Genomic DNA, 144,179 nt, shown 5'->3' on the forward strand with positions numbered 1-144,179 from the left:
AATCCTATGTATGTATTACCACCATCCCTCCACCTTTCTACTTTATATGGTTTTTTATCCCATTAGGAGATAAGCTCCTTGAGAGTAGAGACCATCTTGTTTTCTTGTTTTTGTGTTCCTAGGACTTAGCACAGGGCCTGGCACGTAGTAGGCACTTAATAAATTCTATCTATCTATCTATCTAGTTATTCCAATGGCTATGTAGAATATGGAAGCAAGCTTGGTAGAATAAATACTATGTAAGAAATGCTCAAAGTTTGAACTCCATCTTTCAGAGACTAAGATGGCATAGGAAAAAGTATGCTCCCTGTTGCTGAGGATAAATATCTATACTTCTGGTCTTGCTATATGTTAAGAGTAATATCCCTTTGTAAAAGCAAAGTGTTTTTTGGTTGAGTATAGTTGAAGCAGCCATTACTGGCAATTGAAAGTGAGCAAAATACATTGGAATGGGGACTCAGGCTGATGCATTAGAGGATGACACCCCATAGTCAGTCAATAAACATTTTAAGCACCCACTATGTGCCAGGAGCTTTGCTAAGCACTGGGGATACAGAAGAAGGCAAACAACCATCCCTATCCTCAATGAGTTCAAAATCTAAGAAGGCCTGAAGGGCACCCCTAAAACTCTAAGAGAGAGATGTAGCTTATTTGCTCTGAAAGAATAAGACCAAGGCTGCTATTCTAATTCTCTCTCTCTCTCTCTCTCTCTCTCTCTCTCTCTCTCTCTCTCACTCTCTCTCTCTCTCATAAAAGCCAGGCTCTAGTTTGGATGTTTTCATGATCAATGGTAAGTCTATACATGCTAAGCAAATTTAAAAATACTCAATTCTGAATTTGCCCCAAAATATTTTATTAATAAAAGTTTTAATTAAAAAAATACAATGTAATAGAGTTCTATTACGCACCGAATGAAATGTCCCAGATCTGTATGTTGCCATAGTCTATAAAATTCTGTACATGGTCACTCACTTTAGTGAGATAGGTGTGGAAAGAGAATGTTATGAGGATAGAGAGGGTTAGAAATTCTAAATTCTGTTATTAGTATGAAATTTTCCAGAGATACCTGAAAGTACCAAAAAAAACCCTTAATGTTTATTTTCAGATACAAAGAAGTTATATAATAAAATAAAATTTTAAAATTACAAAAGAAATCTGTACATCAGTGACATTTTTTTTAAAAAAGGCATGCTTTGGGTATTATGTAGGCAGGGAAATGGAATCCATTCACCAATCAGAAGTTTCCAGGTTTTGCCATCATCAGTTGCATGCCTGGCCCATTTCAGCTTGTATAACCATCTCTTCTTTTCTCAAGGGGAAAGTGTCAATCAGGTTGAAGAGGGATACTGGTGTCACTATGGACATGTAGCGTTCTTTATCCATGCCATGCTTATCCACCAATAATATGCTGAAGGTGTTAAGAGGAATCCGCAGTAGCAACCTGAAACCAGACAAAGCATTGAACGGGGCTAGAGGTCCAATTGCTGAGAACATTCTGTTGTAGCGTATAGATATATGGAGGGCAGCCTGGAGTCAGGCAGGCTCATCTTCCTGAGTTCAAATCTGGCTTCAGACACTTACTAGATGTGTGACCCTGGGAGAGTCACTTAACCTGTTTGCCTCCATGTCTTCATCTGCAATTTGAGCTGGAGAAATGGCAAACCACTCCAATATCTTTGCAAGAAAACTCTAAGTGCACCATGTACAGTCAGACACGACTTAAAAAAAACTGAACAACAAAATACATATATGGATTGATTAGATAGTTAACAAGCAATTTCACAAAAAAGACTAGAAAAAGACCCTTTAGAAATGAGAAGGATTTTTTTCTGATTCCTTTCACAAACACTGCCTAATTTCTTTTGTTGTTGCTGCTTGTCCTTCGTTTCAAAAGGAACCAAGAACATCATGAGGATGACATCTTGACTTATTGTGAATTGGATTTAAGAGAGGCAGAGCTTCACAAAGTCATCAGCCCCACTCTCTCCTCCAGAGTCATAGAAGGCCAGTGGCCAGACAAAAGTCAAGATGACTGGTGATGGCCCAGGATGCACTGGGTGACCCTGGCTTTTCTAAATCAAGGTCTTTCCCAGGCCTCAAACCGAGGCCTGAGAAAGACCAGGCCTGATGTCTCTTAAAACTCATCAAGGAATGATTTGTCAATTTGTACTGTTGTAACACTCACCCTATCCTAGGGTGCATTGAAAATAAAAGGGATTCACTGGTGTGAACAAGAAAGGGAATGAATTTTAGGGAATAGCAAAGGAAAATGCATTTACCTGGGAAGAAAAAAAATGGTGATTTTCTCTTACCTGAGCTGTAGGGTGAGTGCTGGGGGCATGATCCTCATTCCTATTCTTCCTATCAGGGTTGGATAGGTGCCAACCAGTTCAATAACCGTGATGTGCCTTAGGTCCAGACCACACTGTGATTGCTGAAAAAGCCGACATGAGAAAGAGGAATGTTTTTAGGAAATGAGGTCTTTAGTGTCAGGGGAAAAATGTACAAATTAAAAAGGTATCACTGGAGGAAAAGAACTTTGCCAAGTAGAGGCAACCAATCAGTCATTACTTGTTAACTGGCCAGACCTCTAGGTACTGGGGGTACAAAGACAAAAATCAAACAGTCCCTGCTTTCTAGGAGCTTACATTTTATCAGGAGAGACAACATGTATATACAGTGAAAGCACTCATCCCTGATGCCTTGCGGGCACCAGGAGGGCAAGATCAGGAAAGGCTTCATAATGAATGTGCTGTTTGGGCTGAATATCTAAAAGAAGTAAGGAATTCTGAGAGAGAAGGAAGAAGTGCATTCTGGGCATGATAGTGTAGTGCCAGGGCACAGAGTCAGGAGGAGTGGCTGGTCTGTGTAAGGAATAGCAAAAGGCCAGTTTGGCTGGAACACAGAGTATCTGAAGGGGAATCATGAAATTATTCAGACTGGATACAGGCAGGGACCTGATTGTGAAGGGTGGCTTTTAATGATAAATACAGAAGTTTATGCTTGATCCTAGAAAGTAACTTAGGCCCAGACCTCTGGTTTATATAATCTCTAAATACTTTCCTATGACCCATGTTGAAAAATACGATACACCTCCTGAGAGAGACTGATGAGCTCAGGGTGCAGATCAAAGTATACTTTTTTTTTCCTTTCTTTATCTTTCTTGGGTTTTTTGTGCTTTCTTTTGCAATGTAGCTAATATAGAAATACATCTTACATTGTTTCACATGTATAATCTATATCATATTGCTTGACTTCTCAAGAAATAAAGGGAGAGATTTTAGAACTTAAAATTTAAAAAATGAATGTTAAAAAATTTTACATGTAATTGGGAAATATTTAATGAAATAAAATATATTAAAATACTTTCCTATGAATCATAAAATCATAGATTCAGAGCAGCAAGGGACCTTCAATGCTATCTAATCTAACCAACCCCCTCATTTTCCATATTAGATGTATCTGAGGCCAATGGAGTTAAGTGTGCCCAAAATAACACTGATAGTGACAGTGACAAAATATGAACCCATGTCTTCTGCCTCCAAAAGCAATGCTTTTTTTCCCACTGGAATTCGATGAAAATTCGGCTTTTAGGGGTATTTTTAAACCTAAAAAAAATGGTAGTCTTTGTGTCTATGTATAGAATTGATAAAAACTCCACGGAGCCAAACTTTCTTTAAAAAAACAAACAAACCTAAGGCTTCCCTAGAGAACTTTAAATTTGACTTGCAAAGAAAGAGGAAAAAATGTTTCCAAGTTTTAAAAAAAGTTCCAATCATATGAGTTGGTCCTGGGAAAAAGACTGAGCAACATAGGTCCAGACAGATTTTGTCAAGTGATCTGATAAGCACTTTCCCTGACAATGGAAAAGAAAAGTCACTGAAATCACTAAAATAGAATTTTGAAAAGGAAAATAAAAAATGTCTTCAAGTAAATAGCATTTTATTTTCAGACCACATATATTGCCATAACCCCTCCCTTGGGCAGGAAGGTCTATGGTCTGCTTTTGAGACAGACTCTGCTCACAGCAGGCCTGCCTAGAATTTCCGCATCAGTGGACTACACTGGGATAAGGGCTCCAGCTGAGAGCTCAGTTTCTAATAGGAGTGACACATTAAGCTGTTCACACTGGAATGAATGCAAAGCGCTTTTATTAAGACATCTAGCAACATGAGACAGAGAAATGGTAAGCCTCGCTAGGTGAGGTAATGGAGAAAGAAGGGATCAGATCCTGGGATGCTGACAGAGTTGCAGATCTCTTCAGGACACAACACTCCTGGGAGGTGGGGGCAGGGGTGGGTAATAAGGAAAGAGTTGTGTTGGCAGGAATGAAGGAAATGTGACAAAGGATGAAAGGGTACTGGGGCCCAAACATCCTCTATCATAATCTATCTGGGACTGGACCTGATTAATATGAGACTCTATGGAGGGTCCTAGAACCAAGAGGAGTAAGGGGAGGGGATCTCTGAGTAGGTATGTCATGTTCTACAGTCACAGAATTCCAGCTTTGGAAGGGAAGAGCTTCTGTGGCCATCTCAACAAAAGAGCAAATGAAATCGTCATCTTTCCTAGAAGACTTTAAATGAGAACAAAGTCACTGCTTTCGAAGGTAGTGCATGCCCTGTTAGGATAACTCTAGCATCAGGTCCGCTCTTACAGGAAACCAAGATTTGCCTCTTGTAACTTCTTCCTATTGGTCCAGCTCTGCCCTGGGGAGTCAAGTAGAATAAATCTAATCCTTCCCTGGAACAATCCTTCAGACATTTGCACAGCCAACCCAGGAGAATTAAGACGTGAGACTGAAGCTTACCGACTGGAACCAATAAACAAAGGAACACCAAGGATTCTGCTTAGTACAGAGAACTGGTGTTTAACGAATGACTGTGAAGGTATACATTTAAGCCAACCTAACAATACTATTTTATAGAGCAAAAGCAATTAAAAATCTAAGCATAAGCTGTGTCCTACCTGCTTGATTAAACCAAACATTTACAAAGTAACCATTAAGTCTGAGCACTGAGCTATGAACTGGGGAAACACAAAGACAATCAAGACGTTGTCCTTATGGATGTGGAGCTCATGAACATTAGAAATGGATAACAGTAGCTAGCATTTATACAGTGCTTTAAGATTTGCAAAGCACTAGGTTATCTCGTTTGAGCCTCTGGACCACCCAGGAGGTAAGAACAATTACCATTCTCATTTTATAGGTGGAGAAACTGAGCCTGAGAGGTTAAGTGCCTCACCCAGGGTCATACAGATAGTACATATTTGAAACAGGATTTAAACTCAGTTCTTCCTGACTCTAGGTGGAAAATTCTATCCACTCTACCACTTTGCTGCCTAAAGGAAGGGATATTAGGGATCATCTAGTTTAGGCCTGCACAACCTGAGGGCTGCCACCTACCGCCTGAAATCCTTCGGCGGGCTGCAGGTTGTGCCAGCCTGATCTAATCCAACGCACTTACTTTTTAATGAAGAAACTGAAGACCCAGGGATTGAAGTGACTTGCCCCAGGTCACACAGCTAGTTGGCAGAACCAAGACTCCTGGCTTAACCCATCACCCCCGGCTGCCCCCTCTCTAGGGTTATGTGACAGGAACACCAACATCAGGCTGGGTGTCAAGGAAAATCAGGCTATCAAGGCCACATGAAGTCAGTCCTATTGGTCTCATAACCACTAGGTCTGCTCCTGAGCCTCCTGCTTTTCAATTCTCCAATGAATTTGGCTTCTAGGAAAGAGCCAGAATAAATTTTATAGATGAGAAGCAGCTCTTTGGAGGTTTGTGTTTGATTTCTGCACCAAGAATGAAGAAAAAAAATGCCATTCTAAATTATAACAACGCTGAGAGGAAGAGTACCATTCTGTCTTTTGAAAGACTGCTAACGATTACACCTAGAGACACATTAGGAGGCTCTATCATTTGGTCTCTTTGTCAGTAACAGAGACAAATTCTGGCTTCCACCTTTCGTCATATTGGCAATCTTCACTATACATCAACAGCTCCAAGTAAGTGCTACAAGTTCTTAGATGTTCAAAATATTCAGGATGTAGTATCTCTTAGATGCTAATAAAGTCAAGGTCCTCACATTTATAAGGGTACATGATTCATCAAAGAAAATAAAGGCATACACATGTTCTGCTTTGTATTCTATTTATGTCCATGTCAAGACTTGCACTAAGCTGGTAATTCCTTTTGGGCAGGGAATATATCATATTTATCTTTTAATCTCTCCTAGTCACCACTAAAATCCTGTTCTGATGCCTCACTGTGGCATGAAGTTAACACTGGAGGCTTCTGAAAGCTCAGCCAACAGAACACAAGATACGAAAGTGTTAGGGATGGGCCAATGATGGAATGTGTGGTTGTCATCCGAGAACCAGTTCAAATAAATTCAGAAAAGTTCATCACCAGGTTGGTGACAAGGTGAGCACTTTTTTCTTTGGTCACAGCAACTCTTGTATTAGAAACATTTTGATCTTTGTTGGAACAAATAGTACACACACTCAAGAAATCACAGATATTTAATGTTCTGAAGTATTTTTTTTCATCCTCTAGCACAGTTATTTGCTAGGAGGCACTTAACAAATGGAGAACTTGAAGGAAAGAAGGAAGGAGGGTGGGGAAAGAAGGAAGGAAGGAAGGAAGGAAGGAAGGAAGGAAGGAAGGAAGGAAGGAAGGAAGGAGGAAGGACAGAAAGAAGGAAGGAAGGAGGAAGTCTACAAACTGGCTTGATTCTTTGGTACCCATTTTACCCTTAATTTATTTTAATTCACCAAATATGCATTAAATACCCAGGGAGATACTGAGCCAGGAAATGGATGAGAGAAAAAGTTTTGAGAAGACAGTTGCTGCTCACATGATCAACACAAACACAGAGAATGATAATACTAAATATATTTCAAATCCAACAAGTATTTATTAAATTTATTAAGCACCTATTATGTGCCAGGCACTAGGCTTGGAGACTGAGGACCGGATGACAAGAACAAATGGTCCTGCCCTCAAGGTACTTGCATTCTATGGTGAGGGGAGGCAGATTTGTATATAACAAGTGCAGAGGAGAACTGTGTTTCCAAAGAACAAAGTGCTCTATAATGCTAGAGGAGCATAGGTCATTTCTGATTTGTTTTAGGGGAAGAAGTGGAGGCTGATTTCAGGAAAGGCTCTACCCTGTCCACCTCTCTCCTTCAGCCCAAGTGGGTCTTACCTGAAGCATCGAAAGTTGTGCCCTGTAGAGCAAGTTACGGGCAGTTGGGGTGGACACAATAAGGAGCCTTCTTTTCTCATAAAACTGATCCAGGAGGGCAGCGGCAGTCCTGACGCCCACATTGATCTTCATAGCTGCAGTGGGAAAAGGTTAGTCAGTACTTGGGGCAGAGATTCTCTGTTTCTGTTCAGGAAATCAATCCATCGATATATATGAAGAGTCTCCAATGTGCCAGCACCATGCTAATACTAGGGATAAAAACATGAAACCCTCCCTGTGCAGTAGGAGCTTATCATGGATTGACGGCCTAAAGTCAGTATAAAAGGGTAAGTCACTGGGGGGGGGGGGCGGGAAGAAGGGAGAAAGTTCAGATTGACGAGGAATGTCACTCCGAAGGCTTCCTTTGTGTTAGACTTGAAGGGAGCCATCTATTCCAAGATGAGGAAATTGAGACCCAGATTGGTTAAGTCTGGATTCAAAGATTGTGACAGAAGTGTGATTCAAACCCATGTCCCTTGACTCCAAATCCTTCACTGCACCCAACGGCCTCTGGGTAAAAAGGTACTTAGTAAGACAACAGATACACAGAATAACAACTGACTTTTACACAATGTTTTAAGAATAATGCTACCTGGACCAGTCACTCTCCCTATTTATTCTTTCATATTTCAAGTTCAGCACATTGCTGCACAGGTGGATTAAAAACAAACTGGTTGTTGTTGTTGATGCTACATAAAAGCATTAGGATGTAGCTCATCTTGTATAGGCTTACGGCATACATTCTCCACACGACTTGGTAGCAGACAGGTTGAAAGGGAGGATATGTGCCGCTTTCTGTTCCTAGATGACTGATTTCTTTTCCCAGGGCTCTATATTTGCAAAGACTTTTGTTCCACCTAGCTTGGAGATAATGAATATTTGGCATAATTACATCCATTTAAAATGTTGTTCTGAAGTTTTTATGGATCAATATTATTTCCAGATTATTGGGGATTGTCGTAGTATGGCTGTGTAAGAAATGGGAGGAGGAGTTTTGTTTCCACAGAACTAAAGGTGTACTTCCCCACTCCCCCACCCCAGCTCTAGCAGAAACCAGGCCTCAAGGTCGGTCAGGTGAGAGGTCAGAGGCTTGTGCGTGTGCATGCTTTTTGAGAAGGCAGTCAGGGGAATTAGAGAGGCCAAACCCCTTGAACCAGTTCAAGCTTATCTAGGGTCTGGTCGTGATCAAGAGTCCAGGCCTACTGATTTGCATAATTTGCATATGTTAAAGAGGGACAGTAGGGGAGTAAAAAATGTAGATTAATCCTAAACTCAGACAAGGAAAATCCATTTAACTTCACTTTTGCTTCTGTATCCTTATTATCCTACCTACATAAACTGTATAACCTAGGAAAACTACGTAAAAAATGAAGATTGTAAGCTAACCATAACTCTAGCAGGAGTGGAGGGAATGGTTACCCCTGCTCCTGCAGCTGTATCTGTGTGAGTGTTCCTGTGAGCACTATACCTGCTCTCTTGAGGAGCGTAATAAATCCCTTCCTCTAGTCCTGAGTTCTTTGGGTGAGAATGGGCAAATCACATGGATTTTCCTAAGTAAGGAAAAGAAAGCAATGAGCAGTGGAAGCTTGTCTCGGGCTTGCTTCCTGATCCTGCCTTGGGGAGTCCTGTGATCCCCACTGCGGTGTTAAGAGGGCTACCACTCTGGATTCCCTTGGGGAACCCTGTGGTCTGCACAGTCTTCTTAAGGGGACATCACTTGGGACTTCCGGCCCTGTCTCAGGAGCCTTGTGATCTTACCGCCGTCCTAAGGTGCCATCACTTGGGTCCTCCTTAGGGTCTGACCCTAGGAGGCCCTGTGAACCCCACAGACTAAGGGGGGCTACCACTTGGTCTTCCCCTGGAAGTCCTGTGGTCTGTACAACCTTCCCTAGGGATTATCACAGGGTTCTTCCTCAGGACTTTGGCCTGCCTAGGAAGTCCAGTGATCCCCAAAGCCACATTTTCTCACAATTTGGGGAAGTCCAGTGATCCCCAAAACCATATTTCTCACAGCTGGTAATGATACTCCAGTTTCAATGCATTTTAATGGTTAAATCCACAAGGATATTTTTGTTTCTGCATTTGTATTATGGGGATCTGTCAGTCCACAAAAGTTTCCCATGTATAATTCTAGCCACCAGATTATATGTTAATAGGTATTCAGTAGGTGCTAAATTTTTGATGCCTGTAGGGATTTGTTGCACAATTTCTATCCATTTCCTTGCACAATCTGCATTAATCGCAGTCTGAGCTCCTTAGAGATAACCCTCCTGAAATTTCTGACTGTGATAGGTTGGTTCTGAATTGCCATCATAAATGCCTCTGCTGCCACAAACAAATCTGAATGATTCAGTTATTTGTTCAACACTTTTTAAAATCAAAATATTGTTGCTTGAAGTCATGTGAATAGTTACCTCAAAGTTAATTCTCATTCTAGGGCTGATGCTATGACATTACCCATAATTCAGGCATAGAGTGATGACTTACCCAGTTACTGCTCAAAATTCTGAATTTAAGGAAATAAAACACCTGATCACTGTTTTTGTAAGTTACATCTATTTAATCAAAGTTTGAACCTATTTAATTAATGTAAAATGTAGAGATTTTCCCAAGTAAAATAGGGAAAAGCTCAACATCATACTTAATAGACTGAATCCATTCATCCCAAAGATATTACTATAATCTATATTGTAATAGATTCAAATATGATAGCTAGAAAAATGTATATGACAGATAGCCAAATCTCTTTCACTTTCAAACAAGTATATTAACATTTGCCCTACATTTATACAAATCAAAGGCATCCCAGGTGACCAAAAGAGGAACATGAATCCTTTCACAATTGGCGAGTTATCTGGAGACCAAAAATAAGGAAAGAACATTCAGGGTGTGTGTGTGTGTGTGTGTGTGTGTGTGTGTGTGTGTGTGTGTGTACATGCGTGCATGCATGTGTTAGACCAAGACAGAAAAAGAGCCAGACACAGAGGAGAGACAGATACAGACAGACAGATGCAAACATAGAGACAGAGCCTGCCAGGATCCTAGCGCAGACACTCACTGCAATAGCCTCCTGGTTGGTCTTTCCCCACTCCGGTCCATTCTCCATTCTGCTGTCAAAATCATCTTCCTATACAGGTCTAAGCGTATCACAGGCCCACCCTCTTCTTCCTCCCTCACCAATAAATTTCTCAATTTGGTGTTCAAAACCCTATATAGCCTGACTTGCCCTTCATCTTTCTAGTCTTTTTATATTTTAAATCCCTTCATATACTCTAATCCAGTGACATCAGCTTTCTTGTTACTCCTCAAACAAGGCTCTCCATCTCCCAACTCCTGGCATTTCCTCTAGCTGTCCCCCACTCCTGGAATGCTCTCTCTTGTCATCTCTGCCTCCTGGATTCTCTTACTTGCTTCAAGTGCCAAATACAATCACACCTCCTACAGGAAGCCTTTTACTATTCCTCTTAATTCTAGTACCTTCCCTTTGTGGATTATTTCCAAATTCTCTTGTATACATCTTGCATGTACATAGTTGGTCATGCTGACTCCTTCACTAGACTGTGAACTCCTTGAGGGCAGGAACTGTTTTTGCCTCTCTTTGTACCCCCAGCACTTAGCATAGTGCCTGGTATAGAAGGTGCTTAATATTTATTGACTCACTGATTGGATGACCCATCAGCAGTCTAACTGGAAATCGAAATGTTGTGGGTCACCTGGTAACTAACTGAGGGGCCAAATTAACACACAGGAAGTAAATCTTCAATTAGAGATCCTAAGATCACAGGATCATTGATTTAGAGCCAGAAGGGATCTTGGAGGTGGTCACAGATAAAGAAACTAAGGACCAGAGAAGCCAAATGGTCTCACGGTCTTCCTATCCTAAGTGCAACTAGGCATCAGCTCCCATTCGTGACGGGATGTCAAGTTACCGCAGAAGAAGGGAACTCTCTAATTCACCTTCTCTGATCTCTTCCACTAACTTTCTGTGTGACTTTGGACTAGTTACTTCCCTTTGTCTGGGCCTCAGCTCCAGGGAAGAAGTTTGAACTTGGAGTTCAAACATTCTATATAAAGTATGGAGACATAAAGTGGGGTCCATAGAGGTTCCTGTTGTCTTATGCACAAAATCTATTTTATATGGCTTTGAAAGGAAAGAGGAAAAAAAGTATCACAAATATAGAAATCAACAATGCCCAATAGCGTGGGAGAGAAGAAAAGAGAAATTGGGTGTTGTGGAGGGGGGAGGTGGGAAAGAAGGAGAGGAAGAAGGAATGAAGGAAGGAAAGAAGGAAGGGAGGGAGGGAGAGAGGAAGAAAGAGAGGAAGGAAGGAAGGGAGGAAGGAAGTAAAGAAGGAAGGGAGGAAGGAAGGGAGGGAGGAAGGAAGGGACGCAGGGAGGAAGGGAGGAAGGAAGGGAAGGAGGAAGGAGGGAGGGAGGAAGGAAGGAAGGGAGGGTGGGATGAAGAGAGGAAGAAAGGGAGGAAGGAAGGGAGGAAGGAAGGAAGGAAGTAAAGAAGGAAGGGAGGAAGGAAGGGAGGAAGGGAGGAAGGAAGGGAAGAAGGAAGGAAGGAAAGAAGGAAAGAAGGAAGGAAGGAAGGGAGGGAGGGAGAGAGGAAGAAAGGGAGGAAGGAAGGGAGGAAGGAAGGAAGGAAGGGAGGGAGGGAGAGAGGAAGGAAGGGAGGGAAGGAGAAAGGGAGGGAGAAGAAAGGAAGGAAGGAAGGAAGGAAGGAAGGAAGGAAGGGAGGCAGAGAGGAAGGAAGGGAGGGAAGGAGAAAGGGAGGGAGAAGAAAGGAAGGAAGGGAGGGAGGAAGGAAGGAAGGGAGGAAGGAAGTAAAGAAGGAAGGGAGGAAGGAAGGGAGGGAGGGAGGAAGGAAGGGAAGAAGGAAGGAAGGGAAGGAGGGAGGGAGGGAGGAAGGAAGGAAAGGAGGGAGAGTGGGATGAAGAGAGGAAGAAAGGGAGGAAGGAAGGGAGGAAGGAAGGAAGGAAGTAAAGAAGGAAGGGAGGAAGGAAGGAAGGGAAGGAAGGAAGGAAGGAAGGAAGGAAGGAAGAAGGAAGGAAGGAAGGAAGGAAGGAAGGAAGGAAGGAAGGAAGGAAGGAAGGAAGGGAAGGAGGGAGAGAGGAAGGAAGGGAGGGAAGGAGAAAGGGAGGGAGAAGAAAGGAAGGAAGGGAGGAAGGAAGGAAGGAAAAAAGCCAGGTACTATGCTAAGTACTTTACAAACATCTCATTTGATCCCTGCCACAACCCTGTGAGGTAGATACTGCTATTCTTCCCATTTACAGTTGAAGACAATCAGGCAGACAGTGGTTAAGTGACTTGCTCCTAGTCACCCATCTAGTAAGTGCCTGAGGCCCAATCTGAATTCATATCTTCCTGACTCCAGGCCCAGAACAGGAGAGGGGGGGACAAGCGCTCAAAGGCTTCTTCTGTCACCTCGATGGTAATAACACCTTATCATTATTTGTGCTTTAAGGTTTACAAAGGCTTTTCTCCATCATCTCATCTGAGCCATGCTTTCAGGTAAGGTAAATAGTATAGCTGCTACCAAATCCAATTTCGTAGATGAGGAAACTGAAGGGCCCCTGCCAAAGTAAATGATTTCCCCAAGATTCCTCAGTAAATATTTGGCAGAGTCAGGATCAGAAGTCTGGTCTTCTATTTCCTAACCAACGGCTCTTTCACTCTTACACTGGGAGTAATGAAGACGAACATTCCCTGCTTGAAAATTTTGTGAATCACCAGTCTTCCTTTTCGGGCACAGAGGAAAGAAGGAAATAAGTGCTAAGAGGAAGGGACAAAGCAGGAAGGAGAACCCCCCACACAGGGGAGGCTCAAATGAAGTAGAATGACATTCAAAGCTTCCAAAATAGAACAGAAGCCGCATCACACTTCCCTGTATTCCATCCCTTTAATCCTGAACACACGACATCCTCAGGCTCCCCAATATCAGTTCAGGAGCCAGTTCTTCACTTACCTTTGCAAGTCGGGTCTGTGCCTGACCAGGCCAAGTTGGACTGACACACTCGGGCTGGGCTACCTTGTAGCTCATAGCCTCCAATGCAGGAGAACTCACAGGTGGCCCCGTAATTATTGCCATCACTGGAGCATTTGATGTAGCCATTCTCTGGAGAATGAAGCTTATTGCAACGTTGGACTGTGAAGAGAGGGCATTCAGAAAATAAAGCCTTCTCCAGAACAAGAGCTAGAGCCACAAGTAGGAATTCTGATACCTGTGACAACCCCCAAGAAAAGGGAAGGTAGAAAGGTGAGAAAATCCAGTGTCCTATGGCTGGCAAACTTCTTCTCTCTCTGTATTGCATGAGTTAAGAGTCATAGGCTACCTTAGCATAAACTCTTTTTCCTGTGCTCCCCGGTCCTATCTTTAGCCCTACCACTCTTTCCCTCTCTTTCCATTGTAAGCTTTGGAAACCCTATTCCATTGTTCACAAAGTTTCCGCGGTCAGACTTCTTCTTGCCATGTCCTTTACTCATGGAAACCTGGCTCCCTTTAGAAAACATTGCAGCCTTGATGACCTCTCCTAGAACGGATGCACTTTCTCTCATTTCTCCCAAAGCACTGGTCCTGGAAGAGGAGGAGGAGGCTCACTTTTTGTTCCTTAGCACATCCCTCATATTGCTGTATTCACTCATATTCTCTCAGGAACCTCTCCTCATTTGAGGTTCACTTCATTTGTCTTAATATTAGCCCTATCCATATTCTGGCTGCCTTTATCGACAAATGCCTGAGTCTTTCTCCCTCTTTTTGCAGGTGTTTTCTGTCTGGTTCATAGTATTTCTCTCATTCCAAACCCTTGCCCTCATACCTGCATGCTTCACTATGTACCTTTTAGTGCAGGGCATTCAAGGGTAGATTTATGTACATTAATGTAGTTTTCAGCTTTTATAGCTGAAAAGCCTTTTGGGGACATCCTGTATTCTAGGCTCTCCTGATATGCCTGACCACTTCTCCATGGGTCAATTGTCCCTGAGCTTATCCTCCTTTCAGGGCAGTACAGTTGCTTCCCACTCATCCCTAAACAGTGTGGGTGCTGCCCTTTTTCTGTCCAGACTGAATGTGGTGAAAAGAAGTCTTTCCATTTCCCCTGAGAAGTCTAGCATCAAATCGTATCATGCTTTTCCTATCCCTAGTTGATCTCTCCCCCATCCCCTAACTTCTAGTCATAAGAAGGCATCCTGGGCCATCTCCAGTTGTCCTGGTGATTATCAGGCCACTGGACCCAGATGCCCCTGGAGGAGAAACTGAGGCTGGTGACCTTGCACAGCCCTCCCTCACTCAAATCAAAGTCAACTGCAAGTCATGTCACCATTTCCCTGATGTCATGGTCCTCTTTGAGAATGAAGGACAAACACAACAAGTTATAGGAAGACTCTCTTCTATGGATGCAGGTGAGTAAAAGCCTGAGCCTGCTAAAGGAAACAAGGCCTGGGTCTCAATGAGGCGCCGTGATGGAGGACCCTGGGCAATCTAAGAGAAAGAGAGAAGCAAGAAAAGGGGAAACAGGCCACCGGGGATGATGTGAGAGGGGAGAAAATGGAAAACCTTACCTACCTCATGATATTTTTAGGTCTAACTCTTCAAATAGGAGCTGATAATGATGATGGCAGTTAACATTTACATGACTGGGGACAGGGGAGGCAGCAAAGGCACTGAATTTAAGAATCCTGGTTCTACTGTCTACTACCTGGGCTTCCTTGGGCAATCAGATCATTTCTTTAGATGCACAGTCTTTCCGTCAAACGAGTGGGTGGAACTAGTTATCTCTGCTAGCTTGCTCTAGATTCCACAGAATATAAGATTGTAAGGCCTGCTCTATCTTATTTAAGTCTGCACAGCCTTCCTAAAGGTAGGTGCCACAAGTCTTTTTATTTCTATTTCACATTACAAAGAAATAGTTCCAAAGAGGTTAAGCAATTTGCCCAAAGCCACACATCTTGTAAAGAGTGCTCTTAGATCTTGGGTACTCCATGTTTTATGGTCATCTCACTGCACAATACTGCCTCATCCTGGCCATGGGCATATCAGGGCTGTAGCTTTGGGGGCTGGTCCTTCCACACTTTCTATACTTGCCGGTTGAGCTCCCTTCATGAACTCAGGCTCTGGGGCAAGGCTGCCCATAGCATTCCTGGCAACGGTCTTTGATTGACAACCCACAGTAAGGAAAGGTTAACAGATGTCCCATCAGAAACATCCCCAGCTTTCAATTCTCTCTGAACACGGTCAGCCTTCCTTTCCTATTGTCCAGCTCTGGCTGAGCGTGGCGGACAAGCTTCTGGCCTGGCTTTGCCCTTAACCTTAACTCATTCATATTCCTATATGAAAACAGAAGAATCCTTTTGCTGGCTTCTCCAGAGAAATAGTGAATGTCAGCATGTGTTCCATGTAATAGCGGCTCTCATTTATATAATGCCTCATCGTTTGCCCAGCAGCTTCCTCGCCCAGAGAAATAAAGGGATTAGCCCAAAATAACACAGCTCATAGATGGCAGAGCTAAAGTTCCTGATGCTTCCAATGCAAAGTCCAGTCCTGCTTTCTACTAATATTATATATATTACTAGTATTATAATCATAACAGCATTATATATAATTCATTATATAGTTTTAAAATTTACAAAGCACTTTACAAATACACTTATTTGATAATCACAATAATTGTGAGAGGTAGGTGCTTATTATTATCCCCACTTTTATGGGTAAGGAAACTGAGGCAAAGAGAGGGCACATGACTTATTCAGAGTTACATAGCTATTACTTATTATTAAATTTTATTTTTAATTTATGGAATAAAACAAACATTTCTGTGATTCAGTACAATAAAAAAGATTATTTAATATGAAACTGCTATTACATAGCTATCCATTGTCTGAGGTAGAATTTGAACTCAGATCTTCCTAACTCCAAGTCCAGCATTCTAGCCACCGCACCCCCCAGCTGCCTAGATGCTTCTGTCTTGAAGCTCAGCTTTTACATGCCAAGACCCCAGCTGCCTGAGCTGAGCTGCCCTAGCTCCTGGGCTTCTGAAGTGGATCAAAGTGAGACAACAACAAAGACAACTCTGCCCCGCCCTGCCCCCACCACCTCCCACTCCAGAGTGATCGAGTAGTTCTTGGGGATAGAAACAAAAAGCATCAGCTGTCATTCTTACCTCTGACTTTAACATGGAATTTACAAGTTCCCTTGTTTCCAGCTCTGTCATAGACAGTGTATTGGATCTTATGGTGTCCTTCTGGGAAATCTGACCCTGGAGGCAGGCCTTTCAAAATAACACTGAAAGACAGAGGAGGAGACAGCCCCAAAGGGATTATTTTCAAACATTTATCAGATGCCTACTGCATTAAGACCACTGTGCCAGGGGTTAGAGAAGCTGAAGCTACATCCTCGCTCTCTGTGGGTTTACAACCACCCTGCGAAGGCAGATTAGGTATACAAAGTCACAGCCACCAACATAGGACCGTACAAGAAAAATGCCAAATGAGAGAAAAACAGTGAGTAAAGATGTGGAACAGGAGCTGAGAGATTACTTTGGGTTGAAACTGTCAGGGGAGTGAATCTTCATAGAAGTGGTAGGACCTAAAAGGCCGAATTGAAAAAACTGAAGGAAATAACCAAAGACATCCTAGATAGTATCTTCAGGAGCAAAATCATGAACATAGGATTGTCCATTTTGTGTCTAGAGAATGGAAATAAGTTTGGCTGGAGCGGAAACTTTCTATAGAAAGAGGAGGCAGAGATAACTGTGAAAGGTAGAGTAGACAAAGAGATCACACAAGTAGGAAAAGGACCCATATGTATGAAAATATTTATGGCAGCTTTCTTTGCGGTGGCAAAGAATTGGAAATCAAGGGGATGCCCCTCAACTGGGGGATGGCTAAACAAATTGTGGTATGTGAATGTAATGGAATACTATTGTGCTATAAAAAATGAGGAGCAGATGGGCTTCATAATAACCTGGAAAGACTTACAGGATCTGATGCTGAGTGAGGGGAGCAGAACCAGGAGAGCATTATACATGATTACAGATACACGGTATCTCTGATGACTAACTTTGATAGACTTGGCTTTTCTCAGCAATGCAAGGTTCTAAGAAAACTCCAAAAGACTCATGATGGAAAAGGCTATCCACATCCAGAGAAAGAATTACAGAGTCTGAATGCAGATTGAAGCAAACTATTTGCTCTCTCTTTTTTTTCTTTTTTGATTTTGTTTCTTCTTTCTCATGATTCATTCCATTGGTTATAATTCTTCTTTACAACTCGACTATTGTGAAAACAAGTTTAATGTGAAGATACATATAGGACCTATATTGGATTACATGCCATCTTGGTGGGGGGAGACAGGGGAGGAGAGGAAAGGGGAGAAAATCTGGAGCTCAAAAACTCATGGAATTGAGTGTTGTAAACTAAAAATAAAAAATAAATTTAATAATTAAAAGAGAAAGGTAGGGTAGGGCCAGAATGTGAATAGTCTTGAATGATGGTTTCATTTACATTGTTACAGAATCAGGTCCAGAAAAGCCTCATAGGCTACGATTTTATTTTTCAGCTTTTATAAGGAAAATGTTTTTTTCTCTGACTATCTAAATATATTATCAATAATTGTGTTTTACCAAGGGAGGAGGGAGGTGGAGCAGGAAGGATGGAGAGAAGGATAATTCTAGAGCATTGGGGCTTGGACTACTTTCTGGAGGGCAGACCTGGGGGTTGGGGGGACTCTGTAGAAGGGGGCTCTAGGTAGCCAGAGGGAAACATGAGATTATTTGGTGCTTCATGAAGCACAGGACAGGGTGATCCAGGAATTAGGAGCGGGGCACTGAAAGTTGGGAAGGTATCAAAGACAAATGCTTCTCACATCAAAATTTTATATGAGGCCAGTCCTCTATGACAAAACCTACTCATCCATGATTTCCATTAACATTCCAAACACAAAGAGGAACTAACTTTTTTGGAGTTTCTGTCAGTGGTACTATGTGGCAAGAAACCACTGAAAGACTGAAAATAGTCCGGAAATGTTAATTCTGCTTTGCATGTTACAATAGCTATGGAGACCTGAGAAGTTAATATAATGTTTAAATCTTCCTAATTCACAATTAAAATGTGTGATAAATATGCAGGGAATTTAGCTCTATGTTTCACATGCGTAAATCAAGGGGAGAAAAAAGACCACACTCTATAAGAATCCTTGGAAAGTATTATTGAAGAATTCCACCTATCAGCTTTGAGAGTCTTGCTTCAGAACATTCTAGGTGGCCATCAATGGTGCTCAAGTACCTCTCTTGGTCTGAGCTAAGTCGAAGTAAAAAGTGTTAAAGACAATTCCCTCCCCTGTCCACAGGGAAGATCTATGGCCTAGTGGATGGAACATGTGGTCAAAGAATGAGGTAACTTGGCACCGACCCCCACCATGCTCTGTGACCTATATCTCTAGGTTCATGCTTTTCATAGAACCCTGTTTTTTTTTTTTTACTCAGAGCTGTGAGGAGATTAATAAGATAGAGTTTCAGAGCAAGAAAAGCAGGAAAGGCTTTAAATAAACAGATTGTAAGATTGTTAGAGCCTGAAATTTAGCACAATTTAGAACCCTGAAGCACATCCTCCATTAGTCAACACACACAATCATCACTCCTTTCCAGGATGAGCTGCCAACTCATCACTGCAGGCCTTTCCTTCCTTCCTTCCTTCCTTCCTTCCTTCCCTCCTTCCTTCCTTCCTTCCTTCCTTCCCTCCTTCCTTCCTTTCCTGTGCCTCCTGGGCAGTGTAGTGTTAATGTGATTAAAGATCTTCCCTGCCCATTCAATAGGGCCTTTACTTGTACCCTTGACTTACTAGGTGTGAGGCCCCAGGCCCACACCCTTTTGCTATTTAGGTCACAGAGATATGTGAAACCCTCAGGGCCTTAAGGAGAGGTGCTAAGACCAGAGCAAATTGTATGTTTACTGAGTTCTAGCCAATCAGATGTGCATGAATTCAGCCAATCAGAGACCTGAGTTCTACCCAATCAGATGGCGGCTAAGACTGTATATAAAGAGAGCCCAGAGTGTGAGATAAGCAGAACTGAGAGCAGCAGAATTGAGAAGGAGAATTGAGAACAGACATCAAGAAGACATTGAGAGAGCCAGCATCCAGAGAGACTGCAGGGCAGAGAGTGTAGACTAGAGAATTGTGGAGATCAAAGAGCTGAGAATCTACAGCATTGAGAGATTGGAGAACTGAGAATCCAGAGAACCCTAGAGACTGCAAGGACTCTGAGAACTGCAAGGGCTTTCAGAACTGTGGGAGAGGACACTGGCAAGCAGATAGTTAGGATTCGTGAGTGATTGTTTATGAGAAGGCCCTAGCAGGGGGGAAGGTTAAGGGATGACTTGGTTCCCTGCTATACTGTGTTATAACTTCCTTGTTGCTACATTGAGATGGGCTTACTGGTTTTGGAATATAATTACTGCTATATCGAATTGGAGTCATTGGTCTTGGGATTGGATCCTCTGGTGTCTAAATAAATGTTATACTTCCTCTGCATTCTATCTAGAGAGTTTTTCATACTTTGAGATTCTGAACCATACGGGCCTCTTCATGGTTATCCTCCAGGTCATGAATCTTGCCTTACTAATACAGGCAGGTACCTTCCTCTCCAACTCACTCTTATGTGCTGTCTTCCCCATCAGACTATAAGCTCCTTGAAGGCAAAGAGTGTCTTTCTGCTTTACTTGCAGTCCCCATGCTTTGCACTGTATTTGACACATAGTGCTTATTGACTGACTTAACAGCCCAGACAGCTGAGTTAACCAGCTGCGCAAAGGTTAGTTTGTTTTCTTGGCTTTTATTTATTTGTTTGTTTGTTTCATTTTCTGTGAACAGCTGATTCCCCTGCTCCCCAAGACATGGGACACATGAGAATATGAGCTAAGAGGGAGGCAGCTATATGGCACAGCGGATAGAGTGCTATGCTTGGAATCAGGATGTCCTAAGTTCAAATCTGTACTCAGCCACTTACTAGCTATGCGACCCTGGGCAAGTCACTTAACATCTCCTAGACTTTGTTTCTTTACTTGTAAAATGAAGATAATAATACCATCTCCCTCCCTTTCAGGGTTGTTATGAGAATCAAGTGAGATAATATGCGTGATGTGCTTTGCAAACCTTAAAGCACTATAAAATGCTAGATGCTATGATGTTTGTAAAGTGCTTTCAAAAACTACTATATAAATATTAGCTATTAGGAACTGGTAATGAGTCTCCTTAAACTAGGCTAGGCTGATCTCTGGATAACATTGTCTATTGCTAGGCCCAAGAAGCTATAATTAAAATACCTCTGGGAAGGGCAATACCTTATTTATCAATAGTTCTCAATATCATAGCTAATTTGAATATAGATCTGTAGAAATAGGACTCCAGGTTAGCACCCATATAGATAACCAGAAGTCCTGTGGAAAAGGGCATCTAAGTGGCACAGTGGATGGGGCGCTGGGCCTGGAGTCAGGAAGACTTTGAGATCAAATCCAGCTTCGGACACATACTAGCTGTGTGACCCTGGGTAAGTCACTGAGTTCTGTTTGCCTCAGTTTTCTCACCTGTAAAATGAGATGGAGAAGGAAATGACAAACCACACCAGTATCTCTGCCAAGAAAACTCCAAATGGGGTCATGAAATGTCAGACGTGACTGAGATGACTGAACAGCAACAACAAGAATCTCAAAGTCAAATCTCCCCATTTGGCTGAGAGTAAGGTCTAGTTCCTCTCATTTCTACTCTGCTCACAGCATCTTTTCTAAGTTCTGTATTGTAGAGTACAGAAATTGCAAAAGCATTTGCAGTAGAAGGGGATGGGGTCGTTAAAATGCCCTTTAAAAATGTCACCATTATAACCAGGGCATCCAGATTACCAATGAAAATGCCAAGGCAGATGCAGCCGCTGAACCTTGAAGAAAATACAACCCTCCAGTGACCTAGCCGGGTCTAGCTCAGTGTTAAATGCTGTTCTTACAATAACTTCATTTCATTTTTCCGGTGCTACCCATTCTTAAACCTACCCGCTTCATCTCTTTCCTTTAAGAATTTGAGCTAGGCAGGTGGCCAGTGGTGAAGAAATAAGAAACAAAAGGACAAAAGGCAAAACTTTGTTTTCTTTGAAGAGCACCAGGGAGGCAGAAGACAAAATGTAAGGTCAGGGATTGTGTCAGTCCACTACAACTGATGTGGCTGAGACAGCCCCAGGCTCCAGAATGTGTTGGTGCTAAGTGTAACTAATGTGGAGATAGGGCATTGACCCGCTTCCCCAGCCACTAACTCGCTACGGTACAGTTAGAGTTAAATTTCCTGGGTTCCTGCCCTTCATTCTTCTTTCCCTATTAGGAAGCACAAAAATAGCCTGATTTCAGTGGTCTAAATCACAGGGGTGGGGAACCTGCAGCCTTAAGGCCACATGTGATCTTCTAGGTCCTTAGCTGCAGCCTTTTGACTGAGTCCAAGTTTTACAGAACAAATCCCTTTATTAAGCTTAGACTTTAACCATTGTCTTGGTGTCAAATGCTAACTTCTCAGGGGCATGGAAACCACAATACTCCTGAATACAGCCTGAAGTAGATTGAAATGTAGGTGGGAAGTATTTAACAAAATGAAAAAATACAATAAGACATAAATGACATCAATATGTGACCTTCTAAGTCAATATGCAGCCCACAGGGATCCTTGTTTCGTTGGCCAGCTATGTCTGACTCTTCAGGACCCCAGCTGGAGTTTTCCTAGCAACAATACTGGAATGGTTTGCCATTTGCTTTGCCAGCTCATTTTGCAGATGATAAAACTGAGGCAAACAGCATTAAGTGATTTGCCCGGAGTCCCACAGCTAATAAGTGTCTGAGGGCAGATTTGAACTCAAGAAGATGGGTCTTCCTGACTCCAGCCTCAGTGCTCTCTCCACTGGGCCACCAGGCTGCTCCACAGGGATCGTTACGTATGGTTAAGTGGCTCCCATTTCTATTTGAGTTTGACTTCACTGGTGTAGACTACCTCACCACTTTTCAATCGCCTATTACTGCCACATTGGCTCTTTGTCCAAAATTCTATATAAGTTTGAGCCCTGAACAGCTTGAGGCCTTGGATTGGAATGCCCAGTTTGTTGCACGTCTCAGCTGGTAGCCTGCCTTTGGAGCTGAGGACAGCAAGGGGAGGAGTGAACTCCCATGTTGCTCCCCATTGGCATCTGTCTTCCTCCTATATCTACCATTCCTGTGTGGCAGTATTGCTTTTTAGGGATAGTTCCCTCCCCTTTCCTCCTGCACTAGGGGTCATCAAACTCTAGCCCAAGGGCCAGATCTAGCCAGCTGGCTGTTTTTGTGCAGCCTACAAAGCGGAGGGCACAATGTGAAGTTGGCTTGCTATCTTAATACATAGACCCAAAGGTATGTCTGATTGGTTCATCCAGCCACAAAACATTCCTTGTGTAGTGTCATCTGTCTCGATTGACCCTAGGGTCATTCTTCCAGAATTGACTAAGGACTTATTCATACTTGGTTCATACCCTTTGATTGATTCAAGTCCGTTAGGTGGGCTTTCTTCAATTACATTAATTGGGGTAATACACTATTGCATTATTATAAACCTTGCATCGCTATCATCCTCACTTTACAGATAGAGATAGACTTGTCCAGAGTTACACAGCTAGTGTGTGAGGCAGGATTAGAACTCAGGTATTCCTGATTCCATGTCTGGTGTTCCATCTGCTACATGACAATGTAAGTCACTTGGCATCACTCTAAGGGGACAATATGATACAACCTGAGCTTGAAACCTGTCTCTGACACTTAGAGGTTATGTGGCCGTGATCTGCTTCACGAGGCTGTTCTCTGCTTCAATCCCTTCCCAAGCTAGCACAGTAGCAGTGTATCTTCTCCCTCTCTAAAATGGAATCATCTTAAGTGCTCTGTAAGCTTTAAAGGGCCTTGGAAACATTAGTTATCAGTTGCTGTTATTGACAAGTACAAACCTATTACCAACTAGAAGTACAGGGCACCTGCCCTGCTGACCAGGACTCAGCAGCAACATCACTGGATGTGTGGAGTAATGGGATTAGGAAAACTAAAATGACCATTCACTTACTCAGTCAGAATGCCGTCCGCAGTGTCCCTTCCCTCCGGAGTCTCCCAGAATACCCGGACAGTCAGCTTATTGGGCTCTGCTATGCGCTCCTTCATGCTAGGGCACTGAATTCTAGGAGGCTCTACATCTGCTCAAGCAATCAAAAAATTCTCATGGTCATCATTAAGGGACAAGGCTTTCAAACACCCAGGGCCAGAGGGGTGGGGAAAAAAGGTTCCACATAGCCCTACCCACTCAGCAATTGTCGACACCACTGTTTTTAATCTTTTTTTTTTTTATTTTCACATTAGTCATATTGTATAGAAGAATTAGAATGGATGGGAGTAACCATGGGAAAGAAAAACATAAAACAAAACAAAAAAAGAAAAGTCTGTTTTGATCTGCATTCTTTTGATCTGTATATTTCTTTTTCTGGATATGGATGGCATTTTCCATTATGAGTCTTTTGGAATTGTTTTAGGTCCTTGCATTGCTGAGAAGAGCTCAGTCTAACAAAGTCAGTCATCATACACTGTGGCTGGTACTATGTACAATGTTCTCTTGGTTCTGCTCACTTCACTCAGCATCAATTCATATAAGTCTTTCCAGGTTTTTCTGAAGTCTCCCTGCTCATCATTTCTTATAGCACAATAGTATTCCATTACATTCATATACCACAACTTGTTCAGCCATTCCCCAACCGATGGGCATCCCCTCAATTTCCAGTTCTTGGCCACCACGAAAAGAGCTGCTATAAATATTTTTGTACATGTGGGTCCTTTTCCCATTTTTATGATCTCTTTGGGATACAACTCTAGAAGTGGTATTGCTAGGTCAAAGGGTATGCACATTTTTATAGCCTTTTGGGCAGAGTTCCAAATTCTTCTCCAGAATGGTTGGATCAGTTCACAACTCCCATTTTTCTTAATCTTGAGCATCTTTACTCTTCCCTCATTCCTGTCACCGGGCTAGCTTTTCCTTCTCGATCCAGTTTTTTTTTCTCTCCCATCTTTAGTTGTTTTTTCTTTTTAATTTATTTTTAACATTTGTTTTTTAAAATTTTGAGGTCCAATTTCTCTCCCTCCTTTACATCCCTCCCCCACCTCTTGAGAAGGCAAGTAATATATCAATTACACATGTAAAGTCATGCAGAATATATTTCTATATTAGCAATGTTGCCAAAAAAGGAAGAGTTCATCAGTTCTTTCTCTGGGGATGGACAGTACTTTTAACCATGAATCCTTTTGAATTGTCTAATATTGTCTTGATCAGAGTAGATAAGTCTTTGACAGTTCAACATCATTACAATATTGCTATTATTGTGTACAATGTTCTTCTGGTTCTGCTCACTTCAATTTGCATCAGTTCATATATGTCTTCCCAAGTTTTTCCAAAATCATCCTGCTTGTCATTTCTTATAGCACAATAATATTCCATCACAATCATGTACCACAATTTGTTAAACCATCTCCCAGTTGATGAACATCCCCTTAATTTCCATATCTTTGCAGCACAAAAAGAGATGCTATAAATATTTTTGTACAAATAGGTCCTTTTCCTTTTTTTCCTGATCTCTTCGGAATACAGACCCAGTGATGATGTTGCTAGGTCAAAGGGTATGCATAGTTGGATAGCCCTTTGGGCTTAGCTCAAAATAGTTTGTCAGAATGATTGGACCAATTCACAACTCTAATAACAGGGCATTAGAGTACTTATTTTTCTACATCCCCTCCAGCATTTATCATTTTCCCTTTCTATCATGTTAGCTACTCTGACAGATGTCAGGAGATACCTCAGAGTTGTTTTGATATGTGCTTATCTAATCAATAGTGATTTAGAGCATTTTTTATGTGACTATTGATAGCTTTGATTTCTTCTTCTGAAAACTACCTGTTCATATCCTTTGGCCATTTATCAATTGGAGAATGGCTCTTATTTTTATAAATATGTCTCAGTTCCTTGTGCATTTGAGAAATATTTAATATATTAATTAATCATTATAAAATTAATAATATACATTTAATAAATATTTGGAGCCACGTGGGCTCCAGGCCAGCCCCCACCCCAGTGTCACAGGCCTCTCCTTCTAACCTCCAAAGTTGTCTTGGGCTGGAAAAATATCTCACCCTGACCTTTTGTTGCCTCTGCTGCTCCAGAAATCGATCTGAGTTGTTTGTGGGGGAATGTTTAGAGAGCTTGACTGTGGTGCTTCCTCAACTTCACCATCTTGGCTCTGCCCCCATCAATTCAGTTCTGACTAGTGTAACTTAAATAGACAAGGCTGGGTCACCAGAGGGCATTTGCTAGCTGGTAATCTGTGCTTTAGGCAGCAGTGTGCTTTTTGAGTTCTGAGAGGAAGTAGAGGAGAGCAGAAAGAGTATGATATATCACTGTCTATTGCTCTCCTGAAAATTAACCTGGAAGTCAGATATGATGGAAATTATCCAGCCTGAATTGTAAAAGTCATTCAACTTCAGTGAATGATTTATACTACTAACTCATAAAATCATATGGTACATTAGGGCTAGTAGAAATTTTTTGAGATTTTCTGCTTCAGAGGATTTTAACCTGGAGTCTAAGAACTTTAAGAGAGACAGACAGAGACAGAGAGACAGATAGATAAATGGATAGATAGCTAAATAACTATATTTCATATAATTGGTTTCCTTTGTAGTTCTATGGATTTTATTTATGCATTTAAAACATTATTCTTAGAAGGGGGAAGGAACAAGCTTGTTATTGTTATTATTGTGCTAAGCACCTACTGTGAGCCAAGTGTGCACAATTATTATCTCACATAATCCTAACAACAACCTTGGGAGATAGGTGCTATCATTATCTCCTTTTTACAGTACAGGAAAGGGAGAGAAGGAGAGAGGAAGGAAGGGAGGGAGGGAGGAAGTAAGGAAGGAAGGAAACCAAAACAAGGTTATCTCCCAGCATCCTGCTTTCTTTCTCAGCTGAAACATCTGATTTTCCCTTTCATTTTATCCTCCAGCAATCCAAACCAATTATTAAACACTAGTGGCAACCACTAGTTATGTAAATTACCACAGATTTCCATCAATGGAGTGAAATGTTGTTACTATAGAAACAGACATCCTTGAAGCTTGAGTCACTGATGCCACTGGGCCAGATAATTTGAACATATTGAAATACTAAGTCAAAATCTTAGATTCCAATACCCCCTTGGATGCCAATGCAGATGGCATATTTGTTGCATTAGAAATGGACTCCAAGCTTAGAGAGCTAACTGGCATGTTAAAGGATGTAGTTAGGGTCCAATAAGGTCTGAGCAGACTAGCACTATGGGTAAAATCAAATAATAAGATTTAACAATTTAGTAAGATTAAAGCAAAGTCTTACATTTTAGGTTCAAAAAAGCAACTACATAAGTATGACATGTAGGAAGCTGTGGTTAGGTAACATTTCATGTGAAAAAGATTCAGAGGTTTTCATGGACCACATACTCAATTGGACTCCATTGTATGACGGGGCAGCCATAAAAGCTAATGGGATCTTAGACACCATTCTGAGAGGCGGAGTGCCCAGGACTATCCATGTCTCTGTCATGCCGGGATCCCATCCTGAACACCATGTTCAGTTCTAGGATAGCTATTAATGAACTGGAGAACTTCAAAAATAGAGTCAACAGGATGGTAAAAAGAACTTGACGCCACATCATATGAAGATCCATTGAAGGAACTGGATATAAAAAGACCTAGTGGGGACATGATAGTTTTCTTTGAAGATCTGAAAAACTGCCAAGCCGAAGGGAAGAGGGGAGGAAGAAGGAGAAGGGAGCAAGCATTTATTACATGCCTACTATGTTGTGACAGGCATTGTGATAAGTACCTTACAAATATCATGTCACTCAAAAAGTGAGATGACACTTTTTTTACTTGGCTGCAGAGGGGAGAAGAGCAACAGATGAAAGGTAGAGAGAGGCAAATTTAGACTTGATTTAAGGGAAACCTGAGTTTAAATCTTGGTCAGATACTAGCTGTGTAATTATAGATTAGTCATTTAACCCCTGTTTCCTAATTACAGTAATGAAGACTAGCCTTCCTCCTTCATAAGGCTGTTATGAAGAAATTACTTTGCAAACCTTAAAGCACTATATAAATGTGAGTTTCTGGGTTGGATTTGTTGTTGTCGTTGTTTTTCACCACCCAAGTCCAAAATGTAGAAGGATGCCATTTCCCTAGTGCCCCTAAGATTCTTCTTCCTGTTAGCAACTCTTCTCGTAGCTCAACCAAGATGGCTGTTTGGCTGCTACCTTTATCCTTTCTCTCATCTTTTTCCTTCTTCCATGCCATCTTCTTCTAGATTCCCCAATGCAAACATTTTCCATTTCCTGCCTCCTCCAAATTCCTTCTTGTTCCCTTCTCCTGTGAAGTCTCTCATGGATAGTCCCCAGATGTTAACACCGCCACCATCCCCAATTTTACATGGTGTAGACTTGATGGTGGTGGGGCTAATTTCAAGGATAGGTTGCAATCTCATGAAAGAAAGTGAGCAGGGAGGCTGTCCAAGCACACCACATGGCAAGGGGAGGAGAACTGAACTGAGATGAAAGAGTTGCTTGGTGTTGTTAGCTTTCCCAAGTACTTGGAACCTTTAGAAAGGCCCTGGCAACTTCATTTGCTGTAGGCTCTCTATTGCCCAAGGTTGCAAGGCTTTCCAAAAATGATTAAAGACACACATAAGAAAACCCATGAGAACTCCAAGAATAAAAGCCAGCATCCTCGACAATATAGCCTCAAATTTACATTGTGGGAAGTCTTTAAAACTTGAGGTCAACATGACAATTAACGTGAATTTAGAAGTGGCACAGTAGCAATGAGAAAGTTATCATTTCCAATGTGAATTAGGAAGGCAGAGGTTATATAACCATGGACCAATAGATCTGGAAAGGACATCTAATTCATATGTCTAGAAAGTTACCAAACTATGTATACCCTTGACTATTACAAGGGCAGCACCCCAAAGAAATCAAAGGAAAAGGAGTTATGTACAAAATATTGTACACATCTGCACAAAAATATTTATAGCAGTTCTTTTCATGGTAGACAAAATTGGAAATTAAAGGGGTCTCCTATTGTGGAATAGCTAAACAAATTGCGGTATATGAAAGTAATGGAGTATGATTGTGCCTTAAGAAATGATGAAATGGACAATTTCAGAGTACACTGGGAAGACCTTTATGAACTGATGCAGACTGAACCAGGACAACAATTTATAGAATGATAACATTATAGAGAAAAGCCATTGTGAAAGACTTTAAAGCTCTGATCAACCCAATGATAAATGAGAAGTCCAAAAGAAGGAAGATGAGACATGCCAACGTGCCACCTCTCCTTGACAGGTGATACACTGAAAAATGAGACATAGATTTTTGAACATGACTAATGTTGGAATTCGTCTTGCCTGACTATGTAGAAGCGTATCAAGAGATATGGAATGTTTGCTTGTTTGTTCATTTGTTTGTTTGCTCAGTGAGGGGTGAGGGAGGGGGAGGGACAGATTAACAACAACAAAAATACTTGCTACCTGAAGAATTTGTTTTTAATTTTAAGAAATCATCTAGCTGAGCCACTTCATTTTACAAAGGCCCAGAGAAGTAAAGTCATTTGACCGTTACACGACTAGTTAGTGAGAGAGCCAAGATGGAAACCAAAGCAGGTAAGTGGCATGGTGGCTAGGATGTTGGCAGTTACTATGCTGGGGTTGTAGTTAGAGGTACACTGGTTTAAATTCTGCCTCAGACATTTACTAGTTGCATGACCCTACATAAGTCACTTACTCTCTCTCAGTCTTAATTTCCCCATCTGTAAATGAGAGGGTTGGCCTTGAAGGACTCTCCTGACTCCTTGCCTGCTCTCCTGTTAAACCACCCTGCTTTTCAACTGTCTGATTTTTGTGTTCCAATGTGCATTTGCCAAACCTGACACAATCAGGACCTCAAGGTTTTTAGAACACAATCTGCCAGACTCAGACGTTTGCTTTCAGCTCCAGTGATTTTTGCCTTTCCAAATGAATCTCTGCAAATAACACTGTGGACCCCAAGCAAACTTCTGAAGGAATCATCATTTAACCCAACACCAGCAAGTCAGTTGGAATGCTGAAGGATCCTTAATATCTTTTTATACACCACCTTTTATAGGAAGCTCTGCCTGACCTCCTAGTTGGCTAGCTCCGGGTCTCTTCAATTCAACTTGTACTTATCTATCTGTATGAAGGTTGTATCCCCGCCCCGCCCCGCCCCTCTCAGGGAATGTTAGCTCCTTGAGGGCAGAGGCTGTTGGGGATTTTCTCTTTTCCTCTCTGACCTCTCAGAGGTGTACCTCATAAGTGTTTAATAAATGCCAGTTGAATTAAATTAATTCTAGAGCTGTACTGAGGCCACAAAAGTATTATTTATTCTGGTCTTTAAGAAAGGCTCAGCGGGCACAAAGCAGTCCCTGAAACCAAGCCAATTTGTATATTGTGCATTCCCAAGAACAATTAAATGTTTGCTCTGGATACGTTTTGTTTTGTTTTGTGTTATGTAAAGGCACACAGTTTTATTGCCTAAGGCTTTGGAATTTCTTTCAAATAATTAAAAAAAAAACAAACCTTTCTTTGGCTTGAGACAAAATTGCTGGGTTACATATCCAAAGCAGAGTTTCCAAACAAGTGCTCTTTACAATCTTTGCTGCCTGTATTGTTCTGTAAGCCAAGGGCACACTTTGTTTAAAAGAATTAAGAATAGCGGAGGGAGAAGTGGGGTGACCCTGTGAAACAATTCTTCTGAAGTCTAGGACTACTTTTAACTGGCAGTGCAGATTGTAGCTGTTTATCTGTTTTGGTTTCTGAAATAACCGGGCATTTGTACAAGCTGCCAAAAGTGCTCCTAAGTCTGTGTGTGGTTTGGATGAGGGAATTCATTTTAATTCGTGGCATTTTCAAATTATCCAGACCACAAGGCTGACCACCTCAGAGTACAAAGCTGATCTCTTCTTTTCTCTCCGCTTTGGACTTTAGAATGTGGTCCAAAATGTGGCAAAATGCATTGTCCACGCTTAATTTGCAGAAACCTTGGAGCTATACACACAGCCATGATGTGTCAGCTCCCAAAAAGAAAACAACTCTATTAGCCTAATTCCATATATTAAATTACAAAGAAACAAATGATTCCCTTGGGAAAGAGGAGGACAACAGAAAGGGGAGTGGATATCTATGATCAAAATAAGGAATCTGCCTATCTACTTTCTCATTTTCCATTCTCTTTCCAAGTGATTTTAATAATAATTGTAACAGGTACACTTTGTGTTCCAGACCCTTGCCTAATAGACTGAAAAGACTATGAGCTGAAAATCCCCCTCCCCCTCTAAAGCGCGGAAAGCTCCTCAGTTCTCTCACTTCCCCTGGTAGTCTTCCAGGGCCATCTGGTTAGTTTTAGGGCATGTTTGCTTGTGTTTTTAGAACAATCAGCACTTTCCTCCTTTATTCTCTGAGCTCTGGAAAGCTGAACACTACTGAACTCAGAAATCTTCTTTGCCACAATTGGTGAGGCAGAAAGCTTTCACAATCTCCCTCTCCTCCACCCCCTTTCGCCTCAGAGGGGAGCAGATTCTCTACGACCTCCGAGATTTGACCGAAGACTAGATTCCACATTCCAAGTCACAGACTAGAAACTGAAAGCTATTTCCACGCTAAGAGACAAAATAAAGGGAAAAGGGGGCACCATTTGGGCCTGAACATCTGGCCTTCATTCACCTTTCTCAAGCGAGCTACTCCCGAGAATGCTTGGCAGCTACGGCTTTTCTGAATGTGGCTCCAACCTACCTCTCCAGACTTTGGATACCCTCATCTCCTTTGTGTATTGTACGCTCCAGGCAAATTGGCTTTCTTGCTATTCCTTGCACATGACAGTCTGTCTCTAGTCTCCACTGACTTTGCACTGGCTGTCCCCCATGCCTGGAATGCTTTCCCTTTTTACCTCCATCTCTTACGATCCTTGTGGCTGTTGTTCAGTCATGTCCGACTCTTCGCCACCCTGTGGACTATACTGTCCATGGCGTTTTCATGGCAACGATACTGGGATGGATCCCCATTTCCTTCTCCAGTGGATTAAGGCAAACAGGGGTTAAGTGACTTGCCCAGGGTCATAGAACTAGTAAGTCTCTAAGGCCAGATTGGAACACCATGCCCAGCACTCTGTCCACTGAGCCATCTAGCTGCCCTTTAGAATTCTAGTTTTCCTCAAAGTTCAGGTAAAATGCCACTTTCTACTTGAAGCCTTTCCTGATTTCCCACCCTCTCACTCCAGCTGCTAGTTCTTCCTACCCTATCCTCACCCCACAAAAAATTTACATTGTATTTATTTTTTATAAATTATACTTCTCTCTCTTTCTCTCTGTCTCTCTCTTGCATTCTCTCTCACTCTCTGTCTCTTTCTCTCTCTCTGTCTCTCTCTCTCTAGATAGAATGTAAGCCCTTTGAAAGCAGAGACTTTTATCTTTGTATCTCCCAGAGCCCAGTACCTGGCATATAGTAGGTGTTTAATAAATGCTTATTGATTGAGAGGAACCACTCTACTTGTATCCACCAATAACTTTTATTTAATCAGGAACAAATAGATTTCATCAAGGGTCTATGATGTCATCATTGTGGGAACCCCTTTACCAAGCTCACAGGCTAGCTATGAGGGAATAGATAGGTTTCAGAGAACTGCTTGAGGCTCAGAGAACTTGCTCATGCTCACGTAGCTAGCAAGTGAGAGAGTCAGGATTTGAACCCAGGTCTTCCTAACTTACCAAACTATACTGAATTGTCTCTTTAGAAGTTAAAAATGTTTCATGGAGAAGATGGTGGCTGGAAAGCAGGGACTTGCGTGAGCTCCCCGCCAGGTCCCTCCAAAAACCTATAAAAAATGGCTCTCAACAAATTCTAGAACTGCAGAACCCACAAAATAGCTGAGGGAAGCAGGGATCCAGTCCAGGACAGCCTGGATGGTGGCTGGATGAGGTCTATTGCACATGGAGTGGAGGGGAGCAGAGCTCAGTGTGGGAGGCCGCAGGACCAACCAGACCAGGAGCCAGGCAGAACAGGCCCTAGCACCCTGAATCAGTGAACTGTGGCAGCTACCAGATTTCTCAACCCACAAACACCAAAGACAACAGGGAGGGTTAGTGGAAAAAGCTGCGGGGGGAGGGGGGGCAGAGTTAGAGGTTTGGCCACCACCCCAGGGGCAGCAGGGGAGGTGCAGCTACAGAACTAGAGCTGCAGTTACTTCCAGCCCCGAGCCCATGTGGTGGGAGGAATTAAGTGGCAGATCAGAGCAGGAGTGCAGAGCCTGCTGAAGATTTGCATCAGGTCCGGGTTGGTGGTTCTTAAGGAAGAAGGAGTGCTGGGGTGGCAGAGCTGGCTGTATAGAAACAGCTCTGAAATCAATGGCGCATCCCCTCAAGCTTGGAACAAAGTACTCTTTGCTCTACAAGTAGTCATACCCCAACGAAAAACTCAAGGGTCAAGTAAGGTGGCTGGGAACATGGCCAGGCAGCGAAAATACACCCAGATTCAGTCTCACACTTTGGAATCCTTCTTTGGTGACAAAGAAGACAAAAACATATGCCCTGAAGAAGTCAACAAAGTCCAAGAGCCTATACAAAAAGCCTCCAAGAAAAACATGAACTGGTCTCAGGCCATGGAAGAGCTCAAAAAGGAGTTGGAAAAGCAAGTTAGAGAAGTAGAGGAAAAATTGGGACGAGAAATGAGAATGATGAAAGAAAACCATGAAAAACAAGTCAATGACTTGCTAAAGGAGACCCAAAGAAATACTGAAAAAAAATATTGAAGAAAACAATACTTTAAAAAATAGACTAACTCAAATGTCAAAAAAGAGCTCCAAAAAGCCAATGAGGAGAAGAATGCCTTGAAAGGCAGAATTACCCAAATGGAAAAGGAAGTCCAAAAGACCACTGAAGAAAATACCACCTTCAAAATTAGATTGGAGCAAGTGGAAGACAGTGACTTGATGAGAAATCAAGATATTATCAAACAGAACCAAAGGAATGAAAAATTGGAAGACAATGTCAAATATCTCATTGGAAAAACCACTGACCTGGAAAATAGATCCAGGAGAGACAATTTGAAAATTATTGGACTACCTGAAAGCCATGATCAAAAAAAGAGCCTAGATATCATCTTTCAAGAAATTATCAAGGATAATTGCCCTGATATTCTAGAGCCAGAGGGTCAAATAGAAAATGAAAGAATCCACAGATTGCCTCCTCAAATAGATCCCAAAAAGAAAACTCCTAGGAACATTGTTGCCAAATTCCAGAGTTCCCAGGTCAAGGAGAAAATACTGCAAGCAGCCAGAAAGAAACAATTTGAATATTGTGGAAACACAATCGGGATAACACAGGATCTAGCAGCTTCCACATTAAGGGACCGAAGGGCTTGGAATATGATATTGCGGAGGTCAATGGAGCTAGGATTAAAACCAAGAATCACCTACCTAGCAAAACTGAGTATCATGCTCCAAGGCAAAATATGGACTTTCAACAAAATAGAGGACTTTCAAGCTTTCTCAGTGAAAAGACCAGAGCTGAATAGAAAATCTGACTTTCAAACACAAGAATCAAGAGAAGCATGAAAAGGTAAACAAGAAAGAGGAATCATAAGGGACTTGCTAAAGTTGAACTGTTTTGTTTACATTCCTACATAGAAAGATGATGTGTATGATCATGAGACCTCAATATCATAGTAGCTGAAAGGAATATGCATATATATGTGTATTTATATATATATATATATATATATATATATATATGTGTGTGTGTGTGTGTGTGTACATATATATGTGTGTGTGTCTATGTATGTATATATGTAGGTGTATATATATATATGTATACATATATATACACACACAAAGGGCACAGGGTGAGTTGAATATGAAGGGATGATATCTAAAAAAATAAAATCAATTTAAGGGATAAGAGAGGAATATATTGAGAGAGGGAGAAAGGGAGAGATAGAATGGGATAAATTATCTCGCATAAAAGTGGCAAGAAAAAGTGGTTCTGTAGGAAGGGAAGAGGGGGCAGGTGAGGGGGTATGACTAAATCTTGCTCTCATCGGATTTGACCTGAGGAGGGAACACCATACACACTCAATTGCGTATCTTACCCCACAGGAAAGAAGGAGGAAGAAGATAAAAAAGGAGGGATGATAGAAGTGAGGGCAGACAGGGGGAGAAGGTAATAAAAAACAAACATTTTTGAAAAGGGACAGGGTCAAGGGAGAAAATTCAATAAAGGGGGATAGGTTAGGAAGGAGCAAAACATAGTTAATCTTTCACAACATGTGGAAGGGTTTTACATAATGATACGCATGTGGCCTATGTTGAATTGCTTGCCTTTTTAGGGAGGGTGGGTGGGGAGGGAAGAGGAGAGAGAATTTGGAACTCAAAGTTTTAAAAACAGAGGTTTAAAAAGAAAAACAACAACAAAAAAGTTTTTTTATGCAACTAGGAAATAAGATACACAGGCAATAGGGCATAGAAATTTAGCTTGCCCTACAAGAGAAGAAGGGAAAAGGGGATGGGAGGGGAGTGGGGTGACAGATAGGAGGGCTGACTGGGGAACGGGGCAACCAGAATATATGCCTTCTTGGAGTGGGGGGAGGGTAGAAATGGGGAAAAAATTTGTAATTCAAACTTTTGTGAAAATCAATGCTGAAAACTAAATATATTAAATAAATTTTAAAAAAATGATTCATGCAGAAGGGGAGTAAAACATTTTTGCTTTTTTCCTGTCCAAAACTAAAGGAAACTGTCCAGATCGTTCAGTTTAATATGTGACAAATAGAGGCCGTGAAGGTAACGGAACAGATCTGAGTGATGAATTAGGCCTGTCATCCCTGCTAAACTGATAGAGGAGGCAGTCGCACAGGTTGCCTCAGTGTGCTCAGGGCTAGCGCTGTGACAGAAAGGTTCAGACCCTAACTTTAGGCTGAGCCAATCAACTGGCTGTAGGATCAAAGCCTCTGACAGATACTCCCATGGCCAAAAGCAAACACTGCTGCTCATTAGTCAGTCCAGCCATACCTTACAAGACCATAGTTTTAGACCTGGAAAGAATCACAAGACCATATCTAAGTAGTTGTGGTGGATAGAGCAGTGGGCCTGGAGTCAGGAAGACCTAAATTTAAATTGCTGTGTGATCCTGGGCAAATTACTTAAATTCTATCTACCTCAATTTCTCTACCTCCTAGGGTTACTGTGAGGATCAAATAAGTGCTTAGCACAGTGCCTGGTATACAGTAGGCACTTAATAAATGCCTGTTTCCTTCCTGCTATTGAATAATAGATCTACAGTTTGAAGGGACTTCAGAGGGTCATCTAGTCAAACCCCCTCATTTTATAGATGAGTTAACTGAGGCCTAAAGAAGTTAAATAATCTGTCCAAGGACACACTGAGGAAGGCCTCTGGTCATCTAATCCAAACTCCTAATTTTATAGATAAGGTGATTAAGGTTCAGAGAAGTTGACAGTCAATAGATAAAACATTTATTAAGCACCTCTTATGTACTAGGCACTTTCAAAAAAAGGCAAAGACAGTCCCTGTCCTCAAGGAGGTAGTCTAATAGTGGAGGGAACATGCCATCAACCATGTACAAACAAGCTATATGCAGGATAAACAGGAACTAATCAATAGAGGGAAGGTCTCAGAATTAAGGGGGATCGGGAAGGGTTTCCTGTGGCTGGCACTTGAAGGAAGTCAGGGGAGGCAGAGATGAGGAGGGAGAGAATTTCAGGTATGACGGATAGCCAGTGAAAATGGGAGATGGGAGCATCTTGTTGGAGGAACATCGAGGAGGTCAGAATACTGGATGCGTGAGGTGGGGGTTTAAAGTTTAAGAAGCCTAAGGGGCAGCTAGGTGGTCCAGTGAGTAGAACACCAGCCCTGGAGTCAGGAGGACCTGAGTTCAAATATGACCTCAGATACTTGACACATTTACTAGCTGTGTGACCTTGGACAAGTCACTTAACCCTAATTGCCCTGCCCTCCCCCCTCCAAAAAAAAAATAAGTAAAGTTTAAGAAGCCTGGAAAGATAGCTGGAGAGGAGACATGTTATAAAGGGCTTTAACGTCCAACAGGGCTTTATATTTGATCCTGCAGGTGATAAGGAATCACTGGAGTTTAGGAGGTGACATCGCCAGACCTGTGCTTTAGGAAGGTCACTTTGATAGCTGAGTAGGGGATGGACTAGAGAGGGGAGAGACTTGAGACAGAAAAAAAAAACACTGGGCAGGCTGATGTAGTAGTCCAGGGGAGAGGTGATGAAGACCCGGAACCAGGGTCAGAGGCATCAGAGGAGAGAAGGAGGCATACGCAGGAGATGTTAAAAGGTAAATTCCACAGATCTTAGTAACAGACAACACATGCAGAGTGAGAAAGTGAGGTGTAGAACATGATATCCAGGTTGTGATCACGGGGACGAGGAGGTGGGTGCTATTAGTTATTCCCGTTTTACAGATGAGGAAACGGAGACAGAGGTTAAGTGACTTAGCCAGGGTCATACAACTCCTAAGTGTCTGAAGCTGGATTTGAACTCAGGTGTTCATGACTCTAGGTCCACTGCTCTGTGCACTGTGCACCTGGCTGCCTCTGGAAGCAAAGCTACTGATAATGTACTATAGAGATTCAAGCTAGGTATAGTGCACAGAGAGCTAGATTTGGAGTCAGAAAGACCTTGGTCAGAATCCTACCTCTGACCTTTCCTTTGTTGTTGTTCAGTTGTGACTGTCTCTTCATGACCCCATTTAGGGTTTTCTTGGCAAATACACTGGAGTGGTTTGCTACTTCCTTCTCCAGCTCATTTTACAGATGAGGAAATTGTCTCTATAGAGAGACAACAGTGGAGAAACAAACCTATAAACCAATGTCCCTAATGAATAGTGATACCAAAAATACTAAATAAATATTAACAAAAAAGTCACAATAACATACTAAAAACATTATACATTATGACCAAGTTGAAAATGTACTAGAAATGCAGAGTTCATTCAATATAATGAAAACCTATTAACATATAATAGACCCTATTAACGATAAAAATAATTTAAAAACACATAATTATATTAATACATATTGAAAAAACTTTTGACAAAATTCAGCATCCACTTCTGTTTAAAACAGTAGAAAGCATAGGAATAAATGGACCTTTCCTTAATATGCAAGTAGTATTTACTTAAATATGAGGGCCAACTTTACAAATATTGGAGAAATATGAGAGGCCCTTTCTCAATAAGATCAAGGATAAAGCAAGGATGTATATTTTCATTATTACAATTTGATATAGTTCTGAAAATGCTAACTCTAGCACTATGAAAAGATAAGGAAATTGAGGAGATATAGCAAAACGGGAAACAAAATTACTATTTCTTAAAGATGATAGAATGGTGTATGTAGAAAACCCAAGAGAGTCAGCTAAAAATTATTTAAACAATAAACTCATCAATTTAATTGCAGAACATAAAATAAATTCACATAAATCATCAGCATTTCTGTATATTACCAACCAAACTCAACAGGAAGAGAAAGAGAAATTACATTCAAAATAACTACAGAATGTACAAAATTTGTAGGAGTCTACCACAAAATACACCAAGAAAAACTATAGAGATACAACTGCAAAATAATCTTTAAAGAAATACACACTTAAATAATTGTAGAAATATCAATTATTCATGGGTAAGCCATGCCAATAAAATAAAAATGACAATACTGTTTAAGTTTCTTTACTTATTCAATACTGTATTAATCGAGCTACCAAATGATTACTTTACCAAGCTAGGGGGAAAAAAACTAATTAAAAAATTCACCTGGAGTTAAAAAAAGTTAAAGAATCTCAAGAGAAATAATGAAAAACAGTGAGAAGGAAAGGAGCCAAGGAGTATCAGATCTCAAGTTATCTTACAAAGTAAAGCTCTTTTATAGTGGACAAGCAAAAGAAAAGTTGAACAATGGGCCATATAGGAACACAAGATCCAAAACCAAATGAACATAGTGGCAGAAAAATGAGAAACTGAAAGACCTTAACTATTGGGATAAAAACTCAACATTTGACAAAAACTGTTGGGCAAACTGGAAAGCAGTCTGGCAGAAACTATGTTTAGATGAACATTTCATATCATATATCATCATAAACTCCAAATGGATATATAACTTATACAGAAAAGTTTATATCATAAATAAAAAAAAGGAAAGAAAGTACTTTTTACAACTATGGATAGATAAATCATCAACTCAGAAAAAAAAGCCTTTGCGATAAGTTTCTCCAATAATCTCTGACATCTAATATGTATAAAGAACTAATTCAAATATACAAGAATTAGAACCAATATCCAATATGTAAATGGACAATGGATCTGAAGAGGTAATTCTCAAAAGAAAATCTAGTTATCAATAACCATATCAAACTGCAACAAATTACAAACAACTCCAAGGTTCTACCACAAACCCATCAGATTGGAAAAGACGACAAAAAGGAAAAAGGCAATTTGGGGGGGATCTCTGCAGAAAGAGGCATCCTAATGTACTGCTGTTCAATGTGTGAAGTGATCCTACAATTCTGGAAGGCAATTTAACCACAGGCAAAAAGTCCCTAAATTATGCATGCCTTTTGATCTAATAACACTACTAAACACATTCCTCCAAGAGACCAAAGAAATATAAAAATATTCACAGCAGTAATTTTTGTTGGAGCAAAGAACTGGCAGCTCAGAGACTTTCTCTCAATTGGGGTATGGCTGAACAAATTATAGTACATGAATTTAAATAGAATTCATTGCTCATTAAAAGATGACTAAGGGGACATTTTCAGAGAAACCTGGGAAGAAGCGTGAAATGATACGGAGCAAAGTGAACAGAATTTTTAAAACTGTACAATGAGTATTATATCATACTGAAAAACAACTCTGAAAAACTTGGGAACTCTGATCAATACAGCGTTGCTGGTCAGTCGTTTGCAGTCATGTCCAATTCTTTGTGACCCCATTTAGGGCCTTCTTGGCAGACGTACTGCAGTGGATTTTCCATTTCCTTCTCCAGCTCATTTTATAGATGAAGAATCTGAGGCAAACAGGGTTAAGCCACTTGCCCAGGGTCACACAGCTAGTTAAGTATCTGAGGACAGATTTGAACTTGGGAAGATGAGTCTTCCTGGCTCCAGGCCCAGTGCTCTGTGCACTATGGCACCATCTAGTCGCCATGATCAATGCAATGCCCTACCATAACTCCAGAGGACTGATGAAGCACACTTTGTACATCTTGACACAAAGTTGATGAACTGGAGGAGAAGAATGAAGCAAATATTTTCAGACATGGCCAGCATGTGGACATGTTTTGCTCGACCACACCAACTTATTGCAGGGGAGAATTTGTTTTTTGGTGATATTTTGCTTGGTTTTTATTTTTGTTTTGGATGGGAGAGAATTGAGCAGAACAGAAAGGCTAGGATTATCAGTGCCAAAAAATAACAAGGAAAGAGGAGCATCAATGAAGCATTTAAAGAAAATTCATAGAATAGATTGGGAGGTGGTTTAGAGGACAAGAAGACAAAATGAGGCAATGTGGAACTAAGGTGATGGATGGCATATATACTTTAAAAACAACACCCATGTCAGGCAATGGATACAGCAATGGGCTTGGAGTCAGCAGGAAGATCCAAGTTCAAATCCTGTTGTAGACAACTACTAGTTGTGTGACCCTGGCCAAGTAAGATACTTAACCACAATAAACCTCAGTTTCCTAATCTCTCAAATGAGGGTTTGGGTTCATTGGTCTCTAAGGTTCCCCCCGGGCCCAAATCTTTTCTTATAACCCAAACTATGCTCAATATACTTTGTAGTTTCAAATACAGCCCTCTTTTCTTCTATACATGAGGAAACGTCTGTTTTTGTTGGTACTTGTCAAAAACAGAATAATAAAAAATTATAAATGATGATTAAAAGATATCTAGGTGGGAAATATCATTGCTTCTAAACAAAGCATATTATGCCTGTGCTTTTCTGAAGATTGAAATGTCTTACCAACACACATGGCTGGTCGGCCGCTCCAAGACTTGTTGTCCATGCACACGACTGTGCGTTCTCCTTTCAGTGTGTATCCTGGGGTACAATAGTACTCACATCGGGAGTTAAAGTATGCACCATCTATGCATTTAAATCCCCCATTAGCTGGCATAGAAAGGGTAGGGCATCGCTTTTCTGAAAGAGAAAATCAGACGCGAGCTATCCTTTATTTTCTATCGAGTGATGTCTCTTATGCCTAAGAATTCCACCATTCAGTGGAGACACTAGAACACAATTCCAAATGAAAGACTTAGATAAACAATGATTATGAATTTTTCTCCCTTGAACTCGAACCTATTCTAGACAAATATCATGGTGTTTCATTATCATGAATCACATTCAAATGGTAGAATGTACCTGTTTTATTTATACTCTGGCTTCTCCAGTCAATGACAGTTTTTGTTTTTTGGTTTTTTTTTTTTTGCTTTTGCAACCCAATGGTTTTTAACAAAAGCCCCTAGTTACATGCCAGTTACACAAAGGAAGATGAACAAATAAATAAGCACATGAAGGACAGAAGTCACAAAGGAGTCAAAAGGGGATAAATGACTCACGTTTACACAGAACCTTGTCTGACCACCTTTTGTTTAGCTGGCAAGTCAGCTGGGAAGAGCCATGCAGCTCATATCCCTTGCGACATCGAACATCACATCTTGTCCCCAAGACATTTTTGTAGTATCCTCCATGAGGCGCTCTGCAGTATACATCACCGTACTTGACTTTGATGGGAGAGCACCATGGGGTGTCTGGGAATAACAGAAACAAGACAAACACATGAAGAGAAGTTTTCTAAAATGTGCTGCTACTTCACATTTACTGCTAACCTCTCCCTCCTCTAGACTCCTAAGTCTCCACTTATTAGCCACTCACTATTTACTTGCTTACTAAACTGTCAGCTCCTTGAAGGCAGGGACTGTTTCAATTTTTTTATTGTACTCCCAGGGCCTGGCACAGTGTCTTAAAAATGGTAGGTGATTAATACATGTTTTTTAAAATTAAATTGAAAAGTAAACTGTTAACAATGTTTGCATGTTTTATGCTCCCCAATTAGAGTAGAAGTTCCTTGAAAGTTTATATTTATGTAGGTAACTTAAATATCTTATACGCAAAAATTACATAAATGGAATAGTAAGAATAGTTTAGAATAACTAGATGTTAAAGTCACCTAGTCCAGCCTGTCATTTTATGTATAGGGAGCTTTCAGAGAGGTGAAGTCTCTTTGTCCAAGGTCACACAGATAGCAAGTGGCAGGGACAAGATTCAAACCTAGGCTAATAGGATCCTATAATTAAAGCTAGAAGGAATCTCAGAAACCATCAAGTCCAACATATTCATTTTACAGATAGGGAAACTGAGTCCTAGTGTGATTAAATGAAATGTCCAAGGTTACCTAGTAGGTATCAGAGTCAGGATTTGAACTTAGGTCTTCCTGATTTCATTTCTAACACTCTATCCACTAAGTCATATTAGCTGAAACTCAGGCTTCCTCCCTTTCAATTCCAGCCCTCTTCTCACTACCCAATCACATTTTTGTACATGCCACATAGTTCCAAGCATAGTGTTATGTAGAGAGCAGGCATTCAATAAACATTGGCTGGCTGAGTGACTTTGGGTTTACCCTCAATATATGCAAACTTCTTAAAAAAAGGCCTTGTTGTAAACAGAAGGTTCAGCCATCAATTCATTTGGCTTAACTTCTTTTAGAGCATCAATGGTAGAGGATGGCCACCACGATCATAAGTTTTCCCTGGGAACTTACACCACAGGAGCCTACGTAGAGAGCTGCAGTCAAAGCATGCTCCCCAAACATCACAGAACCAGGAATTTAGGGCTGCAAGGGGCAGAATCTAGTATTTAGTAATCAATTCCCCCCTTTTTAAAGAGGAGAAAAGAAAGGCCCAGAGAGACAATATCTCCCTGATATTAAATCGCAGACCTGGAAGGTTGCTGACTAATGAATATCCAGTATTTTTCCCCTTGGTTGCTGACCATACAAAATCATGTCTCTTTCCCCCTCTGTCATGGGGGACAGGGGAAGGAAACTAAGCAATGTTAGATCTGAGATGGAAAATCCCTCATTGGGGAATGCACTGATTCTGAATGATTAACCTACCAGGGAAGAGGTCAACCAGCTGGTATAAACCTGTTGACCTTTACCCTCACTATTCCATTTCAGCACTGAGGTCTAGCTCATCACCCGGGCCGTGAGCACCTGAGCTTTCTAAGGTGTGGAGTAAGGGTGCCACCATGTGGACAGCGAGTGTGTAGAGAATCAGTGTTCATTCGGGCATGTCCAGACTGGCTTTAACACACCTGCTCAGCCAGAGAAAGCAACGACCTCCCATCGTGTGTAGTATTGCCCTTAGCAGCATTAGTGTCTTATCATCTCCCTTAGCAGACACAAGCATCCCGTAATATGCAGCAAGTATTTATTTCTGTGTCCCAAAGTCAAGGCCAATGATGAGCAATTGGATGTCTCACGTGGGAATGACGATTTCGGCACTTCGGCAAGAGCTAAGAGTTCGCTTGAGCTCATATGCACACGGTGGGTCCCCCTCTCTGTATCTACAGTCCCACAAGGGGACTTTGTGCTGAGGAGCCGGTGAAGAAACTACGAAAACTTGGCCTTGACATGAGAACACTTTCAGGGGATGTAAGAGTTGCTTTCCAGAATCTGAAGGGCTATGATATGTAACACAAATAAGATTAACTCTGTTTAACCCCAGAAGGCCTAATTAGGAGCCATGGGTAGAATTTGCATGAAGGCAAATTTATGTTTGATTTAAAAGCTTCCAAACAAACAGCGCTATTTAAAAATGAAACAGACGGAAGATAGCGTATTTTTCTTCCTGAAACACCTCCAGTAAATTCAGGATGATCTCGAGTATTTTGGAAGGGACTTTTTTTTCCAGGTATGGACTAGGACTAGATGGCCGCTAAGTCCATTCCAACTCAAATCTTGTGTTTCCAAAGTTTCACTCCTTATCCCTCTAAAGGCTCAATGTATAATATATATGCATATGTATGTATGTATATGTATACACACATATATATATATATATTGTACATGTGCGTGTATATATAATATATACATATATACAAATTTAAAATATACTAGGTATAGAATTTATAAGAAGCAACATGGTGTGGGAGAAAGATGTCAGGCCTTGGAGTCAAGAAGGCCTCAGTTCAAGTCCTCAGGGCCTCTGCCACATTCTAGATGTGTGACCAGGTCTCTGTGCCCCAGAAACCAAGATTATAAATTACAAAAGTGTTGCCGAGTTACATCAGTCGAGGGTGTTTCCATACCGGGAATCCCCTCTATTGATGAAATCTAGACCCAAGAAAAAGTATATCATAAATGGCCTCCTTCTGTGCTATAACTCTCAGTAGACGAGTGTCTGATTGGACCAGAGATGCTAAGTGCTCTTTAGACATGGCCTGATCGGGTTTAAATTCACATTCTAGGACACAAATGAACTCGAATGCAGATTAGAACATGTGCTAAGTGCACTGGTGCAGACCAACTGCACTGGGAGGTCCCAGGAAGGAAAGAGCATGTCCAAATCACCAGCAGAGCTGGGGGTGCTAAGCAAAGACTCGAAATTCCCCACTGAAGAAAAGATTTTCCTTATGGTCCCTTTGCTCATTTATTCCTTCTAATGGCTTCTAATGGATCAAATAAGATAATAACTGCAAAAGCAATGAGTACCTGGCACATCATAGGCTCCAGATAAATGCTTATTCCCTTCTTTTCCTAACCCTCCAGACTGAATAAATCAACTTTTAATTCTGGCCTCACCCTTTCTACAAAGAATCTTCTACGTCTTTAAAGGAAAGCTTAAAATGTGCTATAAAAAAAGGGGACATTGAAGGCAGGATCAACAGTTTGCTCTCTATTTTAAATTAATGTTATGCTATACACTTCTGCTAAACTACACATAAAATTATTTCAGAAGAAAAACATGCATAGTACGGTGTCCTGCCCTTACCCGGAAAAGCAAGCCCAGAGATCTTGATGCAGCGCGTACTTAGTAGGTGTCACACTTCTAGACTTACCTTCGGTCTCACCCAGCGTTGATGGCAGCATAATATCCAAATAACATGCTGTTTTTTAATATGCATGGATAAACCTCTTGTGTTCTTTTTACTGCTCAAACCTCAGCTATCAGATTGGCTTACTTTTTACAAGGCAGCTCTTTGAGATGATGTTTTTCCAGGTTACCAACCAACATTACAATGACAGTAATTAATATTTCAGCTGAATGACTTGAATTCAATTTTTCAGACATAAGCATTGGCATAAAGTGAGTTGAGAGTGTATTTACACAGAGGTTAGAAGGACTTTCTTTTAAAAAGACATATCAATCAGGGATAAAGTTAGAAAAATTCCCAAGGCATCTATATGTTGTTTTTTTCTTGGTCTGTTTTTTTAATGAGAAATGGGCAAATATAAACATGTGTGTATGTATATGTATAACTATGTATATACACATATACACATGTATTCATACATTCCTATGCATATATGTATATATGTATATATGTGTGTGTATATATATATATACACATACAGCATACATACATGTGTGTACATAAAACACAGGGTGGTTTTGGGTTAGTATTCATTTGGACCAGTCTCCTATACTTTTTGCATCTCCAGTTCTGTACCATATGATTTAAAGTTCAGAATGATGCACTGAGACTCTTAATCATGGAGGAAAGATTCAATTATTTTCACCACATAGTATTTACTAAACACAAGACATGTGCACTAATGTATTTTAAGTATTCAATAACAAAGGTTCCAAAAACCACAAGAAAGGTTTTGTTTTTAATGCTTAGTTAATTAACAATAGTTATCACAACAACAACAACAACAAAGGTTTGGTATTGACCTCTTAGAATTAGGAGATGCAGTTAACCAGAACAGTCCATCTATCCCCCAGGCTTTCTGGATTCCCAGTGCTTTCCTGAATTCCCCCGGTAGCCAAGCCACCACATTAAATCTGTCATAGACAGTTATTTAAAATTTAAAATTTTATTTATTTTTTATTCATTTAAAATTTTATTTATACTTAAAAGTCACAACTTTATGAAGAGAGTAATTCAAGGAAGAGTTTTTGTGTTGTTTTGTATCAGAGTTTGACTTTATTTGGTGTGAAGAGTTTCCAGTGAGGCAAACATTCTCTAACTTTAATTGAGAGTTGCTAGGGGCACTGACTGGTTAAGTGACTTACAGACAGGGCAGAAACAGGATTTGAACCCACGTTTTCCTGCCTCTCCAGTCCTCTATATCCAGCATGCCATACTTCTTCCCATAGTTATTTGATTTTTCCCCCAAATGCATTTCAGTATATTGGAAAGCTTGTGAAGCTCCGACTTGTGGGATTTTACTTGTTTCGGAGCTAGCATGAGTTACTTTAATACTTCCAAGATGTTAAATTTAGCAGAACAGTGCAATATACTGTCCTCTTGCCAAAATGTGGACAGGTTCCTTGGGGAAAATGCCACGGTGGAACTTTGTTAACTAATTTTCCTCAAATTATCCCCACTGGAGAGGAGCCAGAATGCAAACACATACATTCTGTCTTTGTCCCGGGTTTCCCTGAAGTTAAAAAAAAAGCAGCAAGCAATGCCCCTTTTCAAGCACACTTACCTGGTCCTGGTGGTAAGGGGAGGAGGATTTAGTTAATTGGAATTGCCTGAACTGTTTGTCTAATTTGAGGTGAGTGTGGTTATTTCCCAGGCTATATTTTCTCTGGGGTGTATACTTAATTCCACATTTCAGGGATTAAAATGGAATATAAACTGCTTAAGGGCAAGAACTGTGTCACTTTAGACTTTGTAATTCCAAAGCTTAGCACAGTGCCTGACATACTGCAGGTGCATCATAACTGCTTGTTGGTTGGTTTACTGATCAACCGATAAACCAGCATTCTCAACCAGCTTATGAAAATCAAGCTTCCTTATTCCCAGGGCCTTTGTGGCACCACTTCCATATTCCATTTCCCCTGACTTAGGAACTGTCAACCATTCTCAGTAGAATGCAGGAATCGGGGAAAGACTCCTCTCAGCTTGATTTTCATTTCATAAGCCATAGAACGTCCTGGTAGGAATAAGAGTAATACAGAAGAAACTGACTTAGGAGAATAAAATGACCAGCAGGTGAGGAACACTTTGACATTCTCCACAGCTCTCCTTTGTGCATGTGTCTCACCAGAACTTAAGCATGCCCTGTGGTCACTTTATTTCTGTCTGCTCAGAAGGGGGCAGAGAATAATGTTCCTGGCATCAGCAGAATTCCATTAGCATACAAGCAAAGCATTCACCTTTCTGTCTAGGGTATGAAAACACATCTTCGTCATCTTCTAGCGGTGAGTATCCCGAACCTACAATAAAACAAAGAAGAAGGAGGAAAACTACAGGAAGAAAAGCCATATGGTATATATATATGCTTACATATATACACATATTCCATTCTGAAAGCGATGCTTCGGCATCATTCATGCAGGGGATATTAGAATGCAGAGCCAGGAGCCAAAGCTTCCGTGGCCGTTCGTTAAGTCATGGTGGCCACTTAGAGTAAGCTCTGTCATGCTAGACTTTTGCCAGAGCCCCATCTGAATGAGATTCAAGTTGTTCTGAGGCACCACAGGCCAACTGCATTTCTGGATTCAGTAGGGAAAAAGACAGGGAGATATGCGTCTGCTCGAAGATGATGCCAATGTATACAGTCTACATGCCAATGAAATGCAGTAAAATGCTTTCCAGCCAACCCACTGCTCCTCTAGAATTAAAAGAAACCTCCAGGAACAGTGGGTGCTTATGTTACCTGAAAATTGGCATATCCCATGAAATAAGTTTGGGTGGAGGAGAGAAAAAAGGGATCAGATTTCTCAGCTTGAATGTCAGAAGGCTCTCAAAATAAGCTGCATTGCTGTATGCAGCAATTTAGAGAACCTAAGAGAGGTTTTCTAAATTCTCTAAATTGAATTCTCATACATTATGTATATATATATATATATATATATATATATATATGTATATATATATATGTATTTTTCATATATATGGAACTTTATATACACACAAATATAAAGTTCCCTATATATACATATATATGTACATAGAACTTTTTTTAACTTCTGACAAAGGGAAATTCTCAGTAAGATTGCTTGATAAATTTTGCAAACTCAATACTATTGTGGGGGGGGCGAACAATGGAGAGAATGTATTTACCTCCTTTCTTTTCTTTTCTCTCATTTATACTTGTTTGTTTTTACAGAACAACTAATTTGGAATGTGGGGTTGTATCCTTTGGAAAGCATTTGAAAGGAAGCTCCAGGAAGCGGAGGATTCTTAATCCTCACAGCTGCTTTTGGTTTCTAATGTCACACAGCTCATCCTCAATACATGGGGGACTTCACCCTCTAGTTTTCATTCACTGGTCACTAGTGTTTGCCTTGTTCAAGTTATGATCATCACTAGCCACAAAAAAGTGACTTCCACTGGAGGTGCCTGAAACTGTACCATATAAGATGATTCCCTAAGAGCGTTGAACCCCTTTCTGGGTCTCAGGGATGAACCTTCTGGTTCTCCTTCCCCGCACTTCAGCTTTAGATGAGAGGGGAAAGGGTTGCCAGAGAGAGTCATAGAAGGTGATGTAGAAATTGTACATTTCCCCTGTAGGGACAGGAAGGTTTATGGCAATTCCCAGTCCTAACTTGTCTTCCCAGGGCTGTCATCTTTCCAAACTGACCCAGCTACCTTGAACTAAAGATGTTTAGAGATTTCAAAGTGGTCATTAAGCCACATCAGAAAACGAATGAGCATCTCAACTAAGTCCAGTAGTCATCATCATAGGGAAAACTCTGCAGGAGACCAGAAATATTTCAGAACTTCCTCCTTTCCAATATATGTTGTCTTAGGAGCTAAATCTATACGCCTGACCCCAATGGCAGAAGGACTATATGATCCTCCAACCCCATGAGGTTAACTTAGAAATCCTAAGCCAGAAGCCAATGTGGAAAATGTATCTCCTGAAGCCCCATAAACACTACTGTTGCTGTTTAATTGTCTTCAGTTGTATCCAATTCTACATGACCCTTTTTGGGGCTTTTCTTGGCAAAGATACTGGAGTGGTTTGCCATCTCTCTCCAAATCATTTTATAGAAGAGGTAACTAAGGCAAACAGGGTCAAGTGACTTGTCCAAGGTTATAAATCTAGTAAGTGTCTGAGGTCACATTTGAACTCAGGTCTTCCTGACTTCAGTTCTGTATTCTATCTACTGTTCCACCCTCACTGCCCACCTCATAAACATACAGTCTATAAAACCAGAGAGAGATATTCTTGATCCATCCCTGGAATTAAACAGAGAGAACATCTCTAACCATTTAGGAGCCAACTCAGAATGTAGAAGCAATTTTAATAACAATAACCACCAACACACTTATATAGCACTTTGAGATTTTAAAGGGAATATATATTATACATATATTGTGTATATACATACACACATATATTAAATAATCTCATTTTATCCTCACAACCCTGGGAAGTAGGTGCTATCTTCATTTTACAGATGGGGAGACTGAGACAGATAGTGGTTAAGTGACTTGATAGCAATAATGGAAATTCCAATTCACTTTTCAGACACTGGGACTCTCATTCACTCCCATTGTTCAGCTGGAGAGAAGAAAACCATTGGGTACATTGCCTTACTCTGCTTGATAGCTGTGTTTTTAAAAAATCAAAATCAATGAAGTTAAAAAAGACAAATTGTGTGATTCAAATTGTCATAGAATCTAATTCTCCATTCTCCAGAAAAGACCCATACCCCAGTATGTTTTCTCCCCAGGAATCGATGTTGCCATAAGAAGAGAAACTTGTGAGGGAAGAATTTAGCATTTTAAAGTGTGGGGTGTACCTCTCTCCTGCTCTATACCGCAGGTGGTCACAAATAGGTCTCCCTGGCTTCCATGAAAATGAACTTTTCACATAACCATATTCAGACTTCAGTACATTTGCCTACTAGTGGCATCAAGGGTAAAAGATGTTATAACACAAGCTCTGCACAAGTTCCTTTTTAAAAGACCAGATTGTTTGCTCAAAGAAAGAAAAACTGAGACAGAGTTAGAAAATAGTCAACAGAGTGCTCACAATGAATTAAAAACCATATGGATCCAACAGATGGTACAAAGAGTCATTGTTCCTTTGGCACCAAGGTTTTTTATTCTACCTGGGGAAATGAACAGAGCCTTTTGTTTCCCGTGAATGGCCCCTCGGCTGTCCCATTAATTTGCACATTCTTTAAACAGAACTTAGTTAAAAGTTTCAGGATGTCTGAATCTAGAATCCAGACTGCTTTTGGCTTACAGGTACATCTATTAACTAATTCCTTTTTACTGTGAAATGTTCACGAGTAAGGCCATACTAATCCAAGTTGGAGAACCCTGCCTGTGGAACTCTCTTTCCATGAGTTAATATTTATATTGGTTGATTTTTTTTTCACTTGTGTATTTATTTAATCTAATTACCCTGAATTACAGTCTCAATGAACTTGGGGAGAAGTGTCATACACAGTTAAAGTTGTTTCTAATGCACAGTGTGCCTGACACATAATAAATACTTCTAAAATGCTTGTTGATTTGATTTGGTGACCCCCAGAAGGAAAAATTAAAGTCCTTTCCCCAAAATTTTCCATAGGTATGAGTGAGATAGTGAAGGCCTCTCATGAAATCTAAAACTCAGCTTTCTCCTTAAGTTTTTCTGTAAGACAAGTTAGTGACCTGGGAAGACAAGTTAGTGACCATGGGATCCCCTGAGAATAAGAATAGGACATAGGATGCTTACATCCTGTGTATTTACTGAAGGGCGAGGGGCCCAAAAGAAAGGATAGATGCAAACATCTGGCCAGAAGGCCAGATGTGAGAAATGTTCGGGAAAGACCAGGAAGATGTAGGAATGGTGGGAGAATAGGTTCACCATCTGTTACAGATGTAAGAATGGTGGGAAGGTTAGGTTTGTCACCTACTTGTCAAAAATAACCACAAAATTTGTTCTTTGTCATTGTCACTGGGGTAGATTTATCCCTTTCCAGATTGTACCCTCAAGGCTTGTAATTTTGAACTGAGAGGAAGAAGGGGGGAGGAAATCGTGGTTAGGTTCCTATAAAAGAACCTGAATTTTCTGTGCTCAGCACGCTCTGACACTGAGAGGACCCATGGTGTTCTTGGTGCCTGAGTTGCCCTTTCCCAGGGGATCATAATAAAATCCTTTCTACTTTCTACCTGAGATGCCTCTGATTTTAATTCATCAACTATTCCACACAGATAGAAGCAGGAAGCTTCAAAAAATCTGGGTTTTGTCATTCCCTTGAATTTCTACATTATTTGTCTGTACTCTTCAATTAGTAACTATCCCAATATTCTCTTAAGTATCTTTTTATATGTCTCCCAAACTGGGTTGTAAGCTCCCTAAAGGAAGAAGTAGAACTTGTACTACCCCCAGAAGGCCAGCACAGTAGTCTATCTATAAGAGGTACTTGCTAATTATTTGTGGATAATGATACTTATAATACAATAGGGAAAAATTATCAAACACACACAGTTGATGAGTGTAATACCCAGAACTATAACTAGCAGTTTTGGGGCCTACAGCAAGCAGCATTAAATGTGTCTTCAAATCAGTTTTGGAATTCATGATGTGAAGATAATGCGAAAAGGAAATTTGGGAGGGGAGAACTTGGGAAACTCTCTGCACTTTGGTTGAGGGCAACAGACCCTTACCCCATCTAGCAAGAGACCTCAAGGCACCACAAGACACTAGATAAGGAGAAGATTACTACCAAGTAGGGAATAGAGCAAAACATTCCAGGGAGGAGAGGAAGTATGCTATCTGATAGCCTACTATTTTAAACTAATTATTCTTGCTAACTACGGGCTAAGCCTAGTTTCTACGCTGCTAAAGTAATGCATATGTGTCAAAATGTTAAAGTAACAAATTTCAGTATTGCAGAATCTTTTTAAATAATTATTTTAGTCTTGTGCCTTCTAAATTTCAGCGCCATGTGGCAAAACTCTGATTGTCCTCTCTTAGTTATGGCTCTGATAGTGCCTTTAACTAAATGGCTGCAAATCACCAGAGTAAAAGAAAATCAGTCCAATTGCTTGCAGCTGCAAATCAGCGAGAGGCGGAATGACTTAACTTGGTGATGATGGAGGGATGGCAGTGGTTATTATATAACAAGCATGCTTCCTTATCTTTGCACTTATTATTCCTTCTCCACTTCTCATAGGTTTAAAAGCAGCTAGTTTTCTGAATACTTCTGCCAGTCACACATTACTTCTGGTGTTCTTATATTAATCTTTGAGCCTTACCACAAAAACAGCCTCTTCACCAGAACACGATTTGAGTAAAATAGAAAACTTTATAATGAACTCTGTGTGTGTGTGTGTGTGTATGTGTGTGTGTGTGTCTTTAACCCTATAGAGAGGAGAAAAGAATAAAACCTTGATTAGCTCAAATCCATCTAACTAGAAAGCTCATTAAGTAGAATTTTTTCTCCCTCCAAATTTTAGGAAGAATTGACACAAAAATAATGAAATGCTAGAGTTTTTCTTTAAATTCCATAGTTTCTACAGAATATGCTGGTAACACCACACATTCAGGAAGGGCATCAGAGACCATCTGGTCCAACCCCTACCCGAAAAGCATTCCCTTCTGTATTACTGCAACAGGCTGTGGTCACCCAGCCTGCAGGTGAGGACACTGTGTTGTAGAATAATGATCACTGTAAAGAATGAAGCCTCTGGGACACTGTAAGAGATTCAATCACATCCAACATGCTATACTTCCAAAAGCAAAAAAGTGGACCAATACATTTTATATTTTCAACAAAGAGAACTTTCAGGACAAAGTGGGTTTCCAATAAAACTCTGTTCCCCAGAACAAGCCATCCAAATGAATGAACTGGTTACCTGAGGCTTTATCATAGTATTTTGTTCCCCATGACATGTTCTGTGCTCTCCTTTTTCTCTACATTCTCTTTCTTGGTGACCTCGTTGGCTCTCACGGAGTTAATTATAATTTTAATTCAGAGGATTCACAAATGTACATAGCCATCCCCAGTCTTTATTCTCACCCTTAAGTCCCACATCACCAATGGCCTTTTGGATATTTCAAACTAGAAGACACAGAAATATCTCAAACCCGCCATATCCAGAATAGACATTTCTCCCCAAATCCACCACAATGTTTAGGGAAAAAAATCATGTTTCTCTTGATGGCACTTCCATTCTTCAGTCTTTGAAATTCAGAGACCTTAGTGTTCATTATCCTTGGCTCTTTGTTAGATTGGAAGCTTCTTGAGGACATGGACTGTTGTTTGTACCTCCACAACATCTCTCAAATCTGACTCTCTTTTTCTATCCACAAAGCCACCACTCTAGTTCAATCTCATTTGGGATATTGTAAAAATCACCTAAGTGATCTCTCTGCCCCAAGTCCCTCCCAAATCCAATGTATCCTCCACACAATAGTCAAAGCAATTTTCCTCAGGTGCGGATCTGACCATATTGTTCCCCTACACAATAAACTCCAGTGGCTCCCTATTGTCTCTAGAATAAGATGTAAACTTCTCTGTTGGGCGTTAAAAGCCACAACCTGATCCCGTCCTATCCTTCCAGCCTGGTTATACATGACTTCTGAAACTCTACAATCCAGCCAAACTTGCCTTCTCTCTATTCCCCATACACGGCACTCTATCACCTGTCTCTGTACTTTTGCATCGGCCTTGCCTTCAATGTACTTCCACTTCATCTCTTCCTCAGGTCACAGTACCAGCACCGCCTTGTCTCCATCCTCACCCCTCACTTTCCAGCTCTCCTTTATGTGTCATCCTCTCCCTTGAGGAAAGAGATTATCCTTTTTGCTTGGATATGAATCCCCAGCACTTAGCACAGTGCTTGGCACACAGTAAGCATTTAATATCAGGCCACTGGACCCAGACGCCCCTGGAGGAGAAAGTGAGGCTGGTGACCTCCCTCAAATCAAAGTCAACTGCAAGTCATGCCATCATTTCCCTGATGTCATGGTCCTCTTCGAGAGCAAAGGACAAACACCATAAATGTTGTACCCATCTATCTGATCATACCAATGGCAAGTGGCTTCCCTTGCTAGTTATCTCATATATAACAGTTTGTATTTCTAATTTATGTGCTTATTTATGTATAAGTTGTCTCTCTCAGTTGAATGTATGCTCCATGAGAGTAGGGATTATTTCATTTCAACTGGCTGCAGGATTGTAAATGATGGGAACTGAGGGACTGAATTGAGATGGAGGAATAATAGGAAACAGAACAGCAAGCCTTCAAAAAGAAAAACAGATCTTCTGAACAGATGCAGAAAATGCCCCAGACCAGTTCCTGATGGGGAAATGCACTAAAAAGCCATAGGGAGTTATCTGTCCAGAACCAGTTGACATAGAGAGGCAGACAGGTCTGCGGACACTGTGGACGAGGAGCACCCCAGCACACCACACCAGGCAAAAAAAGTCTCAGACTCATGCCAGGGTGCCCACTACAGGGACAGATGCCAAGTGCAGCTATGTCACCAACTACCCAGTTCAGGATCACAAATACAAAGTGTACTGAGGAGGACATTTACACCTGGGAGTGGTGTCAAAGTAGGTGGGCCCAGGGAGGTATACAGAGAAAAGAGGAAGTTCAGAGCCAAAAAGCAACAGCATGGTCCAGACCCCTGGAGTAGACCATGGCCTCAGTTCCAACATCTAGCCCTACCTGTAGAGGAATAACCAGGACAGGAATCCCAGACCAAAGATGAGGTCTGTCATGTTGAACCGACAAAGTTTCCAGCTGCTGATAAGGGCTGGGTTCAGCAGCTTTCCACTGTTGCTCAGAGCCAAATTTTGGTCAAGAACTTACAGGTTCAGACCTGAATTGAGGGGGGTTGGGGGAGGGGGAAGTGATGTAATCAGACTTTGCCCTGGATTGTAGACCACTTTGGGAGCACTGAAAGCTTACAGATACCCAGCCTGTCCCTGAGATCCTGGAATAACACAACACTCATATGTCAAGAAATCAACAAAAGGACCATCCCAGAACTTCCTTTTGGAAGTGTGGCAGAATTCAGCCCTGACAACCAGTCTAAAGTCAAGAAACAGTCTGGAAGAATGAGCACAAGGAGAAAAAAGAAGAATCCCACTGTAAAGAGCTATTATACTGGCAAGGAAGCTAAAGACACAAACGGAGAAAAGAACAACTCTAAAACATCTACAAAGTCTCAAAGAATAACACAGCTTAGGCACAAATTCAACTCGAATTCTTGGAAGAGATGAAGCAATAATTTTTTAAAGAGTTTAGAATGTTTTTATAAATGGAATGAGAGCACGTGAGGGGAAAAAAAAGGAAAAGAAATGAGAGCCATAGGAGAAAGAATTGGAAAGGGAATTAACAGCTTGGCACAAGAGGTACAAAGCTTTGCCTAAGCAAAAAATTCCCTGAAAATTAGAATGGGCCACATAAAAGCCAATGACTCCATGAGGCAATAAGAAATATTAAAACAAGGTCATAAGACTGAAAAAGCAAGTGACCTAGAAAACAGGTCAAGGAAAAAAAATGAACAATCATTGGGCTTTTTGAATGCCATGAACAGCAGCAACAAGAAGCCTAGGTATAACAGTGCAAGAAATCTTAAAAAAAAAACTGCCCAGATCTCTTAGAAGCAGAGGGCAAATTAGAAAGAGAAAGAACCCACCAATTACCTCCTGAAAGAAATCACAAAATTAAAACTTCCAGAAATATCACAGCCAAAATCCAGAGCTTCCAGGTCAAAGAAAAAATTCTTCAAGCAGCCAGAAAGAAAGACTCCACGTACTGAGTAGCCACGGTCAGGATCACACACAATTTAGCACTCACCAGTATGAAGAAGCAGAGAATTGGGAATATGATATTTCAGAAAGCAAATGGTACTGGCTTACATCCAAGGATAACTTATCCAGGAAAAATGAGTATAATGCTACATGGGAGAAAATGGATTTTTAATGAAATAAAGACCTTCCAAGCATTCCTGATGAAATATCAGAGCTGCACAAAACTTTGAAGTTCATACACAAGAGTGACGAGAAACATAAAAAAGGTAAACATGAATAAACAATGACAAGGGACTAAACAAGAATAAACCACTTACATTTGAAAATGAGGAAATGATATATATGTCTCCTTTGAACCCTCTCATTATCAAGGGTCACAGATGAAGTCTAATTAGACAGAGGCCTGGGAGTGGTTCTGTGATGTCCTGGTGGCATTAAGAGAAGAATGGATACTAGAGAGGAAGAGGATTATACCAGGGAAGCAGGAGACAGGAAAGGAAGGTTAGGAAAAATTCTCTCCCACAATCAGTGCACACAAGTAGATATTTATACAAATAAAAAGGAGCAGTTGATATTTGACATAACTAAAAATGCTCCAACTTAGCAGGCATTTATTAAGTGCTTACTGTATGCAGAGTGTTTTATCAGATGCTACGGAAGGGAGACACAAAGTTTAGCAAAAATATTGTCCCCATGTTTTTGAAGCTTAGTATTATGGGAGTGGGAGTGGGGAAAGTATGACACAAATAACAATGATACAAAATATTACATAATAAATACAGGAGAGAGGCAAAAGTGCTTGAAAAGAAGGCTTAGTGGTGGAGATGTCATGTCAACAAGCATTTATTAAGTACCTGTTGTGTGCCACTCATTGTACCAAGAAAAAGACAAAAACAGTCCCCGCCTTCAGGGAGCTCCCAATCCAATGGGGAAGACAACATACAAACAACCCCTCACTCACAAGATACCAACAGGATAAACTGGAGGTAAGCCCTGAAGGAAAGCATCGGCATTTAGGGGGATCTGGAAAGGTGTCATCGGAGCTGAGTTTTGAAGAATGAATGGATAGGATTCCAATAGGTGCAGAGCAGGGGAAAGGCATTCTAGAACAAAGGAAGAGTGACAGCAAAGGCGTAGAGAAATGTCCCATGAATGTCAGTAGTCCAATGGTAGCATAAAGTATATGGAAGCTGTAGAAATCATAATAACTAGCATTTATATAGGGCTTTCGGGTTTGCAAAGCACTTTTTGCAAACACAATTTCATTTTATTTTCACAACAACTCTGGGACATAGATAGCATTACCATTCCCATTTTACATATGAGGAAATTGAGGCAGGAGAAGATTAAGTGACTTGCCCAGGGTCACCTAGCTAGTAAGCATCTGACTTCAGATTTTAACTCAGGTTTTCCCGACCCCACGTCTAGCACTCTATAATAGTAGCTAACATTTTATGTGGTATTTCCCATGTGCCAGTGCTTTACAATCATTATCTCACTTGATCCTCACAGGAGCCATTGCCAGTTATCCCGATCTATATCTTGTCATTGGACCCAGAAGGCTCCCAAGGTGGAAGTGAGGCTGGTGACTTTGCCCAGCCCTGCTTCACCCAAATCTAATTCACTTGCAAGTCACTTTTCTGATGTCATGGTCCTCTTAGAGAATGAAGGATGAACAACAATATCCTCACAACAACCCAAGGTTTGTTATTATCCTATTTTACAGATGATAAAACTGAGGCAAATAGCCATTAAAAGACTTTCCAATATCACATAGCTAGTAAGTGTCTGAGGTCAAATTTGAACTCAGGGCCGGCACGTCATCCAATGCACCAACCACCTGCCTTGGATAGGTGGATAGAAAGGAGAATCTTTTTTTTAGGATTGGGTAGACCTGGGTACATCTGTAGGCAGAATGGAAGAAGCCAGTGGAGAACAAGGCTTTAAGTGTACATTAAAAAGAAGGGATGACTGTAGGGGCAAAAAGGAAGTGAGAGCAAATGGAATTGAAGGCAAGGCTGGGGCATTAGCATCAGCTGGAGTAGGAGCTGTCCCTTCCTACAGGACCAGAAGGAAGAAAAAACACAAATAAGAACGCAGAAACGTTGAGGAAAAAGAGGGAGGGAGTCAAGGAAGCTTAAGCAACATGCCCTTAATCCTCTCATTTAAGTCAACAATTTTAAGTGTGATAGACATCAAGTCCCATTCACTCCTGTTGTGTGCCTAGCATTGTGCTAAGAACTGGGGATGCAAAGAATGACAAAACCAGTTCCTGCCTTCAAGGAGCTCCCAATTAAGGACACTGAGGCACTAACTGTATGTTTAATCTCCTCACCTAGCCTGTAAGCTCTTCAGGTGCAGAGGTCACCCCTTCATAACTAATGAAGCATCCTGACCACAGCAGACCCTCCATAAAAATGTGATGAACTGAAAGATTTCTGTATATAACCAGGCTGCCTCAATAAATCTAACAAGTATCTCGGAATGAAGCCCTGCTCTTGGTAAAGGCAGCGTTTAAGCAAGGACTATGGTTATAATTCAAAGACAAACCCAAATGGAGATAAGAGCTGGGTCTTGGCAGTCATCCGGCCCTGTCATTGTGCTTGGTTCTTGAAAGCCGAACCGCAGAATTCAGGGAAGAGAGAAACTGAAAAAAGTAACACAACGAAATCATGTAGCAAAAATAGTAGTGGGTAAGCCTTTAATTACATATCTGTAGAACGACATTTTAATGTAGTAGATTACAAGTCTGGAAGAACAAGCGACAGTGAATGAAACACTACCTCCTGGAGACAGTCCCAACGTTGGCATCACTACATTGTCGGCAATTATATCTGAGAAATTACAGACTGCCTGCAGGCTTGGGACCCTAAGGCAAGACGGTGCAGTGGGAAGAACATGGGATCGGGTGGCATCAGAAGTCCTGGGCTTAAATCCTGGCCCTGCTCCCAATGAGTCAAAAGACTCTGGACAATTGCCTTACCCTCTAGGCTAACATCTGGACTCAGCTCCACAGACTCTCAAAATGGAGAGTGATTCAGAGATGGGCTAGTATAAATCATGCCTAAACAAGAAATCCTTCTACAACTTGCCAAACAAATGGTCAACTAGATTTTGTTTAGAGATATCCAGTGAGGGGGAAGCCACTACCTCCTGGTGGACCCCATTCTGCTACTAGAAAGCTCAGATCATTACGGGTGTGTGTGTGTGTGTGTGTGTGTGTGTGTGTGTATGTGTGTGTGTTTTCTTTTGCAAGCATTATATGGTCTAATACCTAAGCCAGGGAAGGATAAAGCAAAAAAAAAAGAATTATAGACCAAGATAATAAAACTGATTCAAACTTTTTTCAATAAGAACCTAGCAAAAAATCTATTGAAACATATAAAAAATCATGACCAATTGGGATTTATACAAGGGATGCAAGAATGGTTCAGTATTTAAAAAATTAACATCATTAATCATATGAAAACTAAAAACACGTCCAACAGCGTGATTACATCAATAGATGCAGTAAACTCCTTCGACGAAGTACAACACTCAGATATGCTATAAAAGTATTCATGAAAGCATAAGCATAGAACTATTTTAATATGATAAAGAAAACATATCTAAAATCCCAATCTAGCAACAGGTAGACTATATGCAATGGGTAAAACACAAGAAGTTTCTTAGTAAATACAGGGGTGAAGTGAAGATTTGTCCTTTCCTCACTGTTACTTGACATAGGTCTAAAAATGCCAGTGATAGCAATAAGATAAGAGAAAAAAAAAAGAAAGGCAAGCAAAAACTATCCCTCTTTGGTGATAACATTCTAATTTATTTAAAATTGACACCAGCCAATCATGGAATAAACCAATTGAGACAATAACTTCAACATGGTAGCAGGATAAAAAATAAAACCAGAGAAGTTAACAGTTTTCCAAGATAAGAAATTTTTACTTTGCCTCAAGCCTAAATGTTCTTTCGTTTTTTGTTTTTTTGCACTTCTGACCCACTACTCTTGCCCGTTTCCTCTCTTTCATGCCAGCATTTCTAAGACTTGAAAATTATCCAAAGTATAATTGCTAAATAATTTCTTGTCTAAGTCTTCTCTTCTCCAGGCTAAACATCCTTAATTCATTCAAGTAACCCACATGTGTCACGAACTCAAGGCTCCCTCACCATCCAGCGCCAATATCCCAGGAGGGACAACATGAGTGGCCGGTAACTCCTCAGCCTTTTTAATTAAGGATGTAACATCTTTATGAAGCTGGGTTTTCACCTGCTAAAATAAAAGCAAGTACCACATGAAAATCAATGCAAAACAGGAAACAACTCCAATGGGATTCCAAGGTTTAAGAAGTTCAATTGTTTCCAATAGGAGCAAGCATCTCATTAGTAAGTATTGGTTATTTAAGAATGAAATTAAAGGGGCGGAGCCAAGATGGCCACATGAAGGCAGCGCCTTACCGGAGCTCTCTCACAAGGTCTGTCAGATTCCTATAAAAAAGTGAATTTGAGCAGATTTGAGAGAGTCAGAAACCGCGAGGAGTCTGCGTGGGGCAAATTTCCAAGCCGGGAGAGTCTGAAAAGCCGGAGGCACGAACCTGTAGGCTTGGAGAGGGCTCGGTGCGGAGCGGCTCCAGACCAAAGCGGAAGCGGCTGGCCGGGAAATCCACGTGGGAGACTGGCTGGGAGAAAGCTGGGTGCCCGAAACTGGAAACCGGTGAAGATCCCCAGGCCTCCCAACACAGGATGGCAGTCTGTGGAAGCAACGAGAGGCAGCGCAACGCCACTGGCCGTGAAATACCGAATCCTGAGGCTTGCAGCCCAAACATATTAAACGCGGCTTCTTGAACTTCCGGGATACACAATGGCCAGGTAAAGGGCTCTAATCCCTCCCCTCCCCACCCAGAGAATTCCTCGGGAAAAAAAAGAGAGAAAGCTGGAACTGAGCAGAAAGTAGTGGGGGTTCAGTGGTCAAATAGTAGAAGTTCATCAGTCCCAGAGGGGCAGAGTCGGCAGGGGTCAACGCCAGGAGCCCAGACGTAACCTTGCTCCCCCAGGGGAAGTGCCAGACATCAGCTCAAACAACAAACAGCTGAGACCATTGCTGAAAAGCAATTGCTGGAGAGCACCCACAGGGAGTGAGACGCCAGGGAGCCAGACCCCTCCCCCACACCTCAGGAAACTGAAGGTTATAATTCTAGACTCACAACCCACAGAATAAGAAAGCTGGGACAGAAAGCCCTGAGGCCCAAAGGTAGAAATTCATTGCAAAGCCAGAAAAAGGCAAACCAACATGAAGAAGAACACAAAAAAACCAAGGACAATAGATTCTTTTTATGGAGACAGGCAGGATCAAAATACGAATATGGAAGTGGGAAGTAACGATACTGTAGATACATCAGATACCTCAAAAGGTAATACGAACTGGTCTCCAGCCCAAAAAGCACTGCTGGAAGAGCTAAAGGAGGATTTTAAAAACCAAATTAGGGAGCTAAAATAAAATATGGAAAAAATGGAAAAAAAATCCACTGATGAAATCAAGTCCCTAAAGAATAAGCTTGGCGAAATGGCTACGGAGATTCAGAATCTAGAGAGAGAAAATCACACGCTGAGAGGCAAAATCAACCAATTGGAAAAGGAGACTCAAAAGCAAAATGTAAACACTAACTCATTAAAAATTAGACTTGAGCAAGTGGAAGCTAATGAATCTATGAGGAACCAAGAAGTAATAAAACGTAAAGAATGAAAAAATAGAAAAAAATGTGAAATATCTGACTGGCAAAACAACTGACCTGGAAAATAGATCCAGGAGAGACAATTTAAGAGTTATTGGTCTACCGGAAATCCACGATGAAAAAAAGAGCCTTGACAGTATCTTCGAAGAAATTATCAAAGACAACTGCCCAGAGGTCCTAGAACCAGAGGGCAAAATAGTCATTGAAAGAATTCACCAATCACCCCCTGAAAGAGATCCCAAACTTAAAACACCAAGAAATATTATGGCCAAATTTCAGAGCTATAAACTCAAGGAGAAAATACTGCAAGCAGCCAAAAAGAAACAATTCAAATATCGTGGAAATACAGTCAGGATCACGCAGGATCTCTCAGCTTCCACATTAAAAGACAGGAGAAATTGGAATATGATATTCCGACGGGCAAAGGAGCTGGGACTACAACCAAGGATCAACTACCCAGCAAAACTAAGCAAAATTTTCCAGGCAAGGCAATGGACATAAGGGAATTCCAGACCTTCCTGATGAAAAGGCCAGAACTCAATGGAAAATTTGATCTCCAAATACAAAACTCAAGAGAGACATAAAAAGGCAACCAGGGGGGAAAACCCCACAAACCTTATTAACCAATAAGGGCAGGTTGTTTACATCTTTATGTGGGATTATATCATCTTATGTATGTTTTATATATAAGTCATTCTTGAGAATGGTACAGCTATTATGACAAATGAAAGGGATATACATAGGTTGTGAATGCCTGTATAAATTAACTGATGTAAAGATATAAAATATAAGTAAGAGATATAAAGGGAGGGCTATGAGGGAAGCGGTAAGGAGGTAGTAGAAAAGGGTAAATTACACCAAATGAAGTGGCACAAAAACATATTATAGTAGAGGGAAAGAAGGGAGGGAGAAGCGCAGTATTTGAGCTTTACTGTCATCTGATCTAGATCAAGAAGGGAATAACATACCCTGATAAGTTTAGAAATCTAACTTGTCCTACGGGAAGTAGGAGGGGAAGAGGGGAAAAAGGGAGGGGGATGGTCAGAAGGGAGAGGAGAAGTAGCAAGTGGGTAACGGTAAGATAAGGGAGGGGAATAAAGAGGGAGGGTTAACTGAGGAAAGCGGCGGTCAAAAGCAAAACTTTGTTGAGGACGAGAAGGGGAAAGGGAGAAATAAAAGCATAAACAGGGGGAATTAGGGTGGAGAAAAAGACACAGATAGAAATCATAACCCTGAACGTGCAGGGGATGAACATTCTCACAAAACAGAAGCAGATAGCAGAATGGATTAAAAACCATAGTCCTACAATATGACATGTTTACAAGAAACGCATTTGAAACAGGGGGATACACATAGGGTAAAGGTAAAAGGCTGGAGTAAAATATATTGTGCCTCAGCTAAAGTAAAAAAAGCAGGTGTAGCAATCCTAATCTCAGACAAAGCAAAAGTAAAGATAGATTTAATTAAAAGAGATAAGGAAGGACATTATATCCTGCTACAAGGCACCATAAACAATGAAGCAATATCATTGCTTAACATATATGCACCAAGTGGTAAGGCATACAGATTCTTAGAGGAGAGGTTAAGGGAGTTACAGGAAGAAATAGACAGCAAAACTATAATATTGGGAGACCTCAACCTTCCCCTTTCTGAACTTGATAAATCTAACCTCAAAATAAATAAGAAAAAAGTTAAGGAGGTAAACAGAATTTTAGAAAAGGCACATATGATAGACCTCTGGAGAAAACTGAATGGGGATAAAAAGAAATATACTTTCTTCTCAAAAGTACATGGTACATACTCAAAAATTGACCATGTACTAGGGCATAAAAACCTCACAATCCAGTGCAGAAAAGCAGAAGTAGTCGAAGCATCTTTTTCAGATCATGATGCAATAAGAATCATTTTTAATAAAGAACCATGGAAAAATAAGCTAAAAACTAATTGGAAACTAAATAATTTAATTCTAAAGAATGAGTGGAACAAAGAACAAATCAGAGAAACAATTAATAACTTCATTCAAGAGAATGACAATAATGAAACAACATACCAAAACTTATGGGATGCAGCAAAAGCAGTTCTTAGGGGAAGTTTTATATTCCTAAATGCCTACATGAATAAAATAGGGGAAAAGGAGATCAATGATTTGGGCATACAGCTGAAAAAGCTAGAAAAAGAGCAAATTGAAAACCCCCAATTAAATACCAAATTAGAAATACTGAAAATCAAAGGAGAGATTAATAAAATTGAAACCAAGAAAACTATTGAATTAATAAATAAAACAAAGAGCTGGTTTTATGAAAAAACCAATAAAATTGATACACCTTTGGCCAATTTGATTAAAAAAAAAGAAAGAAGAAAATCAAATTACCAGTACCAAAAATGAAAAGGGTGAGGTCACCTCTAATGAAGAGGAAATCAAAACAACAATTAGGAATTATTTTGCCCAACTGTATGCCCATAAATTTGACAACCTTAGAGATATGGATGAATATCTACAAAAACATAAACTGCCCAGGCTAACAGAAAAGGAAGTGAAATTTCTTAATAACCCCATATCAGAAAAAGAAATCGAGCATGCCATCAATGAACTCCCTAGGAAAAAATCTCCAGGGCCAGATGGTTTTACATGTGAATTCTATCAAACATTTAAAGAACAACTAATTCCAATACTTTGTAGACTATTTGGGAAAATAGGGGAAGAAGGAGTCCTACCAAATTCTTTTTATGACACAAATATGGTACTAATACCCAAACCAGGTAGAGTTAAAACAGAGAAAGAAAATTATAGACCAATTTCTCTAATGAATATTGATGCAAAAATTTTAAATAAAATATTAGCAAAAAGATTGCAGCAACTTAGCACCAGAATAATACACTATGACCAGGTAGGATTTATTCCAGGAATGCAAGGCTGGTTCAATATTAGGAAAACTATTAGCATAATTGACCATATCAACAACAAAACTAGTAGAAAGCATATGATCATCTCAATAGACGCAGAAAAAGCCTTTGACAAAATACAACACCCATTCCTATTAAAAACACTAGAAAGCATAGGAATAAGTGGAACCTTCATCAAAATTATAAATAGCATCTACCTAAAACCATCGACAAGCATTATTTGTAATGGGGATAAACTAGATGCATTCCCAATAAGATCAGGGGTGAAACAAGGATGTCCATTATCACCCCTATTATTCAATTTGGTACTAGAAACATTAGCTGTAGCAATAAGAGAAGAAAAAGAAATTGAAGGAATTAGAATAGGAAAAGAAGAAACTAAACTATCACTTTTTGCAGATGATATGATGATTTATTTAGAGAATCCTAGAGAATCAAGTAAAAAACTACTCAAAATAATAAACAACTTTAGCAAAGTTGCAGGATATAAAATAAACCCACATAAATCCTCAGCATTCCTATACATTACTGACAAAGCCCAACAGCAAGAGATAGAAAGAGAAATTCCATTCAAAGTTACTGAAGGCACTATAAAATATTTGGGAGTCTATTTGCCAAGACAAACCCAGGGCCTGTATGAACATAACTATGAAACACTTTTCACGTGAATAAAATCAGATCTAAATAAATGGAAAAATATCAGTTGCTCATGCTTAGGCCAAGCTAATATAATAAAAATGACAATTTTACCTAAATTAATCTATCTCTTCAGTGCCATACCAATCGAACTACCAAAAAATTATTTTACTGAGCTGGACAAAATAATAACAAAATTCATCTGGAAAAACAAGAGGTCTAGAGTATCTAGGGTATTAATGAAAAGACATGCTAGAGAAGGTGGCTTAGCCACACCAGATATTAAACTGTACTACACAGCAGCAGTCATCAAAACTGCCTGGTACTGGTTAAGAAACAGGGGTGTGGATCAGTGGAATAGGATAGGTACACAAGTAGGAGAAATCAACAAGTTTAGCAATCTACTCCTTGATAAACCCAAAGAGGCCAGCTTCTGGGCTAATAATTCACTATTTCACAAAAACTGTTGGGAAAATTGGAAAATGGTAGGGCAGAAACTGGGCATAGACCAATATCTTACACCATATACCAAAATAAAGTCAAAATGGGTTCATGATTTAAGAGTAAAAGCTGATACTATAAGTAATTTGGGAAAGCAAGGAATAGTTTACTTATCAGATTTATGGAAAAGTAAAGAATTCATGACCCAACAAGAGATAGAGAGCATTACAAAATGCAAAATGGATAATTTTGATTATGTCAAATTGAAATGTTTTTGTACAAAAAAAGCCAATGCAACGAGAATTAGGAGGGAAGCAGAAAATTGGGAGAAAATCTTTGCAACTAGTATCTCTGATAAAGGCCTCATTTCTAAAATATACAGGGAACTGAGCCAAATATATAGGAATACAAGCCATTCCCCAATTGAGAAATGGTCAAAGAATATGAACAGACAGTTTTCAGAGGAAGAAATTAAAGCTATCTATAGGCATATGAAAAAATGCTCTGGATCACTACTGATTAGAGAAATGCAAATCAAAACAACTCTTAGATACCACATCTCTCCTGTCAGATTGGCTAAAATATCAAAACAGGAAAATGATAAATGCTGGAAAGGATGTGGGGAAATTGGAAAATTGTTGCATTGCTGGGGGAGTTGTGAGCTGATCCAGCCATTTTGGAGAGCAGTTTGGAACTATGCCCAAATGGCTATAGAAATGTTTATACCCTTTGACCCAGCAATACCACTTCTAGGGTTGTATCCCAAAGAAATCACACAAGCGGGAAAAGGACCCATATGTACAAGGATATTTATAGCGGCTCTTTTTGTGGTAGCCAAGAATTGGAAATCAAAGGGATGCCCATCAATTGGGGAATGGTTGAACAAGCTGTGGTATATGAAGGTGATGGAATACTATCGTGCCATAAGAAATGGGGATGATGCAGACTTCGTAACAACCTGGAAAAACCTACACGACATAATGCTGAGTGAGCGGAGCAGAGCCAGGAGAACGTTGTGCACAGCCACAGATATATGGATTCCATGAGGACCAACCCTGACATACTGCGCTCTTCTCAGCAACCTAAGGTGCAAGGACAACTCCAGGGGACTCACGATGGAGAATGCTATCTTCATCCAGAGAAAGAACTGTGAAGTTTGAATACAGATCGAGGCGCACTACATGCTTGCCTTTTCTGCTTCTCTTTTGTTTTTGTTTTTGGGTTCGTTTTTTTTTTTTGGTTCTGTTTCTTCTTTCTCATGATTCATTCCATTGGTCATAATTCTTCTCCACAACTTGACTAGTGCATAAATTAATTCAATGCGAAGTTATACATGATAGTTATATGAGATTCCATGCTGTCTTGGGGAGGGAGGGGGGAGGGAGGGGAGAAAATCTGGAACTCAAAACTATGTGGAACAGTGTGTGGTAAACTAAAGATAATAAATAAATTTTAAAAAAGAATGAAATTAAAATACTATTTTCTTTCATTTTCTCTGAATTTTTTTCAGCTGGCTACTAAATTGTTAGGAAATAAATATTTATTAAGGTGTTCAGCACTAACCACTGAATAAACAGAATTATTAGGATTTCTTTTGGCCTATGGATGCCATGAAAAAATTACTGAGAAGTATCCTAAGGGTACTGTGAACTGAGGAGGTTTGAGAACCTCTCATCTAAGATTGGGGTAAGAAACTATTGTCAGAAGTATTGCAGGGTGACCAGGATTGCTTCTCGGGTTGACAAGCTATGTCTATACAATGGTATGCCTCATCCAGAAAGTCACAGATGTAGCCCTCCCTACAAGAATAGATAGCTCTTCTATTTCTCAGAAATGAGATGAAGGGAAATATCTCCCTAAATGAATAAAACTATTGCCTTTATTGTGTAATTGTTGCTGTTTAGTCATTTTCCAGTCATGTCTGACTCTCATTGACCCCATTTGGGGTTTTCTTGGCAAAGATACTGGAATGGTTTTGCCATTTCCTTCTCTAGCTCATTTTACAGATGAGGAAACTGAGGCAAACAGGATTAAGTGACTTGCCCAGGATCACACAGCTAGTTAAGTGCCTGAGGTCAGATTTGAACTCAAGAAGATAAGTCTTCCTGACTACTGTCCTTACCCACCCCATAGAGTTGTGAGGATCACATCAGCTCAATGGTGTAAAAGTATTTTGAAACTGCAAAGTCTAAGTAAGCATGAGTTGTTATTAGTAACAATGCAGCTTTTCATTCCACACCCTCAAGTCCAAACTTTCTTCCAAACACTGTCTGGTGTCAAATATCATTATCATCATTATCACCATGAGATAATAAGGAAGCTAGAACCAAACAGATCTGAACTTTCAGTACTCCAAACAATGATTTGAGTTCTGTGCCACATAGGTCTTAGGGGAAAAAGCCATTGACCCTCAAAGCCCCTTTTCTATCTCATCATTGATTTCTCTTTTGTATTTTATCATTAATTTTTATTTCTTCAATTAAAAAGTATTTTCCTTCCCCCTCCTGAAAAAAAAGATAAAGAAAAACATAGCTTGTAACTAATATGCATAGTCAAGCAAAGGGAAATCTGTACATTTGAATTAGGATGAAGATGTCTTTTTTAGGACATTTTCCTTCATTACCTTCTTTTTTGAAAAAAAGGCAAGAAAAAAAAAAACAAATAGAGCAGTGCTTTCCAAAGTGCAAAGCTCTCAAGATAATAAATTGGAGTGTGGGAAGAAAATACTAGAGTTTCAATTTCTATTTTTCACCCCCAAAAGAAAAAAAATTGACCTAAAAAATGTAAACATGAAACACCATCTGATCTGTTTTCAAGGACAACTGACTGACATTAGGATGGAAATTTACTAGCTGAACTTCAGCAAAAACCTTTGCATAATTTGTGGAAGGGATTTTAAAATTGAGCAGCATGAATCGGTAAGTTCAGCCAATGATGTGTTATCTTCCATTTGAATTTTTAAATTGCCAAATTTAATAATATTTTCTCAGTCCTCATCCTTCTTGACCTTTCTCTAGAATGTGACACTGCTGACTGGTCTCTCCTCCAAGGAAATCTCTCTTCTCTGGATGTTTATGACATTGATCTATCTCAGCTCTCCATCCTACTAGTCTGACCACACTTTCTCAGTCTGCTTTTCTGGGTCATCCATGTCACATATATCTCATGGCTCTGCCCTGGGCCCTCTTTTCTCTCTATTCCTACTTGGTGACCTCATTAGCTCTGAAGGATTCAATTATCATCCCTATGTTGATAACTCTCAAATCTATTTCTCCAGTTCATTTTTTCTCTTGTACAGCAGTCCCTCCTCATCAGATGCCTTAATAGGCTTAACTGTATAATAACAGTTCTCAATGGATGTCCTGTAGGCATCACAAACTCAACATATTCATTATATTTTCCCCAAATCCCAATCCTTTTTGATGTTGCTATAGTAAAGGCACCTCTGTTCCCTCAGTCACCCACATTCAACTCTGAAATTCTCTAGAGTAGTTAAGAGTAAGGATCCCCTCCTGGAGAGGTTTAGCAATCATCTGCCATATTCATTTGCCAATGAATAGTCCCTCAAATTGAGTTCTTTGTCCTTTTCTCAGGAGAGGGGTCTAGTGAACACATTAAAGACAAATGTTTTGGGAACAGTGGTGTGGTTGTGCTCCTCCAAATCTCTCCTCTCCCTGGAATCCAATGAGCTATCTCCTCAAGTCTCTGCAGCTGAGGCAAACTCCAATTGTTCCCACCTCCTGCTATCTTGTCTATCATGTACTCTTCTCTGTGTGCTCACATCAATTCTATTTTTTTTGTATTTTTTTAAATTTAATATATTTAGTTTTCAGCATTGATTTTCACAAGAGTTTGAATTACAAATTTTCTCCCCATTTCTACCCTCCCCCCACTCCAAGATGGCCTATATTCTGGTTGCCCTGTTCCCCAGTCAGCCCTCCCATCTGTCACCCCACTCCCCTCCCATCCCCTTTTCCTTTCCTTTCTTGTAGGGCAAGATAAATTTCTATGCCCCATTGCCTGTGTATCTTATTTTCTAGTGGCATGCAAAAACTTTTTTTTCGTTTTTGAACATCTGTTTTTAAAATTTTGAGTTCCAAATTCTCTCCCCTCTTCCCTTCCCACCCACCCTCCCTAAGAAGTCAAGCAATTCAACATAGGCCACATGTGTATCATTATGTATAACCTTTCCACAATACTCATGTTGTGAAAGACTAACTATATTTTGCTCCTTCCTAACATATCCCCCTTTATTGAATTTTCTCCCTTGACCCTGGCCCCTTTCGAAAGTGTTTGTTTTTGATTACCTCCACCCCCATCTGCCCTCCCTTCTAGCATCCCCTCTTTTTTATCTTCTTCCTCCTTCTTTCCTGTGGGGTAAGATACCCAATTGAGTATGTATGGTATTCCCTCCCCAGGTCAAATCTAATGAGAGCAAGATTCACTCATTCCCCCCTCACCTGCCTTCTCTTCTCTTTCTACAGAATGGCTTTTTCTTGCCACTTTTATGCGAGATAATTTACCCCATTCTATCTCTCCCTATCTCCCTCTCTCAATATATTCCTCTCTCATCCCTTAATTTGATTTTATTTCTTTTAGATATCTTCCCTTCATCTTCAACTCACCCTGTGCCTGCTGACTCTCTCTTATATATATATATATATGTGTGTATATATATATATACACACACACACACACATATATATAGACACACACACATACATATATACATGCATACGCACTCATATATATATACATAAACATATATGTATATATATATAATATATATATATATATATATATATACACACACACATGCATATTCCCTTCAGCTACCCCAATACTGAAGTCTCATGAGTCATACACATTATCTTTCCATGTAGGAATGTAGACAAAGCAGTTCAACTTTAGTAAGTCCCTTATGATTTCTCTTTATTGTTTACCTTTTCATGCTTCTCTTGACTCTTGTGTTTGAAAGTCAAATTTTCTATTCAGCTCTGGTCTTTTCACTGAGAAAGCTTGAGAGTCCTCTATTTTATTGAAAATCCATATTTTGCCTTGGAGCATGATACTCAGTTTTGCTGAGTAGGTTTTAGTTGGTTTTAGTCCTAGCTCCATTGACCTCCAGAATATCGTATTCCAAGCCCTTCGATCTCTTAACGTAGAAGCTGCCAGATCTTGGATTATTCTGATTGTGTTTCCACAATACTCAAATCATTTCTTTCTGGCTGCTTGCAGTATTTTCTCCTTGATCTGGGAGCTCTGGAATTTGGCAACAATATTCCTAGGAGATTTCTTTTTGGGATCTATTTGAGGAGGCGATCTGTGGATTCTTTCAATTTCTATTTTGCCCTGTGGCCCTAGAATATCAGGGTAGTTCTCCTTGATAATTTCTTGAAGGATGATATCTAGGCTCTTTTTTTGATCATGGCTTTCAGGTAGTCCAATAATTTTTAAATTATCTCTCCTGGATCTATTTTCCAGGTCAGTGGTTTTTCCAATGAGATATTTCACATTGTCTTCCATTTTTTCATTCCTTTGGTTCTGTTTTATAATATCTTGATTTCTCATCAGGTCACTAGCTTCCACTTGCTCCAATCTAATTTTTAAGGCAGTATTTTCTTCAGTGGTCTTTTGGACCACTAATTCTGCCTTTCAAGGCATTCTTCTCCACGTTGGTTTTTTGGAGCTCCTTTGCCATTTGAGTTAGTCTATTTTTTAAGGTGTTCTTTTCTTCAGTATATTTTTCAGCATTTTTTGGGTCTCCTTTAGCAAGTCATTGACTTGTTTTTCATGGTTTTCTCGCATCCTTCTCATTTCTCTTCCCATTTTTTCCTCTACTTCTCTAGCTTGCTTTTCCAAATCCTTTTTGAGCTCTTCAATAGCCTGAGACTAGTTCATGTTTTTCTTGGAGGCTTTTGTTGTAAGCTCTTTGACTTTGTTGACTTCTTCTGGCTGTATGTTTTGGTCTTCTTTGTCACCAAAGAAAGATTCCAAAGTCTGAGACTGAATCTGGGTGCGTTTTCGCTGCCTGGCCATATTCCCAGCCAACTAACTTGACCCTTGAGTTTTTCAGTGGGGTATGACTGCTTGTAGAGTTAAGAGAACTATGTTCCAAGCTTGGGGGGATGCGCCAGCTCTGCCACACCAGCACTCCTCCTTCCCCAAGAACCCCCAACCCGGACTGGACTTAGATCTTCAGCAGGCTCTTCACTCCCGCTCTGATCCGCCACTTAATTCCTCCCACCATGTGGGCCTGCAGGCAGAAGCAGTTGCAGCTGTAGTTCTGTAGCTGCCCCACCTCTGCTGCCCCAGGGGTGGTGGCCAAACCACGAACTCCTTTTTTCACTCTGTCCCCAGCAGCTTTTCCCACTAACCTTCTCTGTTGTCTTTGGTGTTTGTGGGTTGAGAAGTCTGGTAACTGCTGCAGCTCACTGATTCAGGGTGCTAGGGCCCGCTCCTCCCGGCTCTTGGTCTGGTTGGTCCACACCACCCACGCTAGGCTCTGCTCCACTCCCAGCTCCCAGTTCCATGGGCAAAAGACCTCACCCAGAGACCATCCAGGCTGTCCTGGGCTGGAGCCCTGCTTCTCTCTGCTATTTTGTGGGTTCTGCAGTTCTAGAATCGGTTCAGAGCCATTTTTATAGGGTTTTGGAGGGACCCAGCGGGGAGCTCACTCTAGTCCCTGCTTTCCAGCCACCATCTTGGCTCTACCCCCACATCAATTCTATTTTTAAAAAAATAGAAAATAAACATAGTGGATACCACTATGTTTACATACATACCACTTTAAATACAAAGTCTTACTGGATCCTCACAACTGTGTGAGATACAAATGCAAGCATTATTATCTCATGAGGCATGGGAGGGCCAGAGGACTCAAGTGATTTGCTCTAGGCCATATCATTAGTAAGGAGCTGGGGCCTGCACCAAGTCTTCTAGCCTCAGGTTCAGTGATTTTTCATAATACTGATATTCCTACATAGAGGTAAAGGTAAGGATGCCTGCTCTGCACAGTGCTTACCTTACTATGGATATTCCTATATTGAACTGGAACAACCAAATTTTGGTCTATTGAAGGTCCAAATAAAAATAGCAAAAATTAATGCAGTATTGGAAGGTTTGCAGAGCACCTTGCCTCAATTATGCCATTTGGTCCTCAAGACAAACTTGTAAAACTGGTGCTATCATTTTCACCTTTTTACAGATGAGGAAACCAAGGCTCAGAAAGATAAAGAGACTTCCCTGGGTCACTCAGCTATTTGAACCCACATCTTATTGACTTTAAGTGCAGGATACTATATACTGCTACTACTTGGGAAAACATGAAGCCATCTATCATGGAAATAATGAAATGGGAGGTGGAGTGAGAGAAGTTATTAATATAGGACACTGAAGTCTCTAAGGATCACCGCAGACCACGTTTCTTAGGTCACTGGATGAAGGGAGCATGGAAATGTGAATGAAAAGTTTCAAAGCCATCAGTGTCATCAGGCTGGCCTCCTCTCTCCTTCCTTTGTGAATGCCAAGTCAAGTAGTCTTCTTCATAAAATTGGCAACTTGCCAATTTTCATTTTGCCATAAAATCTTGGATAGGATAAGCTGATTCTTTGAGAATAATGTAGTTTATGAATTGGCCAAAGGTTACAAGGAACTCTCAGCTCAATTTGGTCCAGCTGAATACATTTTCAATAATTAAAAAGAACTACATTTCAAAAACTCAATTTGAAAAACAAAGAGTCAGACAATGGACATTTAAAACAAAAGTCTGACTAGACCTCGTAATGTGTTGGTGAGGGGAGGTGTCCAAGTTATGGATAATGGGGAACACCATGGCTACAAGGGCCACAACATAGTAACAAAAATAATTTTGTTAAAAGAGATAGAAGCTCCAAAACTGCGTACTCTAACCATCATGGGTTTGATGGTGAATTCACACACAGAGCTTCCTGGCAGTACTAATTTTTCATGTTTCACACATAGGCAAATATTCAAATATTCAAATGGATCTGTGATCTCACTGACATGTTTCCTGCAGTGATGCATATTTATAGCTACTCCATATTTGCTCATTCCTTGCTCTATGGTTCTCCCATATGCCTGGCAAAGGACAGCCATACAAAATATGGGGGGAGGGGGGACTTCCTCACATTCTTTTTTTTTTGAAGACTGGGTTTCCTTATGTTGACCGAAAGAAAGCCCACAGCCACTTCCAGGCCAGATCAAGCCACTGATCAGTATGGAAGCTTTGACCTGTTTCTGCTTCTGCTTTTGCTCACCATATTGGTCCCAGACAGCATAGATATTTAAATCAATTTTAGCCTTTCTGCAGTTCAGAACTTCCAAGGTCAAGTGAACCACCAGCCTAAGCTTCTCTGATAGCAGGTTACAAGTGTGTATGACCATATGAGGCCCTCCCTTGTATTCTCTTGACATCACTAGGATACTCTCAGTTAGCCAGCTGTTAGGAGGAAGGTCTACCAAGGTCCCTTGCCATGTGGGTTATGCTAGTTATTTTCTATAAAAGGTATTAAAACCTGATCTTAATACTTAACGATCTCAGAGGACTTAAGGTGAATGCCACTGGCAGTAGCTCCTGGTCACATAAATACAAAAAAAGCTATAAACAACTCCTGGTGGGCTTGACTGGATGGCCAAGATCTGGCCATGGACAACACTGAGCTGCACTCAATTCAATGAACTTGGTCTTCTCTCTGTCCATCCTTCTTGGATATCCTTCCCCTGCTATGGTAAAATAAATCTCCTTACAGAATAAATCTCCTACAGAACTACAGCTGCAGTTGCTTCCCGCCACAAGCCCACCTGGTGGGAGGACTTAGGTGGCAGATCAGAGCAGGAGTGCTGAGCCTGCTTAAGATCCAAGTCGCAGTCCAGGCTGGTGGTTCTTGGGGGGGGGGGAGCGCTGGTGTGGCAGAGCTTGCTGAGTAGAAATAGCTCTGAAAACAACAGCGCAGCCCCTCAGGCTTGGGACAAAGTACTCTATACTCTACAAGCAGGCATACCCTGACAAAAAACTCAAGGGTCAAGTAGTTGACTGGGAACACATCCAGGCACTGAAAACAGACTCAGATTCAGACTCAGACTTTGGAATCTTTCTTTGGTGACAAAGAAGACTAAAACATACAGCCTGAAGAAGTCAACAAAGTCAAAAAGCCTACATCAAAAATCTCCAAGAAAAACATGAACTGGTCTCAGGCCATGGAAGAGCTCAAAAAGGATGTGGAAAAGGAAGTTAGAGAAATAGAGGAAAAATTGGGAAGAGAAATGAGAGTGATGTGAGAAAACCATGCAAAACAAGTCAATGGCTGGCTAAAGGAGACCCAAAAAATACTGAAGAAAATAACACCTTAAAAAATAGACTAACTCAAATGGCAAAAGAGCTCCAAAAAGCCAATGAGGAGAAGAATGCCTTGAAAGGCAGAATTAGCCAAATGGAAAAGGAAGTCCAAAAGGCCACTGAAGAAAATACTACCCTAAAAACTAGATTGGAGCAAGTGGAAGCTAGTGACTTTATGAGAAATCAAGATATTATAAAACAGAACCAAAAGAATGAAAAATTGGAAGACAATGTGAAATACCTCATTGGAAAAACCACTGACCTGGAAAATAGATCCAGGAGAGATAATTTAAAAATTATTGGACTACCTGAAAGCCATGATTAAAAAAAGAGACCAGACATCATCTTTCAAGAAATTATCAAGGAGAAGTGCCCTGATATTCTAGAACCAAAGGGTAAAATAGAAATTCAAAGAATCCACAGATCACCTCCTCAAAAAGATCCCAAAAAGAAGACTCCTAGGAACATTGTTGCCAAATTCCAGAGCTCCCAGGTCAAGGAGAAAACACTGCAAGCAGCCAGAAAGAAACAATTTGAGTATTGTAGAAACACAATCAGGATAACACAAGATATAGAAGCCTCTACATTAAGAGATCGAAGGGCTTGGAATACGATATTCTGGAGGTCAATGGAGCTAGGATTAAAATCAAGAATCACCTACCCAGCAAAACTGAGTATCATGCTCCAAGGCAAAATACGGACTTTCAATAAAATAGAGGACTTTCAAGCTTTCTCAGTGAAAAGACCAGAGCTGAATAGAAAATCTGACTTTCAAATACAAGAATCAAGAGAAGCATGAAAAGGTAAACAATAAAGAGAAATCATAAGGGACTTACTAAAGTTGAACTGCTTTGTCTACATTCCTACATGGAAAGATGATGTGTATAATTCATAAGACCTCAGTATTAGGGTAGCTAAAGGGAATATACATACATACATACATACATACATACATATATATCTACACACACACACACACACACACACACACATACACACACACATAGACAGAGGGCACAGGATGAGTTGAATATGAAGGGATGATATCTAAAAAATATCAAACTAAGGGATGAGAGAGAGGAATATATTGAGAGAGGGAGAAAGGGAGAGATAGAATGGGGTAAATTATCTTGCATAAAAGTGGAAAGAAAAAGCAGTTCTCAGTTCTGATGGGAGGGAAGAGGGGGCAGGTGAGGGGGAATGAGTGAATCTTTCTCTTATTGGAATTGACCTGAGGAGGGAATAACATACACATTCAATTGGGTATCTTACCCCACAGGAAAGAAGGAGGAAGGAGTTAAAAAGGGGGGGATGATAGAAAGGAGGGCAGATAGGGGGAGGAGGTAATCAAAAGCAAACACTTTTGAAAAGGGACAGGGTCAAGGTAGAAAACTGAATAAAGGGGGATAGGATAGGACGGAGCAAAATATAGTCAGTCTTTCACAACATGAGTATTGTGGAAAGGTTTTACATAATGATACACATGTGGCCTATGTTGAATTGCTTGCCTTCTTAGGGAGGGTGTGTGGGGAGGGAAGAGCGGAGAGAATTTGGAACTTAATGTTTTAAAAGCAGATGTTCAAAAAAAGTTTTTTGCATGCAACTAAGAAATAAGTTATACAGGCAACGGGGCATAGAAATGTATCTTGCCCTACAAGAAAGTAAGGGAAAAGGGGATGGAGGGGAGTGGGGTGACAGAAGGGAGGGCTGACTGGGGAATGGGGCAATCAGAATATATGCTATCTTGGAGTGGGGGGGGTAGAAATGGAGAGAAAATTTGTAAGTCAAACTATTGTGAAAATCAATGCCGAAAACTAAAAATATTAAATAAATAAATGAATGAGATAGTAAGAAAATATTCCCTAATATATAAGTGGTCAAAGGGATAGGAACAAACTGTTCTCAGAAGAACTACAGACTATAAACAACCATATTACAGAATACCCCAAATCATTAATAAGAGGAATGCAAATCAAAGCAACTCACACCTAGAAAATTAGCTAAGATGACAGAAGATGGGAAGAGCCAAAACTGGACAGGGCAGCAAGGAGGTAAGCACAATGGCGCATTGTTAATGGAGCTGTGATTTAATTCAACCATTCTGAAAAGCAATTTGTAATTATGCAAATAAAGTGATCAAAATGTCCCTATCCTTGGATCCAAAGATTCTACTACTAGGGAGGTCATTGACCAGGTGGGTCTACTACAAGGAAGTCACCAGCAAGAAGAGGGTCCACATGTACAACAAAACATTTGTAGCAGCACTTTATGTGATAGCAAAGAGATATACACAAAATATATGTTCATTGATTGAGGAATCGCCAAGCAAATCGTGGTACATGAATGCAATGGAATATTACCGGGCTATAAAAACAAGGAATATTGTGAATGACCTGATGCAGTGAAGTAAGTAGAACTAAGAAAACAAAATACACAATGACCACAATGATTTAAATGGAAAGAACAACCACACCACAAAACAATTCAGTGGTTCAGTGGATACAGCAACCAGCCCCAGAGTCAGGAGGACCTGAGTTCAAATACAGCCCTAGACACTAGGTGGGCAAGTCGCTTAATCCCAATTGCCTCAAAAAAGAAAAAAAGAGAGAGAGACAGAAAGATTTAGGTAATGTAAAAACAAAATATATCAATAACATCAATTTAAAAAAATACTTAGAGACCTGAAGTAAGATCAAGGCTCCCGTACTGAAAGAACATGAAAGTGTAATTGAAGCTATATTGTTAGTAACCTAATGGAGATAGGCAGATGTACCAATTAAAAAAAGTACAAAGGTACAATCTAGAAACTATAGAAAAGTGAGGTTGATAAGTACTTCCCTGAAAAAGTCTTGAACGTCTTATTAAACACATTTTCTGTGAAATGGTAGAGGTAACTAGATGCCATAGTGGATAGAGCCTTGGACTTATAGTCAAAAAGACCCATGTCTGAATTCTGGCTCAGCCAGTCAAGGCACTTCACTTTTCTCAGTCTCAACTTTCTCACCTGCAAAATGACAGGGTTGGATTTAATGTCCTCAAAAGTCTCTTGAAACTCTAATAAATTTATGTTCTTGTGGTGAATCCTAGGAAGCACCACAGGTTCAGTAGAATAAATAATTCCAAACTTCTTTATTGAATAGTTGCTAGCTACATTAGTTCAGGGTTAATAAGAACTTTCTAGAAATTGGAGCTGTCGAAAACTGGTAGTAAGTTTCTCATCATCAAAAGTATTTAAGCAGAGGAAAAATGATCACCTGTCAGGGTTGTTCTTGAGAATGGTAGATTGGACAATGTGACTTCCATGGTCCCTTTGAAACCTTAGGCTCTATGAATACTTTTGAGAAGGGACTGGACCTTTGATTTCATTATTACATTATTATTTGACAAATGTTCTGTAACTTGTAGTCTCAGAGAATTGTCTCAGACAGTGAGAACTTAATTGATTTGCCCAGGGTCACAGAGCCAGTAGATGTCAGAGGAGGAACATGAATCCAAGTCTTTGTGACTCAAAGACCATCTCTCCACTATGCTATACCTTGGAGGAATATGAGATTGGGTGTTCAGTCATTTTTTCAATCATGTACTATGCTTCGTGACCTCATTCGAGGTTTTCTTGGCGAAGATACTGGCGTGGTTTGCCATTTCCTTCTCCAGCTCATTTTACAGCTGATAAAACTGAGGCAAACAGAGTTAAGTGACTTGCCCAGGGTCACACAGCTAGTAAATGTCTAAGGCTAGATTTGAACTCAGGAAGATGAATCTTCCTGACTCCAGGCCTGGCACTCCACTGTGCCACCTAGCTGCCCAGATATGAAATTACTACCCCTCCAAAAAAATTATGTTAGTCCCACCTACCACACAACCTCAAATTCTATTCAGGAAGTATTTATTAACTGCCAACTATATGCCAGACATTACACTAGATCCTGACAATAAAAAGATGAAAATGAAAAAGCCCCTGTCCTCAAGGAGCTTACATTCAGATAAAGTAAAACCAAAATTTGTCAGAGTAGACTTTATTCTTTTCAAAAATGAATTGAGGAAAATTATAAAAAAGGAATCCCTTTCCCCAGCACCAGGGAGAAGGAAAGGATATACTGCTTTCAGTGGATAAAAGTGACAGTTACATAGTTGGATTTCTGCCTCTAATGCCTGTAGTAAATGAAAGCTGGGCAAGAAGCCCCTGGACAGCCTCATTTTATGTGTTTCAGATTCAACTTAAAAAGGGAGGACATACAAGAAGCTTCAGTCCTGTCATTTAGAGAACGAGACAGCACTCTTTACTGTATGCATAAGCCTACGTCCTGGCATTCAGCTGTGCAGGGGAGTAATGAATGCAGGCTGTGCCGTGATTGCTTAGGCCCATGAACAAGAATGTTAAGCATAGAAGTTGTTACCCAGAGTGGTCCCCTGGAATTACTAAATTGTCATCTTCATTATTTTGTCCTGAGGCGAATGCCCCTTTGTGGGTGGGATGATACACCACGTCCTCCAAAGAGCTTTCAGTATAGAGACTGGGGAGGCCTGAGAAGGGAAGGCATTACTGGCACAGGGACTAGAACAAAAAGACTTTGAAGAAAAATGGATATTCAAGAAAGCTAAGGAAGCAGGAAGAGAAGTCACTTGGGATATAGTAAAAGGCAGTGGTATCAGATAACATTCTGGAGCACCAAGTAAAAATGCTTGGTGGACACTAACTTATTTTTCTTTGCATATCCCTGTGTCTGGTCCAGAAGACCTCATTATCAGAGAGTCTTGGGGTCTATTTTTTGCCAAGAGTTAGGTTATACTTAATAGAAGAGCAGGGACTGTTTGGGGCCTTTCTTTGTATCCCAAGTGCCTAGCCCAGTCCCTGGCACATAGCAAGCACTTGATAAATGCTTTTTGATTAACTGATCGCCTGGACCTAGTGTGCATCCCTGGGATCTCTGGCTAAGTACTATCCAATGTGATTGTATTTAATTCCCTTATTGTTATTACTCAAGTCTAGATGTGATCCTCATTGGACTATCCTCTGGTTGTGGGTCAGAGTCATGCGTCTGTCCTGAGGAATACTGCTTGCTGTCCAAAAATCTCATCTCTTTATTCATTATTAGGTTGTACCAGACTAGAGTCATAGGTTCCCATTGATACTTAGATTTTCCCAATTGGCAAACATCTTGGCTACCGCATATCCCATATTTTGTAAACTCTGGGCCTCCAGAGGCAATTTTACAAGGAGAAACAAAGCGTTGTTCCTATATATGTGTGTAGTTACATAAATACATATATATGCGTGTTTGTATATGTATCTATACCCATAGATACAAATATACACACACACACCTATGAACGGGGTACATTTACATATTGTTCACGTATAAATGTATACATATATACTTCATTGTTCATATAGATAGATAGATATACATACTCTTTGCAATTTACAATTATTTTTTCATTTGATCCTCACAACTACCCTACAATTATTTCTATTTTACAGATGGGCATACTGAGGCAAACAGGTTAAATGACTTGCCGAGTGTCACACAACCAGTAAATGTCCAAGGTCACATTTGAACTCAGGTTTCCCTGACTCAGGCCTTGCAATTAATCAATCAACAAGAATATACTAGGTGTCTACAATGAGTCAGGAACTGTTCTAGGCCTTGGGGATACAAAGACATAATAAATGAAACAGTCCCTGCTTTCAAGGACATTTATGCTCTCTAGGTGGAGACATATCCATATATCAGTATATGCTGAATCAATACAAGGTGATGGGGATGGGCACTAGAATATGGGGGGAGGGTGATGAAAGGTCCAATCTAGGATGTAGCATCTGAGATGAGCTTTGAAGGATACCAGGGATTCTTGGAGGTAGAAATGAAAAAAGAATCCATTCTAGGCATGGGGTACTTATTGTGTATAACAAGACATAGGGAGAAGATGCGAATGTTGCATATGAGGATAAGCAGGAAAGCCAGTTTGGTTGGACTGTGGAGTGTGGGAAGGGGAGTAATACATAATAAAGCTGTAAAGGGAGAATGGAGCCAGTTTATGATAGACTTTAAATGTCAAACAAGAGGAGGCTATATTTGATCCTAAAGGTAACAGGGAGTCATTGGAGTTTCCAGAGCAGGGGAAGTGACATAGTCATATTTGGGCAGCTGGGTAGAGGACAGATTGGAGAGGGAAGAGACTCGAAGTAGAGAGACCAATTAGGAACTATTACAATAGTCTAGGGAAGAAGGGATGAGAGCCTGAAGTAGGATAGTGGTTGTGTGAGTGAAGAGAAGAGGATGGACACAGGAGATGTGGGAAGGACAAGTAAATGGCTGTTGATAGGAAATAAAGGGTGAAAGTGACAAGTTGGGGATGACTCTAAAGTTGTAAACCTGGGTTAGTGAAAAGATGATGCCCCCCATGGAAATAAGGAAGTTCATAAGATGGGTAGGTTTGAGTGGGAAGAGAATAAGTTCTGTTGGTACGTGTTGAGTCTGAGAATTCTAGTTCTATGAGAAATCCAATATTCTGAAATACCAGGTGGTCAGGTGATACAGACATGAACTTAAGGGAGAAACTGTGGCTTGATTATAGAATTGTTGGTCATTTGCATAGAGTTGACAATTAAATCCCTGAGAGCTAATGTCACTGAGTGTGTGTAGAAATGGAAAAGAAGGCAGGCTAAGACAATGACAGGATAAAACAAATCACAGTTTTGGGGTGTACCCACAGAGAGTGGGGATAATACGGATGTGAAGCCAGCAAAGTGAAAGGAGTAGCCAGCCAGGAAGAGCCAAAAGAGTAGTGTCAAGAAAACCTGGAAAGAAGAAAGTATCCAAAAGGAAATGGTGGTCAATAGTATCCATTGCTTCAGAGGGGTTAAGAATAAAGACTGAGGAAAACGTCATTGTATTTGGCGATTAAGAGATCATTGGTAAGTCTGGAGAGAGTATTAGCAACTGACTATTCCTTTTTGACATGTTTCTTAGCTCTACTGAGAAAGCTCAGCAAGATCACCATATAGGAAACATCTCCAGTGCCTAGTACAGTGGAATAAAAATAGTAAATATTTGATCAGTGTTTATTGGATGGATGAATGAATGAATGGCTTCTCCTCTCCTGTACCACACTGTACCTAGCCTCTCCACCCTTGAAATTAGGCTTATTTGATTCCAAAGCAACCATTCTGTTTAGCATCCTGCTTGGTAACCAAGGCATAGATGCTGATTGGCTCTTAAAATTCCTTAGACACCACTTCTGCCATCACGGTTGAGTTGTCCTTTCTGCTCTCCAGAAGCTCTCTCAGTTAAAGTTCATGCACTTGTTGACTTTGACATCTGTCCTGTCCATCTTATACCACTTTATTTCCCTTTTCTTTCTGATTAGAATGCAAGCTCTTTGCTTCATTATATTTGGATCTCCAACACCCAGCATAGTACCTGGTACACAGCAGGCACTTAACAAATGTTCAGAGGTAAAGCCAAAATGGTGGAGTAGCAGGAAGCAGTGCAGCAAGCTCCTCCCATCTCCCCCCCCAAAAAAACTCCTCCAAACAGACCTAGAAAATGCACCAGATGAATCCTGATGGGGAAATCCAAGAAAAAATATCACACTGAATCATTTTTCCAGCCTAAGTCAGCACAGGGAGACATTGAGAGGTCTGCAGAAACTGGGAAAGGAATATGGCCAGAAGTATTCTGGCAGGGAGCACTTTAGTGTCTAGGGAGAAGCTGCAAATCAGGACAAAAGGAGGTCCAGATCCATTCTGGGACAATGAGATGGGAAGTTTTGTTGACCACTACCCAGCTTCAAGTCATAGATCCAGGGTGGACTGAAGAGTGATTCTAGTAGAATCTAGCATTCTAGCAGAATTCTAGCAACACTCATATTCTAGTAGAGTGATGGAAAATCCTGGGTGGTGTACCGAGGAGGAACAAGTTCAGAAGCAAGCAGCAGCAGTGTGGTTCAGACCCCAGAGGCAGAGCAGAATCTTAGTCCCAGCTTTGAGCCCAGTCTGTAGCCTATAGAACAATAACCAGGGCAGAAATCTCAAACCAAAGGAGAGTCAGCAAATGTCCCTCTGAACCAGCAGAGCTTCCCAGTTGACTGACAGGGGCTAAGTTCAAATCCAAACCCATGTCAGTAACTTACAAAGTTGAGAACACAGGGTGGCAGTGATCAGACTGCCCTGGATTGGGTCGCTTGGGGAGAACTGAAACCTTGGGGGTCGCCAGCCTGAGCTATCCCTGAGATCATGGACTAATACAATACTCAGTGTCACAAGAAAGCAATGGCAAGACCAGCCTGGAGATTTCCTCTAGAAATGTGGCAGAGCCCAGCTCTGACATAAAGTCTGAAACAGGAAGGACGCTGGAAGAATGAGCAAACAACAATGACAAAAGAATCATGCCACTAAAAAAAGATAGTATCATAACAGATCCTCAAGAGACAAACTCGAAAGAAGAGAACGGTTTCAAAATACCTACAAGCAAAACTTCAAATAAAAACACAGCTCAGGCACAAACTTAACTAGAATTCCTGGAAGAGATGAAGTAAGAGTTGGTTGGATTTTTTTAGAGCTAAAAATGTTATTTTTTAACATTAAGGAAATGAGAGCACTAAGGGGATTTGAACTTAGCCCCTGTTCTCATCAGGCGGACGCCAAAGGTAGAAAGCAGCCCTGAAAAGGACTTGGCAGCCCTCAAGTTCAAGTCCTGCATCTGACAGCGATGCCTATATGACTATGGACAATTCATTTAAACTTTCAGGCTGTAGGCAGCTTTCTATGACTATAAGGAACAAAGAAGATGCTAACCTCCACTGGTAGACAGTTGCCTCTCTCTGGAGAAATTGCTAGCTCTAGTCCCTATTCTTAATAATAAGTTCAATTTTATTTTTTAATCAAAGAAAGGGCTTCAAAGGTCCATTAAAAAGAATTTGGATGTTAAAAATAAATTTCTTTTGTGAAACTGAGCCCCCACTGGAGTTCAGTTCCAGCTAGTTCTATGTCTGTTTAACATTAATCTGTGTCATGCTGTGACTTGGACTGCAATAAGGTAAAGCAGACCAGAGGGACCAGAAGTTTGGCTAAATAAAAGCAGTACTGGGAGTTACAGGCAGGAAAGTGGTCCAGAGATATTAGGATGAAGGATTTGGAAGCCCAAATAGAAAAAAAGTTCTGTAGTTTCCCTGCTGGAGCACTAGCCTGAGTCTAAGGAGATGCCATCCGCCAGTCAGAGGACAGGAAGATAGGCTGCGTTCCAGCAAAGAGCCATTCATGGTACTTGTCTCCAATGCAACTGCAACATGGCTACCTCCCGATACTCCCCAATTCCAACCCCTTCTTCTTAAATGCAGGCTCCCAGCCTCTCCCATGCCCTACATTGATGCCAAAGTGATTTTCCCAAAGCAGAAGACTGACCAAGAGACTCCAGAAGCTTCCTATTGACTCTAGGATTAAATATTATTCCATCTTTATCTCATCCTTTTCTGAATTCTATTTTTAAGTCTACATACCTAATCATTAGTACGAAAGGACATGTATGTGATCTGTAAATAACTAAATATAAATACATTGGTGTACATGCTCAGTTTTCTTAACCACTGGGGTACATGAAAAAGTTTAGAGATCACGGGACTAAGAAACAAGGTGTGGACACAAGCAAAGTTTCCAAGGAATATGGGGTCAAGGACTCAAGCAAGAATCCTGAAGGACACAGGGTCAAGTAACAGTCCAAGTAACAAGAAGTCAGGATCCAGATGTGTTTGGGTAACAGAAAGGAGACCCTGGAAGCAAGAATAGAGTTTGATACTAAGCCAACCACCTTCTGAAAGAGGAGTTCATTTCATACTCCCTGCCCACTGTCACAACTGATTCCAAAACGTGGGTGGGCCTGAGTTAATAGGTAGAGGCAGAATTGAATAGAAGGGTGAGAGAGGAGAAGGGATAAGGGGAAGGAAGCATACTTCTCAACAGTCCGATCTTTTATTCATGAGCCAAAAGAAGCACATTTGTATCTTAAAGCAGTCAGTTGAAATACATCAAATGTCTAAGGAATTCTTCGAAAAGTTAGAGAGCCTAGCTATTAGAGCAAGAATATACAAATTTGACAAAAACTGCTGGGAAAACTGGAAAGCAGTGTGGCAGAAACTAAGCACAAACTAGCATTTCACACCGTATACCAAGGTTAGGTCGAAATGAGGATGTGACTTAACACAAAGAGTGATATCACAAGCAAATTAGTCAGATTCACCAATAAGGGAAGAGTGCATGACCAAACAAGAGTTAGAGAGGATCACAGGAAGTAAAATGAATAATTGTGATTACATTAAATTAAAAAGGTTCTGCACAAACAAAACCAATGCAGCCAAAATTAGAAGGAAAGTAGGAAATTGACAAGGTGGGGAGATGTTTACAGCAACTTTCTCTGATAAAGGTCTCATTTCTCAAATACATATTGAACTGAGTCAAATTTGTAAAAATAAGAGCCATTCCCCAATTGATAAATGATTAAAGGACATGAACAGGTAGTTTTCAGAAGAAGAAATCAAAGCTATAAAAAATCATATAAAAATGCTCTAAATCACTAATAATTAGTGAAAACCAAATTAAAACAACTCTTAAATACCACCTCACAGTCGTCAGATTGCTTAACATTACAGAAAAGAAAAACAATAAATGCTGGAGGAGACAGGAAAGAAATAGGTACTTAACGCATTTTTGGTAGAATTGTGCAGTTCAACCATTCTGGAGAACAATTTGGAACTATACCCAAAGATCTATAACAGGACTTCTTAAAGTTTTTCCACTTGTGACCCCTTTTCGTGTTTGGGCAGCTTTTGTTAATGTTGTGTGGCAGTATTTGTTGGTGTTGTGTGGCCCTGAGGGCATATGCAGCACAGAGTGCACACGCTATGAGTTCAGAACCAAGGTTGCAGTGAAGTTGCATAATGCAACATAGACAAGCACTGCCAGAAACACCTCAGATTTATTATGCATTTGATTTTTAATTAATTTTTGGCTGTTGCGTGTTCAGAAATATTTACTGTTGCCAAGTTTTTCAAAACCCCATATGGGGTTGTGACCTATAGCTTAAGAAGCACTGCTCTATAATCTTTTACCCAGCAATATCACTACTAGGTCTGTACTCCAAAAAGATCAAAGCAAAAGAAAAAGGACCCATATATACAAAAATATTTATAGTAGCTCCTTTTGTGGTGGCAAAGAATTTGAAACTGAGTAGATGCCCATCAATTTGAGAATGGCTAAACAAGTTCTGGTTTATGAGTGTGATGTAATGCTATTATGCTGTAAGAAATTCAATCAACATTTGTTAAGTAACCACTATGTGCAGGGCTCTGTACTAAGCACTATAATAAAAAGAAAAATAGTCACAGAGCTTACAATATAATAGGAGGAGACAACACAAAAAAGGAGGCAGGAGAGTAGGGGGTTGTGGGGGGCAGGGAGGAGGAGACACAGACCAGCCAGCTTGGGGGCATATTATTCAGTAGAGTTGAGGCAGACAGAGTAGAAGAAGTAAAGATCTACTCTCTGCCCTCTAGAAAGGAAGGAAGGCATTAAGAGGAGTTTGATACGCCACCCTCCAGCCCTCCAATCAGAGGAGAGAGGAGGTTGAGGAAAGTGGTCTTAATCAAGGCTTGAGTTAGCTGCATGGAGGGGAGATTAGAGGTGACAAGCTTACCCTGGGAGGGACATTTTGTTCAGTGGAGTTGAATGGTTTCAAGAAAACCTGGGATAACTTATATGGACCGATGCAAAGTGAAGTGAGCAGAACTAGAAGAACACCGTACACAGTAACAGCAATGTTGTAAGAACGATCAACTGTACAATTATTGAAGACAATTCCAAAGAACCCACTATGAAAAACGCTATTCACCTCTAGAGAGAGAACTGATAAATGTAGATTGAAGCATACTTTTTTTTTGCTTTTTCCCAACAATGTTTAGCCCAACAATATGGCTAATTCATGACTTCATAGGTATATTATTTCTTCCTTTCTCAACAAGTAGGGAGGGATAGAAGGAGGACACGTATTTGGAAGTGGAAAGTTTTTTTAAAAGTTCAGAGAAACAGTGTGATATACTGGATAAAGAGCCTCAGAGCCAGGAGGAACTGAGTTCAGATCCTGCCTCTGACACATAAGAGCTGTGTGATTCTAGACAAGTCACATCACTTCTCAGTGCTCTAGACCAGTAGTGTCAAACTCAAATAGAAATTGAACACTAAAACATAAGTGTGCCTGAAAACCACAAATTAAACTTATTTATATTTTATTGTATTTTCTATTTATTTTGTTAAATATTTACCAATTTGCTAGGGAGTGTTGTAAGCTACCTACACCTCTGCTCTTGATAATTCTCTAAAGTCTAAGTCTAAATTACAGAACAGTTACCAGCATTTGTAAGGGGAATTTTTTTTTTGTTGGAGAACACCCTACATTAGTAAAATCACAGGTTTGTGCAAAAGGAAAACAATAACTTAATAAATGCAATCTAAGTCAAGTATATATAGAGAAGTTCTGTGCTGGAGGAAATACAAAAGATAACAAAGGAAAGAGGAAAATTTGGGACCTTACAATCCACCAGAAGAAATAAAAGATGACCAAGGTTATCAATAATTACTGACCCATATACTTACTTTCCCATCTATATAAACTTTTTACGAGAATAATTTACACATGCTTTGAGAAGCTCCTTAGAAGGAAACAATTGGGTTTTCATGAGAGATATTCCAAAAGCAGACCACATCTTTACTATCACACTGGATATTGACTGGATAGAAAATCCCACTCTATTTTTGTTTGTTTACTTTTTTAAAAAAATTTTTAAAAAATTTAATTTTGATTCACTAGAGCAAAATGGTCTCCTCAAAGGTATCTCTCTCATGAATATGCCAAAATTATGCAAGATTCTTTGAAAGATATAATAACCCAGAAGCTCAATGACTTCAATTACAAATATCAAACAAAGGATAAAACAGGGTTCCAGTACCATATCTGACACATCCTGCTTGTATGACCCTGGGAAAGTCATTTAACCTCTTAGATCACTAAACAACTCTCTGAGAGTATAAGTTGTAGTGGGAATGCTGATCTGCACTAGTAGAGACATTTTCCTCATTTGGGAGTTCCATATACCGATGAAATCACAGGTCCACACCCTATCCCCATCCCCACCCCCATCTCTTTGAAGGAAGTCAGGGAAGCTAGAAGACAGAGGTGAAAGAGACAATTCCAGGCATAGGGGCAGTCAAAGAAAATGCCAGGATCTGGGAGATAGAATGTCTTGTACAAAGGAACAGTGAGAAGTCTAGCGTCATTGGACAACAGAGTAAGATATAAGGAGACTGGAGAGGTGAGGAGGGGCAGGTTATGAAGGGCTTTGAATGCCAACCAGAGGATTTTATATTTGATCCTGGAGGTGATAGGAAGCCATTGGAGTTTACTGAATAGCAGAGTGATACAATCAGACACGTATTTTAGGATGACTACCCTGACAGCCGAGTGCAAGGTGGACTGCAGTGAAGGGGGACCTGTGGCAGGAAAACAAACCAGTATTCCACTGCGATGGTCCAAAGGTCAAGTGATGGTGGACTGCACCAGGACAGTGGCAGTGTCAAAAAAGAGAAGTGGGCATATGGGGGAAAAGTTATAAAGATAAAATTGAAAGGTCTTGGCTACAGATTGGATATGAGGGGGTGAGCGACAGTGAACATTCAAGGATAACTCCTAGGTTTCAAGCCTGGATGACTGGGAGGATGGTGGTACAATCAACGATAATAGGGAAGTCAAGAAGAGGGGAAGGTTTAGAGCAAGGATCAGGGAGATAACCGGCTGATGGAAAGAATGCTAGACAATCAGTGAGAAGGGTGCTCCAGTCTGACCTCTCCCATTTAGGGGTCCTGTCACCTTGGTTCGGTTATTTATAATCTTCAAGTCTCATAGCAGAAAACGCAATACCCACCCACCCTAGACCACAGGGGCCCTGAAAAGATTAATGGTCATACAACATTTTATGAACTCTCAGCTTATAAGTAGGATTTTCTGCCATTGACAAGAACATCATTTTTCTCAGTCTACTCCACTGTACTTTAACTGGAACGACCCACTCAGCAGGATTGCTAAGTAACCACTGGCCACTAGCTATTTGAGGCAAAGAGTTTACAGTAAGCTGAAGTCAAGCTGGCTGCTTCTGGTCAGGTTTTTATAAGCCTCTGGGGTTTTTAGGGTTTCCTATAAAAATCTCATTATGAACTCTTTTGGTTTTGGGTTTTCTGTTTGTTTGTTTGTTTTGCTAACTTTTGAAAGTATCATAAGGTCTCCTGACTTCAAGTAAATTCTTTCATTCATTCGTCTAGAACTCTCATCTCCCTTAACATAAACTCCCTCCATAAAGAATGCCTTCTTTTCTTTTTCTCCATCATTCTTACACGGCGTATCTTTCTCTGACCCGCTTTTATTTATTTTTATCTTTAATTTATCAGTGACATATGTCAGGGTAGATTATGTTTCATTACTATATTTCATCACTTTATGGGTCTGTGACTTCACTGCTGGAAACATTCCCTCCATCCGCACCAATCACCAGCCCCTGTGACGCCACAGATGATCCTTGAGAGTGACTGCGGCCAAAAGACCTGACCTTCTTAAAGACCATCTGGAGATGAGACTCTGAGCTCGACAAGGCTAGTCTTCAGACGAGAGACACACGGCCGGTGCTTAAAATCTTTCCAACGTGTTTGAAGCTGCCGGAGTTTGTGCTAGGACGGCCTTCGAGAACCCAGGTTCCCCGTCATGCCATAATGAAACCTCAGAGCAGGACCTTGGTTGTATTGTCATTGATTAAGCGTATTTCTCCTCCACTAAAGTCCAGTTCTGGTATCTAGTTATGGTACAGAGGAATCTTAAAGGACAGAGAGATGGACATAGCGGGTAGCGTGTGAAACTTGGAATCAGGAACGCCCGAGTTCAAATCTTGCCTCAGATACTTATTAGCTGTATTACCCTGGGCAAGTCTCAGCCTATTTCCTCATCTGCAAAACAATCTGCGGGGATCCAATGAGATAACATATGCAAGGCATTTTGTAAACCTTTAGGTGCTATATAAATGCCGCTTATTAGTTACACAAGAAAAACATATGCTCTCACAGGTTCTATCAAATCTAATTAAGATCAAATGAGATCCTATTTGTAAAACACTTAGCCCAATGTTTGGCACATATCAATCAAGCAATAACCATTTATTAGGCACCTACTGTATGCCAGGCACATGGGTACTTAATAAATGCTTATTCCAGTTCATTCCACACCAAACTGGAGAGATTTAGAGCGCAGGCTTAAGGAGACTGTGTGTCTACCGTATGAGCTAATTGCCCGGCTCAGTTAAGAAAGATTCACTGCGAGAGAAATTGTCATAGGCTGAGGACTTTTGCCTGCCCTCCCCCAACTGGTGAAGACAATCTACTGAGGTGTGGAAGGCTGTGATCTATGTGATTCACACCAATGAAACCACGGTTCCATCCTTAGAGTATTCTCATTCAGAGACCTAAAGTTAGATGCGACACGGAGACTTAATAAGGTCATTGCATATTTGTGTACTAAGCTGGGAAATATTTTCAGTCTGTTCTTTAATGATAATAACAAGTAGCATTTGCATAGCACTGTAATATGTCTAAGGCACTTTAAATATATTATCTAATTTGAATCTAGATAATGAGCCTCGGATGACCAGGTTAAAGATTTAATTTTCCATTTTTCTTAAATCTCCAAAGCTTTTCCATGTGTCTAACATTCCAGGCATTCCTAAAAATTAAAAATAAAATTAGCCATGAGAATAAGCAAGGGAATTCAATAAAATCTCTGCCAATGTTGTGATGGGGGGATGAGGACTGGAAAGCAAAGATAGTGTGAGAGCTAGTAAGCTAATTCTAGAATACAGAAAAAAATCGTATTGCATTCTTAGCACTTTATAATATACTGTCTCAACAACCTTGTGATAGAAATATTGTCAGTGTAGGGTTTTTTTTACCCTGCTGCTAAGAGAGGTACTTTAATGAGAGAGATGTTTTTAAAAATCAGCAGTTCTAGAAATTGGGGAATACTTTATTTTAAATTGTTTTAGGAATGGAGGAATAAGGGAAAGTATGTTATGGGTCATAATGGTTAACACATGGTAATTGTTACAATAAGAAACTGAAGAAAGCTAAGCTTCACATGTACAACACACAGCACACAGCCAGATCACCAGACCTTAACAGAATCGTATTTGTTTACTGATGATAGAAATGGAAGGGAGGGATGGCAGGAAAGGGACATTTTGTAATGAGGTCAAGGAAAAGAGAGCATCTGTCTATACTTGTAGAGATACCTCTTTCTTGCATCATTCTTTATTCTGATTTTAAGGCAGAGAAAACAGACCAACCTGCATTGGCTGTTTCACAAGTTCACCAGGACACCTTAATTATGTGCCAGTGTGTGTACAGGCTAGAAAAAAAAAAAGCACCAATGCTCTCCATTTTAGAAGTAAAGGAAGTGAGGCTAAGAAAAAGGAATCAACTTGTAGGCAGAGTCAGGATTCAATCCCAGATCTTCTGACTAGGAGTCAGCATTGTTTTATGACTTTGCATCTTCCTCTTGATCCTTATTCTAAATGACAATAGACTGAACTATCAAATTAATCAAACGATCCTGTAGACTCACAAATGATCTAAGTATGCCGCATGACAAAGTGTTACAACACAGCAGAAGATGAGGAGGAAGTCCATCATTAAATGGAATACATTCAGATAAAAGCTAACACATGTCAAAGACAGAAAAGCCCAGGCATATCAAAGTACCCAAAGCAACACTTTGTATGATAGCAAAGAATTAAAACAAATTCCAGCACGTAGAACAGTTCCTGGTACACAGTAGGTGTGGCTGATGGACAATTGGAGAATGGCTAGACAAACTGTGTCACATACATGTAACTGAATATTGTTGTTCAGTCATGTCCAACTCTTCATGACCCCATCTGGAGTTTTCTTGGCAGAGATACTGGAGGGCTTTGCCATTTCCTTTTCCAACTCATTTTCCAGATGAGGAAACTGAGGCAAACAGGGTTAAGTGACCTGCCCAGGGTCACACAGATAGTAAGTGTCTGAGGCTGGATTTGAACTCAGTTCTTCCTGACTCTAAGGCTAGCACTCTATGTACGAGCCATTAGATGCCTTTAGGTTCAGCAGAATGTCTTAATGATACTAGTGCTACAGATAAGGCTAATGTTCATTCTTACAAGCTGTTAGCCTATACGTGAACATGAGTTGGTACAGAATCAACTTGGACTCACATAATAATTTCAGGCAGTGTGCAACAGTCAAAAGTGTATTGGTCTCAGAGAATCTTTGTTCAAACACTAGCTTTGACTTACTGTCTAATTCTGGGCAAGTCATCTCTGCATCTCAATTTCTTTTGTAAAATGGAGATAATGCTTGCATCACCTACTTCACAGAGTTGTTGTGAGAAAATAATCTTTTAAGCACTACGGAAATGAGAGCATTAATAAGGTATAAAAATAATAAGGTATAAAAAACATGGTATTTGGGCAGCTAGGTGGCGCAGTGAGTAGAGCACTGGCCCTGGAGTCAGCAGGATCTGAGTTCAAATTTGACCTCAGACACTTGACACACTTACTAGCTGTGTGACCTTGGGCAAGTCACTTAACCCCAATTGCCCTGCCTTCCCCCCTCCAAAAAAAGAAAGAAAAACAATTATTAAAAAAAAAACCCATGGTATTTAAAAAGCCTAATAGCTAAGATTTTTTTTTAATTTTATTGACTGTATTTACATTGTGAACATTTACAGGTCAAAAGCAAATCTAATGAAGCTAAGATTAAAAGGAAAACAATTAACTGGGGGAGGGGGGAGGATCTTTACAGCTGGTTTCTCTGATAAAGGTTTCATTTCCAAGACATATAAGTCACTGATTCAAATTTATAAGAGCTATTCCCCAATTGACAAATGGTGGAACCAGCAGTTCTCAAAGGAAAGAAACCCAGGCTAACTCTAGCCTTTGGAAAAAATGGTCCAAATCAGTACTGATTAAAGAAATACAAGTTAAAGGAATTCTGGAATTTTACCTCACTCGTCAAAATGGTGACAATGACAAAAAAACGAAATGGTAAATGTTCAAGGAGCTGTCTGATGCACTGTTGGTAAAACTTTGAAGAGGTACAACCATTCTGGACAGTAATTTGGAATATCTACACAAAGAGTTACTAAATATACTCTAAGTTTTGCCAAGTACTTTCTATTTTTTTTTTATAAATAGGCATTGTTATAATCCCCAGTTTAGAGATAAGGAGACCAACCCTCAGAAAGTTACAGTGACTTGCCCAGGGTCACACAGCTAGTGAATATGTGAATTTGGATTTTAATTAGTTCTTCCTGAATCCAGGTTTAGTACTCGAAACAGTCTGCCACACTGTCTTCCTAAACAAGTGTTTTCACAATCCTTGCTTTTGGATGACAAAAACCTACTATTTCTCTTGTATGTCCCCAAAGCCCTTAGGACAAGACTTTATATAGAGTGGGCACTTGGTAAGTCAAATAGCTATGAAATGCCTATTTTTAATCAATCTAGGAAGTGATTTTTGAATGCCTGTTAAGCGCATAGAACATAGAACCAGCTGTCCATCTGGGGAGATGATGCAAAGATGTAATCAATAAAAATGCATAAATATATGAAAATTTCAAAACTGTATTTGAATAGGGGATGACTCTGTTACAGTAGGTCATTTCAGAGGTACATGTGAATATGTTTAGCTACACATTCAACCAGGCTCTCTTTTTGAACAAGATAGAGGAAGCTAGGGAACTCCTGACTAGAATACTAAACTTTGAGCCAGAAAGCCCTGAGTTCAAATTCAGCCTCAGATACTGACTAGCTGTGCGACTCTAGGCAAATCACTTAATCTCTATTTGCTTCAGTTTCTTCATCTTTAAATCATGATAATAATACCACCGACCCCACAGGGCTATTTTGAGGATCAAATTGGATAATGTTCTTAAAGTGATTCGCAAACATTAAAGCATTATATGAATGCTAGCAATTGTCATTATATCATTTTTGCTAGAGTGCCTCAGCTGTAAAACTAGTAACTTCTATCCAGGTAGAAACAAAGAGAGAAGAGGTACAAACAGAATCATGCCATCATCTTAAAGCTGGATAGGACATTAGAAAGCAGCCAGACCTGAGATGAGTCCTTCCACCTCCATGGCAGATGCTTGAGCTGGCTCCTGGTCCATAGCAGTAGTGGTGGCCAGGCGGGTCCTCTGCCACGCTCCTTAGTTCGACCTGGCCAAGTGCTTCATACCAAAAGGCATCAGTTATTTTCCTGAGCTCCCACTGCCTTCTGGTTAATCACTTCCTTAAGTTCTTTATCTTGTAACTATAACAAGATATATATCTTATAATGAGAGATGGAGCCTGGCCCTAGCCCAAACCATGAATTGATGCTGAAGATATGAGTATAAAGATAAAATAAGAGCTCTGATGGGGGAGAAATGGAAGGAGAATCAAGAGCTTAGGACAAAAAGTAGAAAACTTTGACCAAATGATGAACTCCCAGAAAAATAAAAATGGAGTAGATAAAGCTTAAGTCCAAGAGATAATAGGAAATATAAGAATTAAATTAAATTGAGTAAATTAAATTAAAAACTGAAAGGTAAAATATGAGATCTAATCAGGAAACCCCACCTAGAAAACAGAATGTGGAGAGATCATTAAGAATTATAAGATTGTAGATATGATAGACTTCTGGAGAAAATTGAACAGGAATACAAAGGAGTATACTTTTTTCAGCTGTACCTAGCACCTTCACAAAAACTAGCCATATATTAGGACATAAAAACCTCACAAACAAATGCAGAAAAGCAGAAATGTTAAATGGACCCTTTTCAGGCCATAATGCAATAAAATAATTACATTCAATAAAGAGCTATGGAAACATAGATTAAAATTAATCGAAAACTAAACAAGTTAATCCTAAAGAATCAGTGAGTCAAAGAAAAAAATGATAGAAACAATCAAAAATTTCATTAAAGAGAGTAATAACAATGAGACAACATACCAAAACTTGTGAGATGCATTCAAAGCAGTAGCTACAGAAGAATGCATACCTCTAAAAATGTATATCAATAAAAGAGAGAAAGAATAAATGAATGAATTGGGCATGCAACTAAAAGAACTAGAAAAAGAACAAATTTTAAATCCTCTATTAAACACCAAAATAGAAATCTTAAAATAAAAGAAATGAATAAAATTGAAATAAAAAAAATTGAACTAACAAAACTAAGGAGCTGGTTTTATGGGCGGGGAGGGGGGAACCACAATAAAATAAACCATTGGTTAATTTGATTTTTTTTTTAAAAAAGAAGAAAACCAAATTACTAATATCAAAAATGAAAAGAGTGAATGTACCACCAATGCAGATAAAATTAAAGCAAGTATTAGGAATTATTTTGTTCAATTATATGCCAGTGAAACTCACAATCTAAGTGAAATGGATATTTACCAAAAAAAATGCCCAGATTAACAGAAGAGGAAATAGAATACTTAAAAAACCCTGTCTTAGAAAGAAACTGAACAAGCCATAAAGGAGCTCCCAAAGAAAAAAATCTCCAGGACAAAATGGATTTAAAAGTGAATTTTGCATTTAAGGAACAATTCATCTCAATGCTATATAATCTATTTTAAAAAATAAGTAAAAAAGGAGTCCTACAAAATTCTTTTTATGACACAAATATGGTTTTGATACCCAAACCAGGGAAAGCAAAAACAGAGAAATAAAATTATAGATCAATTTTCTTAATGCATATCAATGCAAAATATTTAAAGAAAACACTAGCAAGGAGATTATAGCAATTTATAAAGATGACCAGGTGGGATTCATACCAGGAACAGAGGTGGTTCAATATTAGGAAAACTATAAGCATAATTGACAATATCAGTCACAAAAAGAATAAAATCATATGATTTCCTCAGTAGATACAGAAAAAAAGATTTTGACAAAATACAACATGAATTCCTATTAAAAACACTAGAAAGTATAGGAATAGAGTCTTTCTTAAAATGATAAGTAGTATTTATCTACAACCAATACTACCAACAAAACCCAGCAGCAAGAGATAGAGGAATTCAGTGTGAAATACTTGAGAGTCTGCCTGCCAAGACAAACTCAGGGACTATATGAACACATTTGCAAAATATTTTTCACACAAATGAAGACAGATCTAAACAACTGGAGAAACACTAATAGTTCAAGAGTGGGTCAAGCCAACATAATAAAAATGATAATTCTACCTAAGCTAATTTACCCATGCAATGCCATACCAATCAAAATTCCAAAGAATTATTTTAAAGAGCCAGAAAAATATAATAAACAAAAGGTCAAGTATAACAAGGAAATGAATGAAAAATGTGAAGGAAGCCAGTCTAGTAGTACCAGATTTCAAACTATATTACAAAGCAGTAATCATAAAAACTATCTGGTACTGGGTAAGAAATAGAGTGGTGGATTAGTAGAATAGAGATAAATGATACACAGTAATAAATGACCATAGTAATTTAGTGTTTGATAAACCCAAAGATCCAAGCTTTTGGGACAAGAACTCAGCATTTGAAAAAATTACTGGGAAAACTGGAAAGCAATTTGGCAAAAACTAGGCCCAAATGAATATTTCACACTCTATGCCAAGATAAAGTCAACATGGATAAATGATTTATACAAAAAGGGTGGTACAATATGCAAATTAGGGGAGCACGGAAAAATTTATCTGTCACATGAGGGATAAGGGAAGAGTTCATGACCAAACAAGAGATAGAGAGGATCATGAGAAGTAAAATGTATAATTTTGATTACAGCAAACTAAAAAGGGTTTGCACAAACAAAACCAATGCAGACAAAATTCGAAGGAAAATAGGAAGCAAACTGGGAAAAATATTTACAGCAAGTTTCTCTAATAAAGGCCTAACTTCTTAAATATATAGAGAACTGAGCTTAATTTATAAAAAATAAGAACCACTCCCCAATTGATATATTATCAAAGGACATAAACAGGCAGTTTTCAGAAGAAGAAATCAAAGCTACCAATTGTCATATGAAAAAGTTGCTCTAAATCACTAATACTTAGGGAAATACAAATTAAAATAAATCTGAAGTACCACCTCATACCCATCAGATTGGCTAACATGACAGAAAAAAGTAACAATAAATGCTAGAGGGGATGTGGAAAAATTGAGATGCTAATGCATTGCTGGTGGAGTTGAACCATTTTGGAGAACATTTTGGAACTATGCCTAAAGAGCTATCAAACTGTACATATATCTACCTAAAACCATCGACAAGCATTATTTGTAATGGGGATAAACTAGATGCATTCCCAATAAGATCAGGGGTGAAACAAGGATGTCCATTATCACCCCTATTATTCAATTTGGTACTAGAAACATTAGCTGTAGCAATAAGAGAAGAAAAAGAAATTGAAGGAATTAGAATAGGAAAAGAAGAAACTAAATTATCACTTTTTGCAGATGACATGATGATTTATCTAGAGAATCCTAGAGAATCAAGTAAAAAACTACTTGAAATAATAAACAACTTTAGCAAAGTTGCAGGATATAAAATAAACCCACATAAATCCTCAGCATTCCTATACATTACGGACAAAGCCCAACAGCAAGAGATAGAAAGAGAAATTCCATTCAAAGTTACTGAAGGCACTATAAAATATTTGGGAGTCTATTTGCCAAGACAAACCCAGGGCCTGTATGAACATAACTATGAAACACTTTTCACGCGAATAAAATCAGATCTGAATAAATGGAGAAATATCAGTTGCTCATGGTTAGGCTGAGCTAATATAATAAAAATGACAATTTTACCTAAATTAATCTATCTATTCAGTGCTATACCAATCGAACTACCAAAATTTTTTTTTACTGAGCTGGACAAAATAATAACAAAATTCATTTGGAAAAACAAGAGGTCTAGAGTATCTAGGATATTAATGAAAAGACATGCTAGAGATGGTGGCTTAGCCACACCAGATATTAAACTGTACTACACAGCAGCAGTCATCAAAACTGCCTGGTACTGGTTAAGAAACAGGGGTGTGGATCAGTGGAATAGGATAGGTACACAAGTAGGAGAAATCAACAAATTTAGCAATCTACTCTTTGATAAACCCAAAGAGGCCAGCTTCTGGGCTAATAACTCACTATTTCACAAAAACTGTTGGGAAAATTGGAAAATGGTAGGGCAAAAACTGGGCATAGACCAATATCTTACACCATATACCAAAATAAAGTCAAAATGGGTTCATGATTTAGGAGTAAAAGCTGATACTCTAAGTAATTTGGGAAAGCAAGGAATAGTTTACTTATCAGATTTGTGGAAAAGTAAAGAATTCATGACCCAACAAGAGATAGAGAGCATTACAAAATGCAAAATGGATAATTATGATTATGTCAAATTGAAATGTTTTTGTACAAAAAAAGCCAATGCAACGAGAATTAGGAGGGAAGCAGAAAATTGGGAGAAAATCTTTGCAACTAGTATCTCTGATAAAGGACTCATTTCTAAAATATACAGGGAGCTGAGCCAAATATATAGGAATACAAGCCATTCCCCAATTGAGAAATGGTCAAAGGATATGAACAGGCAGTTTTCAGAGGAAGAAATTAAAGCTATCTACAGGCATATGAAAAAATGCTCTGGATCACTACTGATTAGAGAAATGCAAATCAAAACAACTCTTAGATACCACATCTCTCCTGTCAGATTGGCTAAAATAACAAAACAGGAAAATGATAAATGCTGGAAAGGATGTGGGGAAATTGGAACACTGTTGCATTGCTGGTGGAGTTGTGAGCTGATCCAGCCATTTTGGAGAGCAGTTTGGAACTATGCCCAAAGGGCTATAGAAATGTTCATACCCTTTGACCCAGCAATACCACTTCTAGGGTTGTATCCCAAAGAAATCACACAAGCGGGAAAAGGACCCATATGTACAAAAATATTTATAGCAGCTCTTTTTGTGGTAGCCAAGAATTGGAAATCAAAGGGATGCCCATCAATTGGGGAATGGTTGAACAAGCTGTGGTATATGAAGGTGATGGAATACTATTGTGCCATAAGAAATGGAGATGATGCAGACTTCATAACAACCTGGAAAAACCTACACGACATAATGCTGAGTGAGCGGAGCAGAGCCAGGAGAACGTTGTGCACAGCCACAGATATATGGATTCCGTGAGGACCAACCCTGACATACTGCGCTCTTCTCAGCAACCTAAGGTGCAAGGACAACTCCAGGGGACTCACGATGGAGAATGCTATCTTCATCCAGAGAAAGAACTGTGAAGTTTGAATACAGATCGAGGTGCACTACATGATCGCCTTTTTTTTGCTTCTCTTTTGTTTTTTGGGGTTGTTTTTTTTTTTTTTGGTTCTGTTTCTTCTTTCTCATGATTCATTCCATTGGTCAAAATTCTTCCTCACGACTTGACTAGTGCATAAATTAATTCAATGCGAAGTTATACATGACAGTTATATGAGATTCCATGCTGTCTTGGGGAGGGAGGGGGGAGGGAGGGGAGAAAATCTGGAACTCAAAACTATGTAGAACCGTGTGTGGTAAACTAAAAATAAATAAAGAAATTAAAAAAAAAGAAAAAAAACTGTGCATATATTTTGACCCAGCAATACCAGTATTAGTTCTATATTCCAAAGGGATCAAAGAAAAGGGAAAAGGGTCTATTTGTACAAAAATATTTATAGCTGCTCCTTTTGTAATGGAAAGTATTGGAAATTGAGGAGATGCTCATCAACTGGGGAGTAGCTGGACAAGTTGTGGTATATGAATGTAATGGAATAATATTGTGCTATAAGAAATGACAAGGAGGATGGTTTCAGAAAAACTTGGGAAGACTTAATGGACTGATACAAAGTGAAGTGAGCACAACTCTTACTATATAGATATAGAGATAGAGATATATAGATGTATAGTAAGAGCAATATTGTAAGGATGATCAACTGTGAAAGATGGAGCTATCAAGACAATGATCCAAGACAATTCCAAAGGACCCACAATGAAAAATGCTATCCATCTTCAGAGAGAACTGATGAACTGTGAGTGCAGATTGAAACATGCTTTATTTACTTTCTTCATTTTCTGTTTCTGTTTTCTTTTGCAACAAGGCTAGTATGGAAATGTATTTTGCATGACTTCACATGTACAATCAATATCATATTGCTTGCCTTCTCAGGGGGAAGGGCAGAAGGTGGGGGAAAATTTGTGACTCAAAATTTTTAAAAATGAATGTTAAAAAATATTACATGTAATATTTAATGAAATAAATAAAAATATATTTTTAAAAACAGAATTATTAGGGTCCCTGAACATCATAACCAAGCAAGAAACCTAGATATCATATTTTAATAAATTATAGAAGAAAATCACCAACACCTTTAGGACCAGATTCTCTAGTATTTTGTAATCGTTCAGGTGACATCATCTCCACTCAAGCTGTTATCTCCTCATCAGAACCTTACTCTGCCTGTGGAAATACCCTGGGCTCTGACAGATCTGCTTTGACTGAATTTTCCAAGCCTCCATGGCATTTCCACAATTGGCTACCAGGCTACTATTTCCCTCTCTTTCCCTTCCTTCACCTTCTAGAGTCACTATATGTTTTTTTCCTCCCCTCTCCCCCCAACCCCATTAGACCATAAGCTTCTTGAGGATAGGGACTTTCTTGCTTGTACTTCCATCTCCAAATGCTTACAGTAATTCATGACACATATTAAGGGTTTAATAAATATTTAATCTAGCTAGATAGCAATCAAACTCTCAAACTAGTTTGGCTCTTTTAAAGTGACTGAAACTTCAGTGAACACACTTAATAATTAATGGCTAGAATGAACTGAGGGAACTTGAATTGTTTCCAAGATTATGCACCAAGTAGGGCCGCTAGGTGGTGCAGTGGATAGAGTGCCAGGCCTGAAGTCAGGAAGGCTGGCCTCAAATAGGAGAGTCAGACAGGACTGAAATGACTAAGCAACAATAGCAACGGTGCTTGTGTGTGTGTGTGTGTGTGTGTGTGTGTGTGTGTGTGTGCTAATAATGGCACATCGATCAATACAGAAGAGACAAACAATCATTTGGACACACCAACTGGAAGAAAATGATCAGTAAGCATTGCTTTTGACTGCTTGACTTTTTACTAGCTGTGTGACCCTGGACAAGTCACTGGACCTTGCTTGCCTCAGTTTCCTCATCTGCAAAAATGAGCTGGAGAAGGAAACGGCAAACCTGCCAAAAACAACCCCAGATGAGGTCACAAAGAGTCAGACATGACTGAAATGACTGAAAAACAAATTCACAATAGATAAGAAGCAGTATTAGAGAGCAGATAAAGAGGCCCCCTCAGAGGAAGGCAGAAGGCCTGGACTTAGGTTCCACCTTTATAATGACTGCGTAAACTTGGGCAATTCAGTGAACATAGTGCTCCTAGGCAACTCTCTAAGAATTTAAGTGGCTGGGTTTCTATCCAGATGAAGTTCGTCATTAGAAGCTCTCTACAAGGATTGCAAGATCAATCCCCCCAAAATTCTTTTTAATTAAGTGTGCTGCATCGTAATGGTGAAGGGCTAAGTTAACATGTAGATACTACACTGCGGGAGGGAGGGAGCAGGAAAGGAAGTAAGGAAGGATTGAGGAAGGAAGGAAGGAAGTAAGAAGGAAGGAAGGAAGGAAGGAAGGAAGAAAGAAGGATCGAAGAGAAGAAGAGGGCGGGGAGGAAGGAGGGAGGGAAGGAGAAGAGGGAGGATGAGAAAGAAGGAAGAAGGAAGGAAGGAAGGAAGAAGGACGGAAGGAAGGAAGGAAGGAAAGAAGGAAGGAAGGAAGGAAGGAAAGAGAAGAAAGAAGGGGGGAAGGAAGGAAAGAAGAAGGAAGGAAGAAGGAGGGAAGGAGGGAATGAAGGAGAGAGGGAGAGAGGGAGGAAAGAAGGAAGGAAGGAAGGAAGGAAGGAAAGAAGGAAGGAAGGAAGGAAAGAAGGAGGGAGGGAGGGAAGGAGGGAGGGAAGGAGAGAGGGAGGGAGGGAGGGAAGGAGGGAAGGAAGGAAGGAAGGAAAGAAGGAAGGAAGGAAGGAAGGAAGGAAGGAAGGAAGGAAGGAAGGAAGGAGTGAAGGAAGGAAGGGTAGCCCAGAAGTGAAAGTGGCACCGAGCTATGGCTATGGAAGCAGCAGCAGGGAGCAGCCCAGCGCCCAGGAAATGTAAGATGACTGAACAGCTGGGCAGAAAGAGATTCCGGAGACCCCTGTACCAGGAAAGAGCAGGAAAGAGACCATCTAGCAACACTGTTGCCTACTACCCAGTGCTGGATCACAGTTCCTGGACAGAGGAACACTGCAGTCTCAAGGGAGTGGGGGTCCTACCTATATAAGAACCAGGAGGGGCAGTGAACAGATTTTTCTCCAATCACACCACATTCGAAACATGGAAAACTTAAAGGTCCTCACTGTGCTATGAAAGCAGCAGAAGGCCATAATAGACCCTCAAGCCAGACATTCTCCTCATTCCTACAGGTGAGTAGACCCCAACTCTAACATAAAGTCCAAAGTCAAAAAGTAGGCTTGAAAATGAGCAAACAATAAGGAAAAAGAATGTTACCATAAAAATCTTCTATGGTGACAAAGAAGCTCAAGACACACACTTAGAAAACAACAACAACTTGTAAACATCTACGAGCAAAACATCAATGAAAAATGCAGATTGGACACAAGTCCAACAAGAATTCCTAGATGAGCTAAAGAAAGATTTTTAAAAGAGCAAAAATTGTTTTAAAAATCAAATAAAAGCAATAGAAAAAATCAGAAAATAAATGAAAGCAATGAAAGGAAATTATGAAAAGAAAACTAACAGCTTGGTAAAAAGAGACACACAAAAAAAGCTGAAGAAAATAACTCCTTAAAAATCAGAATTGGTCAAGTGGAAGCTAGTGACTCCATGAGATATTGAGACATAAGTTATAAAAAAAGCCAAAGTATCACTATCCTGATCTTGGAAGTGAATGATAGGCTCCAGTGAAGGGGAATCATACATAATAAACAAATTCTTGTTAGCATCCAAGTGTGTGTTTCAGGATAAAGTGTGTTTTTATATCATTTACCTCTGAAGTGAGTGACACCACATAAGAATTATAGAAGTTTATATCTAGAAGGGACTTCAAGATCATCTAGTACACACACACACACACACACACACACACACACACACACATACACACACACACACAAACACAAGCAAGCTGCTTTAGGTCACACAAAAGATTACTGATAAGATTAGGGTCAAAACCAAGTTCTCTTAATCCCAGCTGAGGATCGTTTCCTACATGAGCATAAATAAAAGCCCCTTGTAGGACTAGATTCAAATGTCATGGCTTACTGAAAATGTTCACATTAAGTAGATTGGAGTTGAGGTGTTATAGAGTTCAAAGTCCTTATTGGTATAGTAACTGCCAATACTGGATGGAGTTCTATCTCGTCAGAGGCTATGTGAGGAAGTAAACCCAAGTAATCTCACTCAGTCCCTACAAGAAGTAGCCTAAGATGCATTGGTACATGGATAAAATATTAAAATGCATGCTTCTGAATATGATGAGGTATAAAGAGTCAATCATTCTGTCTAAGGGGACCATCAATCAACCAGTTAACATTTATTTAGCACTTACTAGGTGCCAGACATTGGACAAAGTGCTGGGGATACAAAGCAAGACAAAAGACAGTCCCTGGCCTTGAGGAACTTATGGTCTAATGGGACGGACAACATGCAAACAACTGTGTACAAACAAAATGGAGACAGTACAAATTGGAGATGATGCCAGAGAGAAGGTATTAGTATTGGGGGGTGAGGCGGTTGGGAAAGGCTTCTTATACAAGGTGAGATTTTAGCTTAGACTTGAAGGAAGTCAGAAGGCCAAGATGTGGGAGAAGAACATTCCATAAATGGGGGACAGCCAGAGAAAATGCCTAAAGCAAGGAGACAGAGTCTTGTTTGAGGAATAGTAAGGATGAGAGATAACCCCAGATTATCCACACAAAAAGAAAACATGTTGTAATTAACAGGTCCTCCACTCCCATAAACTTAGATGGAGAGAAACACGAACAGTGGATCAAGTACTACATACCACCTAGCAGACGAGAATCCTTGCTTGGATGAGAAGCTGTTCTCAGTTATCAGCACACTCAGATTCGAAAAGCCATATGAAAACAGAAGTAGCCACATCACCTGCAATGGCAGAGGACTTCAAAGTAGAGGGCACAGTACAGTAGACCACAAACCTAGGGTCAGCTGCTTTTCATTTTATGTGAAAAACGACACCAGGATTTTACAGGGGTCATTGTATATTCAGACTGACTCCAATGTTCTGGGAGAGCCAAGCCTTATTGTACCATAATTAATATGCATTTCATAGATGGCAGGCTTAGACAAGTTCAAGGGAAGAAAAGTGCTTCTGAATTAATGGTGATATTGGCTTCCCATTTCTTGGAGGCTTTTGGTGTAGGCTCTTGCACTTTGTTGTCTTCTTTAGGCTGTATATTTTGGTCTTCTTTGTCACCAAAGAAAGAATGCAAAGTCTGAGACTGAATCTGGGTGTGTTTTCGCTGCCTGGCCATATTCCCAACCAACTAACTTGACCCTTGAGTTTTTCAGTGGGGTATGACTGCTTGTAGACTAACGGGTTCTATGTTCCACGTTTGGGGGGGAGGTGCCAGCTCTGTCAGACCAGCACTGCTCCTTCCCCAAGAACCCCCAACCCGGAGTGGGCTTAGATCTTCAGCAGGCTGTGCACTCCTGCTCTGATCTGCCACTTAATTCCTCCCACCTGGTGGGCCTGGGGCCAGAAGCAGCAGCCACTGTAGCTGCCCCACCTCCGCTGCCCCCGGGGCTGGAAGCCGAACTTCGAACTCCTTCCACTCCCGCAGCTTTTCCCACTAACTTTCTCCTCAGTCTTTGGTGTTTGTGGGTTGAGAAGTCTGGTAACTGCCGCAGCTCACTGATTCAGGGCGCTAGGGGGCCCCTCCGCCCAGCTCCTGGTCTGGTTGGTCCATGCCGCTCAGGCTGGGCTCTGCTCCGCTCCGTTCCCAGCTCCCAACTCCGTGTGGGATAGACCTCACCCAGAGACCATCCAGGCTGTCCTGGGCTGGAGCCCTGCTTCCCTCTGTTGTTTTGTGGGTTCTGCAGTTCTAGAATTGGTTCAGAGCCATTTTTATAGGTTTTTGGAGGGACTCGGTATGGAGCTCACTCTAGTCCCTGCTTTCCAGCCGCCATCTTGGCTCTGCCCCTAGCTTCCCATTTCTTTATAAGCTAAGTGTCATTTTCAAATACTCAGTCCCTCTTGCCCTCCACATTCAGTAGGGTACCAAGTCTGGTCTATTCTATCCTCATAACAACTTTCACATACACTCTTTCCTCCTATGATACTACTACCACCCTAGTGCAAGGCCCTCCCTACCTTACACATGGACCATTGCAGTAGCTTGCAATGGCTGGCTGGTCTCCCTGCCTCAAGTTGTTTTCCATTCTAGTCCACCCTCCTCTTGATTATCAAAATTATGTCAATATAAATCAAATGTCAACATATATCAAAATTATAAGGGCCGCCCTGGTCACCTCTTCATGTCACTCCTCTATTCAATAAAGTCCAGCGGCTCCCCATTACCTCCAGGATAAAATAGGCAATCCTTTGTTTAGCTTTTAAAACCCTTCATAACAGGGCCCCTTCCTCGTTTCCACTCTTCTTACACTTTACATCCCTGCCCCGCCGCCCCGCCCATCACCATTCCATACTCGGTGAGCAGTGTCACTGGGTCTCTGCTGTTCCTTGCACAGGACACTCCACCTCCAAATCCATACCTTTTCAAGGGCTGCATCCCATGCCTAGAATCCTCCCCCTCCTCATCTCTGCCCTTTGGCCTCCCTGGCTTCCTTCAAGTCCCAGATAAAATCCCACGTTCTACAGAAAGCCTCTCCCAATCTCTCCTAAAGCTAGTGCCTTCACTCTGGGATTATCTCCAATTTACTCTGTATCGATCTTGTTTGTGCAAAGTTATTTGCATGTCTTCCACCATTATTAGACTGCAAGCTCCTTATGGGCAGGGACTATTTTTTGCTTTTCTATATTCCCCCAAAGCTTAGTACAGTGCCTAGCACAAAGCAGATGCTTAATAAACGCTTGTTGTGATGTCTGGTGTGAATCTGTGCATCTCTTCTTGTAATTTTATAGAAAGAGACTCTCCCAGAATTTGAAGGGACCATAGAGTCAGTTATTTAATTGGTCCAATCTAGTTCAATATTCAGTTTAAGCTTGAGCCCTCCTACAACATTGTAAACAAGTTACCTACGCATTTGGGAACTTACTACTCCCCAAGATTACCTGTTCTATTTTTGGACAGCTCTAATGATTTTTAATTCATTATTTGGAGCCAAAAATGTCTTTCATAAGAGTTAACCACAAGGTTTTAATCCTTGAGTCTGTTTTATGTTCAGGAGAGTAGAAATCTCCAGAGATTCTGATTGTGAGAGTGAGTTGAGAAATCATATTGTATAAATCACTACAGAATTTCCTTGTGATGGGATCTGGTCCCAGGCTCTGCTGGCTAATGCATACCTGAGTATGACTTTCTTAAGCATTTCCTTTCTCATAACCAAAGAATAACAGCTGGGGTGGGATGGGATTGCTGACATATGGCAAGGAGTATTCCTGACCTAAAGAATAGATCCTTGGCCCCAGTACCCCAAGGCATGAAGGAAATCAGGAATTGATTCCATAAATGCCCTAAACAAATGCCATATACTTAAATCAAATGAAAACATCCTTTTAGAGGATTACAATGTCAGTCTTGCCAAGAAAAAGGAGACAATGTCTCACCAATGTTTAGTCACTGGCAACAAGTCTGATACAGTTCCTCTGAATAATGCCCATGTAAACACCCATGACACCCATATGGAACACAGCTCCTTGTGGTGTAGACTTCTGTAGAGAGTTGAGGGGGTGGACTTGGTGAAATGGTACCCCTTCCTTACCATACCACACTGGGTATTGAGGTCTCGGCCAAACTGCCTGAAAATTCTTAACATAAAACTTAACGAGGCATTTAGACCACACTTTGGCAATTCAGAATCACCATTCTAGAAGCCAGAAATAAAATCAGCATTGACATGATATTTATTGAAAATGAGTCGACTGGGAAAGTACAGGAAATCCTAATCTATAAAATGAGAAAGTTAGACTAGATGTCCCCTAGGTCTCTTCCAGCTCCTGATTTATGATTCTATAATTCTAAGAGATGATCAAGCAACAGCTGAATGGGCTGGAGATGTTTCAGATGTGAAGGGCAGAAGAAATTCCGTGGGCTGACCTCAAAGCTTCTTTTCCAATAAAGTGGCCCATCTGAGCGAACAGTTTTCTGCCTTCCAGTTCTATGTTTGGGGCCATCATTCTTTATGTAATCAAAACAAAAACAATAATAAAGCCGTCCAAGGAATCTATAACCCCAAACCTCTGGGTTAATCTGAGCCATCATGTCCAGAGTCATGCATCAGCTTCCCGGAGAGTACTGGCTAAAGAACCACTCAGCAGGGCCTAAAGAAATGATGGGTGAGTGAATCACTGGGCTCTGGAATGAATCCCCTGAGGTCCAGAGCCCAGAGTGCTTTGTGAAACTAGAACAACCAGGTGCAAACAATTAGTTCTTGGAAAACGGGCGCTTAGCTATCCCATCAGTGAGCGATGTTCCTTACACAAACCCCTCTAAAATCTCCATTTGAAAATCCTGCTCAAAGAATTCTTGAGAATCTCTAAGTCACCTGGAATTATGCTCTAGCCTGTCTCGATGTCCAAGTATCTCACAAATTAATACCACTGTGACTTGTTGTTTGCCCAAAAGGAGCTTTTATTCTGTGCACTACAGGTCTCATCTGGCTCTCTGTAGTCTTATTTTTATAAGATTTTTAGTTTTGGCAGTTCTGAATATATTGTACCTTTTGCAAAGATGCAATTTTATTCCAAGAAATTGCTCTAGTCAACAGGCAAGGTAAGGCAGCTAAGTGCTATAGTGGTTACAGCGCCAGGCCTGGAATCAGGAAGAATCATCTTCCTGAGTTCAAATCTGACCTCAGACACTTATTAGCTCTATCACCCTGGACAAGTCATTTAACCATGTTTGCCTCAGTTTCCTTATCTGTAAAATGAGCTGGAGAAGGAAATGGCAAAACACTCCAGTTTCTTTGCCAAGAAAACCCCAAAAGGGGTCATGAAAAGTTGGACAAGGCTAAGCAACAACAACATGGACAGGCCATCTCTATAATTACTGCCCCTGCTACCCTACTTAATCCAACAAGCAACTTCTTCGTGGTGGGTAGTGATGCTAAGCACTGGGGATACAAAAAAAACTAAAAAGAAAACGGGTCCTGCCCTGTTCAATTACATGCCAGATATTGTACTGTAAAGGAGTTATAAAGGTGGATTAGAGAGAGAATGCAGTAGAGTGGAGAAAGTCCTGCACTTAAGAGTCTGAAGACCTGAGTTCAACTCCAGGCTTCATCCCTTACTAGCTTCTTGATCTTAAGCCATCATTTAGTCTCTGGGCCTTGATTTCCTCATCCGTGAAATGGAAATACCTGCATTACTTAGCTCACTCAGTTGTGAGAATTAAATGGGGTGTGTGTGTGTGTGAGTGTGTGTCTGTGTATTGACACCTTCTACCATTTTTATGAAAAAAATACAATCTCTGCCTGGAAGGAATTTGCACGTTACTTTTTATCTGTGTGACTTAAAACAAGACTATAGCAAGTGGGAATTATGGCGCTGCTCCTTAAAGATGGATTACTTTCCTTACTTCGATTCAAGGTTACTTTCTTTAGTGAACTGTTACGATGTGGCACTGTCCATTTTCTCGTCTATTAAGTTCTTGCTTACTCACAGAATTCATGAAGGCTTGTGCCACGGCTATCTGGGTGACCTTGGACAAGTCAAGTCATACAATCACAGATCTGGGGTTAGAAGGAACCTTAGTCATCATTGAGTTCAGTCGGCTCATTTTACGAGCAGGGAAACGGAGACCCAGAGAGGGTAAATGACTTGTCCGTGAGTCGTAACAGAATGAAGATCTGAAGCCAGGCTCATAGGTCTTAGATCTAGAGCTGGATGGTCCTTCACAGGATACCTAGACCAAAGATTCTTAATTTGGGGCCCAGGGGATTTGAGGGATATGAACTCATATGAGAAACATTATGAATATAATGGGTTTCCTTTGTAATCCTACATGTTTTATTTTATGCATTTAAAAACATAATTCTGAGAAATGGTGAATAGGTTTCACCAGAATGCCAAAGGGGCTCATGACGCAACAAAGGTAACGATCTCTGATCCATTCTGCAGATAAGGAAACTGAGACCCAGAGAGGTTAAGTGACTTGCCAAAGGTTACCCAAGTTATGAGTCCTAGAGATAGGATTTGAATCCAATCCTCTCAATCCAGAGCCAGTGCTTTTTCCCCTGTACCACGCTGTCTCCTCAACTCCCCTGAACCTAAATTATCTCAGTTGATAGACCGCTAGATCTAGAATCTGGAAGACCTGAATTCAAATCTTGCCTCAGGTATGTACTAGCTGCATGAGCCTAGGCAAATTAAGGTGAAGACTTGTGTCTGCCTCAATTTCCCCATCTGTAAAATGGGAGTGATGATAACAGTAATTACCGGGGCAGCTAGGTGGTGCAGTGAGTGGAGTATCGGCCCTGGAGTCAGGAGGACCTGAGTTCAAATCTGGCCTCAGACACTTGATGAATTTGCTAGCTGTGTAACCTTGGGCAAGTCACTTAACCCCAATTGCCCTGCCTTCCCCCCTCCAAAAATAAAGAAAAAAAAGGAAACATAACAGTATTTACCTCCCATGGTTGCTGGGAGGATAACATAAGATAACAAATGCAAAGGATTATATACATTTTAGTTATTCTGTGAGAAATAAAGGATCTGGACTTGTTGATCTCTAAATCTGTGATTCTGCATATGATCTCTCTCTGATGTAACAATACCGAGTGTCAGAGACTATTAGAGCTGTAAGGGATCTTAGAATTTTAATTAGTCCAACACTGACTCTTAGGATGAAGGAAACGGAAGCCAAGACAGAGGCAGTGACTTGCCTAGGATCACCCAACCAGTTAGCGGCAGAATTAATATTCAAACCCACTTCTCCTGACTCCCGGGCCAGAGTTTTTCCCACTACACCAACCTGCTCTCCTACTTGACAAGAGATAGGGAATGCAGGCATGAAATTATAACACAAATGCAATTTCCAACACGAAGAAATGCAGTCCTAAAGGCCACCTGGCAAGCTGAGGGAGAGAGCCCAAACAACATGAGGCAGCTTGGTATACTGGAAAAATTGCCAGATTCTCCTGGCTTTGTTACTTCCTGGCTGTGTGACACTTGTGTGTCGGTCACATAACTTCTCCTTGGCCTCTGTTTCCTCATTTGTATAAAGAGGGGTTTAGACTAGATGGCCCCTATCCCCTGGGATCTTCATTTCTTCCATAACCGGATAGCCAATTACTCAAATACTGGCAATTGACCCAGGGTTTCTTAAGCATACCAGTTTAGCAATTAGCACACTCCTAAAATCAGTCGACATTTTGCTGCCAGATCCCTAAGAGAGCAGCCCCCTCCCAGATGATCTTGTGTAACAATGACTGTGTTGAAAGAATGCCAGTGAGGCCCTGAAAAGTAAGCAGTATTAACATCAGGCTTTTGTGATGAAAATATCATTCCTAGTCAGACAGTAAAAATGAGAGAGAGCAAAACCCTCAGGAAAAGGCATACGTGCTGTAGAGTAAAGCTCATTTAGCAGACCCATTGACTGGTTTTCTCAGGGCTAGATAACACAGGAAGCAAAAAGAAGCTTAAGTGAAGAAAAGAACAAACGTGGAGGTCACACAGTGGAAGCTGTGAGTTTGCTTTGTTGAAATAATTATTGCTTATTATTTAAAAAGAAAAACTTGTCACAGACTCTGCCACCCTGGGTCTCTGGACATATCACTTCACCTTTCTGGGTCTCAGTTTTCTCATCTGTAAAATGAGTGGATTGGATTGGATCCTTTCTAAAGGTTCCCTTCCCCTTCTGTGATTCTGTATTTCTAAGTCCACAGCAGAAAATGAGCTTCTGGGCTGTGCCCCAATTTCACTTTGAGAGTACAGGAAGGAGCAACATTTATATCCCCATGAGAGACTCTCTAGGACCTAGCCTGGTGGAAAAAAATGTCAATGGATAAGAATGGGCAGGGCAGGCATCAGTCAAAATCTAGAACAAAGAGATCCGTAGAAGAAACTCCCCAAGCCTTTAGAATGGGGAGAAGGTTTGTTTTGTTTATCTGTCTGTTCTTCAATTATTTTCCTGGAAGTGAATCCTTAGCTTTCTGACAACCAGAATTTTGTTGAAAAGACACTTGTTGATTCTAGTAGAGGTGGGGAACCTGAGGCCTCAAGGCCGCATGTGGCTTTCTAGGTCCTCCTCAAGTGTGGTGGCCTTGAGGCCTCAGGTTCCCCACCCCTGTTCTAGGGAATCAATATTGCACTGGGCCATAAATATATAAAATTACTCGCCTAATATCTTTCTTCACTTTTCACAACCAGTTTCTGTTGTCTTCTTCAATTCAGATTGATGCACTTTTAAGTGCCTACTATTCACAGGGCACTATCCTCCTTTGGAAAGGGAATTGGCACAGGCATATCTGTGTTTAGCTAGAGAAACATTCAGCCTCGTTGGAAGGGAATGAAGCAGAACAAGTGGCCAGTGAAATAATAAATGCCAACTCCAGCTTGTGATGCAGTCAGTTTCTCATCTTACAGCCCCCAATGGATTGACTATTGCTTAAACAGAGTGTGTTCATGGCTCAAAAATCAGCTTTGGTAGCCAGGAAGCCACAGCTCCTACACTGCCCTGGATTCACATGGCATGCAACTCCTTGACTCATGCATGCTTCTCTCTCTGCTGTGGTCACCATTATCTGGTCCCCGCCAACAAGCAGCCTCGGACCATCAGGATGGGAGGCACCTGGTGCTTCAGTGTCTATCCTTGCCAATGACATTCTGCATCCAAATTGTCATCAGGAAAGAACATGTCAGATGAGAGCCCTCTCCTCCAGCAGGCCCTTTGCTCAGTGCTGGGGTCTGGGTCTGTCCCGTGGTAACAGTGTTTAACCTAGACAGGAATTTCTAGCCTGTTGCAGGTAAGACTTTAATTGCATCTATTGAGTCAGGTGCTCCCTCTCTAATGGCTATATCCAAATGTGTCATTTTGTAAAGCTACTCTGCTATGATTTTGTTTTGTTAAAATAATAATCACAGCCCTCTTCTGTTTTCCTGAATTACTAAACAGCAGCAAAATCTGCTTATCTTCTTCACTCTGGCAAGACTTTAGGAAGTCTCTCATACACTGTAACAGCCTTAGACCTAGTTTGCATGGACCGGGGATCTGGACTTGCCACTGGACAGGAGGTTGCTAGTGTTTTATTTTAAAACAGGAAGGAAAGGAAACAGGAATTTATTAAGAGCCTACTCTGTTCCAGGCACTGTGTTAAACATGTTAGAAATATCTCATTTGATCCTACATAACAACACTGGGAGGTTTTAGTTTTTTGATTCTAGGGAATAACTATTACATCATATTCTGCCATAAATATATAAAATTACTCACCTAAAGTTTTTCTTTTCACCACCAGTTTCTGTTGTCTTCTTCATTTTACAGTTGAGGAAACTGAGACAGCAGGGGTTGTACAGGGTCACGTAGCTACTAAGTGTCTATATTTGAACTTTAGGTCTTCCTGACTCTAGGCTCAGTGTTCTATTCACCATACCACCCAGATACCTCTAAAAGCATTCCCAAAGCCAAACTAGCTTGTATCACTCACGCATAGGGGCAATGTTACCAGGGATTTTTCAGAGCCATAACTAGAAAAAGATGACCAGGGACTTCTCCCCAGAGCACCAAAATTAGGAGGCAACACACTCATGGCCACATTCTAGGTGAGTTTGCTTCTCCCCAGCCATCCCTTCCCTACTCCCCATATCCCAGGAATAAAAAGCCCTACATTATATTTTCCAAATGTTTGATGAGGACTGGAGATAATGGAAAAGGAACTGGGTTGGAAGGCAAGTTGTAACAACAACAGGGCTTGCTGCTACTGTGGCTGTGAAGGCCCACAACACCAGCACACAAAAGAGCTGCCAGCACTGATTCTTTGTTCTGCTTTTTGAAGGAGAGCAACTTTAAGGGGTTAACAATCTCACTTTAATCAAACAAACACATATCATTCACTTAGTTCAGGGGGAAAAGCCAGCACCCTGAGCTTCAGAGCAAATACAAACAGAAAATATCAACAGATCGAATAACACAAACCAGGAGACAGGTTTCTAGCTTTCTGTCTAACATCTCAGTACCTAGTTACTAGAAAAGTACCAACATCTGGGTTTTCAAGCCAGGGGGCTCTTAACAATGGCTGCCCAGAGTCTCGGCTAGTCAAATCACACGACACTCTTCCAGTGAGTGAGAGTCCCAAACAAAAAGCTAACCTCTGAGTTTACATACCCTGTTCAGGGTTGAAGGGTGTCACAACCATGCAACTCAAAACCATGTGACGCTTCTTCAGGCATCACAACCACGGGACTCAAACCCATGTGAACTAGGCTTTCTTGCTTTCTAAGCAGGTCATCAAAGACTCCTGGATTTAATCAAAGAAACAAAGGCCAGACTCATCAAAGGCATTTGATTACCTAAGTGCTCCAAAAGAGAAAATAGTAAAAAAAGTCCCACCTTAATTACCAATACACAAGTGTTCCAGCTTCTAACCCACACTGTGATGCTAGCTCGCTGTGAGACCTGAGGTAAGCCACCTAAACTCTGTCCCTGCCTCAGTTTCCTCATTTCCAAAATGAGGATAGGACCAAGTGATTTCTATCACAACTCTAATATTCTATGGTTTTAATGACTTTTATTATATTCCAAATATATCTTCTTATCTTCTTTATAGGAATGGGAAACTATGGGTGTAGAACATTACATATACTATCAAACTTAGTTGATGCATTGGTTAATTTTGCTGAACTGCTTGTTTCTCTATTTTTTTTAAATTTCTTATTATAAGGGATCACTCTGTGGGCAGGGAAGGGGAAGGAATACATTTTTATAAATAAGTAATATAAAAACAAAAAATATCTTTATCTTTTGAAAAATGTAAAATTCATATTCTACATCTCTTTAAAGGCTTCAAAAATGAAAGGAGGAGAAAACAAGGAAGGTTACAACACATTTAAAGAAGCAGAAATCTAAATAGAGCATTTGGAAAGATGGGGATGTGAGTGACTTACTCCAGAACTGATTAAATGTGTGCTGTAGAGTACTGTAGAAGCTGTCCCGAACTGTATTCCCTTATCTCGGTCTCTGTCTCTCTCTGTCTTTCTCTCCCTCTCTCTGTTTGTACCTCTGTCTCTGTCTCTCTGTCTGTCTTTCTCTGTCTCTCTCTGTCTCTGTCTCTCTCTTTCCCCAAACATAATGTATGTGGATATAATTGATTGTGTAAGGTCCTATAGAAAGTTGGAGGTGGAGGGAAGATGGTACCATGGGCACTGATAGAGGGGTTAGCCCTGTTAAAATGTAGTGGTTATACCTCTTCCTCTACGACTAGAAGGAAGAACTAAAAAACGGATGATGATGTTGAGAAATGTTGAGAAGCAGAGCTCTGTGTGTACAGACATACCATCCAAATTCTCCATTTTTAAAATTTCTACTTCTGGAGCTAGCCACATATCACCTTACCTCCCTTCTCTTAATGGACACATTTACCAAGAATGATCACCAAATACATGCAATATTATTATCATATGCCTTTTACAAACATACCCTGACATCTAATATTCAGAACTAAAAGGTTGCTTATGTGGTTTGATATAACGCCCAACAAAACATTTCCAGCTTCCTCAGGCCGGCTGAAAATCTTTCCCTGCCTCTCCCTTAGAGTAGCTTCTTTCAGGTAAAAGCAAGGATAGATCTCCAAAAGCTTGTATTAAAATGCATACTGTCTCATCATTGGACCTTTGCCTTCGCTGAAATGAGTGATACCATTCGGCTCTAATTCTCTCCAACCCTTCTCATCACCACCACCCATTTTCTTTTTCTTCCTTCTGGTTACAGAGGAAGAGATATTCTCTCTCCTTAACAAGGCTAAACCCTCTGTCAGTGCCCTTGATCTCATTCTTTCTCACTCCCACAACAGCACCCCCTCCCACCTCACCCCATAACCTCCTACGAGACTCCATACAATCAATCATTTCCTATCTTCTGTGCATTGTGAGGGAATTCATCTTTCACCCATCACAACTGCCAATCATTCCTTCTTCCTTTCTACTACAAAAATGCTTAGGTCTCAAAAATCCTAGAAAAGTCTTCCCTTGGCTCCTCTGAACCATCTATTTGGACCTAATGTCACTAATCCCCCAACCTCATTTCCCTCACTTTCAGTCCAACCCCTTGCAATATGGCTTCCACTTCTGCCATTCCAATGAAATTGTCTCTCCATCATCACTAATGACCTTTCCAATGTCAAATTATTTCCCTCCATCCTCCTGACTATCTTATGCAACTGAATATTCTTTTCTTACTTTGGCTTCAGAAATCACATTCACCAGATTCCCTAACTACTGTTTCTATGCTTCCATTGCTTCCTCCTCATCTTTTTTTCCTTTTCCCTTTATGTGGTTCCCCTAACCCCAAATGTCTGTTCTTAGTTCTCTTCTCTAGCTACTCTCTCTGTTTCTGTGCCTCTGCTTCTGACTCTTGTCTCTCTCTTTCTGTGTCTCTCTGTCTCTCTTTGTCTCTGTCTCTATGTCTCTGTCTCTCTCTGTCTCTTTCTCTCTGTCTCTGTGTCTCTGTCTCTGTCTCTCTCTGTGTCTCTGTCTCTCTCTGTCTCTGTCTCTCTCTCTATCTATCTATTTATCTTCTCTATTTCCAGGGCTTCAACTCGGTTGTCATCACCTTGAAAACTTTAGAAGACCAGGAGAGCCAGACAGATGAGTTTTTAGGAGGGAATGGAGAAAGAAGGGTGTATGGTAATCACAGGCTAGGCAGTTAGGAAACATGAGACATCCTTGGGCAGGATGGAGATTGGTCCTACATCTATGCCTTGGGTGTCTCTTAGGGACATCAGCCAGGGCAACTGCTCAGAGAGGCAGAGTAGGATAAAGATGACTCCATCAGCTCTTTCCTTGTGAGGATGTTCGTGGTATTGAAGAAAGAAAGCTGGATTTAGAGTCAGATTTCGAATCTTAGATATGCTGCTTACTATACTGTGTGACTCTGAGAAGTAATTTTACCTCCCTGGAACTCATTTCTTCATCTGCAAACTGAAGGGTTTAGACCAGATGAAGTCTCTTTTAGCTCTGAAGCTGTATTTAACCACAAGGTGATACTGATTGCCACTATCAGGATCAGAAACTGTGTTTAACCCATGATCACCCTTGAGGTTTGTCTTATGTCCTTGGGTAAAAACTGCTGAGCACACTCGCTTCTATGACGTGTAGACAATGACCTTCTGCCCTTCAGTTCTACCTCTCTCTATGGCCGATCTGAACAACCTGCGCCCACCTACGGCCCGCTGGTACACCAAAGGATTTCGGATGGCCCACTGAAAAATGTAGAGGAAAACAACCTCAACGTTTTTCACGGGCCACCTGAAATTGTTTGGCAGCTCGCAGGCTGTACTGGCCTGTTCTATAGGATGGTATGCAGTCATTTGAATTCATCTTTGAGCCCCAACTCATTTGCAAAACGTTGCCACCTTTCTCGATTTTCTTCATGTCAGCGAGGGCTAGTTATGCAACTTTGGTGGAATGGACTTTGCTCTCTGCTGAAACACACAAACAGTTAGATATTATACAGTGTTTACTCCTAGCAAGAACTGATCAATAAATAAATAGCAATAAATAAAAAGGAGACGATGTGGAATGATAAAATACACCGAAGAAAATGGATGACCTCAGGATCTAGGTGGACTAGTCATTCCTCTGGATGCTTTTTGTCATAATCAGCAAAGCTAGGCAGCATCTTTGAGTAACAAGCAACTGTCTTTCCACAAATAGAACTCAGCCGAGAACATGGAACTCAGGCCTGGTTATCTTGTCTATAGCAAAGAGCTTCAAACTCCATTTGTCTCAGCTAACCCATCATGGAACCAGGCGAATGGACTCAGTGTCGGGGCCCAGTTTTTGTTGTTGTTTAGTTTAGTTTTTTTCAGTCATGCCTGAGTCTTCATGACTCCTTTTGGAGTTTTTTTGGCAAAGATACTGGAGGGGTTTGCCATTCCCCTCTCCATTTCATTTTACAGATGAGGAAACTGAGGTAAACAGAGTTAAGTGACTTGCCCAGGGTCATACAGCTAATAAGTATCTGAGGCTGGATTTGAACTGAGGTCTTCCTGACTCCAGGCTGGGTGCTCTATCCTCTGTGCCACCTAGCTGTCTCTATACCAAATAAAGTCTCTCCCTTTTAGACTGTTAGCTCCTTGAATGACAGGAATGTCTTTTACCTTTCTTTATGTCCTCAGTGGTTAGCACAGTACCTGACACATAGTAGGACTTAATAAATACTTGTGGACCAACTGGCTGGATACCCTTACAAAAGTACTTTCATACTCAGACCTCAGGGTGAATGCAGCCCTTTCACGATTTATTTTCTCTCCTTCAAGACTTCCCTTGATCAACTGATTTCATAGGAATTAAAGCTTAGAGAATATCTACTACAACTCACTCTTTTTATAGTTGAGGCCCAAAATAGGCCAAAAATTGCTGAAGTGATTAACCAAGAAACAGAGATACTAAGAGTGGGGCCCAGATATGTGAATCGAGATATTCTGATTACAAACCCAATGCTCTACAACACTTACAAATCCAGAAAACCGGCTTGAAAACATTCAGGTGGAGGTTTCTGCTTATTTACACAAGGAATCGAAGATGAAGTTTTCATCGCAGTTGCAGTTTCAAACATCACTTTAAGCAAAAGTTTACTACTATTTGTCTCACTGTGATTATTTCTAAGTCACACAGAATTACACCTTCCCCAGGTATTGATTGAATGGACACCTAAGAGTTCCTGAAGGAATTACTTACTCTCTAGTGACACCAGTTAAAACCACTCTCATGGGTTTCTATACCACTAGGGCACAGGGAACACGTCTGGGCTGTCCTGGATTGAGATCCAGGCTGTTTGCAAACGAAGCACAGATCAGCCAGCCAGCTGGAAACAGGAGGAGTCTTGTCAGCTCCAAACAGGGTATTCCACAACTTCAGGCCGGAACCAATAAATACCAGGGACGCAACTGACAAATCGGGCAGAGTCCTCCAGTTCCAGGCAGCCCTCCTCACCTCAGCCCACGCCAAACACGTGTGTAGTTTTAAATTCTCTCTTCGCCTCCCCCCAGTTTTAATTAAAGTGGAAGCACATAAGACATCTCCCTTAGCTTTCCTCAGAAAAGACACCATAGAATGCCTGTCTGGGGAGGGCTATGGCCAATAGGGGGTCCCTCTCCCTTTCCATCTTCATTCCTGTCTTGCCCTTCTGCCTGGTTCGGTAACGTGGGTCCGTGCCCGGCAGAGGGAAAGTAGATAGAGGCGGGGTCTGGGTGAGGAGCAAGGCTAAGCAACTTCTACAGAGACTCGAATTCCTCTTTCCAGCCCACTATCTTCTCCCCCACTCCGCCCCCGGAAGTGTTGTGGACCCTGGGGAACCAAATGGAAATTAGGGCTAGCCTCGCTGAAGATGAAGAGAAGCAGTCAGAAGTTTCCGCTTGGCCTCCCACGTCAACAAGAGTTTGAATGAAAAGCTGGCTCCCCCAAGCCTGAGGGTGCCCAGGAGCACAGCCTGGGGAGGCCAGGGGGAGAACCGAGGACCTTTCCCCGGGACGGCAAGGGGCTGGGACCGGCGAGATGCAAGCACGGCCCCTGACCGAGGCTAAGGGACCGGCGAGATGCAAGCACGGCCCCTGACCGAGGCTAAGGGACCGGCTCTCCGGCGCCTCGCTCCCTCCTTTGGGGCGGCGGACTGCAGGAAAAGTCCCTCGGTCCTCCCTCCCGTGCGCTTACTCTAGCAAAACGTCCGCACCCGCAGCTCCTTGTACCCCTGCAATCGGGACCCCGGGGCTGCTCACGGTGTCCCGGCTCCGGAGCTCCCTGGCTGCCCCGCCTCCCTGCTCCTACCTGGGAAGCCGAGGCTGAGCCAGGCGTGGAGGGGCAGCAGCAGTAGCACTAGCCGGACCCAGGAGGTGCCCATAGTGCACGGCCCGCTCTCCTTCCCTCCCGATGCCTTGGGTTCCACCAGGGGGGCTGGAGGAGCAAAGAGAAGAAGAAGGGAAGGGGGGTGGGTAGCAGCAGACGTGGGTCTGAGCTGGAAAACTCCTCCTCTCCACTCCCTTTCACCTCCCTCTCTTCCTCCTCCTACTCCTCCAAAGGCAAAGAAGTTCAAGGTTCTTGCGTCCCCCTCTGCTGCCTTGCCTCCTCCTCCTTAGGCTACGCTGCTTTCTCTGCCTCCCTTTCTGACGCCGCTGCTGTCCCAGCCAAGCTGGCCTTCCTCCCTCCCCTACCCGCCCCCCCCCCCCAACACACCCCAAACGCTGGGTTGGGGAGCCTTTCTCTCAGCAGCTTTATCCCTGAGCCTTGACAAGCTGGGTGCCCCCAGAAGGCTAGGGCTTTTCAGCTACTTTGTCACAGCTATTGAATCAAACGTTCAAGTTCTTGGCGGATCTTAAAAGCCCACAGAGCCTTGTCCGCCTAGTGATCTTAAACCTTCAACCTTGTATCGAAATTACTCGTTTACACGTTGTATCTCCCTAGACTATAAGCTTAATGCGGGCCTAACTGGCCTTGCCGCTACAGGGTGTGCTGGTAAATGCTTAATAAAGGGCTCCCTGGGAGGAACTACACATTTTTAAATTTTAATCTGCATTACTAACATTTCTTAGGTCTAAACAACAAACAAAACAAATAAACCAAGCCATACTTTGTAGAGTTGCTGATGTCCGAGGAGTAAATGCTTATATTGAATTTTAGCAAGCTTCTGAACGGACTTCAGCACACCCCTGCTTGTTACCTTTACTATCAGTCAAAGCATTCAGTCATCGCATGATCAATCAATAAGCTTTTCTTAAGCCCTTACTCTTACCAGGAGCCAGACAACGACAAACAACCACCACCAAAACACCGCCCACCCCCACTCCTCAATAATCCCTGCTCTCAAGGAGCTTGCTATCAGTTGGAGCCGTCTTTTTAAGGCTTTCTGTATGGATACAGAAATACAAGGAATAAATAATAATATAAGGTTTGAAGTCATTGTGGCACAGTTAAATGATTTACCCGAACTCACACAACCAGGAGGTGGCAAAACTATGACTCACTTTCTCCATCTGTAAAATGCGAATTTGCTTTACTACCTCTCAGACAGGGTGTGAGGCAAATATTTTTGTAAACCTTAAAGAATGCTTTTTATTGCTTCACTAAGCCTCATTGTAAGCGGAAGTGGCCTTCGAAAGGCTAGCCCGTGTGAAAACGGGCCCAGGAGGTCTCCCCAACACACACACGCAGAAAGGCCCCTTGCCTTGGCTCGAACAGAGGAAGGCTGACCCCTCAAAAGAAGTTAGGCTTTTCTCTATCTCTCTGGTTTATTGTGTATTCATTCCAGAGTAAAATTCAAGGGTGTGGCATATCAAAATGTGATAACAAGACCCCTTCTAGAAAAGGTACTCAATGCAAAATACCAGTGTCAGGTAAATTCATTTCCTCCACCACAAAAAAAAAATGCTTAAAACACAAATGACTCCTAAGTGTGTTTTAGCAAACACAAAACCAAAAAATTCTCAAATAATCCATTACACTCCCAGTGAAGGTAAAGGTAATTTTGTGGAACATTGGATAGATGTGGGACACTTTCACCTAGGGTCTGTACTGTCCAAGCGACTCACAAAGTCCTTGTCTCTGGGCATTCCTTAGTCCTTCATCTTCTTCTCCAAAAAGCTCTGTACTATTAAGGACATCTCCCTTCCCACCCTTTGTAGTTACTCCTTCAAACTTACACCCCCATGGGAATATTTTGTACTAATCTGTTTGGTGGTTTTTTTTTTGCTTGTATTTTTTTTAAAGCGAATCATTACTCTCTTACTCTGAAACACCTTTCAGATGTGGAGGCAGTTGTGGTGAAGTTATAAAAGAGAAAGAAAGAAAGAAAGAAAGAAAGAAAGAAAGAAAGAAAGAAAGAAAGAAAGAAAGAAAGAAAGAAAGAAAGAAAGAAAGAAAGAAAGAAAGAAAGAAAGAAAGAAGGAAGGAAGGAAAGAAAGGAAGGAAGGAAGGAAGGAAGGAAGGAAGGAAGGGAGGAAGGAAGGAAGGAAGGAAGAAGGAAAGAAGGAAAGAAGGAAAGAAAGAAGGAAAGAAGGAAAGAAAGAAGGAAAGAAGGAAAGAAAGAAAAAAGAAAAAAATGGACTTAAAATCAAAAGACCTGGGTTCAAGTTCTGACTACTCCATCCTAGCTATCTGACCATGGGCAATCATTTCATTTCCTCAACATCTGCTAGCAACTTTTTTTTTTTTTTTTTTGCAGCACAGCCAAAAATCTACCATCAGATTAATCTTGTTAAAACACCTGTCCCCAATGCATGGAGACATGAGTCTAGCCTAGGGTATGGTTCATTCTGCAATATGTCTTGGCTTCAGGGACTGGGCATGTTTAGCCTGAAGAAGTGATTTCCAGGCGACCTGATAGCCACCAAATAGTTCAAGGGCTGTCACCTGGAAGAGAAATGAGTCTTGTGGTTAGCCCCAGGAAGCACAATCAGGAAAAGGGGGCAGGGGTGACAAAGAGGCAAATTTAGGCTTAATGTAAAGGGTAGTAATTAACATTAACATTAAACTGTGGAAAGGGCTGCCTAAGTAGTTTTGACCTTTGTGGGGAGGTGGTGCTTCAACCAATGACCCAGAACATACTCCTTGGATAAGGAGTTGTTTTTATGGTATGGGTTTGATGAAACGGTCTCCGAAGCTCTGTCTAATTCTGAGATTCTAAGATTCTGTGGTCTTTTGAGCAGAAGTAAAACAATTTAGCTATAGTGGTAGGTACCGGTTGGAGGGGTCAAATGAGAAACACTATATAGTCAAGTTAACAAACATTTATTAAGTACTTTCTATATGACAGGCACTATGTAAATATACTAAGAATTATCCTAAACATAGGACACTATTTATAAATGAGGGTTTTACCATTGACTCCATTCGAATGTAAACTCCTTGAAGGTGGGGATTGTCTTTTGCCTCTTTTTGCATCCCCAGCACTTAGCACATTGCCTGGCACATAGTAGGTATATATAAATAAATACTTATTGATTAATCGATCATCAGTTGGATTTTCCCAGAGTTCATGAGGCAGCAGCTGAGGCAGTCCCCCTCATGGCAAGTAGCCAGGTAAAGGGGATGGTCTATGGGAATGGAAGAAAGCAGAGCTGGGGAATAGACTATTCACTTTAGTCAGCTTTAGTGCTATAGCTAGGGTGGCAGCTAGGTGGCTCAGTGGATAGAGTGCTGGGCCTGGAGTCAGGAAGATCTGAGTTCAGATCTGGCCTCTGACACTCTCTAGGTGTGTGATCCTGAGGAAATCACTTAACCTCTGTTTGCCTTAATACACTGGAGAAGGAAATAACAAACCACTCTAGTATCTTCACTTGGAAAACCCCATACTGGGTCAAGAAGATCAGACATGGCTGAACAACTAAACAAAAAAAGCCACACAACCTGGAGCTGGATAAGAGGGCCTAGTCTCTAGAAGAGTCCAGTGAACCTCCTTCTCACCAGTCCCACCCCCACTCCCCCCCCAAAATCACGCACCCATGATATCAGAGCGAGTAGTGGGCAGCTAGGTGGCAAAGTGGACACAGCGCCAGGACTGGAACCAGAAAGATTTACCTTCCTGAGTTCAAATCTGGCCTCAGGCTCTTACTAGCTGTGTGACCCTGGGCAAGTCACTCAACCCTGTTTGCCTCAGTTTCTTCACCCGTAGAATGAGCTGGAGAAGGAAATGGCAAACCACTTCAGGATCTTTGCCAAGAAAACACCAGATGGGGTCTCAAAGAGTCAGACACGACTGACAACAACAACAAAATGTCCCAATGGCTCCACCCAGACTTGAGCCCAGTTTTTCTCGACTCTGAAGTTACAGGAATATTCTAACCATACGGACCCCAGGGTACCGGCTCAAGTTTGTGAAACTTTGGCTAAAGTGTTGGAACTCTCTGGTGCCGGGTCCCCCAGCAACAGAGCCATGAAGGAGATGCCACGAGGGTTTTCAGTGACATCTTCAAGGTGTTCCAACACCGTCCAGTTCTTTAGTTTGTTGCTGTTTATAACGACAACAATAATAAACTGGTTGTTTCTGACCTTCCTGCTTCAAAGTGGATCCTTCCTCCTCAGGCTCCCTGCACAGAGATGGCAGAGACCAAGGGTGGCAGGGAGAGTCCTCAGGAGCCATTTCAAGCGTAAAAGGATGATTAGTCACTTCGAAAATATGTGTCTGATTAAAAACCAAAACAACTGAATGTAGCTTGTACCTATCAGTTTAAATTTCATTTTTCATACGAATTTCCGTTTTTACATAAATATACATCAAAGAGCTCCTTTGCTTTCTTTGTCCAAGAAATCTTGTAAAGGAGCGCACTCATTAGCATAGTGTCTGGCGCATAAATGTTTATTGAATTAAACTGAATTCTTTACATAGAGACGTTATGATGTACTAGGAAGCGTATTAGACAAGAATCATGAGGGACCTGAGGTCTAGTTTGGTTCTGTCACTAACTGGCAGCTATTTAACCTTGAACAAGTCCTGGTCTGGGTCTTAATTTCCTAATCTGCTCAGAAAAGGATTGCCTTTTTTTTACAGGTGCTTTTCTCTCCTTGAAAAGTTCTCCTCTTCCACGGCCCATAGCAACCGTCTTGCCTTTCTCCTTCCTTTTTGTTAACTAGTGGGCCCATTATTTCAGATCCTGGAAGAACAAATCAGATCCAAATTTGAAACGTGTTTTTGATGTAAAGTTGTGAATTTTTTGCTTCGATCTGAAGAAGGCAAAAACGCATGAGCTCCCATTCTTGTGACCACATGGTATCTGATGAATAGAAACAAATGACTTCTGGGGCCTACCTCCCAGGGTTGTTGTAAGGCTCAAATGAGATAATAATTGTAAAATGCTTAGCACACTGCCTGGCACATAGTAAGTGTTTTATAAATGTTAGCCATTATTATTTATTACTCACATCTGCACCAACATATGGTGAATAGCCCTGACAAAGATTGCTTCCACATCTGTGTTCCACTTTACCCTTTTCATGTCATTCACATTTAAAAAAAAGGCCTGTGATGAGGATGATGGGTTCCAGACAGGCATGTGGGGGTGCCTTTGGGAAGCCCCAAAGTGCCCTGGCCCATGTGCACAAAGGAAAAATGATTGTGTCCATTTGCACCAAAGTGCAGAATTTATGTCTGAAGAATTGCACTGGGTCAACTTCACGTTCCATCAGCACCAGAGGGTCCCCTTCTCATAGAAGTGAGGCTTCACCAAATTTAACACCACTGAATAGGAGGACATGGTGGTGAGAAGCATCTTATTTCTAATGGCTAAGGGAACAAACATATCCCCAGTTGAGCTTTATTGAACCAATGCCATGAATTCTACTCACCACGAAAGAGAAGGATCCCATGCATTCTTATGTTATGCTATTTGTCCACCCTCATCTCAGCCACAGATAAATCTAGATTTTTTTAAAGTTTGGATTGGACGATAACTAGGGTTCCTTCCAGCATGAATATTTTATGGTATTCTGTGATTCCATAGAGAGATAATGTGGGGTGAATGGGGCTTTCCAGGAGGACTAGTACCTCTGATGTAAGGGCTTGCTGAGCCCTTTTCAGGACTGCTCGTCCACCTTTGGTGTCCACCTTCCCTCAATTCTCTCCTGTGGTTTCAAGAAGCCATAGCACATGCATAAAGCCCCAGATAAAAACCATCTCAGTAGATGGGCTAAACCAGTCCCATCCCCAGATGCCCCCCCCCCAAAAAAAATCACTCACCCATGATATCAGAGCTAGCAAGGGGCAGCTAGGTGGCACTCTATCCACTTTGTAGTCCTCTAATTCCATTTTTCAGATGAAAAAACTTAGTCCCCAGGACTCTGAGTATGTCTTGCAAGGTCACATAAGTAACGATTGGTGGGGGGGCTTCAAGCCAAGATTCTCTAACTTCAGGTGCATCCCTCTCTCTAAAGCAACACACTTGGTCCACACATTCCAAGGGAGAAAAATAAGGACCTGCCTGTCCAATGCTGTTTTAAACCTGAGTGAGCAAAATGAAAAGGAAAATATCTCAGTTCTAGTTATTTCCACCGGAAAACCCTCACACCAGGTAGTCAAACAGGTTTGATCACTGTCAGTCTAGACTTAGGGAGGTTCAGAACACTAAAGCCCTATACAGGTAGAAGATGCCCATCTCCTTTATCTGTCATTTATGTTATGAGGGAAAAAACCTGAAGAGATACTTGGTTGAGGCAGGGGCCTAAGTCATAGCCCTGGTGTTTGTGGAGAAGTAGGAGACTGTGCCATCAAGGCCCATGGTTCCTGATTCAATTCTTGCTTTGTATATTCCCTGTGTGGAAAACTTGGGATACAGGTATGGTATTAAATCATTAGTCTCAGCTCTGGGCCATGGTTCCTGCTCTGAGGAGAGAAAATCAAGGCTTGGATGTACAGTACCACCTGAGAAAACACAGTACAAGATGGGGGGTGTACAGAGAGAAAGGGAGGCTAGCAAGTTTTATTGCAGGGAGATGTCACATAGTGGAGGGGAGGGGAGGGAGGATGGATCCAGGCCAGACTACTGAGGTCCTTGATGGAGTTTGGCTGCCCACTGGGGCTCTAGAGGGAATAGGGCACCCTCTGCCCCCACCAGTAAAGTCTGGTGGGTTTTTTTACATTCTCTTTTTTTAGTTTTAGTTTTCAACTTTCACTTTTATAAGATTTTGAGTTCCAAATTTTTCCCTCCCTCCCCTCACCAAGACATCAAGCAATCTGACATAAGCTATACATGTACAATCATATTAAACATATTTCCACATTAGTCATGTTGTGAAAGAAGAATCAGAACAAAGGGGGAAAATCAAGAGAAAGAAAAAATAAGAAAACAAACAAAAAAAGAAAACAACATGCTTCAATCTTCATTCAGACTCCAAAGTTCTTTCTCTGGATAAGGATGGCATTTTTCATCACGAGTCTTTTGGAATTGTCTTAGATCATTGTATTGCTGAGAAGAGTTAGGTCTATCACAGTTGGTCGTCACTCAATGTTGCTGTTACTGAGTACAATGTTCCCCTGGTTCTGCTCTCTTCACTCAGCATCAGTTCATGTAACTCTTTCCAGGTTTTTCTGGAATCCACCTGTTCATTATTTCTCATAGAACGATAGTGGTCCATTTCATTCATATGCCACAATTTGTTCAGGCTTTCCCCAATTGAGGGACTTCCTCCCAATTTCCAATTCTTCGCCAAAGTCTGATGGGTTTTCATAGGGTTCTTTGTTGTTGTTGTTCACTCATGTCCAACTCTTAACCCATTTAAGGTTTTCTTGGCAAATATTTTGAAGCAGTTTGTTATTTCCTTCTCCAGCTTATTTTACAGATGAGAAACTGAATTAAGTGATTTTCCCAGGGTCACATGGCTAATAAGTGCCCAAGGCCAGGTTTGAACCCTAACTTCAGACCAAGCGTTCTATCCAATACACCACCTAGCCAACCTATACAGTACTTGTATGAGTCAAATAAGACAAAGCATTGAGGGCAGGGAGTATGGCAAGGTTCAGCACTGATGCTGACTGAGGAGAGTAGGGGGAAGGAGATGTCGAATTGGCAGCTAGCTGATATTCACTCTCCCCAGATGAAGGTGGGGTGGGGACCATCCTCTGTTATCACTGGTCTTACATTGAAAGATGACTTGGGGTTTTGGGGGGGGGTAAGGGGGTTGAGCTTTCTTGAGGTTTCTTCTTTTAGCAGGTGGGGAAGTTGTTGTATTCCTTATAATCCTCCAGTAGGTTGCTGTCCTTGTTTCATAGTAGAAAAGGGTCTGGGAGCTGAAGGGGAAGCCACCTTCCTGGCCCTGCCCAGATCCTAGAGCAGAGGGGCCTGCCTGATGGCAGAAGAGGGGCCAGGGACCGAGGCAAGGGGAACTCTGATGCTAGAAAAACATCGGCACAGAGAATGATTTTTAAGTCCTGGGGAATCATTTCCAGGTTAAAAGAGGACAGTGATTGATAGCTTTTTTTTTTTTAATTTGCTCAGTGGGGAAAGAGAGAAGAGAGGTGGATTAATTGTTTTTAAAGAAAAAAGAATATATTATTTGCCATAATTATTTCAATATAGTTTATTCATGTTGAGTGATGTTGCAATGAATCAAAATTTAGTTATGGAATCACACTGCTAAAGAGAAAAAGTGTAAACGTGTTGCATCATCTTGTTACTGAAAAAGTATCATTCGATGCACTGCGTTAATGGAGAGTGAATGCTATGGACATTACTGTTATTGGGAAAGAATGGGAAGTATCCATTGAAGAAAATAACGTGGAATGGTTGAAAATGAAGGAATTAAAGAAGATATCAATTTTATTTTTAAATCATATTGCTAAGACACATATACTGTATAATAAAATGTAAAACAATTTTTTAATGAATAAAAGCGGGGCAGCTAGATGGTGTGGTAGAGTACTGGCCCTGGAATCAGGAGGACCTAAGTTCAAATCCTGCCTCAAACGCTTACTAGCTGTGTGACCCTGGGCAAGTCACTTAACCCCAATTGCCCCCAAAAAGCAAATAATAAAAGAGAAGTTTCTGGTTAAAATGGTGATGTCAAAAATCAAAGTCAAAAGGAAATCCATTATACGGTACAAGACTTAGCTGATTTCTGAAAAGTACCCTAGATAGACCAATGATAATGAAAACCAAAGGGAAACAGAAGTAAGCTCTTCCATCTAGTCCAAAACTTCACAAAAAGATGACCAAAAGCTATCAGAGGCTCAGTGAAAGCTCCCCCAAATCTTACTGAAGCCAGTTGGCACCCTGAAGAGAGGACAGGGGGACATCACAAGCCAACTTGAGTTACAGAAATCAGAAGCCTGAAGTCATCTCTCAGAGGAACCTGTCATAGGTTACCATACAGGGAGCTAGAGCCTGTCTGTGCATTTTTTTCAAGCACTGGAAGCCAAATTGTGTGGCAAGGCCAACAAGGTACCTGTGTACTAGCAAGAGGTTGGATGGGGTCGGGAGGAGGGAGAAAAGAGGCTGGAGTTGTGCAAGATGTTTGAGAATAGAATGATTTCCCAATCCAACCCCCATTGAATGTGGCCTGCCAAGGCCGCAGCTCAGAACTAAGTCAATTTTTAATGAGGCATTGTTCAAAGAAACTGAAACAGAGACCTGTTGAGACTAAAACTTGTCACAGACCATCAGATGCCTGAGAAAGAAGCCAAAGATTTAAGAAGAGGATGTCAGTCCTTCCCTATACATACTAGCACCAGCAGTATCATCCAGACCACAGAGGAAATAGGACCAACCAAGGCCTAGCTGACCCATACAAGAGTGCTGGAGGGGATCCTGCATTGATACTTTTGTGGTGGTAAATTAGGCCATCTTCACTCTCAGTTCTCACCCAGCCTTTAGTCATTGAATGGGTATAGCCTCAGACAAACTGAGATCTGGAAAAGACCTTAATTTAGAAAGGCCAAGGTCACCCAATACATCCGGGGCCATTGGCAGTCCTCTTGACTTCTGTCTTGCCACTGGGTTTCCATGACTCTGGAAAAGAAGTGAGGCTGACAACTTTGTAGAGCTGTCCCTCGCTTAAATGCAATTTACACGCAAGTTAAGACATCACCCTCAGGATGTCGTTGGTCCTCTTTGAGAAGAAAGGTCCTCTTCCAGAACAAAACAACAACAGCTGGAGGAGAATAGCCTGAACCCAAAATCCCAATCCAAGAACTAAGAAATGGAAGGATGAGTAAACAGAAGAAAATTCTGAGAAGTTCAAGAGGTGAACCCAGAAAATAGGCATAACCCCCCACCTCTAAGCAGAGCCTCAAAGGAAAAAAATGGCTTGTCCACAGAACTATGATAAGTACCTGGAAAAAATGAAGCAAGGCATAACAAAATAAAATTACAAATAAAATTAGAACTGAATCACCAACAAATATTAATCAAGCACCTATTATCTACCAGACACTGGGCGAAGGAGGGAAGAAGAGGAGAATAAATAGTTTAGAACAAAATAGAACACTTTACCGAGGTAATGAACTCTCTGAAAAAGAAAACAATGGAGTAAATGTATATATGAATGTATGTATGTAGGTATACACACATATATGTATGTATAAATGCATATACACACATATGTATATATACATACATATGAGTATAATATTTCAGTAACTTGAATCTCATATTTCAGTAAATTTTAAAAATACTAATGGTTTCTGCTTCATTTTCTTCATTTTCATTCATTCCACATTATTTTCTTCTATTGATACTCTTCATTTATGCCTAACAACAATAGCAGTAGCATCTAGTAAAACAACAGGGCATGGTGAAAATAGGAAAAAAATGCACCGATCCACCTCCTGAAAGAAATGGACATACCGGGGACTGTCAGAACCAAAATTCAGGACTTCCAAGTCAAAGAAAAGGTTCTGTAAGAAACTAGAAAGAAAGAATTCAAGAACTGAGGAATCACACTGAAGATCATAAAGGAAAATATCACAAATAGTAAGGAGGAGAAAAAAATATTAGAATACAATATCCCAAGAGACAAAAATTAAACGCGTATAACCAAAAATAATTTAGGCCACAAAACAGTATAATCCTTCAGTATAACTCTAATAGAAGCAACAACTTCCAAGTATTTCTGGTCAAAATATGAAAATCTCAGAGGGAGAGAAGAGAGAGAGACAGAGAGACAGAGACAAAGAGAGACAGAGAGAGAGAGAGACAGAGACAAAGAGAGACAGAGAGAGAGAGAGAGACAGAGGCAGAGAGAGACAGAGACAAAGAGAGACAGCGACAGAGAAAGAGACAGAGATAGAGACAGAGACAGAGACAGAGACACAGAGAGTTTGGCATAGAAGTACAAAGGGAACCAGGATGGACACAGAAAGGCAAGAGAGGAGATGAGAGGAAGGGTAGAGCTGGGTAGAGAGTAGTCACGAGCAAAATAGTTTTGAAATTCCGAGGTTTGACCATAAAGGCAGGATTAAAAAGAGAGAAAGTGTAAGAACCAGAGATCAGGATCTAGTTCTGTGAAGAGAGGAGAAAGGCAGAGGTAGAGGAAAAGTTAACTTCAAGTGATTATTAGAGTGAATCCGATTCCTTCTCTTTCTTCAAGAACATCTTTGCACAAAGCAAGTCAAGGGGGGAAGAGAAGGAAAAGTACTAAAGGATATGATAGAAGGGAAATTTCCAGTTAACATTCATAACAGTGAATACAAATGAAATTAATTTACCCATAAAACAGGGGAGAATGGCAGAACAATAACAAAGCAGAATCCAATAACACTGTTGATCATAAACATACATGAAACACAGATTCAAAATGAAAAGGAGCAGAATATATTATCCTTCAGTTGAGTTGAAAGCAAAGGTAGTAATTATGATTTCAGACAAGGTAACAGTACAAATAGAAATAATGGAAAGAGATAAACAGGGAAACTGCATAAAGCTTAAGGGAAAATGCATAAAATTAAAATAATACCAGTATTGTAAAAGAAAAAAAATATGTGTACTATACTCTGCATTTTGGTCATGTCTGCCAGAAATCATTTTTATTAATTTTTCATTATTCTAAATCCAAATATTTTTACTTCAGAGATATAGAAATGCCTAAACCAGCAGAGGTCCCTGGTAGCCCAGGACATGTCCCTAAACATTTTGTAGTAGTATTTCTACGAATCTTTGGAGGAAGAGGTCACAATAGGGTTTTGAAATTGGTTTTACCCATTACTCTATCTAATAGAAAAACTGTCACTTAATCTTCTCCTAAAATTATTCAATTCTTGCTTTAACTACTCTCCTTAGTTATTGTCCTGTAGTAATCAAAGAGACCTAATCCCTTCTAAGTGGCAAAGAGAGAGTGCTGCCTTTAGTGGGTCATAGCTATTATCTCTCAGGGAATGGAGAAGGCAATGATCTTAACTAGACAAGAAGGATTTTTGGTTCTCTTAATCACCACTTGAAACATTTTCTTCAGCTTTTGCTCTCGACTTTTTACAGTTTCCTATATGGAAAAGTCTGGAAAGGACTTTAGACCACAGAAACATATCTTAATATTTTCAGTTGAACTAAAAAGAAAGTTTTTACTATGCTTCCATAGTACTTAATGTATAAGCACCAAATAGCATGGCATCTAAGAAAAAGTTAATCAGCTTAGAATGAAAATTATAATAGTTATAGAACTCATTGTGCCACTTTTGGACCTAGACAAATATGACAAAAAGATACTAATGAGAAGGAAATGAAGAATCTTTATAGACTTTTAGAAAAGTTAGAATTAATAGGTCACTAGTGACTAGTCAATGGGAAAAGAAAGTTGTACACACACATATACATGCATTGTATTTATGTATATTTATATGTGTTCATCAACAACATAAACAAAGAAGAAATTAATTGAGTATGCAAATAAAATGTAGAAAAGAAACAAAGCAAAAAAAATAACAAAATACAAAATAGAAATTCTAAAAATTAAAAAAAAGATGAACAAAATTGAAACCAAACAACACAACTATGGAGTTAACTAATAAAAGTAAGACCGTAAAAAAAACCTAATGACATAGATATACATTTAGCTAATTTGATTATTGAAAAGTGAGAAAAAAGTTCTCAGTAGCAAAAAATCAAAAAGAACAAATCACTAGAAGAAGTAAATGCAATTATTAGAAACTATTTTATCCCATTAAATTCCAACAAAAATGTCAAAATGACATGGGAAAAATTCACAAAATATAAAATACTAATAGAACTAATAGACTAATAGAACAAGAAATAGAAAATTTAAGTAACACAACCTCAGGAAAAGAAATTTAACATATGAGAAAACTGAGGCAGACAGAAGTTATAACTTGCCCATGGTCACACAGTTAGTAAGTGTGTGAAATAGGAAGGTCTTTGAAATAAGGGCTTCCTCCCTCCAAGTCTAGCATTCTACCCGCTCTACCACTTAGCTACCATATAAATCAGGGAGAGATAAAGCAGAGAAAAAAGATTATATATCTCTAATGAATATGGCTGTAATTTTTTTTAATTAGGAAAAGGGCTACAACTATATAATACATATATATATATATACATATATTACATTATGGCCAAGATGTGTGTGTGTACACATGTATGTGTATATACACACACACGCATACATACACATACATATGTGTATGTGTCAGTGTCCATGTATATATATGTGTGTGTGTGTGTATATATATATAATATCAGGAATTCAGGAATTAAATGAATGTTCAATATTAGAAAAAATAAAACTTAGACCACATACATTTAAAAATTACAAAATAAAATCACAATTTGTCATATCAAAAATTATATCAAATAAAAATATCAAACATATTTGCATCAATTATATCAATAGTTGCAGGAAAAGCTTTTGAGAAAGTATATTACCCTTTCGTGACAAAATGTTATAAAACATAGAAAAAAGTGAATTGTTCCCTAATATGTTAAGTAGGAGCTACCTAAAACCAAGAGACAGTGTTATCTGAAGCAGACATATTCTAATGTCTCCACTGATTACTCTACTTGATCTTATTCCCAATAAGATCAAAGTTAAGCAAGTATTCCATTGTCACCATTATTATTTGATAATTCTAGAAATGTTAGCTATAATATTAATATAGAAAAATAGGCATAGGCAAAGAAGAAACAAAACTGTTGCTATTTGCAGATGGTATAATGATCTAATAAACAGATAATCCTAGAGATTCAATAAATTACTAAAATTATTAATAACATCAGTCAAGAAGCAAGATGTAAAATTAACCCACAAAATAATCAGTCTTTCTGTATATTACCAAGAAAACATAGCAAGAAGAGATAGAAAGAAAGAAATGTCATTCAAAATAATTATTGAATGTATAAAATGTCTGAGAATCCCAGTTACCAAGACATAGAAGAGCTATATGAATATAACAACAAAATATACTTTATAAAAACAAAGGCAAACCTAAAAAATTGGAGAGATAAAAGTTATTTATGATGGAGTCCTGCCAATAAAATAAAAATGACAATGCTGTCTAAACTAATTTACTAATCCAGTACTAAGCCAACTAAAACCATACAAAAAATTATCTGGAGGAACAAAGGGTCCAGAAAAAGAATTAAAAAACAACAATTGGGAAGAAGGAAGCCCTAGAAGAACTGATGGGGTGCTTGTCCTTGGACCCTAATTCTAACATCATATTTCTCCTTAGCCTCTGCTTGGGTGCCTGTGCCTGGACCCCAATTCCAAAATCACATCCAGTTCTAAAACCACATCTCTCCCTAGTTTCAAAGCATTGGCCCTAGCAGTTTCTCTCCAGCTCAAGGGCAGCATGCCTTAGCAAAACACTTATCTCCCCTCCTGATACTGCAGCCAGCTGCACATACAGAATTTATTGGTCTGACTTCTTGTGTATTGCTAATTGGCTATGCATTGGGACGTAACAATATCTACTACTTAATGACCTTCCTGATATGTATTCTAGACAGTCAAACGTAAACTCCCTTACATTCATCTTGTCTCACAAGACATTTGATGGAAGCAACCTGGATAATCTTCAGTCAGTCCTGACCCGTAGTTGACTTAGTGACTTTTCATGGTCAAAACCACACCTCCAGGGAGCCTCCTCTTGGGTTGTTTCCCAGTGAACTCTGGGTAAGATACCTGCGCAGTAGATACAAAAAAGTGTGTGTTCCTATTTAAGAACTAACCACCCCTTAACCACTCCTTAATCCCATCCCAAAACACCTAATTGACAAGAAGTATCACCCCCAAATCTCATATTTAAACTTTCCCTGCACCCTTGTAAGGTTGCAGGTTCCCTAAGAACTCTTACCCACTGTAAAGCATAGTAAATCTTTGCCACCTTGACTTAAAGAATGCTTGAGATCATGAATTCATTCCAGATGGCCCAGACCATCTCTAGTATTTGGGTCCTTGAGGGGCACTCCACCTCAATGACCCCATCTGGGAACTCCGGTTTTGGGGTTCCTGGACCTAGTCTCCCCCAACCCTCAACAGAACCAGATCCCAATCTATACTACAAATCAGTAACCATCAAAACTATTTGGTACTGGTTAAAAATATACAAAAATTAATCAATGGAACAGAGCAGTTCTACAAGACACCAAAACAATCAAACAGAAGTACACTATTTGATAAATCCAGTGTTTCCAACTATTGGGGTAAGCGATCACTATTTGATAAAATTGCTGGAAAAACTGCAAAGCAATCTGGATTAAGTTAGGTTTAGATCAATATCTCATACCATATACCACAATAAGTTTCAACGAGTTTTGAAAAAAACAAAGCAATATAATTTGAAGAAAAATAGTTAACTGGGAAAATTCTTTGTAACAAATTTCCCTGCTATACACTTCCTATCTGTGTGACCTTGGGCAAGTCATTTAATGTCTGTTTGCCTCAGTTTCCTCATCTGTAAAATGGGGATAATAACAGCACCCACCTCTTCTTGTTCTGAGGCTCAAAGAAGACAATAATTGCAGAGAACTTAGCACAGTGCCTGGCACATAATAAGTGCTGTATAAATGTCAGTTATCATCATCATCGTCATCATCCAAAGGGTCTGATATAAAAGATATATAGGAGTTTATGTAAAATACTTATTGATATGAATTGAACTGAGTTATCAAGAATATTTTTTTCTGTAATGTCTAAGAGTCAAGAGAACTCCACAAACAGCAGGCATAAATCACTGACCTTTTTCCAATAATTATTTGAAATGTAAACAGGGTCTGTGCTTGAGTTATTGCACGGGTTCTTGCTGCAACTTTTAACAAAATCCCAAGTCAAAGTGTCACACATGAGAAAACTTTAAAAGGCTTAATTTATGGCTTGAAAATAAAGCAATTTTTCCAGGATGAGGTTTTCTACTCCAGTTCGTGGAAGACACTGTTTACTAGTCATTGCCTAATTCTGTAAAGATATATTTAAAATTGAGGCAAAGCAATGTTCATCATGACACAATGTGTTGGAAATCTGTGCCCTGAAAAAACCCAAACTCTATTACCAAGCTTATATAACCCATTATAATGAAAGATAGAGGTGCTAACATAATGAAGTCAGGCTGAATAAAATAAACTAGCGTGACATAAATTACATTTGTTCAATATTTTATTTTTCTTTCAGACCTGAATCTTTCTAGTTAAGCCAAGTAGCTGATGCAGCTTCCCTCAATTGAGGTAAGTTAAATTTATTATCTGGCTGATAATATAGATATTATTAGCATTATTACATAGGTATTGTAATACAGTTATATATTATGTGACTGATAATACAGGTCTGTCTATATTAAGTGTAAGCAGACATGGAAATTATGGACTAGACTTTTGATTTCATTGATATAAAGAATTACTAGATGAAGAAACTCTTTCTACAAATGAATGCTGACCCTTTTCGTATAATTTATAGTTTTAAGACAGTTGCCTAGATTACTAAGGCTTAAGTGACTTGCCCAGGGTCACACAAGCCAAGATGTGTCAGGGAAAGGACTTGCATCCAGGTCTTCCAGATTTTGAGGATGACTCTTTATCCATTATGCCATAGCTTCTTCTCTAGGCAGAAATAGAATCATACAATGTTAAGAGTTGGAAAGAAAGTTAAGGACCATCTAGCCCACCCCATGCATTGTCCAGATGAGGTCACTGAAGCCTAGGGAGGTGAAGAGACTTGTGCAAAGTCACTAAGCAAGCTAGTAGCCACAGAGAGGGAATGAGAACACAGGTCCATTGATTTTACTCATGGGCCTGGGGTTTGTTATGTGGTATAATAGAAAAGGCACTAGGACCAACTCTGGACCTGACTCTGACTCTAGGATTCAGAAGGCCTAGATTCTAGTCCTAGTAACATCACAATAATGAGCAATAATGAGTTAGCCCATCAATATATAGATAGATGTAGATGTGTGCATGCATATATGCACACACGTATGTGCACACACATATGCATATGTACACACAAATGCACACATGTGTATGCATATGTACACATGCATATACATGAATGTGAAAACACATTGCATATCAATACATATACATATATGTATACATCTGTGTGCAGGTATATGTAGATAGACTACATAGATAGATAGATAGATAGATAGATAGATAGATAGATAGATAGATAGACAGTATATAATAGATGCTAGAGAATCTCCGGGGTGGGGAACTTGCAGCCTCAAGGCCACGTATGGCCCTCTAGGTCCTCAAGTGTGGCCCTTTGACTGAATCCAAACTTCACAGAACAAATTTTGGATTCAGTCGAAGGGCTGCACTTGAGGACCTAGAGGACCCCAGGTTCCTCACCCCTGCTGTAGATGGACAATAAGGTGGGCCCAGAAATGAACAAGAGAAGAGAAGGAATTTGTGAAATTGTCCAGTGCTTCTCATGAGTTGGCTTTGGCTGTAGAAGTCCAACTTTTTTATTCTTTTGGTGATGCTCTATATCCATGAATCATGGAATGTCAAAATCTCCAAGGAATTGAAATTTCTAGGAACTATTAAGGGTTGACCTGAGGACAACGATGTAGACATTACATCAATGCTTTAAGCCTGGAGTCTCTCTTAGACACCTAGAAAGACGTCATTGGTAGCCTCCAGTGCATTTAATTTAATCTATCCAGCAATGACTTCTGATGGTTTATTCTTACCCTAAGATCCAGAAGTGTGCTTTGTAGGCACTTACAATAATTTAAAAAAATTTGCCAACATGACAAAATCATTCCCAATCTCAAATCATAACTAATCTGTTTACTTAAGCCTTTTTACACATTAAAATATCTCACGACCAATAAGGCAGACTAGTGCTGACAAGCTTTGAGACTGATTCCAAGCAAAAAACATTGTAATCTCTTGGGTGTGGTCCATTCTAGTCCTGTAACTCACTTTTGGCCTCAGAAATTGTTTATTCACAACTGTGAAAAAAATGATTAAATAGAACAGTCCTAGCAAAGCCTCTTAAATTTAGTGAATATGACTTCTCCGTCCTCATCCTTGAACTTTCTGTAACTTTTGATACTATTGAACACCTTCACCTTCTGGATACTATTTCCTTTCTGAGTTTTCATGATACTGCTCCTTCCTGGTTTTCCTCCTACCTAGCTTCTATCTTCTCAGTCTCCTCTGCTGATTCATTATCCATGTTAAACTCTGTAATTGTGGGTGTTCCCAAAAGCTCTATCCTAGGCTTTCTCCTCTTTTATTTCCTTCTATAGCAATTTCTCTTAGCAACTCTCATGGATTCAATGATCATCTCTATGTAAATGACCCAGAGGTCTACATATCCCATCCTTATCTCTCTCTAAAGCTACCTCTTATATTGTCAATTGTCTATTAGAAGTTTCACACTGGATGTTCCAAAGGCATCTCAAATCAACATGTCCATAGAAAAAACTCGTTATCTTTCTTTACAAATCTACCAATCTTTCAAACTTCCCTGCTATCATCAAGCACATGACTGTTCTCCCAGTTGCCCAGGTTGGCAAGCTCAGGGTCATCCTTAACTCCTCACTCCCACTCATCCTATCCATCCAATCAGCTGCCGAATCTTGTTGCTTTCATCTCCACAACATCTTTCAAATATGTTCCATTCCCCATTGATATAGCTAACAATATAGTTCAATCCTACATGCTCTCTCACGTGGACGATTGCAAATAGGAGACCTATTTGGTCTCCCTGACTCAAGCCTTTCTAATCCATTTGCTAATGTTAAAAATGACAATTGTTTCCATTATCTTGGCCTGACTCCCATCTCCTTGGAAGAGAAGTGTTTGGATTGGAGTCTGGGGATATAGGTTTGAATCCTGGCTCTGTCATTTGTGGGAGAAAGTTATTTAGCATTTCTGGGCCTTAGTTCCCCTATCTGTAAAATATAGCACTCCACTTAGATGACTTTTGAGGCTTACTGTCTGGGTGACCTTGGGAAAGTTTTCATTTTCCCTATCTGTAAACTGATTAAAGGAGGACATCTGAGGTCCTCTCTGGCTCTAACTCAATTCCTCCAAGATACAACTCAAGCTTTACTTTCTCAGTGAAGCTTTTCTCAATAACTCCAAATGCGGGTACCATCCCTCTCAGATTATCTTGTATTTAACTACTTTGAATTTATTTTCTTTATGTCTTATATATACTTAGAAACATACTTGTCTTCCTTGATGGGAAGTAAGTTAATTGAAAGGAGGAGCCTCATCCTTTACACTTGTATCGACAGGGCTTAATACAATGACTGGCACCTAGTAGGTGCTTAATAAATGCTTGGGGATTCATTGATTGATAGTGGTAGCTTTGAATCCGCTAGTTCTCAAGACCAAGTTCACACAGGCTAATATAGCCACTGAATGAATGTTTTTACTGAACCATGTGGAGATCAGCTATTATAGTCAATCAAAAGGCTATTATGACACCCTTTGGTTCTTTCAAATATTGCACTTTAACTGACACCATTCACATCCTGATTATGTATTCACGCAAGGCCAGCCAGTTGGTTAAGTAAGCTCAGTTATGTGGTTAAATAGCTGTGTCATTTTCCCACAGATGTGGGATAGAGGGGGAGGAAGATAAATGTTCATTTGAATTGCTAAGTTTCTATTGCTGGTCTGGGTACGGGCACTGAACTGGAATGAACAGCAAATAAGCCAGTGTGACTGGACCTTGGAGTGTGTGGAGGGGAGAAAAGTGGAAAGGTAGGAGGGGCCTTGATACAAAGAGATTTAAAGGCCAAACAGAGATGGAGCAAGGAGGGAAAACACTCCAAGCATGGAGGATAACCGGCCAAAAGGTATAGAGATGGAGTGTCCTAAGTGAAGAATCATCCAGTCCAGTCCAATAAACATTTGTTAGGTGTCTGCCATGTGCCAGGCATGGTTTTAAGTGCTGTGACCACAAGTAAGAAAAATAAATAGCTTCTGTCAAGGAGCAAAGACAATACACAGAAGGAAGCTGGGAGAGAAGGGAAACCAGCAGGTGCCCAGCTTGGGGGCATCCTGTTCCATGGAATTGAAACCAAGCAGAATTGCAGGTGGCTAGTGTGGGTGGATTGTATAGACTGGAAAGGCAGATAGGGGGCAGAGTATAAAGGACTTTTAAAACCAAACAAGATGGAAAGGTATAGACAAGGCTACTGTGGTAGAGTTGTAGGCGCTTGGAGAATGTGCTTGTAGCACAAACTAAAATTTGTATTTTATTTTATTATTTATTTATTTTTAATATTCCTTTCTCTTTAAATTCTGAGTTCCAAATTATCTCCCTCCCTCCATCTCCTTCCTGCAGCCACCGAGAAGCCAAGTAATATGATACCAATTATACATGTGAAATTATGTAAAACAAATTTCTATATTAGACATTAAAAACAAGAAAAATAAAGAGAGAAAGTTATGCTTCAATTTGCTCTTCAACTTCACCAGTTCTCCCTCTGGAGGTGGATAACATTTTTTTTCATCATGAGTCCTTTGTAATTGTCTTGGATCATTGCATTGATGAGAATGGCCGAGACTTTCACAGCTGATCATCGTTATAACATTGTTACTGTGCACAGTGATCTCCTGGTCCTTCTCACTTCACTTTGCATCAGTGCATAAAGGTCTTGTTTTTCTGAAATCTCCCTCTTGTCATTTCCCACAGCACAATAGTACTCCATCACAACCATATGCCACAATTTGTTCAGCCACTCTCCAATTGATGAGCATCCCTTAGAATTCTTCACCATCACAAAAAGACCAGTTATAAATATTGTACATGTAGGTCCTTTTCCCATCTTATGATCTCTTTGTGATACAGACCAGGTAGTGGTATTGCTGGGTCAAAGGGCATGCACAATTATATCCCTGTAGACATCACTTCAAATTGTTCTCCAGAATCGTTGGAAAAGTTCACTACTCCACCAGCAGTTCATTAGTGTACCTATTTTCCCCTCATCCCCTCTAGCATTTGTCATTTCTGATAGATATGAGGTGGTACCTCAAAGTTGTTTTGATTTGAATTTCTCTAATCAATAGTGACTGAAAACATTTTTCATATGACTTTGGATAGCTTTGATTTCTTCTTATGAAAACTGCCCATTCATATCCTTTGAGCATTAGTCTCTTGGGGAATGGCTCTTATTTTTATAAATTTGACTCAATTCTATACTCAGTATGTATTTGAGAAATGCCTTTATCAGAAAAACCTGCTGTAAAAAAATTTTGGTATTACTTCATTATCTATAGTACCTCTTAGAAACTGTAGTTTCCCCGATTATCTCTTTTAATTAGATATATTTTTGCTTTTGCTTTGTCTGAGATCATGATTTCTACCCCTGCTTTTTTTTTTTTTTTACTTCAGCTGAATCATTAGATTCTGCTCCAGTCCTTTACTCTGTATGTGTCTTTCTATTTCAAGTGTGTCTCTTGTAAATGGCATATTGTTGGATTCTGGTTTCTGATCCATTCTGCTATCTGCTTGTTTTATGCATGAGCTCATTCCATTCACATCCACATAGTTATGATTATTGTGTATCTCCCTCCACCCCATCATCTTTTGTTTCTTCTCTCTTTTTATACTGTTCCTCTTCGAAGGTCTATTTTGCTTCTCACTACTGCCTCCCTTAATCTGCACTCCCTTTAATCATCTTCCCCCTTTCTCTTATCCCCTTCCTCTCCTATTTCCCTATTGGATGAGTTACAACTCAGTGTGAATACTGTGTTCTTCCCTCTCTGAACCAATTCCAAAGACAGTGAGATTCAAGCATTGCCTCCACTCCCATATTTTAACCTCCATTGTAAAAGCTCTTTCTTATACACCTCTTTTATGTGAGGAAATTTCTCCCATTGTACCTTTCCCTTCCCCCTGTACATCTCTGTTTCTAATACCTTTATTTTTTGGAGATCATTTTAACATAATCAACTTACATCCATGCCCTCTATCTATGCAAACTCCTTTTAACTGCCCTAATAATAATAGAGTTCTTAAGAGTTACCCATCTTCCCATATAGGAATGTAAACAGTTTAACTTTATTGAGTCCCTTATGATTATTCTTTAATGTTGTTTCAACAATCTGGCTAGCAGCTTCTGTGAGGGTGTAAGATCCACTCACAGCCAGCACCCAGAAGGCTGCCAACAGCACAGGTTCTTTTGATCTGGCTTAATAAGGAAAGCAAGGTGAAGGGTTTGACAAGTTTACTTTAATTCAGCATACAAATATCATTCACTTAGTTCAGAGGAAAAATCCAGCACCCTGAACTTCAGAACAAAATACAAACAAATTACACACATCAACAGACAGATCCAATACAATTCATAGTTATCAACATCTAGGTTCAGCCTGGGAGCTCAGAACAAGGGCTGGCGCAGAGTCATACGTGCCACCACTGCTGCGACAGAGACCTCCAAGGAACAGACAGCCAACCCCTGGTTTTTATATCTTTTTCAGCATCAGGGGTGAGTCACACATGCGACTCACCCACGTGACCTAGAATCGTCACAGAGAGGTGGACTTACACCCACGTGGTCTAAGAGCCTCTGCTCTCCCAGACATGTAAACCAGGCCCTCCCTGGAGTTAGCCCTACCTTGGGCCTCACCTTAGTTGCCAATCCACACCCACTAAGGTTTTACACCTAATAGGGGTTTGGGTCTGGGGCTTAACACCTAGTAAGACTCAAAGACACTGAATTAATCAAAGGAAACAAAGGCCAAACTCTTCAAGGGCACTTGTTGAACTAAGTGCTAAGGAGCCCATTTTGATTACCAACACAAATGTTTACCTTCTTATTCTTTTCTTGTGTCTTGTGTCTGAATGTCAGATTTTCTATTCAGTTCTGGTCTTTTCATCAGGAATGATTGGAAGTCCTCTATTTCATTAAATATATATTTTTCCCTCTGATATTTACTCAGTTTAGAGTAAAGAACTCTATTTCATTAAATATATATTTTTCCCTCTGATATTTACTCAGTTTAGAGTAAAGAACTTAGGTGTTCTTGGTGGTAATCCTACCTCCTTTGCCTTCTGGAATATGATATTCCAAGCCTTCCATTCCTTTATGTGGATGCTGCTAAATCTTGTGTGATCCTGACTATGGCTCCATGATTCTTCAATTGTTTCTTTCTGGCTGCTTGCAATGATTTCTCCTTGACCTGGGAGTTCTAGAAGTTGGCTATAATATTCCTAGGAGTTTTCATTTTGTGATCTCTTTCAAGAGGTGATCAGTGGATTCAATTTCTATATTACCCTCTGGGTCCAAGATACCAGGGGAGTTTTCATTGATAATTTCTTGAAATATGATGTCTAGGCTCTGTCTTTGATCATTATTTTCAGGTAGTCCAATAATTTTTGAATTATCTCTTTTTGATTTATTTTCCAGGTCAGTTGTTTTTTCCAATGGGATGTTTAATATTTTATTCTATTTTTTTTCACTTTTTGTTTTTATTTTCTTGTTTCTTGATGTCTTATGAAGTCATTAACTTCCACTTGCCCAATTCTAATTTTTTAGGAATAATTTTCATCAGTGAATTTCTGTATCTCCTTTTTCATTTGACCAATCCTGATTTTTAAGGAGGCTTCTTCAATGAATTCTTGTGCTTCTTTTACAATTTAGCCAATTCTGTTCTTAAGATATTATTTTCTTTTTTTAATATTTATTTTTTATTTTTAGTTCGCAACACTCAGTTCCCCCAAGTTTATGGGTTCCACATTTTATCTCCCTCCCACTCTTCACCCCAACCCCCCAAGATGGCATGTAATCCAATGCAGGTTCTACATATACCTTCACATTGAGCTTGCTTACATAATAGTCCAGTTGTAATTAAGAATTGTGACCAATGGAATGAATCATGAGAAAGGAGAAATGAAACCAAAAAAGAAGGATAAAAAGAGAGAGAAAGAGAGCAAAAAGTTTGCCTCAATCTGCATTCAGACTCCATAATTCTTTCTCTGGATGAGCATAGTTTTTTCTGTCATGAGTCTTTTGGAGCTGCATTGACAAGAAGAGTCAAGTCTATCAAAGTTAGTCCTTACAGGTACCATGTGTCTGTAATCATATATCTCTTGGTTTGGCTCCCCTCACGCATGATCAGTTCGTATAAGTCGTTCCAGGTTATATGAAGTCCATCTGCTCCTCATTTCTTATAGCACAATAGTATTCCATTACATTCATATACCACAATTTGTTTAGCCATTCCCCAATTGATGGTCATCCTCTTAATTTCCAATTCTTTGCCACCACAAAAAGAGCTGCTATAAATATTTTTGTACACACGGGTCCCTTTCCCATTTGTGTGATCTCTTTGGGATACAGCCCTAGAAGTGGTATTGCTGGGTCAAACGATATGCACATTTTTATAGCCCTTTGGACATAGTTCCAAATTGCTCTCCAGAATGGCTGGATCAGTTCACAACTCCACCAATAATGTAACAATGTTCCAATTTTCCCACATCCTCTCCAGCATTTATCATTTTCCTGTTTTGTTGTGTTAGCCAATCTGACAGGAGAGATGTGGTACCTAAGAGTTGTTTTGATCTGCATTTCTCTAATTAATAGTGATTTAGAGCATTTTTTCATATGACTATAGATATGTTATTTTTTTCTATATTTTTGTGCATCTTTTACCAAGCTATTAATTCTTTTTTCATAATTTTCTTATATCACTCTCATTTGTTTTCTCAGTTTTATTTCTGCCACTCTTATGCTTTTAACTCTCCCAGGAATTCTTGTTGGGTTTGGGTACAATCAGCCTTTTTCTTTGAGGTTTTTTTTGTAGCTGTTTTCACATCGTTGTCTTCTTCTGAGTTAATGTCTTAGTCTTCCCTGCCATCGTAGCAGTTTTTTCATGGTCAAATTCTTTTTTTGTTGTTTACTCATTTTTCCAGCCTATTTATTAACTTTTAGCTTAATTTTAAAGTTGAGCTCTGCTCACCTGGGGGTGGAGAGGGACTGTCTTAAGCTTCAGGCTTTCTCATGCTGCTGTTTACAGAGCTCGTTCTGGGGGTGTCTGCAAGTTTTTGGTGCTTCCAAGGTGGTGTGATCATGGGAGATTTGTAGTTTCTGCTCTCTTTGTCCGCAGTCTGGTCTTTAGCCAGAAAGTGCCCCTGATCCCCTGCAGCCATAGAGCTCCTTTTAGCTTTAAAACTATGACTAGCGCCCCTGCTCCCTCGTGACCAACCACCAGTATTCTTCTCCGCTCTGGAACTGCAACCAAGAACTGTATATGGGCAATAGAGTTGCCAATCAGTGCCAGTGGTGCCCACTGCCAACAAAGGGTCTCTTGTAATATTTTTTCTGACTAGTTGTCTAACCTCTT

The 144,179-nt window shown here is 40.4% G+C and overlaps 1 protein-coding gene across 1 annotated transcript; it reads right to left on the minus strand.

Moving 5' to 3' along the window:
* Positions 1-832: 832 nt before the first annotated feature.
* Positions 833-119,037, minus strand: SRPX (sushi repeat containing protein X-linked). The gene is made up of 10 exons (XM_036744549.1): positions 118,771-119,037; positions 46,799-46,858; positions 41,021-41,212; positions 40,425-40,601; positions 23,359-23,485; positions 16,413-16,534; positions 13,223-13,402; positions 7,213-7,346; positions 2,313-2,434; positions 833-1,441 (listed from the first exon to the last, which is right to left on the minus strand). Exons 1-10 carry the CDS (start codon positions 118,841-118,843, stop codon positions 1,261-1,263), a joined length of 1,368 nt encoding a protein of 455 aa, XP_036600444.1. The 5' UTR covers positions 118,844-119,037; the 3' UTR covers positions 833-1,260.
* Positions 119,038-144,179: the final 25,142 nt, after the last annotated feature.

Source organism: Trichosurus vulpecula, chromosome 2, assembly GCF_011100635.1.
Source record: "Trichosurus vulpecula isolate mTriVul1 chromosome 2, mTriVul1.pri, whole genome shotgun sequence".
Lineage (NCBI taxonomy): Eukaryota > Metazoa > Chordata > Mammalia > Diprotodontia > Phalangeridae > Trichosurus > Trichosurus vulpecula.

Excerpts from the sequence above, each read along its gene's own strand:
- SRPX (XM_036744549.1), bottom strand. The coding sequence starts at position 118,843 with ATGGGCACCTCCTGGGTCCGGCTAGTGCTACTGCTGCTGCCCCTCCAC. Across the intron at positions 41,213-46,798 it reads TTCATACCCTAGACAGAAAG|ACACCCCATGGTGCTCTCCC; the intron begins GTGAATGCTTTG and ends TGTTATTCCCAG. Across the intron at positions 13,403-16,412 it reads ATTCCATGTTAAAGTCAGAG|TCCAACGTTGCAATAAGCTT; the intron begins GTAAGAATGACA and ends CTCTCTTCACAG.